This window comes from Thamnophis elegans, chromosome 17, assembly GCF_009769535.1.
Source record: "Thamnophis elegans isolate rThaEle1 chromosome 17, rThaEle1.pri, whole genome shotgun sequence".
Taxonomy (NCBI): domain Eukaryota; kingdom Metazoa; phylum Chordata; class Lepidosauria; order Squamata; family Colubridae; genus Thamnophis; species Thamnophis elegans.
Genome location: NC_045557.1, coordinates 9,772,778 through 9,916,956, shown reverse-complemented (window position 1 = coordinate 9,916,956; position 144,179 = coordinate 9,772,778). Strand labels below are relative to the sequence as shown.

Genomic DNA, 144,179 nt, shown 5'->3' with positions numbered 1-144,179 from the left:
CAGCCTTCCAAGGTGGGTAAAATGAGGACCCATATTGTGGGGGCAATATGCCGACTCTGTAAACTGCTTAGAGAGGGCTGAAAGCCCTATGAAGCGGTATATAAGTCTAACTGCTATTGCCATTGCTAGTACGCAAAATACCTGCTCCATTTTAGTCTTGTGCGGCAAATTGTGTGAACCCAGGCAAGTAAAGCTCATGGTTGAGCAAGGATTCAAACTTGGGTCATTGCAATCCTACAGCCCAACTGCTTCCCTGCATAGATAGGCAAGCATTTAAGAGTCCCTGCCATCTCATTTCGCACCTCTTTCTTATTCTCTGGCTGGGCTCACCCAACATACTTAACTTGGTTAGTGAATTAACCCAATTTTCTGGATTTGCACACAATGCAGAATAATTAAATTGCCCAAAAGCTGCTGCCTTTGCACAATATACTAAACCACGTAAAACCATACACGATTAAGACTAAAAAAAGCTTTAATGTATATTGTATTGTTAATACAGCTAACTAAGACTTCGGTTGACCTGGCTAAGAATGTTGTGGGAATAATGCAGCCACCGAATCGTAAGCCAGCCACCACGTTAAGCAAACAAGCAAGAAAGTCCGAGATTAAAACTAATTAAGCTTAACATACATGAATGCAGCTGCCAAGGCTCTCACTGACCTAATTAAGTGTGCATGCTGTGTGGACACAACCCCGAAGGATTTATGTGCACCAAGGGCAATGTGTCTGGGGAGGCAGCAGAATATTTCAAAATGTAAGAATATACAGAATAAGAGAGTTGGAAGGGACCTTGTAGGTCATCTACTCCAACCCTCTGCTCAAGCAGAAGACCTTATACCATTTCCGACAGATGGCAGTCCATTCTCTTCTTGAAAGCTCCAGTGATGGATCACCCAGAACTTCTGAAGGCAACTCCATGTTCCATGGGTTGATTGTTCTCACTGTCAGGAAATTCCTCCTTATTTCCAGGTTGAATCTCTCCTTGATTAGTTTCCATCCATTATTCCTTATGGTCTTCAAAGGTTCTTTGGAGAATAGCTTGACCCCTTCCTCCTCTCTGGGGCAGCCCCTCAAATATTGGAAGATGCTCTCCTGTCTCCCCTGGTCCTTCTCTTCCTTAGACTATAGCAATAGCAATAGCAGTTAGACTTATATACCGCTTCATAGGGCTTCCAGCCCTCTCTAAGGGGTTTACAGAGTCAGCATATTGCCCCCACAGTCTGGGTCCTCATTTCACCCACCTCGGAAGGATGGAAGGCTGAGTCAACCTTGAGCCGGTGAGGTTAGAACCGCTGAACTGCAGATAACAGTCAGCTGAAGTGGCCTGCAGTACTGCACCCTAACCACTGCGCCACCTCGGCTCTCTACTAGTCATGCCCAGTTCCTGCAACCATTCTTCCTATGTTTTAGCCTCCAGACCCCTCATCATCCTGGTTGCTCTTCTCCACACTCTTTCTAGAATCTCAACATCTCTTTTTTATAATGTGGTGACCAAAACTGGATGCAGCACACTATAAAAAACAGGTTTAACACTCATGAAAAATGCTTATCCCTTACAACAGCAAAAGTAATTACAATTTCACCATGAGTGATTGTGAAACAGATTCTTGGGACATTTGAAGTTAAACTTGCAGGTAGATTTGACATATGTCAGGGTGCTCCATTATTCAAAAAATGAACCATTGATGCAGACAGCGCCAGCAATGTTTTGTCCACCGCCATCCCAAAAAAACAAAAACAAAAAAACCCTGGACATCCTTCTCCTCCATAAATAAGGTTGACTCAGCCTTCTGTCCTTCCGAGGTGGGTAAAATGAGGACCCGGGTGGTTGGGGGCAAGAGGCTGACTCTGTAAACCGCTTAGAGAGGGCTGGAAAGCACTGTGAAGTGGTATATAAGTCCAAGGGCTATTGCTATTTTTCTTCCTTCTTTCCTTCCTTCCTTCCTTCCTTCCTTCCTTCCTTCCTCCCTATCTCTTCTCCCTCCCTCCCAGTGGTTAGTATATTGTACTGCAGGATGACTCTGCCCACTGCCAGCAGTTCAATCCTGACCGGCTCAAGATTGACTCAGCCTTCCACACTTATGAGGTCAGTAAAATGAGGACCCAGATTGTGACTCTGTAAACCTCTTAGAGAGGGCTGTAAAGCAATGCAAAGCGGTATATAAATCTAAGTGCTGTTGCATTTGCTATAAATCCTTCTGCCTGTTGCCCAAAATGCCCCCTACCTCCTATGCCGTCATGCATCCTATTCTAAATCCATCAGCCAGCCAGACTGGCGTTTCCACAGCAACAAGCCCAGGCAACAGCCACCCAGCTGTCAATCATCCCAGCCGCCAAGAAGTCAGCCAGCCAAAGTTCCAGAGATGCCACAAGAGCAGCAGCGTCGCCAATGGCCCCCTCTCTCCGGCCACCAGCTCGGCCAGTTGGTCCAGCCTTCTGTAGGTCAGCCTCTCTCTCCCTCCCTCCCTCCCTCCCCACACAATAGGTAGCATGCAAGTGGGGGCCCTAGCCAAAGGGGCCTTCCTGTGGGCGTTGTGTTATGTCTCGGTGTGTGAATGAGAAAGCCAAGAGGATGCTCTTGACGTCAACGGGCACAATTCGGCGTCTGGTGCGAGACGAGGGGAAGGCTGGCGGAGGAGTTATGTAAACCGAGAGTGTCTCATTGCTGTGGAGTTTCTAACATTGCTGCCAGCAGTTGAAGAAAAAGAGGAGATAGAAGACAAGTTGGGTCAGAAGGGCTCAAGGCAAGTGTGTTACACCGATAGATTGATGGGAGAAGAGCCAGCAGGAATCATGAAGTCTAAGCCTCACGTCTACAGAAGGAGCTTCTGAGTTACAGATTAACAGAGTTGGAAGGGACCTTGTAGATCATCTAGTCCAACCCCCCTGCCCAAGCAGGAGACCCTATACCATTTCTGACAGGTGGCAGTCCAGTCTCTTCTTGAAAGCTTCCACAATTTCCGAAGGAAACTTCTGTTCCATGGGTTGATATTCCTCACTGTCAGGAAATTCCTCCTTATTTCCAGGTTGAAGCTCTCCTTGGTTGGTTCCCATCCATTCCTCCTTGTCCGGTCTTCAGGGGCTTTGAAAAACAGTTTGATCCCCCTCCTCTCTGGGGCAGCCCCTCAAATATTGGAAGATGGCTATAGTCTCTCCCCTGATTCTTCTCTTTCCTAGACTGGCCATGCCCAGTTCCTGCAACTGTTCTTCGTATGTTTTAGCCTTGAAGCCTTTGATCATCTTAGATAGATTCAGATTAACAGAGTTGGAAGGGATCTTGTAGGACGTCTAGTCCAACCCCCAACCCCCGCCTAAGCAGAAGACCCTACACCATTTTTAACAGAGGGCAATCCAGCCTCTTCTTGAAAGCCTCCAGGGATGAAGCTCCCAAAACCTCCGAAGGCAACTTCTGTCCCATGGGTTGATGGTTCTCCCTATCAGGAAATTCCTCCTTATTTCCAGGTTGAATCTCTCCTTGCTCAGTTTCCATCCATTGTTCCTTGTCTGGCCTTCGGGGCCTTTGGAAAACAGCTTGACCCCCCCTCCTCCTCTCTGCGGCAGCCCCTCAAAGACCAGGGCAACCTACTCTTCTCATTGCTGGTCCTTCTCGAATTACAACCATTGGTTTAGCAATCAGAAGTTGCAATGGCCCTGAAAAACTGACTGTAGCTTGGTCCCCGAATTAACTCCTCTCCTGGGGTTGCGCAGCCCAGTAAATCATCATCTAACCAAATGAGCTGGGCTGTCACACGATGGCGGTGCTATAAGGCTTAACCAAGGTTAGCGCTCTCCGAGCAGAGCACGTGGGGGAGAAAGGCAGCCGCTTACTTCATCTTAACTGTATTTAATTAACACCGTTTTCATTTAAGCTGGAATTTAAAATCCAATCGAGTTACGTTTTAATTTAAAGAGGCCAATCCCCCTGCTCACCGTTGGAAAAAAAAACCTCTATTCTTCAAATGGAATAAAAGGGTAAGTCCAGGATTAGAACACAATAGCGGTTCTGGGGCTGCAATTTCAAACCCTTCAGAACGAAACAAGGTGTGATAGACTTTTGTTGTTGTTGTTAGTTGTTAGTGGTGTCCGACCCATCACAACCCCATGGACCACGTTCCTCCAGGCCTTCCTGTCCTATACCATCCTCTGGATTCCACTGAAGCTCACACCAACTGCTTCGGTGACTCCATCCAGCCACCTCCTTCTCTGCCGTCCCCTTCTTTTTCTTCTGCCCTCCATCGTTCCCAGCATGAGGCTCTTCTCCAGTGAGTCCTTCTTCCTTCTCATTGGGTGGCCAAAGCCTTTGAGTTTCCTCTCCAGGATCTGGTGTTCTAAAGAGCAGCCAGGGTTGATCTCCTGTAAGACCGACTGGTTGGATGTCCTTGCAGTCCAAGGGACTCAATGCAGGAGTCTTCTCCAGCACCAGAGTTCAAAGGCCTCCATTCTGCAGCCTTCCTTGTGGTCCAACCTTCACAGCCATCCATTGCAACTGGGAAAACCACAGCCTTGACCAGAGGCACTTTTGATTGGCAGTGTGATGTCTCTGCTTTTTAGTAGGCTGTCTAGGTTTGCCATGGCCTTCCTCCCCAGGAGCAAGCCTCTCTTAATTTCTTAAAAGTCCCCATCTTGGAGCCCAGGAAAGATCTTAGCAGGGTTTATTCAACACATTAAAATAAGCCAAGACATTTGGGTAGGTTGTTGGTTTAGCATGTTGTCTTGCTGTCACATTAAGCTAAAATACTGTGGGGGCTGGGTTTTTTTTTTTTTTTTTTGGTTTTTTTTTTTTGATTGGGGTCCTGCATTTTATTTATTTTTATTTATTCGATTTGCAGACCACCCAATTCCCAAAAGACTTTGAGTAGCGGGAGGGAAAATGAAAATGAAACAATTATAAAATTGAATGGACTTCAAACTGGCAAAAATAAGCCAAGGGCCAACATCCAGTCTTAACCCCCCCCCCCCCCCCAGTCCTAAGAGCAGAGTCAAGAATAGGAGCTACACCAATGCATATTAAAAAAAAATACAAAGTATTTGGGACACCCCAAATACTTAATAATTTGGGGTCCAAATTTAGAATGCAATATGAACCAAACCGTGATTTACATATTGTTGCTAAGTCATCATGAGTTATTTAATTTACTACCATGCCCGTCATTCCTTGTTTATTTAACAAATTTATACGGCTGGCCTTTTCACTCAATTTGATTCTGGGAGGTTTACAGCCAACCATTAAAAAACAATGACCCAACTGTTAAAAGAAACTTTAAAAAATAAAGTGAAAGAAAGGTGGTGGGAGAAGAACGTATATCTAATCTTAGATCCCCCGAAGGAGGTTTGTAAACTATGGTTTCTAAACTGTGGTTTCTGCCCATAACTCTGATCAACTTTTCCTACCAACAAAACCAGAGCAATCTGTGAACCAGTGGTGGGTTTCAAAAATTGTTCGAACCTACTCTGTGGGTGTGGCCTCCTTTGTGGGAGTGGCTTGCCGCCCATGTGACCGGATGGGGGTGGCTTGCCGCTCCTGTGACCGGATATGAAGATGCCGACGACACTTGTCAGAACCACCTTAAATGACCTCCCACACAGCACTGGCATGCATAAGAATATGATGTCAACTTGTTTTTTAAAAGGCATCTTTGGTTTGCGTTAAAACAACTTCAACACACGCAATGTTCTGATTGCACCACAAAGGCAGTAGTCATCCTTACCTTTCACAGAGGCACTGAGTTTTATAAATATGGGCATGATAGTGTAGAATAATCATATCCAAGGACCAGTGGTGGGTTTCAAAAAATGTTTGCAACCTCTTCTGTAGGTGTGGCCTGCTTTCCGGGTCCACTGGTGGAACCTCTTCTAACCGGTTCGGTAGATTTGACGAACCGGTTCTACCGAATAGGTGCAAACTGGTAGGAACCCACCTCTGCTGTGAACCTTATCAATCCACTGCAACTTTCCCCCCCCCCCCCGCTGATTTAAACCCTTTTGAGCATGCGCTCAAAAGCCCGATTGGGTTTATTATACGGGGAGGGCTTATTTTCAGGGAAACAGGGTACTGTGACTCAGGGAGCATGAGAGAAAAGGACTCGGCAGGTTGGAAGCGAGCAAGCAACAGTTTTGTTTTTTTCCTGCAACACATTTTTCAGACGATTAAACCCAATTCGAAAGACGTCGAGAGCTGCAGTTGGACTGGCATATGCCGTTCCGTCCAAGGGATGAAAAACTGAAGCGGAGCTCTTCGCTGCCGCCACTCGAAGCAAAGCAATGACATCACCACTCCGCTGCAACATCAGGAGCATACCTCTACTCCGCGGGAACCATTCCCAGCATGGAGAAATTGGGCCTTTTTTTTTTCACCCAGTTACAGAACGTGGACGGGTGAGAAGCTGAGGAAGATAAGGAAACGGGGGCTAAGCTTCTTCCAACCCCAAGCCAGGATTACGATGATTAAAAACCTCTTTCTGTTCAGCAGCATCTTTTACAATGTGCCAGGTGTTTTACGGAAAAAGGGAGGCTGTGAGTCTTTGCACCCAAAGGTGCTTTTTTCAAGAGGCTTTCTGTTTTTTTCTTCAGCTCTGACTGGACGGAGGGGAGTGGAATGATTTATTCCCCTTGCAGACAGCTGGCCATTTGTATTCTTAAATTTAGGGCATCATTGGGGCCACTTGGAGGTTTAGCTGTGTCCTCAGATAAGTGGGTCCTTCCACACCCATTTGCACCACTCAGGGGACTCTGAGGACACTGATAAACCTCCAAGTGGCCTCAATGACCCTCTAAAAGGATGCAAATGACCAGCTGTCTACAAGGAGGATCAATCCTTCCCTTCACCACCATCCAGCCAGAGCTGAAGAAGCTTCTTGGAGGAGAAGCAAAACATCTTTAAAGAAGTCACAAATAAATCTCCAAGTGGCCTCAATGACCCTCTAAAAGGATGCAAATGACCAGCTGTCTGCAAGGAGGATCAATCCTTCCCTTCACCACCATCCAGCCAGAGCTGAAGAAGCTTCTTGGATGAGAAGTGAAAAGTCTTTAAAGAAGACAAAAATAAACCTCCAAGTGGCCTCAACGACCCTCTAAAAGGATGCAAATGACCAGCTGTCTGCAAGGAGTATAAATCTTTCCATTCTCCACCATCCAGTCAGAACTGAAGAAGCTTCTTGGATGGGAAGCAAAACATCTTCAGAGAAAAAAAAGCAGAAAGTCCAGTTCCCCCTTGAAAAAGCCCCTTTGGGACAAGCATGACCTGGAGGACGGAGAATCTCCATAGACCAGGGGTTCCCAATCTTTTCTATATCCTGCACCTCCACAGCGCTTCTGATATATTCTCCCACCCCTTACAAAAGTAAATAATTATATGCATATAATTATGCATGTACACTATAATTTTGAAACATCTGAACCCAGGTTTCCACACCCCCTGGAATATCATCTCTCACCCTCGGTGGGGAACTCCTGCCATAGACATTTAAACAGGGCAATCTTTCAGTGGTTGGGTTCATACAACATGGGGATTCCTCATGAATTAAACCCCACATCTAGCTCTGATCAAACCACATCATCTGTTACCCCAACGGGGAACAATAGATTGTGACGACTGCTCGGCCCAGCATGACAGGAGGAGGCTGGGTCTCATGACACAGGTAAAGGTTCACCTGGCGCATCTGTGCTAGTCGTTCCCGACTCTAGGGGGCACTGCTCATCTCTGTTTCAAAGCCGAAGAGCCAGCGCTGTCCGAAGACGTCTCCGTGGTCATGTGGCCGGCATGACTAAATGCCGAAGGCGCACGGTGTTCCCTTCCCACCAAAGGTGGTCCCTATTTTTCTACTCGCATTTTTTCATGTTTTTGAACTGCTAGGTTGGCAGAAGCTGGGACAAGGAACGGGAGCTCACTCCTTTACATGGCGCTAGGGATTCGAACCGCTGATCTGCCGACCTTTTCTCAGTGTTTTAGCCACTGAGCCACTGCGTCCCATAACATGCCAACCCATAAACCCATCTATTCCTTTTGAGCAGCTCCTGCCATTGGGGGGGGGGGGGCGATTTTCAATCTTGGAGCATCAAAAGATGGGAAATCCCCACTTGGCCCTCTTACCTTCGCTGCAAAACTTGCCCTGGAAGCCGGTGAGGCGGCAATCACACTGCACTTCGCCGTTGACCACAGTACAAATCCCACCATTGATGCAGGGATTCTGCTTGGCACACAGGTATTCCATGTCGCTGCGGATGCCCTGGCTACCCAAGAGGGCGGGGGGCATGTCTCCCACTTTGAGATTGGCCACCATCCCGCGGAAGGGCATCTCGTACTTGACCGTGCTGAGCGTCAGGGCCGACAAGCGGACGTCCGGCGGGATGCCGCCCACAAAGAGATCGCTATCCACCGCCATGTCGCGCCGCTTCGATTTGACTTCGGCTACCCGGGCTTCGCCGTCCACCACCAGCATGGTCTCCCGGTAGTTGCGGGTCAAGAGCACCATGTGCCAGCGGTCGTCGTTGATGGGGGTCTCCAGGTGCAGGCTGGCCGGCTCCGCGCAGGAGATGGTGAAGCGCAAGCGGAAACGGCCCTCCAAGATCAAGAGTTCCAGGAAGTCACAGTTGCCCCCGTCATCCAGGTACAAGACCAGCGCGCGAGACACGTTGGTCTTGATGCTGAAGCTCAGCTCCCCAGAGGAACTGGCATCCCACCGGGCATAGCGAGCCCACTGCCCCGGCATGCCCCCAAACTCCAAAGCTGCTCCCCCGGCTCCGGGGCCCAGGACCAAGCCCACCAGCAACGCCAGAGGCACCAGCAAACAAACCGACTTCGCCATGGCAGGCCCACTGTCAAGCGGGGGCCCCCTCGGGGACGCCCTCAAATCCTCATGAGACAGGAGGAGAGCAAAATCCCATGGGGGGAAGGCCGGTCCAAGGGTTGCTCCTTAGACAAAAGAGCCGGTGAGGCCGGCAGGAGGAAGGGGGGAGGTTCTGCTTGCGTAGGGGAGGGCCACGGAAGTCCTTCGGACGGTCCCCTTCCCACAAGGGAAGGAGCCTCTCACAGGCTGGCATACAGCATCTTCCTCCGGAGCCGTCTGGGGCAAGCCGAGCTGAGTTTCCACCCTCCCCAATAGAGAAGGCTGCTCCCTGCCGCCAGTAACTCCTCAAGACCCACTGGAGGGAAAGCCCTCCAGGTGCGCTCGGGGCTCAGCCTGGAATGCGCATCGTCAGACGCTCAGATCTGGAAAGAGAATGAAAAAAAAGAGACAATTTGTGAAAGGGAGGGAGAGAGAAAAGGATGGACGTCTTGCGCTGATATTTCAATCCGTTTGTTTACGACCGCCAGCCTTGTCTTTGGGTGGGGACACAGAAAGGAGTGTCCTTCAGCCTCAATTGGGGATCTTCCATTGTTTGCAGCCCCCACCCCAAAAAATTGAACCTAGGCTCATGGTCCACCCAGGTCCCCCGTCGCTAGAAAAAGATTTCCAGAAGCTACTCAACTACATCTCCCATCCCGCCGTTGCCCAATGCAAGTGGATGAGGCCAGAGAAAAGAAGGGCAAAATTTTAGGAATTTGTGTCATCTTCCCTCGGTTTTGTACCAGTGGCGGGTTTCCATTGTTTTTTTTTATTACTGGTTTGCCTGTGCGCGCATGCGACACTTCTGCGCATGCACAGAAGAGTCCAGGCAAGTGGGCGGAGCCTCCCACTGTCGCTACTGCCGTCTGATCTGGACCAAACCAGGAGCAACCCATCTCTGTTTTGTACAAATATTTATTTTATAGATTAAAAGTGAAAAGTGAGTGAAAGTGAAAGAGTCTCTTGAGATTCACACTCCTGAAACGACCGAACGAAGGAATTGTTCCCTGCAAACTCCCCTCCCCTTTTGCTCCTCTTTTATTCCCTATGGGAGGGGCCAATCACTGTCCACCTCCGACTTTACTCCCAAGTCGACCCCTGTTCTTTAGCTGTTCTCTTCGTCTGGCAGCACTGCGCAGGCGCACACTGGGAACAGGCTCCAGCTGTTCCTCTGCCTCACTGATGTCTGACTCCGAAGACAGCTGATAACTGTCGGACGGCCCTGGCCCCCTCTCTGCCTCTAACACAGAGCCCTCCTCAGAGACTTCCCCAGACTCCAGGACTCGCCCAGGTTCCCCAGAAAAGTGTTCGGAGACTACAATTAGTCCAGAATGCAGCCGCGTGAGCGATACTGGGTGTACCAAGGTACACCAACATTACACCTATCCTCCGCGAGCTGCACTGGCTCCCTATCGGTCTCCAAGCGCGATTCAAGGTGCTGGTTATTACCTCTAAAGCCCTACATGGCCTAGGACCCGGATATCTGCGAGACCATCTTCTGCCACATACCTCCCAATGACTGATAAGATCGCACAGGGTGGGCCTTCTCCAGGTGCCGTCAGCCAGACAATGTCGGCTGGCGGCTCCCCGGGGGAGGGCCTTCTCTGTAGCCGCTCCGACCCTATGGAATGAACTACCCCCAGAGATCCGGACCCTACCTACTCTCATGGCCTTCCGGCAGGCTATCAAAACCTGGCTATTCCGGCAGGCCTGGGGCTGTTGACCTCATGACCGAGGTCCAGCCCCGATTAGACTGGGTGTATGATGTGGGTTTTTTTTAATCTGTTCTTCCTCCGTTTTTAACTCTTTACTTTTTAAAATTTATCTTCTGTAAGCCGCCTGGAGTCCTTCGGGATTGGGCGGCCTATAAATTCATTAAATCAAATCAAATCAAATCAATCCCCAACCTCCTCACTGTCCGACTCTGGTGGCGGGCCACAACAGTATGACCGTACTGAAAAAAGTGAGTTGTGATCAATCCTCACACCTATGCCCGTCGCAGCAACTCCACCGTTAACATGTTTATGATTCAGGCACTTGGTAATCGACTTGCCTTTACCAACGGTTGCGATGTTCTGGGGTCAAAGATGATTGCCACTTGCGACCATCCCAACCCAACAGATCAATAGGGAAAGCCAGATTCGTTTAACAGCGCTGGTGATTCGCTTAATGACTCAGCAAAAAAAAAAACAGTTGCAAAATTCCCCGTGACTCGCTTGACTGCATTGCTTAGCGAACAAAGTTCCACTCATGATTGTGGTCGTAAGTCAAGGACTTTCTATAGTTGCACTGATACAACGTACTGTGCAGGTGGTCTTCGACGTATCACAGTCCTTTTAGTGACCGTTTAAAGTTACAACGGCACTAAAAAAGTAACTTAGGATTTTTTCACACTTACGACCATTTCTGCATCCCTATGGTCAACTGACTCATATTTATGATGGTTCTCGGGTTCTGGGGTCATGTGATCCCCTTTTGTGAAATTCTGGCAAAGCCAAGTCAATGGGGGAGCCAGATTCACAACTGTTAACAATTGGAAGTGCAACAACTGTGGCAAGAAGGGTTGTAAAATGGGGGAAGAAATTCACTTAACAACTGTCTTGCTTAGCGACAGAAATTTTGGGGACGTAAATTGTGGACATAAGTCGAGGATTATCTGCAGTAGGTGGCTCAGTGGCTCAGAAAGATTGGCAGTTCAAATCCCTAGTACAGGTCTCCTGAATGAGACGGGGTTGGACTAGATGACCTCCAAGGTCCCTTCCAACTCTGTTATGTTTACTGTTCAGGTTAATTCCTGTTATCTTTTTTTCCCTCTAGTTTCCCTTCCTATACCAGCCCAGCCCATTTGGCGAATGTCTGACTCACTGTATTGTGTAAATACAGAAAATGGAATTACTCTGTACCCAAGCGAGGATCTGTTGTTCGAAAGTAGTTATTCAATCGTATTTTTTTTTTTAAAAAAGAGAAAGCGCGTATATTTTGTGTTTTGCTCACGGGGACACATAGAACGTATCGTCTCTTCTGGGTTTTGCCGATCGTAACGAGCACAGCCCACAGAGTGAAAAGAGTATCCCTTCAGCCATGAGGACTAGAAACATATCGATTCCCAAATTAAAATGTGATTCTCCCCCCCCCCCCTCCGCCACCCTCCACCACCCCACCTCCCAGGAACCTGCTCCTCTGAGTGTGGGAGAAGGAACTGTCCACATTCTCCAGCTTTCCATCCTCCTGCCCCAGCCACCGGAGCAGGATCTGGGCCTGTTCCGATGCCATGCCATTCCGTGTGCTAATGGGATGCAAATTTCCTCCCCATCAAATTGCTTTTTTGGAATGATTACCCTTGTAACTGACTGTCAAAGATGCAATTTATTTCCCAGCCCTCCCCGCAACGCCTGCTGCTCGGGAAGGGAGCGGGCCTCTGCATCTTGTTACTTTCGAAGAGCCTGATTATTTATAGCGAGGGAGTGGGACGAGAGAGAGAGAGAGAGAGAGGGAGAGAGAGAGAAGGTGCAAGAGCAAAGCCACCATGGAGCGAAAGGTGGGGGGACGGGGTAGAGAAGGCACCCCCAGTTTATCCCCCTGCAAAAAAGCATTCCCTTTTCCTTTTGTGCCCCCCCCTCTCACTGACGGAAGAGGTGAGGATTCCCCTCCTGCTCCCCAATACCATTTCCTGATTTGAGTTTTTCCCCTTTTTTGGAAAGCTTTCAGCCACCCTGTCAGCACCTGCTGTATTTAACCTGGAGCCGGCTGGTATTTTGAAGTCCCATCATCCACAGCAGAGGTGGGTTCCTGCCAGTTCTAGCCTCTTCTATAGAAGAGGTTCCACAAATCTACAGTGCCGTTTAGAACCAGTTCCAGCTCCCTCCCCGCCCCCCGTCCACACATCATCAAGATGAAGAGCGAGAGGAGGAATTCTGGGAGTTGAAGTCCACAAGTCTTAAAGTTATCAAGTTTGAACACCCCTAGGGGGTTTTTTTCTGAAGGGTTAGGAGTGCAAGGGTCTTGTAACTTGACAGCATTAAGACTTGCACACTTCAATGCCAGAGTTCATGAGCCAACATGACTGGGGGAGGAATTCTGGGAGTTGAAGTCCACAAGTCTTAAAGCTGTCAAGTTTGAACACCCCAGGGGGGGGGTTTCTAAAGGGTTAGGGGTGTGAGGGTCTTGTAACTTGACAGCTTTAAGACTTGCGTGCTTCAAATGCCAGAGTTTCTGAGCCAACATTTTGGTTGCTAAGCAAGAGCGTTGTTAAGTAAGTTTCACCACATTTTACAATTTGGCCACGCCCACCCAGTCAAATGGCTGGCAAGCCACTCCCACCCAGTCACATGGCCAGTAAGCCACTCCTGCCCAGTCACATGGCCAACAAGCCACTCCCACAAAGCAGGCCACGCCTACAGAAGAGGTTCTAAAAAAATTTGAAACCCACCACTGATCCACAACCGCAACAATAGGACTAGATAGAGGTGTCAAACTCAAGGCCCAGGGAGGCTGGATCCAGCCCAGGGAGGGGGGATGATTAGATCTGGCCCACAGGGCCGCCCTGGAAATAGCAAGGGACTGACCCACAGTGCCTCTGCCAACGAAAACGGTGCTTGGGGGGACGAGCTCCGTTTTCGCTGGCAGAGGGTTGCAGGAAACCATCGCAGCCGAAATCGAAGCTCTGGATCCTGTCTTCGCTGGCAAAGTGCTCAGACCACCACAGGGACCCCCCAACACAAGTGATGGCAAGCTGGCCATATGCTCCCCCCACCGGCAACGTCACGCCCCGGCCCCCGAGGTCAAACACAACCCCGATGCGGCCCTCAATGGAATCATGTTTGACACCCTTGGACTAGAATGCCATCACTCTGCTAAACGACTAATCCCCACAACACTGTCAAATTATCTACTAAGACTGTATTCCTATTATTCTTCTCTTCCTTCCTACAGTGTTTCCCCGAAATTTTCTTTTGACCCCCGAAATAAGCGCTTAGCCTTATTTTCGTGGAGGTCTTATTATTTTTGAGGTGCAGGGGGCGGCGAGTGTGGTCACCTCATGGCTGCTGCTGTGTTGCAATATTTTTGGGAGGGCTTATTTTTTGGGGAGGGCTTAATTTAGTGCATGTTCTCAAAAGCCCAATTGGGCGTATTATTTGGGGAGGTCTTATTTTCTGGAAAACAAGATAGTACCTATCTCTCTTCTAGTACCTATCTCTTTCCCCTTAAGGCTATAACCATGTTGCTTGTGTCTGTACAATTTATATTGTTTTATTTGTTTCCTAGTATGATTTGATTGCTTATTAGTAACCTATGACTCTCACTAAGTGTTGCATCTTATGATTCTTGATGAATGTATTTTATTCTCCTTATGTCCACTGAGAGCATCTGCACCAAAGACAAATGCCTTGTGGGTCCAATCACACTTGACCAGTAAAGAATAGATCACATGTTTCTTTCTAGAAGTTAACTGGGCTCTTCAGTTGCTTAGAACCAATTATTTACTGGTTTTCTGCTCCCAGGGGCTAAAAGCATAGCATAGCTGATTGCAAAAGAAAAGGAAGGCCAAAAAGCAGAACCTCATCTACAAAAACCCTCCAAAAGCAGTTTGTCCCATTTTAGCAACCTTGAGTTGCATTGGGAGTACAGTTCCACTCATCCAGAGCTATGATGGATAGATGTTATGGGGTTTGTAGTTGCTGCTCTAAGCACCCTCACCCACCCAGGCTCCCCTTTGAATACTGGGAGGAGGGGGGGTCAGTTTCCATGGCAATGGTGAGCCCTACGGCATCATGCAAATGATCTGCACCGCGGGGTTATTTATAAACCCTTGTCTACTGCAGCTCATTGGTTAATGAGGCTAATTAACATTCGGCTTCTAATTAGCCAATCAAATTAAAACCCGCACCTGCAAAGTCTGAATTGAAGTCTCAGTTCTCTGCAACCCAATTCCCCCCCCACCTCGCCAGCCACATATATACAAATATTTTTGAAAGGCTGCAGAGGTGAAGATTGCCCCCCCCCCCTATTTAAATATAAATATATACATACATTTTCCCCCTCTTCTCTTATCCCAGTCAAGTATTGCAAAGTTTTAAACTCTCTGGTTTTAAGCTTGCTGGCTCCTGGGGAGGAAAGCGATGGTGAATCTAGACAGCATGCTAAAAAGCAGAGATATCACCCTGCCAATCAAAGTGCGTTTAGTCAAGGCGATGGTTTTCCCAGTTGCAATGGATGGCTGTGAAGGTTGGACCATAAGGAAGGCTGAGCACCGAAGAATGGAGGCTTTTGAACTCTGGTGCTGGAGAAGATTCCTGCATTGAGTCCCTTGGACTGCAAGGCCATCCAACCGGTCAGTCCTAGAGGAGATCCAACCTGGCTGCTCTTTAGAAGGCCAGATCCTGAAGAGGAAACTCAAATACTTTGGCCACCTGATGAGAAGGAAGAAGGACTCCCTGGAGAAGAGCCTCATGCTGGGAACGATGGAGGGCAAAAGAAGAAGAAGGGGACGGCAGAGAAGGAGGAGGCTGGATGGAGTCACCGAAGCAGTGTGGATGGGAGAGGACAGGAAGGCCTGGAGGAACGCGGTCCATGGGGTCGAGATAGACACGACTTCACAACTAACAACAACAACTCTCTGGCTGAGGGCACACAACACACATTGTCAAACCAGGTTAAGCGTGTTTTCCAAACTCAGGCCCTTGGTTAAGTTTACAATTCCAAACTCTTTGGCAAAGCCCAGATTGGTCCATTCGTCACGGGTTGTTAATTTGGGAGCCAGCTTCTGCTTAATGCTCCAAACCTCCCTCCCTCCTCCCCTTGCAGGAGAAGAATCTCCTGCAGCTCGCCATGCGCCTTCCTCAAAAGCAAACTGCATTCACCTCATGATCATCGTTATTATTATGATTATTACCATCACCGGAGCCTTATCATTGTGTTATTATCATCGGTTTTCACGCCGCAGGGATGGGGCATCCTATACAAATGCATTCCTCCAAAAAGTCCTTCAAATCATGCAACGGCAAAGCCTGCCCTTGCCAAAATACTGTAAATGACCAATTACAGCAATATTGAACCAAAAATAGAAAAGTGATTCCTAGAGGCAAAAGAACACAGACTCTACATGGGCTGCCCCATTCTGGCTGGGGGAAAAAAACTATTTGCCTGAAGTTCACTAAAGAGCAAAAGGGACATTTTATTTAGTTGATCCACTGATAAAGGGTACACTGAGAGCATCTGAACCAAAGAAAAATTCCTTGTGTGCAATCACACTTGGCCAATAAAGAATTCAATTCAATTCTATTCTATTCAGAATTCTATTCTATTCCTATTTCTACTCTATTCAGAATTCAATTCAATTCAATTCTATCCTTATCCCTATTCCTATCCCTATTTCTATTCTATTCAGAATTCTATTCTATTCAGAATTCTATTCTATTCAGAATTCTATTCTATTCCTATTTCTATTCTATTCAAAATTCTATTCTATTCTATTCAGAATTCTATTCAATTCTATCTTTATCCATATTCCTATCCCTATTTCTATTCTATTCAGAATTCAATTCAATTCTATTCTATCCTTATCCCTATTCCTATTCCTATCCCTATTTCTATTCTATTCAGAATTCTATTCTATTCAGAATTATATTCTATTCAGAATTCTATTCTATTCAGAATTCTATTCTATTCCTATTTCTATTCTATTCAGAATTCTATTCTATTCTATTCAGAATTCTATTCAATTCTATCTTTATCCATATTCCTATCCCTATTTCTATTCTATTCAGAATTCAATTCAATTCAATTCTATCCTTATCCCTATTGCTATCCCTATTTCTATCCAATTCAGAATTCTATTCTATTCAGAATTCTATTCTCTTCAGAATTCTATTCTATTCCTATTTCTATTCTATTCAGAATTCTATTCTATTCTATTCAGAATTCTATTCAATTCTATCTTTATCCATATTCCTATCCCTATTTCTATTCTATTCAGAATTCTATTCTATTCTATTCAGAATTCTATTCAATTCTATCCTTATCCCTATTCCTATCCCTATTTCTATTCTATTCAGAATTCTATTCTATTCTATTCTATTCTATTCAGAATTCTATTCAATTCTATCCTTATCCCTATTCCTATCCCTATTTCTATTCTATTCAAAATTCTATTCTATTCAGAATTCTATTCTATTCTATTTAAACAGCTTTTGTTGGCCACAGACCCCTCCTCCAAAAAAACTTTACTCAAAGTTTCAATCATAACATTTCTTCAAGCCTTCCCAGACCCCCTGTGATGATATTACAGCTCCCCCCCCCCCGAATCTACAGACCACGGATTGAGAACCCCTGGCTCAGGGCACCGAAATCCCATTGACCAGGGATGAGCCTTGCCAAATCCGTGGAAAAGTTTTTCTCTGGAAGCCCTGCAACGTTCGATCGCCTTCATGGCTATCACATCCTGGGCGGCTGTTGCTTCTGTCACGGATCCCCCCTCCGTCTCCCACTCCTCTGACTCCGATAGACTATCTCAGCATACGAGGTGCTGGATTGTCACCTTAGGAGTCTCACCTCTGCCTGCGAAGAGAAGTGTGAACAGCCTCCTTACCTCACAGCTCCTCTCTCTCCCTAGGGGCCCACCCGCCATCTCTCCACTGCAGTGCTTTATTAGAACAGTGGTCACCAATGGGTGGTCCGTGGACCACTGGCGGGCCGTGGAAAAATGATGATGGTCCGCAGAAAAATTATTTGCCTTTTTTTATACTGCACTAAATCAGGGGTCCTCAAACTATGGATACGTGCACTGAACGCTTGCATTGCTGCAAAGTATGTGTGCATATCTCTGTGTGTCTGTCTGTCTGTCTCTAGCAGAATACCCCCACTGAAGCAGAAATTCTCCACTGAAAAACCTGAATAAACTGAATAAAGAGCCAAGGTGGCGCAGTGGTTAAAGTGCAGTACTGCAGGCTACATCTGCTGACTGCCGACTGATTGCCATTTGACAGTTCAAATCTCACCAGACTCAAGATTGACTCACTGACCTTCTGTGCTTCCATGGTCAGTAAAATGAGGAGCCAGGTTGTTGGGGGGCAAGAGGCTGACTCTGCAAACTGCTTAGAGACACTGGGAAGCGGGATATAATTCTAAGCATCCGTCCTTCCTTCCTTCCTTCCTTCCTTCCTTCCTTCCTTCCTTCCTTCCTTCCTTCCCAGTGTTTAGAATGCAGTATTGCAGGCTAACTCTGCCCACAGCCAGCAGTTCGATCTTGACCAGCTCAAGGTTGATTCAGCCTTCTGTCCTTCCAAGGTGGGTAAAATGAGGACGCAGATTGCTGGCGGCAAGAGGCTGACTCCGTAAACCGCTTAGAGAGGGCTCTTAAAGCACTGTGAAGCGGTATATAAGTCTAAGGGCTATTGCTATTGCTATAAAACAAAACTATTGATTAAACCACGGAAAAACCCTGACTAAAATAATTGGTTTTTCAATGCAACTGCGGTCAACCTGCTGAGGTAAAAACTGCATATTCTTATGGCTGGTCCCACAGGCCATAATATGCTTAGCAAGGTCCACCATTAACTCCCCTCAAATCTCGTCCCACAAACAAGCGCCATTTTGAAACAGAGGCCCCGCCTTCAGCCACAAGCCTCCACATCCAATCAGCCTTTGCACCAGCGAGGTACTGGCAAGGCTTCGTGACATCACTAAACCTTCCCTATTGGCCAAGAAGCCAAGCAGTAGGGGGTGGTGGCTCGGCCATTGTAGCCAATCGGTATTAGAGAGAGGCACTCTTGTAGCCAATCAACATTAAAGAGGTGCATCCTCTTTCTCTTTTGCTCATTTTTCTGCCGGTCTAAGTAAGGGCGGGGAACTATGGCCCTTTGACGACTTGTGGACTTCAACTCCCAGAATTCCTGAGCCAGCCATGCTGGCTCAGGAATTCTGGGAGTTGTAGTCCACAAGTCCACAAAGGGCTATGGTTCCCACTCTGAATTATGGCAAACTGATTTTTTGGTGCTTCCATGAATGACCAACAAGACACAGTTTCATATAATGAAATCTGGGCCTGTTTTGAATTAAATTGAATCCCTGGGGGGAGCGGGGGCTGACTGACTTTTTGCTAGTCCCACAATGCAGGGACTCCCCTGCTGACCCATATTGAACAAACTGAAGTTTTTAATGGATTTAGAAGCCACCTCATCTTAATGACTGATGGGAACACGGCCCCTACATTCATCTAATATGCTAAACCGGGTCAAGCCGGGTTAACCCTGGCCTTGATGGCTTCAACAGATGACACACAACTCTGAGAGACACACAACCCAGCCTGTTTGGTGACTTACAGCCTTAGTGTATTACAGGAAGTCGCAGAATCAGTTAACTTGGTAACCAGGTTAATCAGTCAAGCATTGAGAACAAATATAGGTGGTCCTCATTTAATATCTGCCTCCATTTAGCCACCATTTGACGAAAAGGGTACTATGCAACAAATCCTCGCACAGACCATCATTGTGGGTCAGGAAAGCAAAGGAAAGCTGAAATCACATAGTTGCAGTTTTACTTAAAGGTAAAGGTAAAGGTTTCCCTCGCATATATGTGCTAGTTGTTATAGGTTATATGTTATAGGTTTTTTGGATTTATATGCCGCCCTTCTCCCAAGGACTCAGGGCGGCGTACAACATAAAAGAAAACACATATTACAAAAATTAAAAGGGACATTAAATAAAATATCCAAAAAAACCCAATTGATATTTACAATAAAAAATTAAAAATTAAATTAAAATTAACAACCAAATTAATCCTATATATTATTCTATTCAGGCCAGGCTGGCTTGCTGGAAAAGCCAACTTTTAGGGCATGTCGGAAAGACCAGAGGTCAGGAATTATGAGAAGCTCCGGGAGCAGCTTGTCCCTGACTCTAGGGGGTGGTGCTCATCTCCGTTTCAAAGCCGAAGAGCCAGCGCTGTCTGAGGACGTCTCCGTGGTCATGTGGCCGGCATGACTCAATGCCGAGGGCAGATGGAACGCTTCTACCTTCCCACCAAAGGTGGTCCCTATTTTTCTACTTGCATTTTTACATGCTTTCGAACTGCTAGGTTAGCAGAAGCTGGGACAAGTCAGGGGAGCTTACTCCGCTACACAGCGCCAGAGATTCGAACCGCCAAACTGCTGCCCTTCTGGTCGACAAGCTGAGCATTAGCAATAGACTTAGACTTATATACCGCTTCATAGTGCTTTTACAGCCCTCTCTAAGCAGTTTACAGGGTCAGCCTCTTGCCCCCCAACTATCCTCATTTTACCTATCTCAGAAGGACGGGAAGCTGAGTCATCCTTGAGTCTGGTGAGATTTGAACTGTTAAATTGCAGGCAGCCGGCAGGCAGCAGAAGTAGTGGCTACCTAATGACTGAGTTGTGAGTCTCAACTGTGGTCACTAAACAAAAAAACACCTTGCAGGGTGTTGTTTGTTCGGTTTACGGAGTATTTCCTCATTGCTATTCCACAATCCCTAATTTAGATCTTGGAGCAAAATAATTATGTTTAGCCACTTAGATTCCCCACTCTGATAACCTCCCAATGGGACAAAATTACTATTCCCACCATTCTCCCCAAATGCTGCAAATGATAATCAAACAAACCAAGTGCAGGAAATCAATGAGCTTCTAGGTATTCAATTGTTCTTGTTGGTTTTTTTCCCCTTCAAATCAGCAGCAGAGCCCAGGACTGCAGAGCGCCTACCTACCCCTCAGCCCACCCACACTGGCAACCTCTTTGCCCACTAAACTCACCCACTGAGTAGACTAGATCAACACAACAGGAAATCAACACAACAGGAAATCAACACAACAGGAAGGCTAAAACTGCTTTTGTACATAAAAATAAGTCTCACTGTGGACATTGAGATGAGTGGCTGATGATAGATAGATAGATAGATAGATGGATGGATGGATGGATGGATGGATGGATGGATGGATGGATGGATGGACGGATGGACGGATGGACGGACATATGGAGAGAGAGATGATGGATGGATAAATTAGATAGACGATGGATAGATGGATGGATGGATGGATGAATAATGGCTGGATGGATAATAGAGATGGAAGTGATAGAGAAATGAGAGAGACAGACAAACAAACAGATGATAGACAGTAGATAGATAGATGGATGGATGGATGGATGGATGGATAACAGAGATAGAGGTGATAGAGAAACGAGAAAGAGAGAGAAAGAGAGAGAAAGAGAGAGAGAGAAACAAACAGATGATAGACATATAGATGATAGTAGATGATTAACAATGACTGGATGGACAGATAATAGAGGTAGAAGTGATAGAGAAATGAGAGAGATAGACAAACAAACAGATGATAGACAGACAGACAGATGATAGATAGATGATAGACAATGGATGGATGGGTAATAGAGATAGAGGTGTGTGTGTGTGTGTGTGAGAGAGAGAGAGAGAGAGAGAGAGGGAGGGAGGGAAGGAGGGAGAGAGAGAGAGAGAGAGAGAGAGAGAGAGAGAGAAACGAACAAACAGATGATAGCCAGATAGGTGATATATGATAGACAATGGATGGATGGATGGATGGATGGATGAAGAATGCTGGCATTTGAAGTCCACAAGTCCTAGTGGCCAAATTTGGAGATCCCTGGTCTATTCTAGCTTCATCTTTAGCTTTAGAACATGGATGGGAGACCATGCTCTTGACAAGCAAAGCCCCCCACTCACAAACCTCCCACCCACCCCCCACAGTCTCCAGGAGCTGCACTGGACTCCACGTTTTACTAACAATTTGATCTAACCAACAGTTTGATCCTAATCATAGCAGCAGTGGTAATCATTAAGCACAGCCCCAGGAGCAGGTGAGCTCTGGTGCCAAGGGGCTGATTGGGCCTTCACCCTGGGCAGGTAGAGAGCGGTGGCGAACTTGCCAGCAGCTGGCCTGCAACTATTAATAACATCTGCCGTCACCTCCCAGCAAGGCTGCAACTGCCGTGGTGCCAGGGACGGTGGCACAAACATGGCAACAGCAGCTCTGCCCAACAGAGCGAGCGGGGAAGAGAGGGAGATGCAAGGAAGGGAGGCGGACAGTCAACCTCTGATCATACTCAGGAGGTGATCCTAGGAAATAAACCCAGCCTCTTTAGTGGTTGCACAGGAAGCCACTATGTTGTGGGCGAGACTGGACAGTAGGGAGACGTCCCCCCGAAAGAAGCGAAGGGGACACACACTTCACTTCTGCTTTGTGCCAAGGAGACGGCTCAGATGCCCGTGTGAGGTCTCCAGAGTCAAATCAGGCTTGAAAGAGATTTTACATTTTATAGCCCCAGGCAGGTATTTCTGCAAGGTGTGCTCAAAAGAATCGGGATGTAAAATAGCGGGTGGGGATGAGCTTGGGAAAGGAAGGGAAAGGAAGAAACAACCAGATAACAAGGGGAGGAGCCCACAGTTCAATAACAGGCGGAGAAAGAAATTTGGAAAGCACCCGCCTGAAAATGAGATTGACAGAGAAGTGCAGAGAAGCGGGGACTAAAAGATACGATGAACAGTTGCAGGAACTGGGCATGTCTAATCTAGTGAAGAGAAGGATTAGGGGGAGACATGATAGCAGTCTTCCAATATCTCAGGAGTTGCCACAAAGAAGAGGGAGTCAAGCTATTCCCCAAGGAACCTGAAGGCAGGACAAGAAGCAACGGGTGGAAACTAATCAAGGAGAGAAGCAACTTAGAACCGAGGAGGAATTTCCTGACAGTTAGAACAATGAATCAGTGGAACAGAAGTTGCCTCCAGAAGTTGTGAATGCCCCAACACTGGAAGTTTTTAAGAAGAGGTTGGATAGCCATTTGACTGAAGTGGTGTAGGGTTTCCTGCCTGAGCAGGGGGTTGGACTAGAACAGTGTTTTTCAACCACTGTGCCGTGGCACACTAGTGTGCCGTGACATAGTGTAAGGTGTGCCGTGGGAGAATTACTTTATATATAGTCAATATAGGCACAGAGTTAAAAAAATTTAACATTTTCTAATGGTGGTGTGCCTCGTGATTTTTTTCATGAAAAAAGTGTGCCTTTGCACAAAAAAGGTTGAAAAACACTGGACTAGAAGACCTTCAAGGTCCCTTCCAACTCTGCTATTCTATTCTAAACACATCCAGCCGTAAAAAGAGACAGCGAAAGATTTGCATTTTCAGACTTTAAAGATTCTGTCAACATTGCCGAGTGACGTCAGCCTTCGAAATGGACCAGGTGGGATATGCAACAAGGTGAGCCGCAGCAGTATTTTGGCCCTCGTTGGTAATTAGTTCCGAAAGAGGCGCAGAATGCTAAAATCCGACAGATAACGAAGGAAAAAAAAACCACGTGATTTTTGTAATCACTCGTGATTACCACGTGTGACCCGCTATTTCGGATGGAAGAAATGCGGATTTCACGAGGCAGCCGACATCAGCGAGTCGACATCAGCGAGCAGAGAAAAAGACAGCTTTCTGCTTCGAAACGCATCGGATACCGAATTCGAGGAGTTTGGAAGCAGACAAGTGCTGAGGGATGTCTGTAATTCTGCTTTATTGGAGGGCTACGTTAACACAATCTCGCAAGTCTGGAAGAACAAATCTACCACCGTCAATTTATCAGCCTGTTATGCCGCTGAGGGTCTCCCCCCTCACCATTTATCTAGGCCAGTGTTTCTCAACCTTGGCAACTTGAAGATGTCCGGACTTCAACTCCCAGAATTCCCCAGCCAGCATTCTGGGAGTTGAAGTCCGGACATCTTCAAGTTGCCAAGGTTGAGAAACAATGATCGAGGCACTGCTTCCCTCATTTCTCAAGGTCATTCAAACATACCGTTACAAGATGGCAGCCTTGACGGACATAACGAGAGACGTTTGATCACACCATCGCAACTGCCATCTTGATTTTTTTTTCCTAACATATATGGGGATACCCTTGGCCCTAAACCTTAAAATCTCTACATCAGCGGTTACCAGCTGGTGGTCCGTGGACTAATGGTGGTACGCGAGAAAATTTTGCTGGTCTGCAGAAAAATTATTTGCATTTTTTTATATTGCATTCAATCAGGGGTCCTCAAATTACGGCCCCTGGGACGGATACGTGCAATGAACGCTTGTGTTGCTGCAGAGAGTCTCCTCCTTCGGGGTCTTTTTGTGCGGGTCGGAGAGGGGAAGAAATTCCGACTTGGGGTCTGCTTCAGCCTCCTGGTGGGGGGCTTTGGGCGAAGGCTGGAGGGGCGAGTAGAGGCTGGTGAGGCACCCCTCATTGTGAGTGACGTTGAGTTGGCCACGCCCACCCAGTCACATGACCATCTAGCCACACCCAGCCAGCCAGTCATATTAATGGTCCGCGGGATTTAAAATTATGAATTTAGTTGTCCCTGAGGTTGGAAAGGTTGGGGGGAGGGGGGCTGCTCTACATAATGCCCAAATTTTGCCTTTCCCTGTTTGTAGATCCCAAGGGTTAGGGAGCCACTAGGAGGTCCTTCCCTACCCAAAGGCAAGGAGGGAAATCCACCTATTCCCATCCTTCCCAAGACAGGTAGATGTGTAGGCCAGGTTCACACAGCCTTTCACCCAGGTTAACAATCTTCTACCCCAAATGGCACAAAGGATGCGATGCCCAAACAATAAACCCTATTTGGGCTTAAATGATTGGCTACTTCACACAGTGTGCTGGCTGGATGCCCCCCACCGACTGAACGACGAACTCAAATTAAGCCCCAAGCAGGAATTTTTTTTTAAAAAACCACACATTTAATTGTGTAGGAAGTTTTCTCCTAGGAAAATGAGATATTTTAGGAAATATTAAAAGGGCAGATTATTTCACCTAAAGGGAGGCAGAAACTCAGCCTCCCCCCCCACACCTTTGTCAATGGTCCATTAAGGCATAAACCAGTCTATTGTACATAACAAAGATCTATCTCCTTCAAGCAGAGCTATGATAGGAATCCCAAAAAGCCCTTTCATCACATCATCACCCAGCAAGAGTCAACTAAGCCTGGGACTCAGGACAGCCTACAGAGTTGCCCCTGCAATGACCCCATGGGAGTCTGACAACCAATCAGAATGCAAGCTCAAATTCAAAGCCCAACAGAAGGTATAAATCTATCTCCATCTCTCATCCATGTGCCCTTTTTTTTTGCCCAGGACCTCAAAACCATGGGGACCTGTCCACCATTAAACCATCTTTCCAAGCAGTCTCCATGACTCCATAAAAGAGCCGAAGTGGCGCAGTGGTTAGAGTGCAGTACTGCAGGCCACTTCAGCTGACTGCTAGTTCAGCAGTTCAGCGGTTCAAATCTCACCGGCTCAAGGTTGACTCAGCCTTCCATCCTTCCGAGGTGGGTAAAATGAGGACCCGGACTGTGGGGGCGATATGCTGACTTTGTAAACCACTTAGAGAGGGCTGAAAGCCCTATGAAGCGGTATATAAGTCTAACTGCTATTGCTATGTTTCCAGGGTCTTTTGCCCTACACTTGGAACTGAACCCAGATAGACATTTCTTCCAACAATTGTGGAAAGGCTGAATGGAGTAGAACAGGGGTCCCCAACCTTTCGGACCTCAGGGACCACTAAATTCATAATTTTAAATCCTGCGGACCACTAATATGATCTGCCTAATGTCCGCCTGGGTGGGCGTGGCTGGGTGGTCATGTGACTGGGTGGGCATGTCCAACTTGATGTCACTCACGTTGAGGGGCGCCTTCCCAGCCTCTACTCGCCCCTCCCCTCCCAGCCATCCTCGCCTGCCCACCGGGGCTCCTTAGGGCCCCAACAGGAAGCAGTTGCTGGAGCTAAGCATCCACCAGGAGAAAGAGTTGGGAAAACATCCCAGTTCAAATTGGATCTGACCAAGAAGGAGGCTCAGCAGAAGCACCTCACTGAGGACTAGGAGCATAGGCTTTCCAAGACCTGCAGAAGTGCAAGGCCAGGTGCCGGCGCCTGGAGGTTCAGAGGGCTGAGATGGTCAGCCAGTTCCAGGCCGTGATGCAGTCCCACTGGAACGAGACCCTCCGGCTCTTTGCCACCAGCGGCGTTTCCCTCCAGCCTTCGCCCAAAGCCCCCCACCAGGAGGCTGAAGCAGACCCCAAGTCGGAATTTCTGCCCCCCTCCGACCTGCACAAAAAGACCCCGAAGGGGGAGACTCTCTGCAGCAACACAAGTGTCCATTACACGTATCCATCCCAGGGGCCGTAGTTTGAGGACCCCTGATTGAGTGCAATATAAAAAATGCAAATAATTTTTTTGCGGAGCACCAAAATTTTCTTGCAGGCCACCAGTGGTCCACGGACCACCAGTTGGTAACTGTTGGGACTAGAGGGCTGAGCATGATTTCCCATGGTTTAAGCCCAATCTGAGGCTCCTCATTAATCAGCCCTCACTGCAAAGAGACCTGGATCATATCTAACAACTGCTTAGCTAATGGCCACTATCAATAAAGTAATTATCACTGCCTTCACCTCCTGCATTGCAGCTTCCTTTGTCTTCTCCTTTAACTACAGCTTATCCTCGACTTACGTCCTACCCATTCAAGATTGCCCAAAGTTATGACGGCACTGGAAATAAGCGGCTGACAACTGCTCCTCGCACCTACGACCGTCGTAGCATCTCCACGGTCCCCTGATCAAAATGCAGGTGCTTGGCAATTGGCATGTATTTCCAACAATGGGAGGGTCATCCCAGCATCACATGATCGCCACTTACGCCCTCCCCAGACCGTTTCCGATAAGCAAAGTAGAATACGGGAAGCCAGGCTCGCTTAACGACCATGTGATTCACTTAACAACTGCGGCGATTTGCTTAGCTTAGATTTGTGGCAGAAAAAGGCTGCAAAATCAGGCGTGACTCATTGAACCTTCGTCCTGTTTAGCAACGGAATTTCTGACCCCATTTCTGGTTGTAAGTCCAGGAGTACCGCTGCAGTGATTCGCTTAACAACTGAGGCAAGAAAGGTCATAAAATGGGGTAAAACTCACTGAATCTCAGTTAACAGAAATTTGGGGTCAATTATGGTCATACGTTGAGGACTACCTAAAACATATCCCACCCCCCAAAAAATCAGGGCCATATTTTACAATACCATTGATCTACAGACATAGTTAATAGCACAGTAAATGTAGTAATAGCAATAATAATAGCACTTAACCCTATCTACCTCTTCATAGTGTTTTATAGCCCTAAGTGGTTCACAGTCACCATATAGGTTGTCCTCAGCTTGTGACCACAATGGATGGAGCGAAAGTGAAAAAAATTTTCTCCATACTTGTTAAGTGAATCATTACAGCTGTTAAGTGAGTAACATGGTTGTTTAAGTGAATCTGGCTTCCCCATTGACTTTGCTTGTCAGAAGGTCACAAAATCTGATCATGCGATCCTGGGACATTGTGACCGTCATAAATATGAGCCAGTTGCCAAGCATCTTATGATCAAAATCAGAAGGATCTTGACAGACTTGAACATTGGGCACTATCTATTAAAATGAAATTCAATGGTGAAAAGAGTAAGGTTCTACATTTAGGCAAGAAAATCGAAGTGCACAGGTACAGTATAGGTGGTACCTGGCTCAATAGTAGTAACTGTGAGAGGGATCTTGGAGTCCTAGTGGACAACCATTTAAAGAGGAGCCAGCCGTGTGCAGCAGCTGCCAAAAAAGTCAACACAGTTCTAGGCTGCATAAACAGAGGGATAGAATCAAGATCACGTGAAGGGTTAATACCACTTTATAAGGCCTTTATAAGGCCACACTTGGAATACTGCATTCAGTTTTGGTCGCCACGATGTAGAAAAGATGTGGAGACTCTGGAAAGAGCTCAGAGAAGAGCAACAAAGAGGATTAGGGGACTGGAGACTAACACATATGAAGAACGGTTGCAGGAACTGGGGATGTCTAGTTTAATGAAAAGAAGGACCAGGGGAGACATGATAGCAGTCTTCCAATATCTCAGGGGTTGCACAAAGAAGAGGGAGTCAAACTATTCTCCAAGGCACCTGAGGGTAGAACAAGAAGCAATGGGTGGAAACTAATCAAGGAGAGAACCAACTTAGGAGAAATTTCCTGACAGTGAGAACAATTAATCAGTGGAACAGAAGTTGCCTCCAGAAGTTGTGAATGCCCCAACACTGGAAGTCTTTCAGAAGATGTTGGATATCCATTTGTCTGAAACGGTATAGGGTTTCCTGCCCAGGCAGGGGGTTGGACTAGAAAACCTCCAAGGTCCCTTCCAACTCTGCTATTGTATTGTATTGATCATGGCGATGCTGCAACGGTCGTGTGAAAACTGGTTGTAAGTCCCTTTTTTCAGTAACTTTGAGCGGTCACTAAATAAATTGTTTGTAAGTTGAGGACTTCCTATAATCCTTGATTTACAACCGCAAATGGGATTGTTCGTGGATTGTGGATCACAATCCGGATCCTCATTTTACAGACCTCGGAAGGATGGAAGGTTTGAGCCGGTCAGGAAATCTGCTAAATCTTTGAAGATGCCACAAGATTCTGCTTTTGAAGAGGCCAATTCTTCCAATAATCTTGTTCTATTTGCTCTCATCATGATTTATGAATCAGATTCCTCTTTCTTTAAAGAAAAAAAGAGATTGCCTTATTTTTTTTTACTTTTTCATCCCTGCCTCAAAAGCACTCAGTAAGTCTGACAGCAAATTTATTTTTACTTTTTAATCTCTGTGCAGCACTTATCAAATAGTTGGCTTTTTATATGTAGGTCATAATATTACACAGGGAATAGTCCGTCTTCCTCTTACCATGACGCCGCAATTAGATCATCGTTCCCTGGCCAGGTTTACACAACACACACTTAACTCACAAATTCCAAAGATTGCAGTCACAGAATCTGCTGAACAGGACGCACACATGTTCCTGGAACAGGAACGTATTCACACAAACGTTCACACATTAAAAACGACATCCTCCCCAGCCCAATGATTTTACGTCCTCAATATCAAGTCTACGAGACACTACAGGTATAGTCCTCAAGTGATGACCATAATCGAGCCCCAAATTGCTGTTAAGTGAGACGTTCGTTAAATGAGTTTTGCCCCATTTTACGATCTTTATTGCATAGAATAGAAACCAGAAGAGCAGTTGGCTGATGGCACACATGCCCACAGAGAGGGCTCTGCGTGTCATCTTTTCCTTTTTGGACTTTAGGCCTGCCACACTTTCTATTATTCTATTATGCATTTTCTATGGTGGGAAAATGGGGGGGTGGGATTACATGGAGTTGGGTAATATGTAGCCATAACAACATTCCTTTCTAGAAAGCAAGGTCATCTTTTGTCTCTACACCTTGCCAGAACTGGAAGGGTGGAAGCTGCCAGCGTGGCAGTGGGAGATTGGACCATATGATGGACTTGTGGGTGTTGGGGGCAAGATCTTGAACTTTCAACTGGGTGGGGAAAACCAGGAAGTTTTCAGATTCAAGGTTTCCCAGATGTGCCAACAATGGCTCTCTTCATAAATTGGCGCTTTGAGGAATCCTTTGCCTTGGACTCTGATTTACTTTTGGGTGCTATTTGGAACCCTGACATGGCGTACCACCTCTGGCAATAAGGTTCGCCATCATGGGTATAGGCAGTCCTCGACTTACGACCACGCTGAGCCCAAAATTTCTATTAGTAAACAAGGTAGTTGTCTTGTCTCATTTTACGATCTGCTTTGCCATCGGAGTTAAGTGAAATCACTGCAGTTGTTGAGCTTGGTAACCTGACTGTTAAAGCAAGAAGACTTGAAAAAAGATAATTCTCCTGCATGCCTCTTGAACCTGCCAGCTATAAATAACAGGAAATATCGGCCCTTAATAAAATAATGGCAATCAAATGGGAGGCTCCCATTTGGGCGACTGCTTTGCAAGCTAGACAATCATCGGAGTAGGCAGAACTGGAGGATGATTTACCCTGAATTTGATTGATTAATTGACTGGCCAACTGATTTACAGGGCTTGCGCACGGGGGCAATCGATGCCAGCTCTGAGTGGTTCCAGGACTCTATTTTCGTAAGTCAGTTTAAAAATATACAATCCCTTCGAAACGCACCATAAAAAAAAAAAACCGAAAACCACCATAACAGCATCTATTATCCTAACTTTCAACTTCCAGAGAAGACAAACGCGTTGGTAAGCTTTTGCACCAATATTGCTGTTAAGTGAAAGGAAGGTTTTGAAAAGGCCGGGCTTGCAAATCAAAGGGCATTGATGAATCCTTCAGAATTGCTCAAAATGCAATATATTTTCGTTCCTACAAAAAACAAAAAAGCACATGCATACCTTTCAGTAGGATGACCGGCATTCTTGTTTTCATTTTTTCTGACCTGGGGTCTTGAACTCCCTTGGACATGCCAACCCTACGTCTCTATGGAGACGTGACCACAATAGAAAATGCAGATCCGGTAGCCAAAAAAATAACTCATTAATGCGATAAGCAGAGTGATTAGCGCAGCCACATAATCGATCAGCATACTCATTACGGCCACTCATTACAGTACGGAGCTGAAGGTTAAGAGAAGGGAGGGGAGAGAAGGAAGGGGAAGGGGCTTTGAGGGTGAGAAAATGAGGGGGTCTGCCCTCCCATTAGGGGTGCAGTGGGGAATGTTGGAACAGTGCTTATCAACCTGAAAAAATGGATCAAGGGAGACAGGAGAGCATCTTCCAATATTTGAGGGGTTGCCCAGAGAGGAGGAAGGGGGTCAAGCTATTCTCCAAAGCACCTTTGAAGGCCAGAGAAGGAAGAATGGATGGAAACTGACCAAGGAGAGATTCAACCTGGAAATAAGGAGGAATTTTCTATACTATCAAGGGATTATAAAGTTCACTTTAACAGTTTAACAGAGTTAAAAGGGACCTTGTAGGTCATCTACTCCAACCCCCAGCCACCCAAGCAGGAGACCCTACACCATTTCTGACAGAGGGCAGCTCACTCTCTTCTTGAAAGCCTCCAAGGATGAAGCTCCCACAACAATCAACCCAGTTGATACAACTAAATTGATAAGATCCCAGTTGGAATCCTGCATCCAGTTTTGGTCACCGCACTATAAAAAATATATGTTGAGACTCTAGAAAGAGTGTAGTTTAGGGCCTCCTGCTTGGATGGGAAGTTGAACTAGATGACCTACAAGGTCCCTTCCAACTGTAACCTGTGAAAGCCTTGGCACCTGGAAGACGTGTGGACTTCAACTCCCAGAATTCAACGCTGGTTGAGGAACTCTGGGAATTGAAGGCCACGCGTCTTCCAGCTGCCAAGGTTGGGAAACACTGCGCTAGAATGCAGCTAGGCCTCGACTTACAACAGAGATTTCCCTAACAACTGTGGCAAGAACGGTCATAAAATGGAGCAAAACTCACCTAACAAATGTCTCGCTTAGCAACATCAATTTTGAGCTCAGCTGTGGTTGTAAGTGAGGACTAACTGTAATCCTAAGCTTTATTACGTACCAATTACTCTGCCACCTACTCCCCAGCACTCAGTGAAGACTGAGGGCGGGGAGGGTGCTGTCACTCCATCATTAATCATCATTTCCCACTGGTGTCACACTGCAGTACAAATCAGTGGAGCTGGAACGTGGGAAGGAGGGGGAGAGGTGGGGAAGATGCTGATCTGAGCCTCCCCAGGGGTTGAAGGCGAGGGGCGGCAGTGGCGGGGGCTGGATTTTATGTCATGGAACCTGCAATGGGTTCAGGCTGGCTGATTGAGAAGGCGATGCCAGATAAAAAATACTCTTTGATGTGTAAGCATATTTACCGGAGTAGCATGGCTGTATTACTTTTATCCTTCCCATCTGTACCACTACCTTTTCTTGTTTTTTGTATCATTATTATGATTATTATTACTTTGCTGTTTTGAATGCACACTGAGAGTTTCTGCACCAGAGACAAATTCCTTAGGTTTCTAATTACATTTAGCCAATAAAGTATTCTGTTCTGTTCTGTTGCATCCCATCCCATCCTCTTTCCCTTTTCCCTTTTCCTCTATCCTCTATCCTCTCCTTATTTCTGTTCTGTTCTATTCTATTCTATGTTCTATTTTACATTCTATTCTATTCTATTCTATTACTATTTCTATTCTATTCTATGTTATATTTTACATTCTACTCTATTCCTATTTCTATTCTATTCTAGGTTCTATTTTACATTCTATTCTATTCCTATTCCTTATTCTATTCTGTTACATTTTACATTCTATTCTATTCTATTCCTTATTCTATTCTATTCGATGTTATATTTTACATTCTATTCTATTCCTATTTCTATTCTATTCTATGTTATATTTTACATTCTATTCTATTCCTATTCCTATTTCTATTCTATGTTACATTTTACATTCTATTCTATTCCTATTTCTATTCTATTCTATGTTCCATTTTACCTTCTATTCTATTCCTATTTCTATTCTATGTTATATTTTACATTCCATTCTATTCTATTCCCTATTCCATTCCATTCCATTCCTATTCTATTCTATTCTATTCCTATTCCATTCTCTATATTTTTCTATTCTATTTTCTATTCCATTTTCTAATCCATTTTCTAATCCATTCCATTCTTTTGTATTCTGGAATAGGAGGAGAAGGACAGTGGTGTCCTTGATGCTCTCTGTGATGAGTTGTTTCCTTGCAGACCTTCCGTAACCCAACTAGGTGATATCATCAGTGTTAAAAGGGGAATAGAGTCGAGAGGAGGAGGAGGAGGATGGAGAGTGGGCAGGGAGAAAGGGTGGGGGGAGGAGGAGGGCTGTGGTGTCCATCATGCTCTCTAAGCCGGGTTGTTCCCCTTGCAGAACCTTCCATGACCCAGCTAGATAACATCATCAGTGCTACCGATTACCTAGTTTGGGGCCACGAAACATCTGCAAGAAAACAAGAGAGCTCGGAGGGCCTTCCTTTGCTCGTACATCTTCCCTGCTTAGGAGAAACGTCCCCCGTTTCTTAGCCAAAGCTCCGGTCCCCCTCCTCTGCATCGATTGTGCGCGAGGCAGAGAGGCAGGTTGCCAGTGGAGTGGTCCAGCCGCCTCTTGATTGGTGGGTGCTATGATACCCGAGGGATCATGAGCCTTCTTCAAATAAACCGTGCATTAGCTCCGTGGATAAAACCGCCGAGCTCAGCAAAATTCACACAAAAGCAGATCATCCCGTTGCAAGAACAACAGAGGCCCCCCCTCCTCCTCCCCCCCCCCACCCTCCACTCCGGCGGTTATTACAAGCTCCGCTTAGTTGCTGCGCAATGCTAACTCACACACCAAAGTCAGCTCGCCAAGGACCAGCAAAGCTTTGCAAAGAATACAAGCTTCCGTGTCTTTCGGGGGAAACCGCGCTGGGCATACCCTGCCCACGGCGACTGGGGCGAACACCCATGTATGCCCCCCCCCTCACCCAGCTCTCTCTTCCCCCAGTGTGGGGGTGGTTGTTAGGATTGCATAAAATAGAAAGAGGGTGGAGAAACGGGTTGGAGACTGGAAAAGCAGAGAGCACCAGTTAGGTCCCTTCGGGGCGTTCTAGAGAAATGGAAACGTACGGGATTGGCCATTTTAGGGTAAGTCAGTGCCATTGAAAGCAGCTTGCCAGGAAGAAGATAGAGGAAAGAGGCAGTCAAGCACATTTCTTCCCCTTCACAGGTCATCCTGGGAGTTCAAGGCGGGAAATGTACTCAGAGGTCATCTAGTCCAACCCACTGCTCAAGGCAGGAATCCGAGTTAAATAAATTCAGGGAAGGAGACTCCTCCCCCTTACACACACACACACACACACACACACACAGAGAGAGAGAGAGAGAGTCACGAGTTACACTGTTAAACTGCTGTACATTCCTCCGAAGGTCTTTTAGGTGAAGGTAAAAGTTCCTCCCTCGCCTATATGTACTAGTCGTTCCTGACTCTAGGGGGCGGTGCTCATCTCCGTTTCAATGCCCAAGAGCCAGCATTGTCCGAAGACGTCTCCGTGGTCATGTGGCTGGCGTGACTCAACACCGAAGGCGCACGGAAGGCTGTTCCCTTCCCACCAAAGGTGGTTCCTTATTTTCCTACTTGCATTTTTTACCTGCTTTCGAACTGCTAGGTTGGCAGAAGCTGGGACAAGTCACGGGAGCTCACTCCGTTACGCGGCGCTGGGGATTCGAACCGCCCAACTGCCAACCTTTCAATGTTCACTTAGCGACATAAACCTTGGGCTCCATCGTGATCATAAGCCTGCATTGTGTTGGCAATCATCTCTCTCTCTGTAACACAATAAAGCTGGGACTTTGGAGGTCCTCTAGTCCAGCCCCCTGCTAAAGCAAGAGAAGGTATAACCGTGATGATGAACCTCGGAGCCCTCTCTGCTGACATGCGATCCATCGCCCCCAGCCTCCCGCCAGCCAGCTGATTTTTGGGACTCTGCCGAGCATGCGCGGGGGGGCGGGGCACATGTGGGGGACACGCACGCATGTGTGAGGGGCGGGGGGTACAGCGTGCACCCCCCTACGGCCCCATTTTTGGTCTCAGGAGGCTGCAGGGAGGCCTGCTAAGTCCAAAACAGGGTGCGGGTTGTGTCGTGCATGCACATGTGGGGAGGGTGTAGGGGGCACGGGGCGTGCAGAGGGGGTTGTTGCATTATGCTATAGCAATAGCAATAGCAGTTAGACTTATATACCGCTTCATAGGGCTTTCAGCCCTCTCTAAGCAGTTTACAGAGTTCAGCATATCGCCCCCGCAGTCTGGGTCCTCATTTCACCCACCTCGGAAGGATGGAAGGCTGAGTCAACCCTGAGCCGGTGAGATTTGAACAGCCGAACTGCAGATAGCAGTCAGCTGAAGTGGCCTGCAGTGCTGCACTCTAACCACTGCGCCATCTCGGCTACATATAGCTATCACTGAGCTATAACATTTCAGACAAGTGGCTGTTCAATCTCTTCTTTAAAAACTCCAGTGATGAAGCACCCACCACTTCTGGTGGCAAGCTGTTCCACTGATTAATTGTCCTCCCTGCTAGAACCATATGGGCAAGGCCACACCCCTCTGGACCCATATTTTGATTTATTTATATTGACTAATTGGATTGCCATGATGCTCATCTCAGCTGTGGCCGCGGTTACAACAGGGTGGGCTTTGCAGGCAAAGGTCACCTAGACGTCAATCACAGAGCCACGGAGGGATCTATTTTTCAAACTGTTCTCCGTCGAGACCCTCAAATTACAGCCAGCCACGTCCTTTGGCACCACAGCAAGGAGACGGTGCACTGCAGGCTACTTCGGCCGACTGCTGATCGCCAGCAGTTTGGCAGTTCAAATCTCAACAGGCTCAAGGTTGACTCAGCCTTCCGTCCTTCCAAGGTCGATAAAATGAGGACCCAGATTGGGGGGGGGGGCAAGCGGATGACTCTGTAAACTGCTTAGAGAGGGCTGAAAAGCACCGTGGAGCGGTATATAAGTCTATTGCTATTTTCCTTCCTTCCTTCCTTCTTCCCTCTCTCCCTTCCTTCCAACCTATCTCTCCTTCCTTCCTTCCCTTCCTTCCAACCAACCTATCTCTCCTTCCTTTCTTCTTTCCCTCCCTTTCCTTCCTACCAACCTATCTCTCCTCCCTTCTTCCCTCCCTCCCCCTCCCTCCCCCTTCCACCCCTCCTTCCTTCCTTCCTTCCCTTCCAACCAACCTATCTCTCCTCCCTTCTTTCCTCCCTCCTACTCTCTCCCTCCCTCTCCCCTCCTTCCTTCCTTCCCCTCCTTCTAACCTATCTCTCCTTCCTTCCTTCCTTCCTTCCACCCTCCCTCCCTCCCAGTGGTTAGTATGCTGTATTAATGAATGACTCTGCCCACTGCCAGCAGTTCAATCCTGACCAGCTCAAGGTTAACTCAGCCTTCCATCCTTCCGAGGTCGGTAAAATGACAACCCAGCGTGTTGGAGGCAAGATGCCAACTCTGTAAACTGCGTAGAGAGGGCTGTGAAACACTGTGAAGCGGTATCTGTCCTATTGCTATTGCCCTTCCTTCCTTCCTTCCCTCCCTCCCTCCCTCCCAGTGGTTAGAATGCTGTACTGCAGGCTAACTCTGCACACTGCCAACAGTTCGAACCTGACCGGCTCAAGATTGACTCAACATTCCGTCCTTCCGAGTTTGCTTAAATGAGGATCCAGATGGTTGGCTGACTATGTAAATCACTCAGAGAGGGCTGGAAAGCACCGTAAAGCGGTATATAAATCTAAGGGCTATGGCTATTGCTACTACTCCCTGCTCCAAACTCTTAAAGAAACAGCGGCCCCTGCCAGATGTTCACAGCCTCTTTCCTGCTTCGCAACCACAAAGCTGATTTTGGTCTTTTTCACACCAACCGAGGCAGCTGTGCCAGTGATAATCTCTCCTCCACTCCACCCCTCCACACACACACACACACACACACCTCCTCACACCTTGCACAGTCTCTTAATAATTCAAGCCAGCGTCTGTTCCGATTACATCGGAGCCTGTCCTGATGGAATCAGGGATAAATAAAATATTGCTAGTTATTACCCGCCAACAGAAGCACAAAGGGGAGAGATAATAAGGAGGGGAGGGGAAGGCAGTTTTAATAAAATGCTTCAGAGCTTTCGGCTTTTGCTGACGGCCAACAGCGGAAGGCGCCTCACACTTTTAGCTAGATCACCGTTTTCGGGGTGGGGAGGGGGAGGGAGGACCCCTCCCTTCACGCTGCAAAAACCTGGCAGGGATGCTGGATTTCTGGATGAGAGGCTGATGCACATTGCAAAGGGAGGAAACGACAAAGGAGAAACCTATGGCTGTAACAAACTGAATTGAACTGAATCAACGACGAACAGGTATAAGTATAATCTCTATTGTCATTGTACAAAATAAATACAACGAAATCGGTTGTACAACAGAGGTAGTCCTCAACTTGCAACAGTTAGCAATAGCAATAGCAGTTAGACTTATATACCGCTTCATAGGGCTTTCAGCCCTCTCTAAGCTGTTTACAGAGTCAGCATATCGCCCCCACAGTCTGGGTCCTCATTTCACCCACCTCGGAAGGATGGAAGGCTGAGTCAACCTTGAGCCGGTGAGATTTGAACCGCCGAACTGCAGATAACAGTCAGCTGAAGTGGCTTGCAGTACTGCACCCTAACCACTGTGCCCTCTCGGCTCCTGGAAGTTCTCTTAGTGTCCATTCTAGGTTACAAGGGTACTGAAAAAAATGGGACTTAGGGGGGCGTTTTTCACACTTTCAACATCAGCCCACGTGATTTATATTTGGGTGCTTGACAGCTGACTCATAGTTACAATGGGTTGCCGCGTCCTGGGGGTGGGGGAGGTGTTGCGCGATCCCCTTTTGCGACCTCCTGACAAACAAAATCCAATGGGGAGGCCAGGTTCACTTAGAGCCGAGGTGGCGCAGTGGTTAGGGTGCAGTACTGCAGGCCACTTCAGCTGACTGTTATCTGCAGTTCGGAGGTTCAAATCTCACCGGCTAAAGGTTGACTCAGCCGTCCATCCTTCCAAGGTGGGTGAAATGAGGACCCAGACTGGGGGCGATATGCTGACTCTGTAAACCGCTTAGAGAGGGCTGAAAGCCCTATGAAGCGGTATATAAGTCTAACTGCTATTAATAACCATGCGACTTAACAACCGCAATGATTCACTTAACGGCTCTGGCAAGCAAAGTCATAAAATGGGGCCAAAGCTCACTTAGCAAACGTCTCGCTGAGCAACGTAAATTTTGGGTTCAATGGTGGCCGTAGCTTGAGGGCGACCTGTATTCTACCCAAACCCACCGGGAGTTTCCCTTTTGCTGCCAAAGCGGCTTCTGTTTTTCTATCTCATTTTCAGAGTGCTGGAGAGCTCTTTTCAGATCTTCTAAAGCAAGGATAGAGAACGTTTTCAGCACCGAGTGGCCCAACCCGTTTTTCGGGCTGTTTTCAATTTTTGGGGGCTGTTTCTGGTCTGAAAAATGGCCTGGAAACGGCCTGGAAAACAGCCTGAAAAATGGGCTTTTTCGGGCTGTTTTCTGGCGCAGTGGAAACCAGAAGAGCAGCTAGCAGCTACCCACAGAGAGGGCTCTGAATGCACGCCAGAGGTTCCCCATCACAGTTCTAAAGGATGTGTAGTATATATGTCTCTCTCTCTGTGTGTATAAATGTATATAAATATATCAATATAAATGTATGTATGTATGTATGTATGTATGTATGTATGTATGTATGTATGTATGTATGTATATAATAAGGGATGCAGTGGCTCAGTGGCTAAAATGCTGAGCTTGTTGATTGGAAAGCTCAGCAGTTCGAATCCCTAGCGCCGTGTAACGGAGTGAGCTCCCGTTCCTTATCCCAGCTTCTGTCAACCTAACAGTTCAAAAGCATGTAAAATGTGAGTACAAAAATAGGAACCATCTTTGGTGGGAAGGGAACAGCCTTCCGTGTGCCTTTGGCATTGAATCATGCCAGCCACATGACCACGGAGACGTCTTTGGACAACGCTGGCTCTTCAGCTTTGAAATGGAGATGAGCACCGCCCCCTAGAATCAGGAACGAGTAGCACATATCTGCGTGGGGAACCTTTACCGTTACCTATGAAGCACACACACATGCACCCCTCACTGCCAAGCAGGAGAGTCAAATGCCGCAACTCTGGTGCCACTCAGGCTCAACATGTGCACAAAATCATGCTGAATAATTGCACAAAATTGTCACCACTCTCCAGGCTTTCCCCAAATGCCTTCCGCCCACTAGGTGGCCTTTCCACAGGTTTATATCCAGCTGTGGCCCAGCTGGGTATCCCAGTGCAGTTCTACTCCAATTCATCCCTAAGGGACACCTGCTGTAAAAGTTAAAAATAAAAATAAAAATAATAATAAAATAATAAAATAAAATAAAAATAATAAAATAATAAAATAAAATATAATATAATAAAATAATAAAATAAATAAAATAAATAATATAAATAAAATAAATAAATAATAAATAAAATAAATAAATAAATAAAATAAATAAATAAATAAAATAAATAAAAAAATAAAAAAATAAATAAAATAAATAAAATAAAAAATAAATAAAATAAAAAATAAATAAAATAAATAAAATAAAAAATAAATAAAATAAATAAAATAAATAATATAATATAATATAATAAAATAAATAAAATAAATAAAATAAAAAATAAATAAAATAAATAATAGAATATAATAAAATAAAATAAAATAAATAAATAAAATAAAATAAATAATAAAATAAATAAAATAAATAAAATAATAAAATAAATAAAATAAATAAAATAAATAATAATAAAAATAAATAAAATAATAAAATAAATAATAAAATAAATAAATAAATAATAAAAAATAATAAATAAAATAAATAAAATAAATAAATAAAAAATAAATAAAATAAATAAAATAATAATATAATAAATATAATAAATAAATAAAATAATAAATAAAAATAATAAAAAATAGAAATATAATAATAAAATAAAATAAATAAATAAATAAAATAAATAAATAAATAAAATAATAAAATAAATAAATAAATAAATAATAAAATAAAAAATAAATAAATAAATAAATAAATATAAATAATAAAATAATAAATAATAAATAAATAAAAAAATAAAAAAATAAATAAATAAATAAAATAAAAAATAATAAAATAAATAAATAAATAAATAAATAAAAAATAAATAAAATAATAAATAAATAATAAATATAATATAAATAAAAAATAAATAATAAATAAATAATAAATAAATAATAAATATAATAAAATAAAATAAAATAAATAAATAAAATAAATAAAATAAATAAATAAATAAAATAAATAAATAAATAAAATAAATAAAATAAATAAAATAAATAAAATAAATAAATAAAATAAATAAATAAATAAAATAAATAAAATAAATAAAATAAATAAAATAAATAAAATAATAAATAAAATAAAATAAAATAAAATAAAATACAATACAATAAAATAAAATGAAACCTCTCTTGTTTGTCTCTACCGTGTTTTCCCCAAAATAAAACTGGGTCTTATTTTCTTTTGACCCCTGAAATAAGCGCTTGGCCTTATTTTCGGGGAAGTCTTATTATTTTTGAGGTGCAGGAGGTGGTGGGCATGGTCATCTCATGGCTGCTGCTGTGTTTTTGCAATATTTTTTGGGGAGGGCTTATTTTTGGGGCAACGGGGTCCGTCGAGATAATTGGGTGGAGTTTTTTTGGCAACGGCATGCACAATTTTTTTAAAAAAATGGGTGAGGTTTTTTAAAATTAAAAATATTAAATCATTTGATTAAACAATTAATCAATGGAACAATTTGCCTCCCAGAGTTCAGGGTATTTCATCATTGAAAGTTTTCAAAAATAAACAAGAGAACCATTCTGATTGGGGTGATGTTATGTTTCCTGCCTTGAGCAGGGGTTGGTCTAGAAGACCTCCGAGGTCCCTTCCAGCCCCATAATTCTATGTTTTATGCCTGTCCATTTTCTTCCGGGTTGACAAAGCATCTGTGGTTATGAGAAAGAGGCTGGGTTTACATAGCGTGCTGTTTTAAATTTAAATCTTAACTGAATTTAAATCTAAATAAATAAAATGTTCCAAACTCCCAGTTCTTAGTTGCAATCTTAGATTTCCAAGTGGTCTCCCATCCAAGGACTAACCAGAACTTGGCTTTGAAAGGTCAGCCACAGTTGGCTGGATCCCTTTTATAAGTGGCTCAAGAATAATAATCGTTTAGAAAGGAAAATGTTTAAAATTAGGCACTGCCAGAACAGGTTCATGAGGACAAGAGGGAGTCCAGGCCATTTTTCATATCGGTAGCTGTGAGGGGCCATCTTGTTCCATACCACAAGGTTGCATCATAAGAGATGCTCTACCTGTGGAATTTCAGCCGCTAAGGAGCCTGGCTAGGGTTTTTGTTATGGCTCACCAGCCGCCAGCAGAGCTGGTGGCAGACTCAGACAATGAGGAGGTTGGGGAGGAACCTGGGCCAGTTCTGGAGTCTGGGGAAGGCTCTGAGGAGGGCTCTGCGTCGGACGCAGAGATAGAGCCAGGGCCGTCCGGCATTTCCCAGCCACCGGAGAAGCGGCTGCCTATGGAGGTTGCTATGAATGAGGAGGAAGAACAACTGGGGCCTGTTCCAGATACACGTATGTGCAGATCTGTTAGGACAGGAGGACAACGAGTCGACTCAGGAAGCAAGGTACACGTGGACACTGAATGGCCCCTCCACAGGTGGGGAATAAATAGAAGGAAAGGGGAGTGGTTGGTCGTAGGAGACAACAGTTCGTATTTCTGAAGTTTTTGCTCATCGTGTTTTGTGCCACAGAGACTACTTGCCAGAACTTAATTTACACCCAGCCTTGCAATTACCACAAAAGAACTGATCAGGTCTGTTACTACAGTTAACTCTTTGAAGGACTATTGCCTGGACTTTAATTCACAGGAGATAAATAAAGAGGGGGTTTTCGGGACAAGGAGTCTTGTTTCTTGCTTCTGCTAAGGCTGGGTCAAAAATGAACTGGAGTTGAACTCGTGAGAGTTTAAAAATAAAAATCCATAATCCTATCCTACCACACGCACTGTGTGAATATCTTCCTTCACGGTGGCATACTGCCCGTCACTCCCCCAAAACCTTGGTGGGCCCTGATGCAGCCTTAAAAGCCAAGAAAGAATTTTAAAAAACGGAAATAGAGAACTATCTCAGGAGCCTGAAGACAAACGGAGGGAAAGAAAGGAGGAGAAGAAAAAAGAAAAAAAGGCCATTCACGCTTTCAAGGGCTTAGGGAGCCCCTGAGAACCGAAGCACAAAGCCAGACTTCTGGCTCCCATCCAGCTTTTCTCAACCTTGGCAGCTTGGAGAGGTGTGGACTTCAACTCCCAGAATTCCCTAGCCAGCACGCCTGGCACTTTCTGGGTCTGTGTTGGCTGGGGAATTCTGGGAGTTGAAGTCTACACATCTTTCAAGGTTGAAAAACACCCTTAAGCCATAAAGCTGAAACGAAACTCGATGTCCTTTCTGTGGGGCAGGCATGACCCCTGACCCTCTCCCCCTTTCTCCTGCCACATTTGCAGACTTCCCAGCGGCCCCCGGCTTGACTGTTCTCCAAGGCGGTCAATATCTCAGATATTGGCTTGGATGACAGCAACGCTCTGAATTTCTTAGCTTCCATTTCCTGACGCAGCAAAGCATCTCATCCCAACAGGCAGAAACACTCACAGAGCTGGAAGCGCTCCAGGGATCGGTAACGCTGGATATAAATCCAGCCCGTTTCCCCTGGGAGGGAAGCTTATATTCTGATCCTTTTGCTTGCTCCACGGGGGCTCGGTTCACACAACATCCTCAACCCGGATGTTGCAAAAGGAACCCATGGGTTAATATATGGCTTGCAGATAGCAGGTTATGCTGGGGGTGGGGGTGGTTCCCCTTCAGAAAAATGCACCTTCTCCCAGGTTTTGCATAAGACGCACAACCTGCATAAGATGTGGGCTGTGCACTGTGACCCCACTTGCCACCAAAATATTAGTGCAATATTAATGCAGTATCAGGGGGTCTTCAATTCAACCCTATAGAAAGTGAAGGATGCGTGTTTGTGTTTTATTTTTATAATTATAATGTGCACTGAAGAGGGCATTTTATTTTGTTGTACAAGGTGCAGTGACAATAAAGTCAACTAAAACTGAGCCCAAAAAGAGGAAGGTTGTCCCATTTTATAGCAATAGCAATAGCAGTTGGACTTATATACCGCTTCATAGGGCTTTCAGCCCTCTCTAAGCGGTTTACAGAGTCAGCATATCGCCCCCAACAACAATCCAGGTCCTCATTTTACCCACCTCGGAAGGATGGAAGGCTGAGTCAACCCTGAGCCGGTGAGATTTGAACAGCCGAACTGCAGAACTGCAGTCAGCTGAAGTAGCCTGCAGTGCTGCATTTAACCACTGCGCCACCTCGGCTCTTTATGATCCTTCTCATCACAATTTTTAAGTTAGACACAACAATTGTTCGGCGAATCAGCCCCAAATTCTTGCTGCTAAGCGGGACAGTTGTTGTTTGCCTCATTTTATGACCTTTCTCGCCATGGTTGCTAAGTGAATCACTTCATAGTAACACGGTGGTTGAGTGAATCTGGCTTCCCCATTGGCTTTGCCTGTTAGAAGGTCGCAAAAGGGGATCACGACTGTCATAAACATGAATCAGCTGCCAAGCACCCAAATTTTGATGGCGCCACCACTGGGATGGCTGCAATGGTCGTAAGTGTGAAAAACGTTCTAAGTCCCTTTTTTCCAGTGCCATTGTAACTTTGAACGGTCGCTAAACAAATGGCCGCAGGTTGAGGACTACTTTAATGTATTGGGATCACACAACCGGCCACACCCAATTCCAGAATTAAACTTTTGTATGGAGGTTTGTAGCATTTCTGAGCTGAACAAGCTATGTTGGCATAACGTAACAGCTGCCTAACATTTCTAACTTGTATCCGGCCTACCATTAGTCCTCAAGTTACAAGCATTTGTTTAGCGACCGTTCAAAATTATAGCAGCCTTGAAAAAGGTAACTGGTGGCCAGTCCTCAGGCTTATGACCATTGCTGCATCCCCTCTACTGCACAAGCAAAATACAGGCACTTGACCACTGGCATATATTTACAAGAGTGTCCAGAGGTCATGTGATCCCTACCTGCAACTTTCCCAGCTAGCTTCCAACAAGCAAAGTCAATGGGAAAAGCCAGATTCACTTAACGACTGCAATGTTACACTTAACAACCGTAACAAAAAAAAAGGCAGTAAAATCAGGCATGGCTCACTTAAAAAGTACCTTGCTTAGTAACAGAAATTCTGGTCTAATTGTAAGTCAAGGACTATCTGTATATACAGAAAGAGCCGAGGTGGCGCAGTGGTTAGGGTGCAATACTGCAGGCCACTTCAGCTGACTGTTATCTGCAGTTCAGCGGTTCTAATCTCACCGGCTCAAGGTTGACTCAGCCTTCCATCCTTCCGAGGTGGGTGAAATGAGGATCCAGACTGTGGGGGCGATATGCTGACTCTGTAAACCGCTTAGAGAGGGCTGAAAGCCCTATGAAGCGGTATATAAGTCTAACTGCTATTGCTATACAGGTTTAGGCTAGTGTCTATCCAAGGCTCTGGTTTTCCCAGTTGCAACGGATGGCTGTGAAGGTTGGACCATAAGGAAGGCTGTAGGCCAAAGAATGGAGGCCTTTGAACTCGGGTGCCGGAGAAGACTCCTGCATTGAGTCCCTTGGACTGCAAGGCCATCCAACCGGTCAGTCCTAGAGGAGATCCACCCTGGCTGCTCTTTAGAAGGCCGGATCCTGAAGAGGAAACTCAAAGGCTTTGGCCACCTGATGAGAAGGAAGAAGGACTCCCTGGAGAAGAGCCTCATGCTGGGAACGATGGAGGGCAAAAGAAGAAGAAGAAAGGGACTTCTACCTACCTACCTATCTATCTATCTGTTTATCTGCCTGCCTGCCTATCTATCACCTGAGTCCCTTGGACTGCAAGGCCATCCAACCGGTCAGTCCTAGAGGAGATCAACCCTGACTGCTCTTTAGAAGGCCAGATCCTGAAGAGGAATCTCAAAAGACTTTGGCCACCTCATGAGAAGGAAGAAGGACTCCCTGGAGAAGAGCCTCATGCTGGGAACGACGGAGGGCAAAAGAAGAAGAAGGGGATGGCAGAGAAGGAGGTGGCTGGATGGAGTCACTGAAGCAGTCGGCCTGAGCTTGAATGGACTCCAGAGGACGGTAGAGGATAGGAAGGCCTGGAGGAACGTTGTCCATGGGGTCGCGATGGGCCAGACACGACTTTGCAACTAACAACAACAAAGCTAGCAAAGGTGTAATCTGTCAGGTGCCTCTGTCAGGTGAAAAATGGGAATCATTTTAATGACCAAGAGGAAAATAAAGGTTGGATTTTAGGATCAAACTTTCCCACCAGTGCCTTTCGCATTAAAATTCCTAGATAAACTGCTATATTCTTAGAGCTGGGAGGCCTTTTTCCACCTGATAGAGCCAGAAATATTCATTTTAATCTTGGTGGGAAGCAACAGAATTGGCAGCTCGGCACCCTACTAGCATAGCTCCTTCCTGATAAGATTGTTTTTGTTTTTTTTTGGAAAAAACCAGTTTGCAAGATTGCAATCAGATCCATGTAAAAAAAAATAAAAAAAAGACACACCCACCCCACCACTACATCAAGTAACAACAGCAACGAAAATACTATTGCAAATCACATTATCGCATTTCAAAAAGCCAGAGGGGGGGGGGGGGAATGAAATCAATCACATTCAACCCAGGTTTTATCCTTGGGTATTTTCCTGCTTGCAAGGACAGAAATTATTCATGTAAAATTTAATTTGGGCCAGTACTTACTGTCAGACCGAAGAGTTGTGAACCCAGCAAGTCATGTTTCTAGAAGATTTTTTTTTCCTTTGCCCTTTTTAGCATTGTTTACATGTTCTAATGAGGTACAAGGGGCAGCCGGTCTTGTAAAAAAATATTTTAAATTACAGAGTGGGCGAGGGGGAAAAAAGGAATAAAGAGAGGGTGGGAAGAGTTTGGGGGGAGGAAAAGGAACATCCAGATAGAAACAGATAAATAAATAAACACATCGACTAGGCAAGCCTGTACAGGGTGTCTTTTGTCTTGCCTCGGTTAGGATTTCTTAAGCAAATCCACTGGGCTTTCAACATGAAGCCAGAAAATCGGGACTTTTTTAAAACGGCCTGGGACACGAGACAAATTGTTATAAAGTGTTACCGTCCTGCTGATATCGGGACGTCTAGTCACCTTACTGTAGACCCACAAACACACCATCTGGAGTGAATTAGCACCAAATTGGAGTGTGTGTATGTGCACGTTTAAAGGGGAAAAGATTAAAAAAAAACACAATGGGATCCCTAAGAGGCTTTGGGACTTTTTATAAAACTTAAGATGATAACACATCCTCCAGCAAAACTGGTTCAGATGAAATGCTTTGTAAATTATACAGTAGCAAATACAAGACTGTGCGCGCTATTATCCACACATCAAAAAAAGGGAGGGGAAAGGAAGAAAAAGGATCCTTTTCCCTCCCGGGTTATTAGCCTATCTGCAAGTGGAATGAGGGCTCATTCTGGAACTGTGCCAAGCAGGGGCTGGGCTAGATGACCTTGGAGCCACGATAACCCAATCCCATGGTCCCACAGAGGTAGTCCTTAGACCAGTGTTTCTCAACCTTGGCAACTTGAAGATGTCCGGACTTCAACTCCCAGAATTCCCCAGGCAACTTGAAGATGTCCGGACTTCAACTCCCAGAATTCCCCAGACAGCAAAGCTGTCTGGGGAATTCTGGGAGTTGAAGTCCGGACATCTTCAAGTTGCCGAGGTTGAGAAACACTGCCGTAGACTTACGACCACAGTGGAGCCCGTAATTCCCTGCTGCTAAGCAAGGCTGAGTTTTGCCCTATTTTACCACCTTTTTGGGACACCGCGGTTGTTAAGTGAATCACACGGCCGTTAACTGAACCTGGCTTCCTTCATTGGCTTGGCTCGTTGGAAGCCAGCTGGGGAAAGTCACAAATGGCGATCACGTGACTCTTCGTCACATGACCCCGGCGCAGTACAACCGTTGTAAGTATGAGTCAGTTTGCCAAGCACCTGGATTTTGATCATGGGACCACGGGGGATGCTGCAACAGTCGTAAGTGTGAAAAATGGTCATAAGTCACTTTTTTCAGTGCCATTGTAACTCCGAGCCATCACTAAACAAATGGTCGTAAGTTGAAGGCTACCTGTACAAGGTCCTAAAGGTGTTTCTTTCTTGCTTCCTTCCCTGTACAGAAAATCCTCGACTTACGACCACAATTGGAACCAGAATTTCCATTGCTAGGCAAAGCAATCGTTAAGTGAATCACTGCAGTTGTTAAGTGAATCAGACGATCATTAACAGAATCCAGCTTCTCCATTGACTTCGTTTGATGGGAGCCAGCTGGGAAAAAACACAGGTCATACGACTTCTGGTGATTGCAACCTTCCTAAATACAGGTAGTCCTTGACTTACGGTGACAATTGAGCCCCAAATTTCTGTTGTTAAGTGAGACAGTTGTTGCGCGGGTTTTGCCCCCTTTTTACGACTCTTCTTGCCACAGGGAATCGCTCTAGTGCAGTGTTTCTCAACCTTGGCAACTTGAAGATGTCTGGACTTCAACTCCCAGAATTCCCCAGCCAGCATTCGCTGGCTGGGGAATTCTGGGAGTTGAAGTCCAGACATCTTCAAGTAGCCAAGGTTGAGAAACACTGCTCTAGTGATTGAGTCAGTAACACGGTTGTTAAGTGAACCAGGCTTCCCCATGGACTTGGCTTGCGAGAAGATCGCAAAAGGGGATCACGTGACCCCCAGGGCACTGCGACCGTCATAAATACGAGTCAGTTGCCAAGCGTCTGAATTTTGATCAAGGGACCATGGAGTTGCTGCAACAGTCGTAAGTGTGTGAAAAATGGTCGTGAGTCCCTTTTTTCTCTGCGCCACTCTAACTTCAAATAGTTATCAAATGAATGTTGTAAGGACCACCTGCGCCCAAGTTGCTCCTATCAATTTTAAAGGACCCCCAATCCAAATAAAACTCATCCCTAAATTACAAGGTGCAGGAGCCGAAAACTTAGGTTAGTCAATAACCACATCCAGGATTACGGTCTGAGAAATGATATCCTTGTTCACCCATGGCTTGGTTCGCACAACCCATGCGGAGAGGGCCGCAGCCTCATGCTGAACCACAAACTTCACCACCTCATTGTGCATTTCATGAGAATCCACTCACAATTTTGCCTCTGATGTTCTCCCCCTTCTGCATAGCAAGTTCCTTGATGTTAATTATCATTAATTAATTAATCTCCCCTTTTAAAGTATGCTAATTACCTTCCTTTTCTCTTAGCGCCATTTTTCAGTGGCCTGCTAGTCAAACGCACAAGAGAGTGCTTAGTCTCTACTACGGTGTTTCTCAACCTTCATGACTTCATGATTCTGGGAGTTGACCTTCATGATGTCAACTCCCAGAATCCCCCAGCCAGCTTGCTTTAAGATGGGTAGACTTCAACTCCCAGACTCCCCCAGCCAGCATGCTTTAAGATAGGTGTACTTCAACTCCCAGAATCCCCCAGCCAGCGTGCTTTAAGATGGGTGGACTTCAACTCCTAGAATCCCCCAGCCAGCTTGCTTTAAGATGGGTGGCCTTCAACTCCCAGAATCCCTCAGCCAGCATGCTTTAAGATGGGTGGATTTCAATTCCCAGAATCCCCCAGCCAGCTTGCTTTAAGATGGGTGGACTTCAACTCCCAGAATCCCCCAGCCAGCTTTCTTTAAGATGGGTGGACTTCAACTCCCAGAATCCCTCAGCCAGCATGCTTTAAGATGGGTGGATTTCAATTCCCAGAATCCCCCAGCCAGCGTGCTTTAAGATGGATGGACTTCAACTCCCAGAATCCCCCAGCCAGCTTACTTTAAGATGGGTGGACTTCAACTCCCAGAATCCCCCAGCCAGCTTGCTTTAAGATGGGTGGCCTTCAACTCCCAGAATCCCTCAGCCAGCATGCTTTAAGATGGGTGGATTTCAATTCCCAGAATCCCCCAGCCAGCGTGCTTTAAGATGGATGGACTTCAACTCCCAGAATCCCCCAGCCAGCTTGCTTTAAGATGGGTGGACATCAACTCCCAGAATCCCCCAGCCAGCTTGCTTTAAGATGGTTGGACTTCAACTCCCAGACTCCCCCAGCCGGCATTCTTTAAGATGGGTGGACTTCAACTCCCAGAATCCCTCAGCCAGCATGCTTTAAGATGGGTGGACTTCAACTCCCAGAATTCCCCAGCCAGCATGCTTTAAGATGGGTTGCTGGCTGGGGAATTCTGGGAGTTGAAGTCCACCCATCTTCAACGTTGCAAAGGCTGAGAAATGTTACCCTTCTGCCTTTCTGGCTCAAACCTGGACCCGCCTGGAAAACTTTTAACTCCAAGTTCCAACATTGTCAGCAATCCTTGCTGGGGAACATAGGGCCTGTAATGCGAGCAACCCTCTGGGAAGATCCAAGTTGGCAAGGCCAGGCGAGCTGCGGCTTCATTTTCTCCTTTTATAGGACTACTGAGGCTGTCGGTTATTTTGTTCTGAACAAAATTGTTCTCCAATTAAAGGTCATAATGAGAAGGGCTGCTTGTTTGGGTCTGGCGAAATTAAAATCTGTAGTAACTGACTAAGTGTGAAAGAATAATTTTGGACATTTGTCACTTTTAACTAGGCTTCGCAGCCTTCCAAGGAGATTTTTCCTGCTCCCGATCTCACCCCAAAGGACAATCAGGCAAGAGGAGCAAGCATCTTGTGAGAATCCCACCCCAAAGATCGGAGCCGATCCTTTTACAGCAGGGTCGCCAAACTTGACACATTTAAGACTTATGGACTTCAACTCCCAGAATTCCCCAGCCAGCTGGGGGGGAGGAGGGAATTCTGGGAGTTGAAGTCCACAAGTGTTAAAATAGCCAAGTTTGGATTCCCTGCTGTAGAGGCTGGCTGGGAAATTCTGGGCGTTGAAGTCCCAAAAAATCTTTAAAGTTTCTCGTGGGACTCCAAACTTATGGTGTGTTTGACACAGGGACGTGCAGTCAGGGGAGGCAGAGCCTCACCACTGTCATCGTGAAAAGAAAAAAAAAACGTAAAAGGAAAAAGGCTGAGCTAGTTGCTGCCAGAGTCACGGTGGATGACTCTGCTTAGTGCTTAACTGTGTAAAAAAGCCTCTTAAAAAGTGCCCTCCACAGGGGGCGGCAGGAGAACGAGGTGCCTCATTTAGTCTGACTTTATGATCACTCGAGCAGAGTTAAGCAAGGGTTAAAAGCCGAAAAATTCCTTATGTAGATGAGGCACATGGTCCTCCTGCCTCCTGTAGAGGGCGCTTTTTAGAAGCTTTTTGGAGGCTCTGGGATCAACTAGCTCAGTCTGACCTCAGAGCTCATGCCTTTTTCCTTTTACATTTTTTTTTTCTTTTCATGATGGCAGGCAAGAGCAGAGTTGAAATCCTCTCTGAAACAGCTGGAAAAGGTCCGTGTGTGGGGAGGGGGGAGGAATTCAAAAAGTTTGATTGCATGCAGAGCCACGTTGCCTTTTCAAACACACACACACACACACATACACACACACAGCTGGATAAAAGTATACAAGCCCAGCTTCACTGATTACAAGTTTGAAAAGGCAACGTGGCTCCACCTGCAATCAAAGGCTCGGATCAGAAGGCAGCAGGGGAATGGGGGGGGTATGGCAGAGGAGCTGCTTTCAAGCCATTGGAAAATATATCCAATCCAACTTCTGTGTTTGTATTTGAGAATGAGTGAGTGAGAGAGGGATCCAACTTCTCTCTCTGTGTGTGTGTCTGTTTGAGAGAGGGGGGAGGGAGGGAGAGAGGGAGGAAGGAGGGGGAGGGAGAAGAAAAAGAATGAAGGAAAACTTATTTCGCAAAGGAGAAAATAATGCTGTCGGTTTAAATCGGAACTGAGCATGCCTGGCTGTGGAATTCTGGGAGTTGAAGTCCATAAATCTAAAAAAAAATTGAAACCCCTGTGTCAGTGCCTCAGCAGCCATAAACCTCACCGCACGTCACTGGTTTGACACCACCAGCAGCCCTCGGGCTCAGTCGGCTCATCTCCTACATCAGGCTAGAAATGGGAGATTGGGAGTTCTAGTCCCATCTTCGGTACAAAGCCAGCTGGATGACCTTGAGCCAGTCAACCTCTCTCAGCCCTAGGAAGGAGGCAATGGCAAACCACTTTTGAAGCCTTGCCAAGAAAACTCCAACATCTACCAGGAGTCGACACTTACACAAAGGCGCAAACAACATTATTATGGTCCAAGTTGTAGATAATAGTTAAAGAGAAGATGAATTAATTCTTCTCTGTATTTGCATGATTGCCACAAGTTGGGAGAGCCGCCCCACTACAGAATCTGCAATTCTGATTTTGGGAATGCTGCTGAGCCCCCAAGAATGGCACCGCTGGTGAATACAGATAGTCCTCAACTTACAAAACCACAACTGCGATCAGAATTTCCATGGCCGAGCAAAGCGGTTTTCAGCGGGCTCCATTTTTTTTTTACAAATTTTAACGCCACGGTTTAAAACAGATTGCGGCAGTTGTTAAGTGAATCAGAGGTCGTTTCACCACTACCAAAATTGACTTTGCTTGCCAGAAGCCATCTGGGAAGGTTGCAAAGGCGATCACGCATGATGCTGCAACTGTCATAAATACCCGCCAATCATCTGAATTTTGATCACGCGACTGTGAGGATGCTACGTCAGCCGGTCTTTTTTTTTTCCAGTTTGTGACTTCAAACGGTCGCTAAACAAACATCTGTAATTCGAAGACTACCTGTTGTAGAGTAACAAATCGGCTGGGACGCTGGCTTTCTTGAAGATAAACGTGGAAAAAAATTTCAAAAAAAAAAAAAAGGCCTTACACACTTAATAACTTATAGAGCCGAGGTGGCGCAGTGGTTAGGGTGCAGCACTGCAGGCCACTTCAGCTGACTGTTATCTGCAGTTCAGCGGTTCTAACCTCACCAGCTCAAGGTTGACTCAGCCTTCCATCCTTCCGAGGTGGGTGAAATGAGGACCCAGACTGTGGGGGCGATATGCTGACTCTGTAAACCGCTTAGAGAGGGCTGAAAGCCCTATGAAGCAGTATATAAGTCTAACTGCTATTGCTATTGCTATAACTTAATCCTCTGCTCTTTTTGTGGGAAAGTTGGAGGGAGGGAGGGAGGGAGGGAGGGAGGAGGTTTTGCATCATCCAACTGACCAGTTCTGCATCTGCTGCCTTTTCCTATAATATTATTTATCTTGCAATATTCGCAGGCTGCCTGGGGAATTCTGGGAGTTGAAGTCCACTTATCCTAAAATTGCTGAGGCTGGAAACGCTGCGTTAAAGATTCAGCAGTTTCTTTGGTCCAACCTGTTAAGATTATCTAAAGCAGAGATTCCCGACCTTGACAATTTTTTAAGACTTGTGGACTTCCAACTCCCAGAATTCCCCAGCCAGCCATGTTGGCTGGCTGGGGAATTCTGGGAGTTGAAGTCCACACAACTTGAAGTGGTTGAGATGGACTATAATGATGGATTCCTTTACTGAGAACAGGGTTGGACTAGATAGATGACCTCTCAAATTTTTCTAACCCTGCTGATTTCATTTTCTTTAAGCATTATCAAAAACCCCAATTTATACAATGCTTCCCCGAAAATAAGGCTGGGTCTTATATTAATTTTTGCTCCAAAAGATGCATTGGGGCTTACTTTCTTATTTTTGGGGAAATACAGTACTAAATGCATCCATCTTGCTGACAATCTTAACTGGGTCTTATTTGGGGGTTAGGGCTTATATTACAAGCATCCTGAAAAATCATACCACGGCTTATTTTCCAGTTGGGCCTTATTTTCAGGAAAACACGGTAGGAATTTTTGGAAAATTTAGTTTTTCTGAGACAAATCCTAAAATATATTGCTTACCAAGCACAAAGAAACAGCTTTCTTCTTTTAGACATCGTATTAAACTCCTGTGGAAATCCAGCCCTTACAATGTAGAATCACAGAGGGTAAAGCTCTGAAGGGGGGGCCAGGAGATCATCTAGTCCAAGTGCATTGACTCCAACACCCAGATTTCTCAACAATGGTCATGCAGGCTGGGGGATTCTGGGAATGGACGCCCACAGATCTTAAATCTGCCAAGGTTGAGAAGAGCACATTCACCCAACCAGTTGTTAAACCTGGTTGCATCCCACCACTGGCATATATCTTACAACAGTTGCTATTTTCTATCAATAAACTATTAATTTTTAACAGGACATTTGATGGCCTACCAGCTGCTGGTGTCCTGCTATTGTAAGTTTTGCAACTGCTAGCAAACTTTGAGTACTGAACTGATTATATGATACTGGACTATGTTATTTGGATTATCCCTTAACTGAAAGACGTTGATGACTGACTGTCTTATCCGTGTATGACTTGGACTGTTTAATGGACTCTGATACCTCTATTTCCACAAAAGTAAAAGCCTATTTAAACTGCAGTGTCTCTGCATGCTGGTTTGTGTGTTATCCAACACAACTCTCACAACGCTTCTCTGAACACACTCGCTCTCCCAACAGGGAGCATACCTAACACTCACCTACCCCTAAGCCATCCCCACAGATCAGCTGTGTTCTCACAACCTGTTTACCTTGAATCCTGAATTAAGACATTTTCTGGGTTTCTACAATACCGGGGGCTGCGGTCACACAACTTGTTACACAAAGTGGGGGGGGGGAGAGAATCCAGGTTTAAACACAACCCAACTCAAGCGGTTGTGTGAATGCAGCCATTCGATTCTCCCTTGAGCCTGGGGCCTGGAAGGGCTGAGAATAGCTTGAAGCAGAGCCCTGGGTGAGATGACTCTGGGCCAATCCCTCTGGCCGCGACCAAACTATCTGGCAGGGTTGATGTCTGCAAGATCAGATGGGAGGCAACCGACACCTTGCCCTCCTGGGAGAGAGGTGAGATATAACTCTCTAACGCATAAACAATGTTTAAAAGCATGACTTGAGCATGGAGAAGGCTTCTCCTCTGGCTTCACCCCCACACGTCTCGCCACAATCAGAGGCAGGAGCCCCTGTGGCGGAGCAAAGCAAGGCCCCGGGAGGCGGGGGGGGGGGGAGAGGGCACCAAATCCATCCCTGGAAATAGGAACACCGAGATGCTTAATCCAGGAGCCAAAATCTGGTCTGGAAACCAGTTTCCCTGGAACCAAAACTCCACAGCTGCAGCAGTTGTGCTGAAAGGAAAGCTTTCCTTTCCCTCCCTTCTTCCTTTCCTTTCCTTTCTTCCTTTCCCTCCCTTCTTCCTTTCCTTTCCTTTCCTTCCTTCACTCCCTCCCTCCCTCCTTTCCCTCCCTTCTTCCTTTCCTTTCCTTCCTTCACTCCCTCCCTCCCTTCCTCCTTTCCTTTCCCTTCCCTTCCCTTCCTTTCCTTCCCTTCCCTTCCTTTCCCTTCCCTTCCTTTCATTCTCCTTCCCTTCCTTCCCTCCCTTTCCCTTCCCTTCCTTTCATTCTCCTTCCCTTCCTTTCCCTTCCCTTCCTTTCATTCTCCTTTCCTTCCTTGTCTTTCCTTCTCTTTCCTTCTCTTTCCTTTTCCTTCCCTTCCCTCCAAGGCATTATTTGTCACACTCCCTTCTTTTCCCTTCCCCGCCTGTTTCCTAGGGTCATTGCAACCCTGAATTCTTTCTCTAGGCCAACCGAGATCCCTTCGGCTTGCTAAAATTAATTAGCGCAAATGAATCGGACGGCTTTCCCTTCGGAGAGGCAGCGGTTTGTTGTCATGTTTTTGTGTTGTTGTTGGGGTTTTTTTTCGCAGAGAGAAAGAGAGAGTCACCCAGAGGTTTTATTTGCAAGCAGGGAGAGCAACAAATGAGGATTTTTGTAATTTCCTGTTTATATTTTTGGGCTGCTTCCCTCTCCCTCTCTCTCTCTCTCTCTCCTTGCAGGAAAAGGCCCTTGTTTTTATTTTACATATTTTGTTCAAGACAAGGTTAAAGTAGCAAATCCAAAAGAAGGCAGAAAAGAAAAAGAAAAAATGGGGGGACAAAAGATACGAAACGAAACATGAAAAAGGTGCATCAAAACCCCTTACCACATATACACATATTATTATCCCCTCTAGTTGAATACTGATTCATACATTACTACAACATTAGTTCTCCCCCCCTTGCAAAACAGGCCTTCTTTTAACTACCTAATCCATCTGCGAAATTATTGACCTGTCTCTTATATGTTATATTAGTAACCAAATAGTTAACAGGAATAATAATAATAATAATAATAATAATAATAATAATAATAATAATAATAATGAGGAAAGGGCCCTTGTGATCCACACTGGTAAAACAATGCTGGCTGATTTTTATTTACAAATATTATACATGAGTAGAAAACAGCCATCCCTTAGAGGGGGGGGGGCTTTTGTTTAAGGGGGGGAAAAAATTAAATATGGATATTATACCGGCATCAGTGCAATGGGGAAAAGCGTGTGACAGCAAGGGGAGACTAAAATGTCAGGCTGGAGTAACCCACCCACCCACCCCAAATGCTTGCAAACACGCCAGGCAGGAGAACTATAATACTACCCGACCGTATTTTCTTACTGGGACTCAGAACAAGGCTGGATCGCAACCCTGGTTCCCCACCGCCTACCCAATTCTTGCCATTTTTATTTTTTTTGCAAACGACCCCCTCCTCCCTCTCCAAACCCCTCTTTTTAAAGACGGACTATGACTTCACGCCGCATGATACGATACGGAAGACCCTCAGCCCTGGCTCTTTGCAGAGATCTGCTGTTAGGTTGAGGATCCAGAGGGGGGAGGCAGCTTTTCCTTGGAAATACACCAGCAACCCCTTCCCAAATTAAACCCCACACCCGTTCGCCTCCTCCCATTTCCCCAAAACCACATAGGTTGCCAAGCCAAAAAAAAAGAGGGAGGGGGAGGAGGGAAGGGGGCGGAAAAAAAGGCAAAATGAAGGGGGAAAAAAACCCCAATTCCAGACAGCAGAGACCTTAAACTCTCCTTATTAAGGCAAATAGGGGAGGGGGCGCGGAGACCCTTCCGAGCACACACGTCGGAGTATCTGGTTTTAAATTTTTTTTAAAATCCCAGCCTCAAGGCTTGCTCTCCTGTAAGCACGGACATCCTAAGGGGGAAAATCCCTGCTTTTTTTCCCCTCTACAACAATTTGCTATTTAAAAAAAAAAGGGGGGGGGGACGCACGCAGGGATCGCATCCTTCTGGCTTCAAAAGGGGCAGGGAGGGGAGGTTTCAAAATCCCCCCCACCCATATTCACCCACCGATCTTCGTACTTCCTAACAAACCCCCGATCTGTCAAGGCTGGGGAATCGATCTGGGCAGGAGTAAATAAGGGGAAACTGGTTTGTGGTGCTGCCCTCCCAAGAACAGGCTGGATCCCCCCCCCTTCCCCATCTTTGGATGTGGAGTTTGGGAGGCGGAGGAGGAAGAGGAGGAGGAGGGGGCGGCTGCAGAAAATGGGGAATTCTTCTGGCATTTTATTATTTCTCTGTTATTTTCGAAAAATCGGGCGATGAAGGCGGCGGGGAGAAACCAGCCTGTTCTTGGGGAAAAGAGAGGGGGGGGGCGGTCGCCGAGAAAAACACGACCGCTGAGGATGCTGAGATCGAAACGTGCGGGAGGAGAGCCGCCCGCGCCCGCTCACACACCTTCCCTGCCAAGGTGAGGTTATCTCTCGCGCGTGGAAATGGCGCGGAGGGGGTGACGGGGATGGGGAGGAAGGATGGAGAAGGAAAGGCTCCTCCGCCTCCCGCCCCCCTCCCCAAATTACCCTCCGCCTAGGACCCTCCAACGCCCCCCACCCTTTCCTTAGCGCACCCCCCCATCCGCCTTGCCAAAAAAGGAGGCGCGCAAGTCGAGACCCCCCTCCACACCCTCCTCTCCTTCCCCAGAGGGGACCGCAGCGCCCCCTCCCCAAGCTTGGCCCTGCCGGCCTCCCGAAGAGAGGGGGCTCTGCTCAAGCCCCCCACCCACCCAAGTCCTCCCCGAGATGCCCGGGGACGCAGCGGAACCCCACCCACCCGCCCGCCCGCCACCGCTCGGCGCGCAAGGGCGCAGCAGCCGCCGCTGGGTACCTGCGCGGAGCCAGACGGGCGGCGGGTGAGAGCTGCGCTGGGCGAGGATGCTCCGGCGCGGGGATTTGGGGAGGGGGGGAGCGGCCGTCGTCTCCCCTTTCGGTGGTCGCCCTCCTCCTCCTCCTGCTGGTGGTCGCGGTCGCCCGGGATGCTTGGGAAGCGAGGAGGAGGAGGCGATCGCGGCTCCCGCTGCAAACCGGGGCGTCCAGCGGACTCCTCCTCCGCCTGTGCCGCCGCCGCCGCCGATGCCAAAGCGTCGCCCCGCCCCGGCTCGCCCCTCCTCTCGCTTCCTCGCCCCGGCTGTCCTCCAGCGGGCGCAGGAGACTTCGGCCGGGCGGCGGGCGGGCGGGATTCCCTCCCCCCCTCTTCTCCCCAATCCGCCGCTTGCAAAGAGCCCCCGGGCGCGCGCCGGGATGCGCGCGCCCCCTGCCGTCTCCCCTACCTGCTGCCCCCGCCCCTCCGGGCTCCGCCTATCCTCCCCCCACTCCGGAGAAGCAGCAGTTGGGAAAGGGGGGGGAGCCGCCCAGCCCGGGGCCCTCCGGCCAGGGCACAACTTTTCACCTTCCAGATGTGCTTTCCTTGCCCCCCCCCCCAAACGACGGCTGGTCCTCGACTTCTGGCCGCAATGGAGCCCAACATTTCTGGAAGCGAAACATGAACAGAGTAACAGAGTTGGAAGGGACCTTGGAGGTCCTCTTCCAACTCCCCCACTCCAAGCAGGAAACCCCCTATACCATTTCTGACAAATGGCCAGTCTCTTCTTGAAAGCCTCCAGGGATGAAGCTCCCACAACGTCTGTTTCAATGAATATAGATGAACAGACTTGGAATGGACCTTGGAGGCCATCTAGTCCAACCCCAGCCAAGGGAGGAGACCCTACACCATTTCTGACAGAGGGCAGTCCAGTCTCTTCTTGAAAGCCTCCAGAGATGAAGCTCCCACAACTTCCAAAGGCAACATCTGTTCCATGGGTGGATTGTTCTCCCTGTCAGGAAATTCCTCCTTATTTCTCCAGGTTGAATCTCTCCTTGGTCAGTTTCCATCCATTCTTCCTTCTCTGGTCTTTCGGGGCTTTGGAGAATAGCTTGACCCCCTTCCTCCTCTCTGTGGCAGCCCCTCAAATATTGGAAGATGCTCTCCTGTCTCCCCTGGTCCTTCTCTTCCCTAGACCAATTCCAATTGCCTTAAGGGAGTTTTGTTTTGCGACCTTCCTTGCTAAGGTTGTTAAGTGAATCGGGGCAGTTGTTCAGTTAGTAACACAGTTGTTAAATTAACTTGATTTTCCCATTCACTTTGCTTGCCAGAAGGTCCTTGGATCACATGACCTCAGGACACGGCCACCGTCGTAAGTACAGGACAGTTGCCATGCATCTGAATTTTGATCGTGGGACCATGGATATACTCTGCAAATGGTCGTAAGTGTGGGGAAAGCGGTCCTAAGTCACTTTTTTCAGTGGCATTTTAATTTTATAATGGTCACTAAATGAACTTTTGTAAGTCAAGGACTACCTGTAGGCTTCACCTGGGGACCAAATGGCCTCCATCATGTCCGAATTCTTGCAGGGCCTGCGTCCAAGGCGTTCTTGAGGGGCGATGGGAATGCCAAGCCCCCCCCCCCCCAAAAAAAAAAAAAACCTCCCAGGTTAACCGTAGCTCTTTCCATTACGTGAGGCCGGAGCCGGGGAGAGTCACTTGAAAGTTGAACTGTGCAGCTCTGAGCAGGATGAAAAAAATCTCCTGGTGGTAGACTTTCCCTCAGGGCCATAGACCCAACACACTCTGCACTCACCCCACATCAGACCCAAGTGGTAGTCCAGGCCGAGAAAGTCAAGAAGTCAAGTTCATTTGTCTGTTGGCTCTTTTCTTTTTGTTCTAACCATGGTTTATAAGCTAACTAGCTGGATACCCATGCTGTGATTGGGTTTGATCAATCAACACTTACAGTTTCAAGTACACAAATTAATGAGTAGTTACAACCGGCCTCTCCTCTCCCCTTGTCTCCCTCAGGCTTGCCCCACAGAAGCCTCTCCTCTCCTATCACCTTTCTCTTCCTCAGGCTGGCCCCATTGATCCCCTCCTATCCCCTTCTCCCCCTCAGGCTTACCCCACAGAGACCTCTCCCATCTTATCCCCTTCTCTCCCTCAGTCTAACTCCTTAGCATCAAGAGCATTTTTCAGGTGGAGAGAGAGGGAGTATAATGTCTAAACTCCCAGCCCGCAGGCCGGATGAGTCATGTGCTGGTCACGTGCCCAAGTGGCAGTTGGAACAGAGTTCTTTTCAGGTGGGGAGGGGGAGTAGAACGTCTAACGCCTTAGCATCAGAGCATGTTAATAATAATATAAAAAATACTAATGATCCAATGATCATTTCGGAAAATCCTTTCTTAGCAAGCACCTAGAAGCCAAGAGGAACAAATGTGCCAAATATCAAGTTCGCAGGCTTTACAGTTCTGGAGATTTTGTGATGATGTGTGAGTATTATTTCACATAGATAGATAGATAGATAGATAGATAGATAGATAGATAGATAGATAGATAGATAGATAGATAGATAGATAGATAGATAGATAGATAGAGATAGATAGATAGATAGATAGATGTAGGTAGGTAGGTAGGTAGGTAGGTAGGTAGGTAGGTAGGTAGATAGATAGATAGATAGATAGATAGATAGATAGATAGATAGATAGATAGATAGATAGATAGATAGATGATAGATAGATAGATAGATAGATGTAGGTAGGTAGGTAGGTAGGTAGGTAGGTAGGTAGGTAGGTAGGTAGGTAGATAGATAGATAGATAGATAGATAGATAGATAGATAGATAGATAGATAGATAGATAGATAGATAGATAGATAGATGATAGATGTAGGTAGGTAGGTAGGTAGGTAGGTAGGTAGATAGATAGATAGATAGATAGATATAGCGATATAGATAGAGCGATAGAGAGATAGAGATATAGCGATATAGATAGCTAGATATAGATATAGATATAGATATAGATATAGATATAGATATAGATATAGATAGATATAGATATAGATATAGATATAGATATAGATATAGATATAGATATAGATATAGATATAGATATAGATATAGATATAGATATAGATATAGATAGATAGAGATAGAGATAGAGATAGAGATAGAGATAGAGATAGAGATAGAGATAGAGATAGAGATAGAGATAGATAGATTTATGGTTTACAAACCGCGGATTGGCGTCATCTTATGGAACCCACCTCAACGGCACTTCCAATTCCTTAGCTTAGTTTGCCAAGATTGGGTAAAGGGACTGCATGCATCCATTTTCTAGCTCTGCAGAAGAGGGAGAAGCCTAAAATAATCAAACATGCTGGGTGCCTGCAAGATGCAGCTTGTTTTTTAAGACTCGAGATCCATCTCCTACAGCCTGAGACGAGGGGGTCCTTCCTCACCTTCTCTAAAAACCAACTTGGGATTTTTCAGGCACTTGATTTTTTTTCTTCTTTTTGAAATTGCTTTGCTAGTAGAGGGTACCTCTGAGAACGTGCAGACTGCATTATTGCAGTAATGTCTGGGGGGGGGAGGGAAAGATCTCACTGGAGGGATGGACTGCTCTCAGTTGTAAAGACTTCACTGAGGGCTGGTGAGGCCCCATTAGATTGGAAGAGAGCACATTTATTTCATTGATGTTCAGGATATCTCAGCATTATGTATTCAGTATCATGTATTCAGTATCATGTGTGGCACACATAATCCTTTTGTTTTCTCCACAACAACCCTGTGAGGTACATTGGGCCGAGAGAGAGAGGTGGGGGGACTGGCTCAAAGTCATCCAGTTAGCTTGATTGCTTAAGGGAGAACTGGAACTCGGTTTTCTAGCCCAACACCTTCCCCATTGCATCAAATATTGGTGCAAATCCAGATTTGGTCAGCACACTATTTAAAAAAAATATGTTGAGACTCTGGAAAGAGGGCAGAGAAGAGCAACAAAGCCGATTAGGGGACTGGGGGCTGAAACATAGGAAGAACGGTTGCAGGAACAGGGCATGTCTAGTTTAATGAAAAGAAGGACCAGGGGAGAGATGATAGCAGTCTTCCAATATCTCAGGGGCTGCCCCAAAGAAGAGGGAGTCAAGCTATTCTCCAAATCAGCCGAAGTCAGGACAAGAAGCAATGGATGGAAACTAATCAAAGAGAGAAGCCACCTAGATCGAAGGAATTTCCCAACAGCGAGAACAACTCAGCGGAACAACTTGCCTCCAGAAGTTGTTCATGCTCCATCACTGGAGGCTTTTAAAAAGAGACTGGGCAGCTATTTGTCTGGAATGGTAGAGGGTCTCCTGCTTGAGCACGGGGTGGACTATAAGGCCTCTGGGGCCCTTTCCAACTCTGTAATTTTGTTATCCCCGGCTGAACACCAGGATAGACTACAAATTATCAGCCTGTGGGAGAGAATGCCACTTGAACTAATAAGCTCTTGGTTTTAGAGGTCTTGGGTTTGAGGGAGGCTCTTCAGGATCCTTCCCGGAGCAAGCAATTGGACTAGATGATCTTTAAGTCCCCCTCCACCCTCGTTTTGTATGATTATCTCAGGCCTGAAGGAGAGGAGACCCATAAACTTCAGGTGCTTGAACTACAACTCCCAGCAACCTTGCCCTGTTGAGAAAAGGAGGAGGATGCTGGGTACTGTAGTACTATCTGGACTACAGTTAATGGGCTATTATTGGGGTGAGTTTGGCTTTCACTCAAAATGTTAGACTGGGCCAGGTGGGAGATGAACCAAAGAAACCATCATGGTGCATGGGAATTTGGCGCATGGGATGTGAGCACAACCATAGAATCAGATACAGGTAGTCCTCGGCGTACGACAGTTCACTCAGCGACCGTTCAAAGTTACAGCGGCACTGAGAAAAGTGGCTCAGGGCCCACTTTTTCACACTTACAACCTTTACAGCATCCCCGTGGTCACGTGGTCAAAATTCAGATCCTTGGCTACGGGCTCGTATTTATGACGGTTGCCATGTTCTGGGGACAGGCGTTCCCCTTTGGCGACCTCCCAACGAGCAAAATCAAATGGGAAAGCCGGATTCGCTTAACAACCATTGTTACTAACTTAACTGCAGTGATTCACTTAACGCCTGTGGCAAGAAAGGTCGCAAAATGGGGCAAAACTCACTTATCCAATGTCTCGCTTGGTAATACAAAATTTGGGGCCACCGTTGTGGTCCTAAATGGAGGACTACTGGTATAAACCCAGTCTGACCTGGTTTGTGAAGCTGGGCTAATGGAGTTGCTACTTCTTCCTCAGCTCCTGAGTGGGGTTGCAAAGCTTTTTGTTCAATCTAGAAAACGGGGCACTCTGGGAGTCCCCCAAATAAACATCACAATAACTTGTCCTAATCTTGCTCTCTTCCACCATTTCCGATCTCACATATTTCTCACTTAGATACAGATTACAGATTAACAGAGTCAGAAGGGACCTTGTAGGTCATCTAGTCCAACCCCCCCCCCCCCAAGCAGGAGACCGTCCATCATTTCGGACAGATGGGCAGTCCAGTCTCTTCTTGAAAGCCTTCAGGGATGAAGCTCCCACAACCTCCGAAGGCAACTTCTGTTCCATGGGTTGATGGTTCTCACCGTTAGAAAATTCCTCCTTATTTCCAGGTTGAATCTCTCCTTGGTCAGCTTCCATCCATTCTTCCTTCTCTGGCCTTTAGAAAATAGCTTGACCCTGTAGGAAGTTAGCACCCACTCCTCTTCCTAGGAAAATGAGATATTTTAGGAAATATTAAAAGAGCAGAATATTTCACCTAAAAGGGAAGCAGAAACTGAGCCTCCCCACCACCACACACACCTTTGTCAATGGCCATTAAGGCATAAGCCAATCTATTCTACATTACAAAGTTCTACCTCCTTCAGGCAGAGCCCTAATAGGAATCCCAAAGCTCTTTCATTACATCATCACCCAGCAAGAGTCAATCTAGTTTGGGTCTCAGGACAGCCTACAGAGTTGGTATTGCATGGGAGTCTGACAACCAATCAGAATACAAGCTCAAATTCCAAAGCCCAGAGAGGGCATAAAAGCAGGGACTTTCAGCATCTCTGCCCCCTTTCCCCCCACCCCAAGACCTCAAACCATGGGATCCTGTCCACCATTAAAACCATCTTTCCGAGCAGCCCCCATGTTTCCAGTGTCTTTCTCCCCACTTGGAACTGAACCCAACAATTCTTCCAACAGTCCTTTCCTCTCCTTGGCAGCCCCTCAAATATTGGGAGATGCTATCATGTCTCCTATCTGACTGCTTTAAGAGGGAGTCGGAACTGGATGGGCAAGAGAGAGGGTGTCTAACTTGCCCCCTCCTTCCAGCTCCTGAAGCCCATCCAATTTTCCTCCAAGGACACCTCCGTTACCCCACAGGCCAAGCCTCCCCATTGTCAGCTGCCTGCCTGGACAAACCAGCCCAGCTCCATTGTTCCCACCAACTGGAGCGCTAATGCAGTATTGATCCTTGGTGGCTCAGCCGAAGGCTGACAGTTGCACAAGATGAAATGAGAGGGAGAAACCAGCAAGGGGAGGGGGCTGGGGGAAAGGGGAAGGGCAATGGGGACTAGCAACTTGGCCGGAAAGATAAAGTTTTGTTTTCAGTTCATGTTCATGTCAGAACAGTTGCAACCTTTCATTTTAGTGGCTGTTTTGAAGTTACGATGTCACTGGAAAAAATGTGATTTACGACCGTTTTTCACACACACTATTGCTGTGATCAAAATTTGGACTGCTTGGCAACTGGCTCATATTTATGACGGTTGCAGTGTCTCCCAGGGTCACATGGTATCCTTTTGCAGCCTTCTGATGGGCAAAGTCAATGGGAAGCCCGATTCACTTAACAACCTTGTTACTAGCTTAACAACTGCAGTGATTCACTTAACAGCGGTGGCAAAAAAAGGTAATAAAATGGGGCAAAACTCGTAACAACTGTCTCACTTAGCAACAAAACCTTTGGGCTGAATTGTGGTCTCTTAAGTCAAGGACTACCTGCACTGACTTAACAGCTGCAGCGATTCACTTAACAACGGTGGCAAGAAAGGTCGCAAACTGGGGCAAAACTCAACTGTCTCGTGGTAGCGAGGAGAAAATTTGGTTCTGAACTGGGTGTCGTAACTCGAGGACAGCCTGTGCTGAAATTCTGATCCTCAGCTTTGTTATGATGGTAAGGAAACTTGAGATGATTCAAGCTCATTGCGAATCTGTTATGTTTGCCAAGGATGTTCTGATCCGTGGCCAAATTGCTCAGTTGGCCTGGGCTAAGAAAGAAAGCGAAATACCAAAGGGGGGGGGGACCTGTGATTGGGTCGGCTACCCTGGGAAAGATGCAAACGGCTTGAAATGTCAACCTGGGCATTCACACGACATGCTTAACCAAGTAAGACTATTCTGGATCTTATTGGAGACAATATCTTAGGTGGCAATGACAGCGTGGCATTTAACCTCGGCGAGCTTTTTACGCAGGTGCTTAATGGGATCCGCGAACTGAGCTACTGGCTTAGTTTAGTTTAGCCTCTTCTGCCAATCCAGAAAATTACAGATCTATAACCGTTCGTTTAGTGACCAAAGTTACAACGGAGAAAAGTGACTGCAGCAACTGTGGCAAACAAGGACTTAATTAATTAACAGAGTCTGAAGGCAACGTCTGTTCCATGGGTTGATTGTTCTCACTGTCAGGAAATTCCTCCTTATTTCCAGGTTGAATCTCTCCTTAGAATAGAATAAGAGTTGGGTGGGACCTTGTAGGTCATCTAGTCCAACCCCCCTGCCCAAGCAGGAAACCTTACATCATTTCTGACAGAGGGCAGTCCAGTCTCTTCTTGAAAGCCTCCAGGGATGAAGCTCCCACAACTTCCAAAGGCAACTTCTGTTCCATCGGTTGATTCTTCTCCCTGTCAGGAAATTCCTCCTTATTTCCAGGTTGAATCTCTCCTTGGTCAGTTTCCATCCATTATTCCTTCTCTGGCCTTCAAGGGTGTTTTAGAAAATAGGTTGTCCCCCCTCCTCTCTGTGGCAGCCCCTCAAATATTGGAAGACTACTATCATACCTCTCTTGGTCCTTCACTGGACTAGCCATGCCCAGTTCAGATTAACAGATTAACAGAGTTGGAAGGGACCTTGTAGTCCAGTCTCATTCAGGAATGAAGCTCCTACAACTTCTGAAGGCAACTTCGGTTCCACTGGTTGATTTTTCTCACTATCAGAAAATTTCTCCTTATTTCCAGGTTGAATCTCTATTTAAAATTGGACAGAACTTGCCTAAGATCTGCCTTGCTTAGCAACAGAAACTCTGGTCCCAAATTTGATTGTTAAATCGAGGTCCTGCAGGTACTAACTAGGTTTGGAGAAATTCTTCCCTTATTTCTTGGGAACAATTGGGTTAACCCATCTGCAATAAAAGCAGCATTTCATGGCTACCTAAAGATCTAGTGTGCAATGCCTGTTTGGGGTTCAGCGCGATGCACTAACCCATCCAGTTGTGATTGATTCGTGGATATTTTGTCAGTTACATATCTCTGCTTCCATTGTTTGCAAGCTGCATATTTCTATTGCTGCTTTGTTTGAAATTATGAGGGGAAATTTACAGTCGCCAAGCAATGTGGGGAAAAATTCTCATGAGAACAATAAACATGTTTTAAAAAGAGAAGGCGCAAAATAAGCTTCCCTCCCTCTCCTCTCCTCTCTGTAGCTAAGCTTCCGAACTTTGCAGGTTCTCCCCCATCTTGGCAACTTCAAGTTCTGCTCCACGTTGCCTCTTCATCTTGTCCCTCTGTCTTCTGCAGCGAGTGGCTTGGCTCACTTCTTTAAGTGACCTGTTCTGACCGAAACATGAGAGCAAGAAGCAAACTTCTTGTCCCGACAAAAAAAACCTTTTATTAATTTGCTGTGAATTCTACTTATTCACATTCAGCAAAGTCTTTCAAGGGAGGATTTACACAGATCTTCTCTGGCTTGGAGAGCTGCCAGGTCGACATCTGCAAAACACTCTGAGAGTCACGAACCAATTAAGCAAACTAATTGTCTCCTGCAAACTCCACTCCCCTTTCGCTCCTCTTTTATTTCTTCCGGAGGAGGGACCATTCATCATCCACCTGTGGCCTTACTCCCAAGTCGACCCCTGTTCTTTAGTTCTTCCCTTCGTCTGGCCGCTCTGCGCATGCAAACACAGGGAACTGGCTCCAGCTGTTTGTCTGCCTCACTGATCTCCGACTCCGAAGGCAGCTGATAGCTGTCAGACGGCCCTGGACCCCTCTCTGCCTCCAACACAGAGCCCTCCTCAGAGCCTTTCCCAGACTCCAGGACTGGCCCAGGTTCCTCCCCAACCCTCCTCACTGTCCGAATCTGCTGAGGACCACAATAGTAACTCAAGGACTACCTGTATTTAAATATTACTCGGCAAAGCGGGAAACCAAAGATTTTTCCATACCTTTGTTCCCAGTGGGGAACGAAGTATTAAAACGTTGTCTCTTTTTACCCTCAAATCCCGCAATTTATTAGAAACAGAGATTGCCTTTTCTTCATTTTTTCCCCCCTGCACGGATGAGAAGAATTTAAACACAATTCTGCACTGAGCAGTGTTTTTTTTTTTTTTTTTTGCAGTTCCTGGCTTACCTTCACGCATGGTGCTTAACTCAGATCGAGAAATATTACTTTCCAAAGTCCCCATAATATACATGACACCGTTCCTTCAACGTAGCCCTTATTAAAAAGGAGCCAGCTTATGAAAAGGCAGTAGGTTAGGCGGGTTGTGGGAATGCATCTTCAAGGGCAAAACCAGATTGGGATAGGGAATGGAGAAGGTGATGGACCAGGTGTGGAGGGGACCCAGGTTCTAGTCCCCCCTTTAGTCACAACCGATTGGCTAAATTTGGGGCAGTCCCTCCCTCTAGCCCAAGAGCCAATCAGGTGCAGAGTGAAAGACATGGGGGAAGGAGAGACCCAGGATCTAATCCCACCTCATCTATATAAACTGCTAAGGACTTTGGACCAGCCCAAGCTACCTTACAGGACTGTTGTCAGCCAAAAATATGCGTGCTGCCTTGCTCTCCTGAATGAGCAGCGGGATATACATCTAATAGAGGGATCTCCAAACTTAGCCACTTTTAAGATTTGTGGACTTCAACTCCCAGAATTCACATGCCTTAAAGGATGCTGGCTGGGGAATTCTGGGAGTTGAATCCACCTACTGTATCTTAAAGCATGCTGGCTGGGGAATTCTGGGAGTTCAAGCCCACCTATCTTAAAAGAAGCTGGCTCAGGTTGAAAATTGCAAACAGTGATCTGGAAAGGAGGATTAGAAAAGTTTGTTATTAAATATTATGGATGTTTAGCTAGAACAGGACATAAGGATTCAGTGTTATTGGAGGATTTTAGAAATATTAAATGAAATGCCAGTATGTGGTTATGTATTAAATCTTGGTATATTTTATGATGAAGGACGTTCAAACAATTATAGTCAAATAAAAATGGAGGTATAAAGGTAACATGTATAAATATCTGAGTTAAAATACTATGGCAGAAGATATAAGATTGCTTTGTTATTGGAAAGATACAGGTTGATAAATGGAAGAATCTAAGTTAAAATTAGTTAAACTTAGTGAAATTTAGTGATAATAGATATAATTAAATAAATAATTATAATGATAATAATGTATACAATGTGTAGTATTATGATAAGTAATAATTGGATATGAATATTGAATGGTACCCATGAAAGGAAGATTTGAAATCCTTTTGGATTATATACAAAGGTTAATAAAAAAAGAATGAAGTTAGATACAGTTAAGTTTTGATTATTAGGGGGAAAATGTTATGATACAGGATATAGTCAAATAAAGGAGGGATAATGATGACAACCTATATATATGCATGAGTATAATATAAGGAAACTAGATGAAAATTGCCAACAGTGATTTGGAAAGGAGGATTAGAAAAGTTTGTTATTAAATATTATGGATGTTTAGCTAGAATAGGACATAAGGATTCAATGTTATTGGAGGATTTTAGAAATATTAAATGAAATGCCAGTATGTGGTTATGTATTAAATTTCGGTATATTTTATGATGAAGGACGCTTAAATAGTTATAGTCAAATAAAAATGGAGGTACAAGGGTAACATGTATAAACATTTGAGTAAAAATACTTGAATTAATATGAATTATGCTTGATGGCTGTGGAAGAGATGCACGAAAACCTTTTGTAACCAACTGATACACTTTCCACAGTATGTAAAGAAGGAAGATTTTACGTGTTGTGTTTGTTTTGAAAATAAAAATAAATTCTATTTAAAGAAAAGATGCTGGCTCAGGGTTTCTGGGAGTTGAAGTCCACCCATCTTAAAGAATGCTGGCTGGGGGATTCTGGGAGTTGAAGCCCACACATTTTAAAGTAACCATGTCTGGAGACTCTGGATTTAATAAATCAAGAGGGAAATCCTGCACAATTTTCTCTCCTGCCCTTGGCACGCTTCCCACCTCTTCAAAGCTGTCTTTCTATCCAGAAACTCCTTCTCAGCAGCTGTTTCCGAAAAGGAGATCCTGGCAGCCTCTCTGAGGCTAGAGAGAAAAGTGGGGGGCGGGAGACGGAAAAAGAACTCTCCAGCCCACTGCATGAAAAATAGAAAACCTGAAGTCCTTTTACCATGAAATGAAATTCAGCAAAGGGACGTCAACGCTCATTTTAGCCCCGCAGATCCGTCTCACTGAAGTGAAGCCAGTTTCGAGGTTTGCCAATGCAGGTAGTCCTCAACTTATGACCACAATTGGGACCAGGACTTCCAGCACTAAGTGAGACACACCTGATTTCACGACCTCTTTTCCTGTGGTCCTTAAGTGAATTACCACCGGTGTATGACAAATTGCATGGGGTGGGGGTGGGGGTGGGGGGGGTAAAGCTGATCCAGCTTCTTCCATTTGACTTGTCAAAAGCCAGCTGGGAAAGTCGAATGTAGCAATCACGAGACCCCAGGACTCTGCAACTGTCATAAATATATGCCGATTGCCAAGCTTCTGAATTTTGATCCCATGATTGCAGGGATGTTGTGACAGTGAGGACTAACTGCAAGTCGCTTTTTTTCAGTATCGTCGTAACTTTGAATGGTTGCTAAAACTCCTCCTCCTCGAGGAGCCGAGGTGGCGCAGTGGTTAGGGTGCAGTACTGCAGGCCACTTCAGCTGACTGTTATCTGCAGTTCAGCGGTTCAAATCTCACTGGCTCAAGGTTGACTCAGCCTTCCATCCTTCCGAGGTGGGTGAAATGAGGACCCAGACTGTGGGGGCAAGTTGCTGACTCTGTAAACCGCTTAGAGAGGGCTGAAAGCCCTATGAAGCGGTATATAAGTCTAACTGCTATTGCTATTGCTAAATGGCCGTAAGTCAAGGACTATCTGTACCCCAGTGGTTTCTATGGCTGAAGTGCCTGTTTTAAGATGTTCAGACTTCAACTCCCAGAATTCCCCAGCTAGCATGCTTGAAGATGAGTGGACTTCAACTCTTCCATTCACGGGTGTTTGATTCTTGAGACTCACAAGATATGCCTCTAAAGGTTTTTTTTTCTGGCATTGTTTTCAGAAGTGGTGTTGCCATTGCTTCCTTCCTAGGGCTGAGAGATACTGACCGGCCCAAGGTCACCCAACTGGTTTTGGTCCCCAGGTGGGAACGACAACTCGCCATTTCCCAATTTCTAGCCTGATGCCTTAACTCCCTGTTTCTCAATCTTGGCCCCTTGAAGACATGTGTGCACTTCAGAGGTGGGTTCCTACCAGTTCGCACCTGTTCGGTAGAACCGGTTCGTCAAATCTACCCAACCGGTTAGAAGAGGTTCCACCAGTGGACCTGGAAAGCAGGCCACCCCTACAGAAGAGGTTCCAAAAATTTTTGAAACCCACCACTCACTCACACACACACACACACACACACAGACTCACACAGAGAGAGAAAGAGAAAGAGAAAGGAAGGAAGGAAGAAAGAAAGAAAAAAGAAAAAAGAAAGAAAAAGTGAGAGAGAGATGAAAGAAAAAAAGGAAAAAGGGACAGAGAGACAAAAGGAAGGAGGGAGAGAGAGAGAGAGAGAGTGAGAGGGAAAGAAAGAAAACACATGGCTGGCAAGCCACTCCCACCAGGTCACATGGCCGGCAAGCCACTCCCACAAAGGAGGCCACACCCACAGAGTAGGTTCGAAAATTTTTTGAAACCCACCACTGGTGCACTTCAACTCCCAGAATTCCCTAGGGGTGACATGATAGCAGTGTTCCAATATCTCAGGGGCTGCTGCAACAGAAGAGGGAGTCGAGCAAAGCACCTGGGGGCAGGACAAGAAGCAATGGATGGAAACTAATCAGGGAGAGAAGCAACTTAGAACCAAGGAGAAACTTCCTGACCGTTTGAACACTTGATCAATGGAACAACTTCCCTCCGGAAGTTGTGAATGCTCCAACACTGGACGTCTTTAAGAAGATGTTGGATATCCATTTGTCTGAAACGGTATAGGGTTTCCTGCCTAGGCAGGGGGTTGGACTAGAAGACCTCCAAGGTCCCTTCCAACTCTGCTATTCCACATTTTAAATATGGCTAGGCTTGGCAAGTCCTCACCACCTCCATTCCACCAGCACTGGGTGGTGGTGGTGAGGGGAGAGAGAACTGGTCTATCTTCCTTGATCACCAACTATAAAACCCATTCTTCCCACTTCCCCGAGGCTATCTTTAACACTTAAAATGAAAAGCAATTGCAGCTCTGAATGGTCGTCCCCCCCCCCCCATTTTTCCGGTCCCTGTCAGCCGCCTTCCCTGCCTAAGATAACCCAGCTCAATAAAAAGAGAAGCGGCACATGTGATTTATCCCGTAATCCAATCTTAGCCATTTGCAGAAATGAGATTTGTAATCTAGCCTCTGCTAAAATGATTAAAGATCAAACGCTTGTCAACAGGAAAAAAAAAATGCAAAATGGGCTGGAACAGGGCTCCTTGTGAAGGGCTTCAGACAGCTTTTCTTGATGCCAGCCCCTTTCAGACAGGATTCGGTGTCGGCAGTGGATTCTGGGTGTTGTGGTCCCAACAATAGGAGCATCGCATTGGGAAGAAATTCATGATGGACCATCTACATCAGCGGTGGGGGACTGTGGTCTCTTTACAACTTGTGGACTTCAACTCGTCCACGGGTCGTAAAGGGGCCAGAGTTTAGATTCTAACTCTAGATTAACAGATTTGGAAAGTACCTTGTAAGTCATTTAATCCAACCCCCCAAGTTACAGCAGGACAAATTTCTGACAGATGGGCAGTCCAGTCTCTTCTTGAAAGCTTCCAGGGATGAAGCTCCCACAACTTCCGAAGGCAACTTCTGTTCCATCGGTTGATGGTTCTCCCTGTCAAAAAATTCCTCCTTATTTCCATGTTGAATCTCTCCTTGGTCAGTTTCCATCCATTATTCCTTGTCTGGTCTTCGGGTGCCTTGGAAAATGGCTTGAACCCACTTCCTCCTCTCTGTGGCAGCCCCTCAAATATTGGAAGATGCTCTCCTGTCCACCCTGGTCCTTCTCTTCACTGGAATAGCCATGCCCAGTTCCTGCAACCGTTCTTCATATGTTTTAGGCTCCAGTCCCCTCATCATCCTGGTTGCTCTTGTCTGCACTCTTTCTAGAGTCTCAACATATTTTTTTTATAGTGTGGTAACCAAAACTGGATGTAGCTGGGGTCTTATCAAGGCATTATAAAGTTCGCTTTAACAGATTAACAGAGTTGGAAGGGGTCTTGTAGGTCATCTAGTCCAACCCCCCCTGCCCAAGCAGGAGACCCAACACCGTTTCTGACAGATGGTCAGTCCAGTCTCTTCTTGAAAGCCTCCAGGGATGAAGCTCCCACAACTTCCGAAGGAAATTTCTGTTCCATGGGTTGATTGTTCTCCCTGTCAGAAAATTCCTCCTTATTTCCAGGTTGAATCTCTCCTTGGTCAGTTTCCATCCATTCTTCCTTCTCTGGCCTTAAAAGGTGCTTTGGAAAACAGTTTGACCCCCCTCCTCTCTGTGGCAGCCCCTCAAATATGGAAGACTACTATCGTGTCTCCCCTGGCAGTTGACTTCCCCACCCCTGAGCTACATGATCATATAAGGGGGTCTTAGATTAAAAAACCCCAACTAAGAGTCTTCATTATATACAGCAGTCCTCGATTTACAACCACAACTAAGTCCAAAATTTATATTGCTAACTGAGATATTTGTTAAGTGAGTTGCAGTGTCTACCTCTGGAACGAGGTGTGTCCTCTCCCCTCTGCCTGAGGTCCCCTCTGCTGAGACGTGAGAACTTCATGCCAGATTTTGGGAAAGAGTTTGAATTCGTGCAACCGTTCTTCATATGTTTCGGCCTCCAGTCCCCTAATCATCCTCGTTGCTCTTCTCTGCACACTTTCCAGAGTCTCAACAGAGGAAAATGTTTAATCCAGTAGCCATCTTAATTAAATGTGTTGTGTGAAGCTGTCGTAATTTAGGGTTAGGATTCATTTTAATCCAGATTTGAAGCCAGTCTTAAACATTTTTAAAAGCAGCCCCAGTTTAATCCTTCTCCTCATTCATTTAAAAAAAAAAGCCCTTTTTAAAAGCTGCTCCAGATTTTTTAATGTACTGTTTTTATTCTTTTATTTTGAGGGCTTTTCCCCCCCCTATTCTTTGTTCTGTTTAGGGCTTGTTGTTTTGGTGGTTCATTAACTGTTTTCAATATTTCATTCCTGGCTTCACTGTTTACCTTTTTGTATTTCTGTAATCTGCTTATATTATTTTGTCACATTTGTAAAATGTGATAAAATGGATTTTTTTGGGGGAAAAAAAGAAAACAATTTTAGCATACTGGTAAACACAATCAAACCCTTTATTTCTTTGTCTCAGTGAAATAGATTTTCCGACTCTTCCGTACACTTGCGTGGGTAGGGGAGGATGGTAATTGTAGTCTAACCAACTGGAAAAAGTATCAGTTGGGTGGAAGCTGGAGAGTTGCGTTTCTCACTCGGATTTAAATTAACGGATACAATTACACCAAAATTGGGACAAGAATTTGTGTTGCTAAGTAAGGCAGTTGTTAAATGAGATGCAGCTAATTTTGCGACCCCTTTTTTTTGCCACTGTTAAGCGAATAAGTACAGTTGTTAAGAGAACCATGTGGTTGTTAAGGGAATCCAGATGGGAGGTTGAACAACTGGCTTCGTGGTGCGACCGGAACAATTTGGAACTGAACACACTCAAAACCGGAGAAATGTGGTAGACTTTAGGAGGAAACCCCCCTCCCCCATACTACCACCTCTTACAATACTAGACAAAACAGGATCAACCGTAGAGAGCTTCAAGTTTCTAGGTTCTATCATAACTCAAGACCTAAAATGGACACTTAACATCAAAAACGTCATCAAAAAAGGACAACAAAAAATGTTCTTTCTACACCAACTCAGGAAGCTCAAATTGCCCAAGGAGCTGCTGATTCTGTTCTACAGAGGAATGACTGAGTCTGTCCTCTGCACCTCCATCACTGTCTGGTTTGGCTCTGCAACCCAACAAGACAGACGGAGACTTCAGAGGAGAATCAGGACTGCAGACAAAACAATGGCTACCAACCTGTCTTCCATTGAGGACCTGCACACTGCAGGAGTCAAAAAGAGGGCTGGGGAAATATCTACAGACCCCCTCGCATCCTGGACATCAATTGTTTCAACTCCTACCCTCAAAAACGACTCTATAGGGCACTGCACACCAGAACAACTAGACACAAGGACAGTTTTCCCCCCCGAATGTCATCCCTCTGCTAAACAACTAATTCCCACAACACTGTCAAACTATTTACTAAGTCTGCATTACTTTTTTCAGTGCTGTTGTAACTCTGAATGCTCATTAATTGAATGGCTGCAAGTTGAGGACTAGTTGCATCCATCCTCCACACAGTGGCTAAATGAATGTTTTTGTAAGTTGAGGACTATCTCTGCTGTGTGGATAGCACCTGTTTTTTGAAGAAATAGCCTAGCACTGAAAAAGAAACCAAGTTTATTCTCCAAAGCACCAGAGGGCAGGAGAAGGAGCAACGGATGGAAACTGATCAAGGAGAGAAGCAACTTGGAATTGAGGAGAAACTTCCTGACTGGGAGGGCAATTAACCAGTGGAACAGCTGGCCACCGGAAGTTGTGGGGGTTCCAACGCTGGAAGCTTTGAAGAAGAGACTGGATAGCTACTTGTCAGGAATGGTACCGTAAAGGGTTTCCTTTACTAGAAGACCTCCAAGGTCCCTTCCAGCTCTATTCTCTATTCTATTCTATTCTATTCTATTCTGAATTCTATTCTATACTGAATTCTATTCTATTCTATACTGAATTCTATTCTATCCTATATTTTCTATTCTATTCTATTCTATTTCATTCCATTCCTTTCCTTTCCATTCCTTTCTATTCCCTATTCCCTATTCCCTATTCTCTATTCTATTCTATTCTATTCCATTCCATTCCATTCCTTTCCATTCTATTCTATTCTATTCTATTCTATTCCATTCTATTCCATTCCTTTCCATTCCTTTCCATTCCTTTCTATTCCCTATTCTCTATTCTATTCCATTCCATTCCATTCCATTCCATTCCTTTCTATTTCCTATTCTATTCCATTCCATTCCTTTCTATTCTATTCTATTCTATTCCATTCTATTCCATTCCTTTCTATTCCCTATTCTATTCTATTACATTACATTCCGTTCTTTTCTATTCTATTACATTCTATTCTATTCCATTCAATTCCTTTCTATTCTATTCCATTCCATTCCTTTCTAGTCCCTATTCTCTATTCTATTCTATTCCACTCCACTCCACTCCACTCCACTCCACTCTACTCTATTCTACTCCATTCCATTCCATTCCATTCTTTCTATTAAGCTAAAGTCTGATCTTTCAATCCAAATAGCTCTGAATTTTTAAGGGGGGAAATTGCTTCTGTCTCCCTCTCTTCTACCCTACAAAATGCCATGTCGTTTTCCCACATATATTTGCATGCAGCAAATGGCTTCTGGTTTTTGCTTTTCATTCTTTGGAGAGTTGAGAACAAGCGTCTTCGAATTTTCTACCCAAGTACTCCTCGACTACTTGACTACCACAACTGAGCCCAAAATTCCCATTGCTAACCAAGGTGGCTGTTAAGTGAGCTTAGTCCCATTTTACAACCTTTCTTGCCCCAGTTGCTAAGTGAATCAACTGCCGTTGTTAAGTTAGTCACGCGTTTGGTTAAAGAACCTGGCTCCCCCAGATTGACTTTGTTCATCAGAAGGTCGCAAAAGGGGGATCACGTGACCCCAGGACAATGCAACCGTCATAAATATGAGTCAGCGGCCAAGCGCCAAAATTTTGACCACATGACCACAGGGAAGCTGCAGTGGTTTATGTGCATGAAAAACAGCCACAGATCACTTTTTTCAGTGCCGTTGTAACTTTAAAACGGCCACTAAATGAATGGTTGTAAGTTGAGGACTAGCTGTACTTCTGCACCAACTGACCTGTTGGAGGGAAAGCAGGATCTGGGCCTCGGATCTGGTTTTCTGCACCACTGTTGTGTCCTGCCAGCAGTCAGCAGGGCTGGCCATAGGGAGGAGGTTGGGGAGGAAGATAGGCCAGTCCTGGAGTCTGGGGAAGGCTCAGATGAGGGCTCTGCATCGGAGGCAGAGAGGGGGCCGAGGCCGTCTGGCAGTGATCAGGTGCCTACGGAGCTAGACATCAGTGAGGCAGAGGAACAGCTGGCGCCTGTTCCCAGTGTGCACATGCGCAGAGCTGCCAGAAGAAAAGAACAGCTCAGAAATCAGGGTCAACTTGGGAGTAAAGCCACAGGTAGACGGCGAATGGCCCCTCCCATAGGAAATAAAAGAGGAACAAAAGGGGAGTGGGCTTTTGCAGGAAATAATTCGTTCGTTTATTTGTTAGATTCGTTTCAGGAGTGTGAAGATCTGTCCGTGAATCTCAGAGACTCTGTGCCCAGAGTCTTTCCTTGCACAGCCCCTCATTTAGAAAATATTGACATGGCAGCTTTCCAAGCTAGATAAGGTCTGTGGTCATAAATACTCCTTTGAAAGGCTGTTTGCCAGGCCTTGGCTGAATGGGAATGAGAGGAATTCACATTCATTTAATAAAAGGAGTTTTGTTGGGACCAGGACTCTGCTTTGGGCTTTTGGGGGAAGTCTGGGTCAGAACAAGCACATCTTCCAGTTCGCTTCCCAATTTCAAATTTTCTGCCTGCAACTTACATGCAGGAGACAAATTGTTTCCCTTGAAAAAGATTGCTGGTGTATGTGTGCCTGTGTGTCCGAGCCAGAGGGCTACAGAGTACAGACCCTCCAAGAGATGAGAGTGTGCAAGGAAACCAACATCCTACATCAGTTGAGCAGTCCATGCATCGGATAGATGTCTTTTAATAAAGCACATTAGAAAAAATTGACTCCTGATTTCTCCTAATTGAGGAGAGAAGCACCCTTGAACTAAGGACAATGAGAACAATTAACCAGCGGAACAGCTTGCCACCAGAAATTGTGGGTGTTCCATCAGTGGAGGTGGCACACGGAGCCATATTTGCTGGCATGGCAGCCCTCAGCTCAGGCGCGCATGAGTGCATCAGCCAGCTGATTTTCAGTCTTCCAGAGGGCCGGGGGAAGGCGTTTTCACCAGGCTCCATGTGTGTGTGTGTTGCATGTTGCTGGTTTTGCACACGTATGTGCAGGTGGGAAGGTCGTGTGCACTCGCAAGCACAATTTTGGCACGCCTTTAGAAAAAGGTTAGCCATCAGTAGTATATAGGGTCTCTTGCAGTGGTGGGTTTCAAAATGTTTTAGAACCTCTTCTGTAGGTGTGGCCTACTTTGTGGGAGTGGCTTGCCGGCCATGTGTCCAGGTGGGAGTGGCTTGGCAGCCATGTGACTGGATGGGCGTGCCCAACTTGTAAAATTTGGTGAAACTCACTTAACAACGCTCTTGCTTAGCAACCAAAATGTTGGCTCAGGAACTCTGGCATTGAAGCGTGCAAGTCTTAAAGCTGTCAAGTTACAAGGCCCTTGCACCCCTAACCCTTTAGAAAAAAACCCCCAGGGGCAGTGGTGCGTTTCAAAAAATTTTGGAACCTCTTCTGTAGGTGTGGCCTGCTTTCCGGGTCCACTGGTAGAACCTTTTCTAACCGGTTCGGTAGATTTAACGAACTGGTTCTACTGAATAGGTGCGAACTGGTAGGAACCCACCTCTGGCCAGGGGTGTTCAAACTTGAAAGCTTTAAGACTTGTGGACTTCAACTCCCAGAATTCCTCCTCCAGTCATGTTGGCTCAGGAACTCTGGCATTGAAGCACACAAGTCTTAAAGCTGTCAAGTTACAAGACCCTCGCACCCCTAACCCTTTAGAAAAAAAAACCCCAAGGGTGTTCAAACTTGAAAGCTTTAAGACTTGTGGACTTCAACTCCCAGAATTCCTCCTCCAGTCATGTTGGATCAGGAACTCTGACATTGAAGCAGGCAAGTCTTAAAGCTGTCAAGTTACAAGATCCTTGCACCCCTAACCCTTTAGGAAAAAATAACCCAGGGGTGTTCAAACTTGACAGCTTTAAGACTTGTGGACTTCAACTCCCAGAATTCCTCCTCTCGCTCTTCATCTTGATGATGTGTGGACGGACGGAGGGAGGGACCTGGAACCGGTTCTAAACAGCACTGTAGATTTGTGGAAGCTCTTCTATAGAAGAGATTAGAACTGGCAGGAACCCACCCCTGGTCTCTTGCTCGAGTAGGAGGTTGGACTAGAAGACCTCCAAGGTCCCTTCCAACTCTGTTATTCTGTATTCTACCTCCTCTGACCCACAATGCCAACCCCTGGCTGGTCACTGCTAACCTCATTCCTGTCAAACACACCAGATCTCTCCAACATTCTTCTTCTCTGGAAAAAAAAACCCTGCAAATTGGCTGACTGAAAGGGGGGAGTGTAAGTGTGGAAATGAAGATTAAACAACAAAAAAAACCCTCTTCCTGCTGACGCCTTCTTGAAGGAAAAAGAGCAACCAAGGAAACACCAGCTTGGTTTCTATCGGAGCCTCTCCTCCTGCGAGCAAATCCCTCCCCCACCGCCTCAGCCCGCGTGTCCCCTTGCTTGAAATTGAGATGGGGGTTCAAGTCCCATCTCTCTACCCCACCCCACTCCTCCGGCAGGAAAGCAGCGCATGAATCGGCAGTCACAAATGCCAAGACATAAACAACCAGTGAGAAAAAAAATAAAATAAGCAGCAGATTCCTATTGCCCAATTATCCGAGTGCATTTGCTCATCAAAATTCAGAATATTCCTCGCACAGGCTCTGCCCCTGGCTTCTGGAGACTGCCTGATGGCAGAAGGCTGCCTTCCCCCACATTCCTGTCTCAGCTCCCCCAAAGGCCACGTGTAAATATAGCCGCTCCAGAAAAGAAGGCGCTCCCATTCACAAGATCGTCTTTTGTCGGGCAGATGGCGGGGAACAGATGGGGAGGGCGTCACGGGTTGGGAAATGCCTGCCTCCCCCACTTCTGCTGCTAGAGCTGGTGCTTCCCACATTGATAAACATTTCTGGGCACCGTCTCGCATCGGTGAGTCAGAAGAGGGCCCTGGAGGTCATCTAGCCCCACCCGGCGCTCTGGGCAGGACGCGATTGGCCAGAAGCAGATCTTGCTTCCTGCGTCAACCCTGCCAAAAAAAGAGCTCGCCTTTCCCTCCACCAGGTCACTTTTTCTAGTGCCACTGTAATTTTGAACGGTGGCCGAACGAATAAATATAAGTCAAGGACTACTTGGCTTATTTTCGCTAAAGAATGGGATTCTACCTGATCTCCAACATCTTGGTTAGCCATCATGTTGCAGAAAAATGACAGGCTTTAGACTTCTCAGGATACAGGGAAAGTTTATTTGGCATCCAGGTTCAGAAAGCGAGCCCATGGCTTAGCATTGCAAGTTCTGAACAACCTTCATTATCGAAGCACGCATTCTTATACATTCTCAAAAGCATTGCAACACGGAAATACTTAACTCATTTCTTAGTGGTTGCCTTGAGGAGAGAAAGCCTTATAAGGAGATGGGGGTCTTACTTCTCCTTTTGTTTATGGAGTACGTGTCATTAACGAACTTTAATTGAACCTTGGACTTTTGTCATAGACTTTTGACATAAAGGCATCTTGTGGTTAGGCACTGGCTTCCTGTTTCTATTGCAAGTTCCAACTCTGTCGATGTGGCTTTTAATATAGAAGTAAAGGGGCTCTAAGAGGCTGTCCAGCCTGACCCAGTAGGTTTCACACTTAATGTCCAAATCTCAATTGACGTCTGCTTTATCATCATCAAATTGGAAGGGATCTCTAGTTCAGCCCCCTGCTTAAGCAGGAGACCCGACATCATTTCAGACAAATGTTGTCCGATCTCTTCTTAGAAACCTCCAGGGATGGAGTAGTCACAACTTCTGGAGGCAACTTCTGTTCCACTGGTTAGTTGCCCTCACTGTTAGGAAGTTTCTCTTCAATTTCAGGTTGCTACTCTCCTTGATTAGTTTCCATCTGTTGTTTCTTGTCCTGCCTTTAGGAGAATAATTCGACCCCCTCTTCTTTGTGGCAGCCCCTCAAATTAATGAAAAGAAGGACTAGGGGAGACATGATAGCAGCGTTTCAATATCTCAGGGGTTGCCACAAAGAAGAGGGAGTCAAACTATTCTCCAAGGCACCTGAGGGCAGAACAAGAAGCAATGGGTGGAAACTAATCAAGGAAAGAACCAACTTAGGAGAAATTTCCTGACAGTGAGAACAATTAATAAGTGGAACAGAAGTTGCCTCCAGAAGTTGTGAATGCCTCAACACTTGAAGTCTTTAAGAAGATGTTGGATAGCCATTTGTCTAAAGTGGTATAGGGTTTCCTGTCTAGGCAGGGGGTTGGACTAGAAGACCTCCAAGGTCCCTTCCAACTCTGCTATTGTATTGCATTGTAAATATTGGAAGACTGCTATCATGTCACCCCTAATTCTTCTTTTCAGTAGACTTGTTGTTAGTTGCGTCCAACCCATCGTGACCCCATGGACCACGTTCCTCCAGGCCTTCCTGTCCTCTCCCATCCTCTGGAGTCCATTGAAGCTCAGGCCGACTGCTTCGGTGACTCCATCCAGCCACCTCCTTCTCTGCCGTCCCCTTCTTCTTCTTTTGCCCTCCATCGTTCCCAGCATGAGGCTCTTCTCCAGGGAGTCCTTCTTCCTTCTCATCAGGTGGCCAAAGTCTTTGAGTTTCCTCTTCAGGATCTGGCCTTCTGAAGAGCATCCAGGGTGGATCTCCTCTAGGACTGACCGGTTGGATGGCCTTGCAGTCCAAGGGACTCAATGCAGGAGTCTTCTCCAGCACCAGAGTTCAAATGACTAGACTAGAAATTTCCCAATTCCTGCAACTGTTCATATATTTTACCCTCCAACCCCTTCATCATCTTTGCTCTTCCCTGCACCCTTTCCAAAGTCTCACTATCTTTTTCGTAGTTCAGTGACCAAAACTGGATGCAGGATTCCAAGTGTTTTAAGGCCCCATTTAAGCCGACAACAAGTTTTATGTTTAGCATAGGACCAGATCCGCAGCCTAAAAGCAGAGAGGGCATTTTCCCACCTCATCTGAGCCTCGCTTTGATTGGTGATCTCAAGCACCGGTTGCCTCCCTTTACTTCTGTGGGAAGTTATCACCCAGCCTTCTCCCAGAAAAATGAAATATCCTAGGAAATATTGAAAAGGCAGAATATTTCTCTGGCTGTGAAAAGAAAGAAACATGTTTTAAAAGACAGAATAGTTGCCTGTAGCTTCCTGCCCATCCCCACTGTTAATGGGCCATTAAGAAGGCCAAGCTAGTCCACTTTTACATAATAAAGACTTCTCCACTGCAGCTCCAGGGAGAAGGGATTAAGGAACTTTACCCAACTGACCACATGGCATCTGAGAACTCAACCAAACCTGGATTCAAAACGCAGCCTAGAGAGTTGCCCCTGCATGGCCCCATGGGAGTCTGACAACCAATCAGAATACATTTCTTACACAGGAACAGGAAACAGAGAGGTGGGACTGAACAGGTTATAAAAAGCCTAGCAAGCCCCTCCCTCAGCCCTTCTCTTCTTCTCCACCAACATTGAATCACCTTTTCTGTTCAGGGCTCAAGCCATGTGGCCCTGTCCAACAATAAACCATCTTTCCAAGCAGCCTCCATGTCTCCAGTGTCTTTTTCCCCACTTGGAGCCGAACCCAGAAGGACATTTCTTTCATCACTTCCACCAGAAAATTTGCCTCCGCTCTTAAGGACTGTGACTTTTTTATCTCCTTCTCCCTGAAATCTGCTCTTTTCTAAGCCAACATGTTAAACTTTGCTTCTCTGCAAGGGGGCAGAAGCTCCTGGGTACAATTAGGAGTGGACGATAGAGCTGGGATAACAAGGCTGTCAAGTATTTTTCACCCTCTAACACCATGTTCCCCAATTTGATTGTACTTCAAACCCTATTATTATAATAATATTATTATTGGGGTTTTTTTTTACAAGCCACTCAGAGTCTTTTTGGAGTCAGGCATCCTCAAAATGGAATAAATAAGCAAAATATTGTTGCCAAGGGAAAGTCTTTTATTGTAAGCTGCCTAGAGTTACAAAGGGCGAGACAGGCAGCTAAGTAAATTGGATAAATAAATAAAACCACACAGTCACATCCACCAAGTCACCAGGAGCAGATTTTGATGCAAGGATGGCTTTCAAAAAATGACAGAAGTATCTGACAATCCTTGGAAAAGGGCCCATGTTAACATATGCCGTGATTGTGTAAAAAGCAACTCAAAAGCACTGGAAAGAAATGGTACCTCAAAATAATTCAGAAAATCCTAAAAATAAAATCAGAACGGAAAAAACCACAAATGTTTTTGTTAAGTTTATCCCAGAAAACATACACAAAAATATCACAATTTCCTAGGAGAGGTGCCGATAGTAGCAAAACAAAAATTGTGGCGTGACGTTGGAGAAATGAACCAGTCGATGAAATCACATTGCAAGGCCAATATTAGCGAATGTTCAGCCGTGGCAAAATGTATAATAAATATCCAAAAGGGAAATCTAACCCAATTGAAGCAAAAAATGGATCCTTTCTAAGACAGCAAGTCCTCGACCCACAACCACAATTGACCCCCCCCCAAAAAATTTGATTGCTAACCAAGAAAATTGGTTGTAAATCGAAAATTACCTGTGAGTTTTTTTCCCCATTTTATGACCTTTCTCGCCACACTTGTTAAGTGAATCACAGCCGTTGTTAAGCTACTAATAAGTTGTTAAGCAAATCTGGCTTCCCCGTTGACTTTGTTTGTCAGAAGCTTACAAAACGGGAGCACATGACCCCAGGACACTGCAACCGTCATAAGTATGAATTTTGACCACGTGACCATGGGGATGCTGCAATGGTCATAGGAGTTGAAAAATGGTGGAAAAACAGTTTGCTTAAGTGACCATTTGAAATTGCAAAGGCACTGAAAAAAATGATTGTTTTTCACACAACCGTTACACCATGGTCATGTGTTGTGGCCCAGCAGGAGCCGTTGGAGCTGCCACCAGACACCGACAGCGAGGGGCCCTATGAGTCGGCTTTGGAGGATGTGGAGGACCCTGGACAGGGTTCCAACTCCGAGCAGGGCGCAGAGAGGCTGGTTGGCCACCAGGAGGCCCCTGAGCCTTGGACCAGTGGGGAGGAGACAAGGGAGTGTGAGCCTGAGGTCAGCAGTGAGTTGTTCCTGGATGCCTGGCACCGAAGAGCTAATAGGCGTCAGGAACAGTTGCGCAAGTACAGGAGGTAATTGCACTCAGCTGGTGGTCATTAGGCTCCTCTCCAGACTATAAAAGGACTGCTTGTGCACACGTCCCTCTTGCAGAAGTCAACGCAGGAACTAACGTCAGAGAACATTATTGTGAGCTTGGCAGGCTGGATTGCTGCCAAGCCTTATCTGTGCTGGATTGCTGCCCAAGCTTGTCTGTGCCGGTTTGCTGCCAAGGACCTGTCTGTCTGTTAATTAAATGCCGTAACTTATCTTTGGCTCGGAGTGTGTGTTGGTGTGGGACAAGGGCGGGGTCAGAACAGTCATGTGACTTTCACTTGGATGCTTGGCATCTGATTCATCTTTATGACAGTCGCAATGTACCCCAGAGGTCACACGAGAAGTTCCCCTTTGCGCAAACTTCTCTCAAGCCAAGTCAACGGAGAAGCCAGATTTCCTTAACAACCGTGTGACTAACTTAAGAACTGCATTAATTCGCTTAATAAATATGGCAAGAAAAGTCATAAAATGGGGGCGGGGACTCACTTAAGAAATTTCTCGCTTAACAACATAAACTTTGGGCTCAATTGCAGTCGTAAGTTGAGGACTACTTGTATTGGTGGTTCCCAATGCATGAAATGGTTCCCAACGGATGGAAACTAATCAAGGAGAGAACCAATCTAGAATTAAGAAATTCCTTGACAGTGAAGAACAATCAACCAGTGCCTCCAGAAGTTGTGAATGCTCCATCAGGGGAAGATTTTAAGAACAGATTAGACAAACACGTCTGAAATAATATAGGGTTTTCTGCCCGAGCAAGGGGGTTAGACTAGAGGACCTCCAAGGTACCCTTCCAACTCAGATTAACAGAGTTGGAAGGGAACTTGCAGGTCATCTAGTCCAACCCCCTGCCCAAGCAGGAAACCCTACATTTGCCTCTACCTAGAAACTCTGTTGTTCTGAGTTTCCCCCCACTCCTGACTGATTAGAATAACCATGGGGCACAGCTATGCCTGGACTTCTAGTCTGAGTGGGTTGAAGCTCAGTCAGTGCTGCTTATCAGCCCCCAGGATCCTGAGCTGGGGGGTCGCCAGGAAAGATTCACTGGAATCGCAAATGACATTTTGTGCCCTTGACTGGCAAAAACAATTAGGATCAAGCACAATTTTGGAGGGTCAAAAGGAGGAGCCTCAGTGCCTGTAAGTCAGTGATGCACAGCAGAAGTACACTGAAGGGGGGAGGAGGAGGGAGGAACTGAATATCAGGGGGGAGGGTGTTTCTGACTCAGGCCAGCCACGAAAGGGATGGTTGGGTGAGTGGGCAGATTCTACCCTGCAAAGGCATTACCAGTATCTAGTTAACTATGGTTTTTCTGAACAAGCTAGTATCATGCCAAAGATTGGCTTTTAAAACATCTTGCAAGATGATGAAACTATTGGGGAGGGGGATTCCCAGGGCAAAAAATACGGGGGTCTTGCATTTATTCAGCGGCACAGAGTGAGTGTGCAAGTAAGAATCTCTTCTCCAATATTCTGTACCGTTCCTGGCTTCCCACACTTCCAATTAATGAGGAGGAAATATTTCCCAAAGGACTTTGCTCCAGCATGGAAAGCGTTTGCAGTTTGATAGACAGATGTGACATTAAAAAAAAAACCAATCCTGGGTTCTTAATCATCTCAGGTTAAAAACACCAAAGCGAGAAATTCAAGAGAAAATTTCAAGCATCCTCAGAATATGGTAGAAAAACAGATGCCACTTTTCTGGTTGAACGCACCTTTTGGGGATAGGTCCACAGCCATACAGGTGAGGGGGACTGTTCCACTGATTAATTGTCCTCACTGTCAGGAAGTTTCTCCTTAATTTCAGGTTTCTTCTCTCCTTGATTATGTTCTGACCTAGGTTTCCCCAAATAGCAGGAGGCAGAGTCCCAACAAAACCCCTTTTATTAAACGAATGTCAATTCCTCTCATTCCCATTCAGCCAAGCCCTGGCAAACAGTCTTTCAAAGGAATATTTATGACCACAGACCTTATCTAGCTTGGAAAGCGGCCATGTAAATATTTCCCAAATGAGGTGCAGGGAAAGACTCTGGGCACAGAGTCTCTGAGATTCACGGACAGATCTTCACACTCCTGAAACGAATCTAACCACCAAATGAATGAATTGTTTCCTGCAAAAGCCCACTCCCCTTTCACTCCTCTTTTATTTCCTCTGGGAGGGGCCAATCATCTTCCACCTGTGGCTTTACTTCCAAGTCGACCCTGATTTCTGAGCTGTTCTTTTCTTCTGGCAGCTCTGCGCATGCGCACACTGGGAACAGGCTCCAGCTGTTCCTCTGCCTCACTACTGTCCAGCTCCGTAGCAGTGGTGGGTTCTGGATCCCATCACAACTGATATGCTGCGATGGAGCCGGGCATTTACCACGTGCGCTGTGCGTGCATGTGCGCCCACTGCCTGCGATGATCCAGCTGCTTGGTGGAGCATCATGCAGGCGCCGTACACTCCGTGAGAGTGCGCAAATGGCCCGGTTGGGTCAAATACAGGTAAGGACGGCGGGTATCAGGGTGTACCGGCCGTAACCCACCACTGCTCCGTAGGCATCTGATCACTGCCAGACGGCTCAGCCCTGCCTGTGCCTCCAACCGAAAGCCCTTCTCTGAGCCTTTCCCAGCCTCCAGGACTGGCCCATGCTCCTCCCCAACCTCCTCACTGTCCGACTCTGCTGCCAGCTCCACTGGTGAGCCACAACATCTTAGTTCCCATCTTTTGTTCCTTATCCTGCCTTCTGGTGCTTTGGAGAATTATTTGATCCCCCTCTTCTTTGTGGTAGCTCCTCAAATATTGGAATACTGCTATCATGTCACCCCCGGTCCTCCTTTTCTTATTTCTTTCCCACAGTTTTTTTCTAAATCACGCCAGGCTGAAGAGGCACAGTCTGCTCTACTTCCAGGGAGCAAAAATCAAATTTTTGAGCGATGCCAATTCTTGCCCACAAATGACTCTCGGATGGTTTGAAATCCAGGGAGAGAATTTCTGTTTTGGGCAAGAGACAACGCTTGTCTTTCATGCCAGATGCAAGTTAAACAGCGCCCCCACATTAAAATGGCAAGTTGGGGAATAGCAACAAGCAGATAATTTAGTGAACGGTGAAACAACTACAGGTAGTTCTCGACTTACTGGGATCAGATTTTCTGTTGCTAAGCAAGGCGGTTATTAAGTGAGCTGTGCCCAATTTTATGCCATTTTTTTTGCCACGATTAAGCGACTCTCTGCAGCTCTTAAGTGAATCACATAGCCGCTAAGCGAATCCAGCTTCACGCATTGACTTTGCTGGTCAGAAGCTGGCGGGGAAGATCGCAAATGGTGATCACATGACCCCGGGCTGCTGCAATGGTCATAAATTCATGCTGGTTGCCAAGCAACCACATTATGATCATGTGACCATGGGGATGCGGAAATGGTTGCGTGAGAACTGGTTGTAAATCACCTTCTTTCAGTGCCATTGTAACTTCGAATGGCCACTAAATGGTTGTAAGTTGAGGATTGCTTTTAAAGGCAGTGTAAAGAGTTGGAAGGGAACTTGGAGGTCTTCTAGTCCAACCCCTGCTCAAGCAGGAGATCCCGTACCATTCTGAACAAACGGTTGTCCAGTCGCTTCTTAAAAGCCTCGTTATTTATTTATTTATTTATTTATTTATTTATTAGACTTATATACTGCTTCATAGGGCTTTCAGATTTTTACAGATTTTTAGCAAATTGAGTCAGCAAATTGCCCCCACAGTCTGGGTCCTCATTTCACCCACCTCGGAAGGATGGAAGGCTGAGTCAACCTTGAGCCGGTTGAGATTTGAACCGCTGAACTGCAGATAACAGTCAGCTGAAGTGGCCTGCAGTACTGCACCCTAACCACTGCACCACCTCGGCTCTTCTCAACCTCCTCCTATAACCTCTGGTGGCAAGCAGTTCCATTGATTAATTGTCCTCACTGTCGGGAAATGTCTCCTTATATCTAGGTTGACTCTCTCCTTGATTAGTTTCCACCCATTGCTTGCAAAGCACCTGCCCTGAGGTGCTTTGGAAAATAAGTTGACCTTCCCCTCTTCTTTGTGGCAGCCCCTCAAATATTGGAAGACTGTTATCATATCACCCCTAGTCCTTCCCTTCCATAGACTAGACATACCCAATTCTTGCAACCGTTTTTCATACATTTTAGCCTCCAGCCCCCTAATCCTCTTTGTTTCTCTTCTCTGTACTCTGCAGAGATGAGGAGGCCAATTAGCAAGGACAGAAATCACTGAACATCATAAACATGAAACAGCTTAAACATCTTTCCTTCTTCTTACCGCAGACAATGAATGTTCTAGTTTCTCTTCTTTCTCCTTTCTTACCTGCCAGAGAATGCGGCAGAACAACAACCCCAGAGGGAATGGTGCAATAGCTATGGATGGCTTGGAGAGGCCCTGCAACTTTCATAAGCCAACTTCCTGGACTTGCAACGAAGGAACGAGGAGACCGAAGCAGGCAAGGGTCAAGTGACGGATCGGCTCCCAACCACCTGGAGCCTTGAGCCAGCCGGAATCATTTATCATTTTGAAAGTCAATGAATTGCTTTGCCCGGAAGCTCAGAAAAGGCCCTGCAAGGAGATAAGAAGGAAGGACAGAAAGAAAGCACTTTTTTTTTTGCTAGTTTAAAAATTAGAAAATTGTATACATCACCCAGGACCCCAATTCAGACCCCCTACATACAACACTGGGAACTCCAGTAGTGAATCTAGGTCTGTTTCCTGACCTGGCCTACCTTGAAGGGCTGGCATCCCTTCATTGCATCACCTTCTCTCCGGTGTTTTTAAGAAGATGTTGGATAACCATTTGTCTGAAACGGTATAGGGTTTCCTGCCTAAGCAGGGGGTTGGACTAGAAGACCTCCAAGGCCCTTTCCAACTCTGTTGTTCTATTCTATTCTGTTTTCCAGCCTCCTTGGCTTCCTATCGTGAAATTCCAGGAGAGAAATAAGGAGGTAGTCCTTATTAAGGTACAAATGGACCTCAACAACCGTGCATTTAGTGACCATTTAAAGTTACAACGGCACTGGAAAAAGTAACTTAGGACCATTTTTCACACTTATGACCAAAAAGTACAGCTTTGGAATAGAGTTGGAAGGGACCTTGGAGGTCTTCTAGTCCAACCCGCTACGGCTAGTCCACAACTTACAACCATTTAGGGTCCATTTAAAGTTACAATGGCACTGAAAAAAAATGAATTGTGGCTGATTTTCATGCACATAACCCCATTGCAGCATTTTCCCACGATCACATGATCAAAATTCAGACGCTTGGCAACCGACTCACATTCATGACGGTCGCAGTCCTGAAGGATGACCTCCTGACAAGCAACGTCAATGGGGAAGCCCGATTCACTTAACCACCGTTGTGACTAACTTAACAATTGCAGCGATTCACTTAACAACGGTGGCAGGAAAGGTCATAAAATGGAGCAAGACTCACAACAACGCTTAGCAACAGAAATTTTGGATTCCATTGAGGAGTACCTGCTTTTCTATGGCTTTATCCTTTTTAACATTGTAATTATAACATTACAGTGTAATTTTACATTTTAAAATTACAAATGTAACCTTGCAAGCTGCCTAGAGTCACCTCGTGTTGAAATGGGGGTGAGGGGCCCTAAAAAAAAATCCTAAATAAATAAGTAAAAATAGCTCCTATAAAGGCAGTCCTTGACATACAGCCATTCTGAATTGTGGCCGTAAGTCGAAGACTAGCTGCACTAACTCCCTTAGCCAATGTCTCGCTTAGTAACAGAAACGCTGGGCTCCATTGTGGCTGTAAGTCAAGGCCCACCTGTGTTTAACTGAACACCTGGAGCAGTGAAGGGTTGGGCAATGAGTAAGAGCCCACCGTTGTAGCTAATTGGTGGAGGAGAGCTGTCCATCAGACAGTATGAACTGTGATTGGTTGCTGTGAGTGCAAAGGGGGCGGTTCCTTTGTTCCCGCCTTTTTCCCCCTGTTTGCACCATTTGTGCTCTGTAATTTACCTCAGGGAATTCCCGCTGGGTGGATTTACCTCACGATTCTCCTGTTGGGCCTGAACTCTCTAGTTTTGCTCTAAAATATATTGATTTATATAAAACTACAAGTTCGTTTCAGCGTTTCTGACTCCATTTGGACTACCGGCTGTTCAATTCCCTGACAGTCCTCGACTTACAAGCCATCATTGAGCCACAGTTTCCTTGGCTAAGTGAGACAATGGTTAGGTGAGTTTTGCCTCATTTTAGGACCTTTATTAACATGGTTATTAATTATGTCACTGCAGTTCTTACGCTGATGATACAGTTGTTAAGTGAATCTGGCAATCACACACACACACAAACACGGACAATGCAACCGTCATAAGTACACGCCAGTTGCCAAGCATTCTGAATTTTGATCATGTGACCGCTGGGATGCTGCCACGGTTGTAAGTGTGAAATACGGTCATAAATCACTTTATTTCGGGCCATTGTACCTGCAAATGGTCACTAAATAAATGGCTGTAAATAAATAGAATACCGTATTTTTCGGAGTATAAGACGCACCTTTTTTCCTCAAAAAAAAAGAATAAATAAATAAATACAAAATTATGCATCATCATCTTTTAACAACCCCATAATCCCTTGTGGGGTGGAGTCTGGGCAACTGAATGGTGCTTAATGTGTGTTTAATGGCCGGATGCCCTTCCTGTTGCCAATGTGGAGTTTTGCTCAGCAGATATATTCACATTGTGTGCACTCAGAGAGAGAAATATCTGCCTCTACCTAGGATTGAACTCATAGCATCTTGATTGTGAGGCAAGAGCTCCACCTCTATGCCACCACACTATTCCAGGCAAAAGGCACCCCCCATCATCATCATCATCATCATCATAATCATAATCATCATCATCATCATCATCATTTAACAACCCCATAATCCCTTGCAGGGTGGAGTCTGGGAAACTAAATGGAGCTGAGTGTTTACTGGCCAGATGCCTTTCCTGTCACCAGTATGGAATTTTGTTCAGCAGATATATTCTCATTGTGCCCTGAGAGAGAAATATCTGCCTCTACCTAGGATCGAACTCACAAGCCTCCTGATTGTGAGGTGAGAGCTCCCCCTCTAGGCCACCGCACCACTCCTATAAACCCACATATATTATATGACATGGAGGAACAACAATCTAGTTCAGATGTATACATGTACATGGTGAGAGAAACAAATCTTGTGGGTTTATCAGACAGAAAAATATTTGCACAACTCTTTGTGTGTGTGAGAGAGAGAGAGAATGAGAGACAGAAAGAAAGAGCAAGAGAAAGAATGAGAGAGAGGGAGACAGAGAGAAAGAGAGAGAGAGAGAATGAAAGAGAGAATGAGAGATAGAAAGAGAAAGAAAGAATGAGAGAGGGAGAGAAAGAGAGATAAAGAGAATGAGAGACAGAAAGAGAGCGAGAGAAAGAATGAGAGAGAGGGAGAGAGAGAGACAGAGAGAAAGAGAGACAAGAGAAAGAGAGAGAGAATGAAAGAGAGAAAGAGAGAAAGAGAGCGAGAGAAAAAATGAGAGGGAGAGAGAGAGACAGAGAGAGAGAGTGTGAGAAAGCGAGAGGAAGAGAGACACAGAGAGAGAGAGAGTGAGAGAAAGAATGAGAGGGAGAGAGAGAGAGAGACAGAGAGAAAGAGAGAGAGAGAGTGGGAAAGAGAGAGGAAGAGACACAGAGAGAGAGAGAGAAAGAGAGCGAGAGAAAGAATGAGAGGGAGAGAGAAAGAGACAGAGAGAAAGAGAGAGAGAGAGTGGGAAAGAGAGAGGAAGAGACACAGAGAGAGAGAGAGAGAGAAAGAAAGAAAGCGAGAGAAAGAATGAGAGGGAGAGAGAGAGACAGAGAGAAAAAATGAGAGGGAGAGGGAGAGAGAGAAAGCGAGAGGAAGAGAGACACACAGAGAGAGAGAGAGTGAGAGAAAGAATGAGAGAGAGAGAGACAGAGAGAAAGAGAGAGAGAGTGAGAAAGAGAGAGGAAGAGAGACACATACAGAGAGAGAGAGAGAGAGAGAGAGAGTGAGAAAGAGAGAGGAAGAGAGACACATACAGAGAGAGAGAGAGAGAGAGAGAGAGTGAGAAAGAGAGAGGAAGAGAGACACATACAGAGAGAGAGAGAGAGAGAGAGTGAGAAAGAGAGAGGAAGAGAGACACATACAGAGAGAGAGAGAGAGAGAGAGAGAGTGAGAAAGAGAGAGGAAGAGAGACACATACAGAGAGAGAGAGAGAGAGAGAGAGAGAGAGAGTGAGAAAGAGAGAGGAAGAGAGACACATACAGAGAGAGAGAGAGAGAGAGAGAGTGAGAAAGAGAGAGGAAGAGAGACACATACAGAGAGAGAGAGAGAGAGAGAGAGAGTGAGAAAGAGAGAAGAAGAGAGACACATACAGAGAGAGAATGAGAGACATACAGAGAGAGAGAATGAGAGAGAAAAAAAGAGAGAGAGAGGGAGAGAGAGAGAGACAGAGAGAGGGAGAGGGAGAGATGTAGATGCTTTCTTTCTTCTACCTACCTCTATTTCCATTCAATCCCAAAGGGAGACGATGCTGGAGAGAAAATCCTCCCAGGAATAATATTCTGGGAAACCTGGCCAGCCAGGAAAACTTCAGTGTTATAAAAAAAGAAAAAGAAATCAATGTTTCTCTGTGTTTATTGACGTGTGTGTTTTTTGATCAAACCAAACACAACCCGTAAGATCTTTCTTGTGGACTGTTCTGATTTTCTCCCCTCTTTCTTCTTAACCTAACAAGGATAGTGACTAAGCAAACATTATGCAGCTCCTGGTTGCGAACAGACCTCTGGTTCCCTCTTCCTTCAAGAGTTGTTTGCATAAAGCTGGTTTGATCCCTTGACTCTAACAAATAAAAAAAAAAGCTTATTTGAGGTGGGGAATGAGGCACGGCGATAAGCAAGCCATCAATATTCATTGGACCAAAAAGTTATGGGAGGAAAATACGGGAAATTGGGCCTCTGCTTTGATGTTCCAGGTGAACGGCTGAGAGTGTGCCCCCTTCCGAACTGGAGACCCCCAAACAAACAAACAAACACACACACACACACACAAACACACTGTGTTGCTAAATGAGCAATCCTGGCAGGGCAATATATCATATCCATTATGACAATGTTTCTTAACATTGACAGCTTTAAAATAGGTGGATTCAACTCCCAGAATTCCCCAGCCAGCATGCTTTAAGAAGGGTGGACTTCAACTCCCAGAATTCCCCAGCCAGCATGCTTTAAGAGGGATGGACTTCAACTCCCAGAATTCCCCAGCCATCTACATCCTTTGCACAGTTCTGTTCTTTATAGAAACATCTAGCATGTTACAATGACAATTGGGATGAGAATTTCCATTGCCAAACAAGACAGTTGTTAAATGAGTTCCCACTTGAATTGCTGACCTTTTTTGTTGCAGTGGTGGTTGTTAAGTGAGTCACTGCAGTTGTTAAGTGAATCATGCATTCCTTATTTACTTTGCTTGTCAGAACACGTCAGGGAAGGTCACAAATGGTTATCAAATGACCCCAGGGACAATGCAGCTGAGCTTAATTACATGCTGGTTGCCAAGCGCCTGGATTTTGATCGCATGAATGTGGGGGGGGGGAGTGCTCTGATGGTCGTAAGTGCGAGGACCAATGGCACGTCACTTTTTTAGCGCTGTTGTAAATCAAACTCCCATTAAAATGAATAGTTTTAAGTCAAGAACTAGCTATTGTTGGAAGAAATGTCCATCTGGGTTCAGTTCTAAGTGGGGGGAAAAGACACTGGAAACGTGGAGGCTGTTTAGAAAGATGGTTTTAATGGTGGACAGGATCACATGCCTTGGAGCTGCTCCTGGGTGAAAAAGGGAAGAGATGCTGAGAGTCTCTGGGTTTTATGCCCTCTGTGTGCTTTGAACTTCCTGGGGCACAGGAAGAGCATCCTGATTGGTTGCTGTCATAGCTAGCTTTGTGTCTGTATGCTAAGTTTGGATTAAACTTGGTGGGTGGTGCAATGAAGGGCAATGAAATGTCTCTACCTGAAGGGGGTAGATCTTTGTTAGGTAGGTAGAATAGACTAGCTCAATGGCCCATTGATAAAGGTGGGGGGGGGGGCTATTAAAAGTGAGTCTCTTTCCTGCCTAAAACATGTTTCTCCATTTATAGCAATAGCAATAGCAGTCTGCACCCTAACCACTGCGCCACTTCGGCTCTTTTTTCTCATCCAGGGAAGTATAATATTCTTCCTTTTTAATATTTCCTATGATACAGTATTTCATTTTTCTGTTAGAGGGTTGGGTGCTAACTTCCTTCACTACAGAGATACATTTGGCCATAGAATTATCTTTTCCACTGCTAAATTCTACTCTGGGGTGTATCCTTTGAGTTGACTCCTTGTTCCTTCACTGCTGAGGATTGATCCTGAAAGACAAAGCTAACTCACCACTTTGAGATCTTCTCTGCCAATTCTGGCATTTCGGTCTTTTGCCCTTAGTTTGCTCTTCTTTAAATTTAATATTAGTCCTATTTTTCCCCCCACTGGGCTCCTTTTATTACTATGGCTTGGAGGTCCTTTGCATTTTTGGCTATCAGGGTAATGTTATCAGCATCTTGCAGGTTATTGATGTCTCTTCCTCCAGTCCTAAAACCCTGCTTATCTCCTTCCCATCCTGCTTCTTTTAATATCTATTCAGCATAAAGGTTGAATAAATAAGGGGAGGAAATACATCCCTGTCACACTCCTTTGCCAACTTTGGAGCCTCTGTGTTTCACCACCAGTTCGTTCCTGCCTATTTATAAGTTTCTCATGAAGACAATAAGACTTCATTCATTTAATCATTTGTTGTTTATATTTGTTCATTCATCCCTTCAAATTCTATAGCTATGTTCAGAGAGTCTCATTTTTTCTGAGCACACTCCAGAGTTGGATGTGATCGACCCAATCAAAGGCCTTTCTATAAAGTAGTCCTCTAGTTATATAACCTTTTGTTTTGTGGCAGTCCAAAGTTACAACAGCACAGAAAAAAATAGCAATAGCAGTTAGACTTATATACCCTTTCAGCCCTCTCTAAGCGGTTTTACAGAGTCAGCATATCACCCCCAACAATCCGGGTCCTCGTTTTACCCACCTCGGAAGGATGGAAGGCTGAGTCAACCCTGAGCCGGTGAGATTTGAACCGCCGAACTGCAGAACTGCAGTCAGCTGAAGTAGCCTGCAGTGCTGCATTTAACCACTGCACCACCTCAGCTCTCTTCAAAAAGGGGGACATGATCATTTTTTCACACTTCATGGCCATTGCAGCATCCCCTTGGTCAGGTGATCAGTTCAGGAACTTGGCAATCTCTGAGTTCAGAGGTCTTTTGAAGGATTTTTCTTGTTTTCCCATGTCTGTTTCCGTCCTCCGTGCCTTTACAGATGTTGGTGTACTACTGCTTCTTGGCTCTTCTAGCATTTCTCTGAAACTGTTCCTTCCTGAGATGGCCGTCTTTCTTGAGTTTGACTTCTCTTCTTCACAATTTCTATAGTTTCTCTGGACATCCACTTTGCTTCGTTCCATTTGCCTCCAGAACGTGAATGCGCCAACACTGTAAGTTTTAAAGAAGAGATTGGACAACCATTTGTCTGAAATATCAAATTCAATTTCATTGAGGGCTGCATCAGGGCTGTGGTTGACCTCGGGGGCAGGGGGGGGGCTGGCCGGCCGTGGGCAGCTGGGTGGGCGTGGCCAGTCGGGTGGCCGTGGGCAGCTTGACGTTACTCCCCAAACTGCTGGCATCTTTCCTCTTTGCATTGGGTAGACTGGGCTAAAGCTACGCTGGCCAGCCCCTTATATTTTCCAGGGTGACCCTGTGGACCGGATCCGGCCATATCATGGGGCCACATCCAGCTTGTAGGCCTTAAGTTTGACACCCCTGGTATAGGGTTTCCTGCCTGAGCAGGGGGTTGGACTAGGAAACCTCCAAAGTCCCTTCCAACTCTGTTATTTGGTTATTCTCTGATCCAGATTCCATACCTGACCAGCTCTTTTAATCCTATAATTGAACTTCCCCACCTCCTCTGAACAATAATAGTCACAATTTAATTTCTAGGTACTCCATCGGGCGACGTCTATGTATACTACCTTTTAGTTGTTTGAAGACAGTGTCCGCTATGAATAAATCATTGGGGCGGCAGAAAGAAGTCACCCTCCTGCTTCATTTCGGTTTCTTAATCCATACGATCCAATTACACTTCCCTTCTTCGTATTTTCAACGTTGGCATTTCGGCTTCAAATCACAAGCGCTTGCAGGTCTTGCTTGCACGTTCTGTCAATTTTAAGATTTAAGTTCATCGTAAAACTCATTGACTGCCTCTTCCTTTGCTTCAGTGGTTGAAGCGTAAATTTGGACAGTTGCCATATTAAAGAGGGGTCCATGAAGTTTAATTGATATTATTTGGTCATTGATTGCACTGTAGCCAAGTGCTGTTCTTGCTGTATCCTTTGTAATGTCGGTGTTGTGAGCCTGTGGAGCTGGCAGCATAGTCAGACAGCGAGGAAGTTGGGGAATAACATGGGCCAGTCCTGGAGTCGGGGAAAGGCTCGGACGAGGGCTCTGCGTTGGAGGCAGAGAGCAATAGCAATTAGACTTATAAACGACTAGCACATATGTGCATGGGGGAACCTTTACCTTTACCTTAGGCATAACTAGGCTCCCAAGCTGCAAATGAGCACCTAAAGGATATGAAATTGCAGGACAAGAAAAGTGCCTTTTTTAAAAAAAAGAGGGGAAAAAACCACATAGCCCTTTTTAAAAAAAGGCATTCAAAGTGCATTTAAATATTTAGCCTTTAATGGTTGCAATTATTGTTCTCAAAATAATAAAAGGCTGTTGAGAGAAAGCAAAGCGGGGGGTGGCGGATAGTTTAATGTGTGTTTTATGCCCTTTTATTAAAAATGCAACCAAGCTGAAATTACACTGAGATTATTCAAACTTATAAAATGCACGAGTGGAGTTTCATGCATTAGTTATCAATGAGTAATTATTTGCCCACAAATAAATTACTCTATATAACTGTGGCCTTTTTCTCTCCGATTCCTGGCGGTGGTTTTTTTTTCTTCCCCCTTCTGCATTTGTGCCGTAAAATTTGAAGCTGCAAGGGAGTGAAAAAAAAGGACCGGAAGCCTCCCTTAGGCTGAAATATTCATGCAAGATACAGAAAATGGAACTAGCAAATTTCTCGTTTATCATGTGATGGAAACCAAGTTTATGTCTCAGTGGCTCAGTTCACGTGACCTGTTAAGCTAGGCCTAAACCTGATCCCTGCATGATCCCTGAAAGAAATGTCCTTCTGGGTTCGGCTCCAAGTGGGGAAAAAGACACTGGAGACATGGAGGCTGCTAGGAAAGATGGTTTATTGTTGGACAGGGCCACATGGCTTGAGCCCTGAACAGAAAAGGTGATCACATGCTTCAATGTTGGTTATACCCTGTTTAGTCCCACCTCTCTGTTTCCTGTTCCTGTGTAAGAAATGTATTTTGATTGGTTGTCAGACTCCCATGGTGCCATGCAGGGGGCTACTCTCTAGGCTGTGATGAGTTCTCAGATGCCTTGTGGTCAGTTGAGTATATTATCATGCCTTTCTGTAGCTGCTGGTGAAGTCTTTATTATGTAAAGTGGGCTAGCCTGGCCATCTCAATGGTTCATTAACTGGGGATGGGCAGGAAGCTACAGGCAATTATTCTGTCTTTTAAAACATGTTTCTTTCTTTTCACATCCAGAGAAATCTTCTGCCTTTTCAATATTTCCTAGGATATTTCATTTTTCTGGGAGAGGGCTGGATGATAACTTCCCACAAGCGAGACTCACACATTAAACCAGAAGTTGACTAATTTGTGATCTGTTTGTTTTCTGAGCACAGCCACATTTAATTAGATTTTGGGTTTAGTCAACCGTGCAATCCAGGCAATTAAAATAACCTAATAAACCACGATTGGTTGAATTATGAATTTCAGGGGGGCTATCAAGATGATTGATGATTGATACTATGATCTTGGATCACCCAGTGAGGGATTTATTGCTTTTTTATTGATTATAGGTAGTCCTCAACTTAGGACCAAAATCTGCGAGCCCAAAATTTCTGTTGCTAAAGTGAGACATTTGTGTGAATTTTGCCCCATTTCTTGTTAAGTGAATCTTTGCAGGTGTCAAGTTATTAACAGGATTGTTCAGTGAATCTGGATTCCTCATTGATTTTGCTCGTCAGAAGGTCGCAAAAAGGGGACACGTCAACCGTCATAAATATGAGTTAGTTGAATTTTGATCACGTGACCTTGAGGTGGCTGCAATGGTCGCAAGTGTGAAAAATGGTCATAACTTGCTTTTTTCAGTGCTGTTGTAACTTCAAACGCTCACTAAATGAATTGTTGCAGGTCGAGGACTAGCTGTGTATTTGTACTATCCTGATTTACGTTTAACTCTTAGTTAAAGAGGGGAGAAACTGGACCTGGCTGGGAGTGCTGGGATTTGTAGTCCGGCAATCCATAGGCGTCATGTTGGAGACAACAACAGGAACCCACCAAACTAAACCAGTTTTTAAAACAGGTAGTCCTTGACTTACATTCGTTCACTTAATGATGGCTCAAATTAACAACGGCCTCTGAAAGAGTCAATTATGACCTGAATTCAAACTTATGGCCGCCATCATCCTATCAAGGTTGACTCAGCCTTCCATCCTTCCGAGGTGGGTGAAATGAGGACCCGGATTGTTGTTGGGGGCGATATGCTGGCTCTGTAAACCACTTAGAGAGGGCTGAAAGCCCTATGAAGCGGTATATAAGTCTAACTGCTATTGCTATTGCTATTCCTGCAGTGGGGTGATCACAATTTGGGCACTTGGCAATTGCAGTTGTTATGTGAATCACAGGGTCATTAAACAAATCCAGCGCCCCTCGTTGACTTTGCTTGTTGGAAGCTGGTGAGTTAAGGTTGCAATCCAGTACGCTGCAACCATTGTAGCTAAACCCTGCTTGCCAAAGCACCTACATTTTGGCCCACTGACTAGTGATGCTACGATAGATCCCTTTTTTCAACGCTGTTGTAATTTTTAACGGCCACTGAACAAATGGTTAGAAAGCTGGTCTCGAGGGAAGGTAGAATAACTAGAGCTGGAAGGGACCTTGGAGGTCTTATGGTCAAACTCCATGCTCGAGTAGGAGACCCTAGACCAGGGATGGCAAACCTTTTCAACACCGAGTGCCCAAACTGGAAAGCACACGGATGTGCGTGTGCCAGAGCGCTGGAAACCCAAAGGCCTGCAGACTGGCGCGCACATTCCTGTTTTGGGGGCATTTCGGGGCTGTTTTCAGGCTGTATTTCGGGCTGTTTCCCGGTATTCCAGCACCTGCAAAGACCAGCTGTACGGCACGCATGCTGGAAACCAGAAGAACAGCTGGCGAAGGTGTGCATGCCCACAGAGAGGGCTCTGTGTGCCACCTCTGGCATGCATTTCATTTATTAAATTTTCATTTCATTTATTAAATTTATAGGCCGCCCAATCCCGGAGGATTCCGGGCGGCTTACAACGAAAGAAGAAAAAAGAAAAGCAAAATAAGTAAAAAAATAGTTTAAAAATTCACAACACACATACGTTCTAATCGGGGCTGGACCTTAACACTAAGGTCAACAGCCCCAGGCCTGCCGGAACAGCCAGGTTTTAACGGCTTTCCTGAAGGCCATGATAGTGGGTGAGGTCCGGACCTCCGGGGGTAGCTGATTCCACAGGGTCAGAGCAGCCACAGAGAAGGCTCTCCTCGGGGGGCCCACCAGCCGACACTGTCCGGCTGACGGTATCCGAAGGAGGCCCACCCTGTGGGATCTTATCGGCCGTTGGGAGGTGTATGGCAGTAGGCGGTCTCGCAGATGGGCTGGTCCTAAGCCATGTAGGGCTTTAAAGGTAATAACCAACACCTTGAATTGCGTCCGGAGACCAATTGGCAGCCAGTGCAGCTCGCGGAGGACAGGTGTAATATGGGTGTATCTCGGTACACCCAATATCGCTCGCGCGGCTGCATTCTGAACTAGCTGTAGTCTCCGAATGCTTTTCAAGGGTAGCCTCATATAGAGCTCACCATCATAGCCCTAGACCATTCCAGGCAAGTTTCTTATCCAGTCTCTTCTTAAAAGCCCCCAGTGATGAAGCACCCACAACTTCTGGAGGCAAGTCGTTCCACTGATTAATTGTTCTCCCTGCCAGGAAATTGCTCCTTAATTCCAGGTTGCTTCTCTCCTTGATTACCTTCCATCCGTTGCCTCTTCTCATGCCTTCTGGTTCTTTGGAGAATAAGTTGACCCTCCCTTCTTCTTTGGGGCAGCCCCTCAAATCCTGGAAGACTGCTGCCATGTGCCCCCCACCCCCGAGTCCTTCTTTTCGTTACACTAGACCAGTGTTTCTCAACCTTGGCAACTTGAAGATGTCTGGACTTCAACTCCCAGAATTCCCCAGCCAGCATTCGCTGGCTGGGGAATTCTGGGAGTTGAAGTCCGGACATCTTCAAGTTGCCAACCTTGAGAAACACTGCTTTAAAGCAAGGGTTCCCAATTAGGCAGCTCTAAGATGTCTGGACTTCAACTCCCAGAATTCACCCAGACAGCTTTTTGGGATCTGTAATCCACACGGGACGTCCCACAAGGGGCTCAGGGGCTAAGACACTTGTTGATCAGAAGGTCGGCAGTTCAAATCCCTAGCGCCGTGTAACGGAGTGAGCTCCCGTTACTTTTCCCAGCTTCTACCTAGCAGTTCGAAAGCAGGTAAAAAAAGCAAGTAGAAAAATAGGAACCACCTTTCGTGGGAAGGGAACAGCGTTCCGTCCGCCTTCTGCATTGAGTCACACCGGCCACATGACCACGGAGACGTCTTCGGACAGCGCTGGCTCTTCGGCTTTAAAACGGAAATGAACACCGCCCCCTAGAGTCGGGAACGACTAGCACATAAGTGCGAGGGGAATCTTTACCTTTAATCCATACATCTTGAAGCATGCTGTCTGGGGAATTCTGGGAGTTAAAGTTCACCCATATTCAAGCATGCTAGTGAAGGAATTCTGGGAGTTGAAGTCTGCCAATCTTAAAGCATGCTAATAAGGGAATTCTGGGAGTTGAAGTCCAGACATCTTCAAGTTGCCAAGGTTGAGAAACACTGCACTAGACATACCCAATTCCAGCAACCGTTCTTGATATGTTTTAGCCTCCAAGCCCCCTTATCCTCTTTTTTGCTCTTCTCCGCACTCTTTCCAAAGTCTCAACATTTTTTGTGTGTGTTGTGGTGACCAAAATTGGATGCGATAATCCAAGTGTGTGGTCTTATGTTAAGGCTTTGCAAAGCAGTAGTAATACTCCACGTGGTTCCACCACAAAACCGCGTTCAACTAAAGGTAGCTGACGTTATCATAGCGCGACAACAGCGTGGAGAAAAAAGCACGCTGTAAACGCTAAACCTAAAATTAACCCCTAAACCTAAACCTAACCCCCCTAAACCTAATCCTAAACCTAATCCTAACCCTAACCCTAACCCTTAACCTAACCCTAAACCTAACCCTAAACCTAACCCTAACCCTAACCCTAACCCTTAACCTAACCCTAAACCTAACCCTTACCTTAAATTGAATCGGCTTGCTTTCAAAGCGCTATTTAAAGCGCCCTTCTTTCTCCGCGGTCGCTGTTGTCGCCCTGTTGATGACGTCAGCGACGCGGTTTAATCGGGCGCGCTTTAGTCGAGCGCGGTTTTGTCGTGCCACGACTCCACGTGACCTTGATTCTCTTTTAATGCAGCCTAGGATTGAGAGTGGATCTCGCTGGATTGCCTCTGGGGCTTTGGGCCAGAAGGTTGGGGCCAGGGATCATCTTGGGGGAGGTGGATTTGCCCAGAGACTTCTGCCTCCCAAGCATCGACGACACCCTTAGAAAAAAACATGTCTTATTTCATCTTTCCTTCATCCACTTAACTTGTAAAGACGGCAACAGCAGAGATGCCACTGCTGACGGCTTCCTTCCTCTTATCACCGGAGCCATCCAGCAGCCCCAATCAATATTTTTCATAATTCTCTTTCCCGAGCTTTTTATTTTTAAATAGAGCTTTGCCTTCTTGCCTTCTTTCATATTTTCATTAAACGTTTTTTAAAGAAGGTAGATAACTTATTAAAGAAGAAACAAAAATAAAAAGACAAGGGGTTTCGAAAGGTCACAGGAATTAGAACTGTCCAGGGTAACCTCAGTTGATTATGATGAACTGAATATATTATCTTAAAAAGGCCCGAAAATTGGTTTTAAGCTCTACAGAGAATATTAATCACAAGACCCAAAGTCAATACAGCCGCAAGTTATTATAAAAGGGAGTAAATTCAGTGCATATTACCAAAAGCCTATTCCGATTGAGATAACTTCTAAAACTGAAATATAGCATCTAAAGGTAAAGGTTCCCCTTGCACATATGTGCTAGTCATTCCCGACTCTAGGGGGCAGTGCTCATCTCCGTTTCGAAATCGAAGAGCCAGCGCTGTCCTAAGATGTCTCGGTGGCCATGTGGCCGGCATGGCTCAATGTCTTTCAAAGGAGGATTTGCAGTCACAGACCTTATCTGGCTTGGAGAGATGCCAGGTGATATCTGCAAAACTTGGCCAGGAGTCACGAACCAATGAAGTGAACTAATTGTCTCCTGCAAACTCCACTCCCCTGTCGCTCCTCTTTTATTTCGGGCCATTCATCATCCTCCTGTGGCCTTTCTCCCAAGTCGACCCCTGTTCTTTAGCTGTTCTTTTCGTCTGGCAACTCTGTGCATGCGCACATTGGGAACAGGCTCCAGCTGTTCATCTGCCTCACTGATCTCTGACTCCTAAGGCAACTGATAACTGTCAGACGGCCCTGGCCCCCTCCGACGGAGAGCCCTCCTCAGAGCCTTCCCCAGGCTCCAGGACTGCCCAGGTTCCTCCCCAACCCTCCTCACTGTCCGAATCTGCTTCCAGCTCCACTGGCTTGCCACAAGCCATCCTTCTCTTTTCAAAGCAACCCAGGTACGCTGAGGGTGCCGGGGTGTGTGTGCGTCTTCTGAGCATAAACAGAGAACTTTCTACTGTCTTAGCTGCGGCAAGATGGAAGAAGGAGCAAAAGGGAGAAATGTGGTCTGAGGAGCGTTGCCAGGAGCAGAGGACGGTGTGACACCAGTGTTGACATGAGGAATAGCGATTAGGGAGCATATCTGTCAACTTGTGGAAGGAAAATCAATGCCAGCTTAATTTTCTATTCCATCCTCCCATTTCGGCCCCCTTGGCTAAACCTGAGCAAAATTACAGGATGAGGGAAGAATCTACAGGAAGTTCTCGACTTACAACCATTCGTTTACTGACCGCTCCAATTTACGACCACACTGAAAAAAAGTAACTCATGACCGTTTTTCACACATGATTGTTGCAACCTCTCCCCGTGGTCACATGATCAAAATTCAGACCCTTGGCAGCTGACTCATATTTATGACGGTTGCCGTATCCCGGGGGTCACATGATACTCAAAAGGGTATCCGGATTCATTTAACAACCATGTCACTAACTTTAACATCTGTGGTGATTCACTTAACAACGGTGGCAAGAAAGGGTATAAAACCAGGCAGTTAAGATTGCCTTGCTTAGCAACAGAAATTTCGGGTTCAATTGTGGTCGTAAGTCGAGAACTACCGTGTTTCCCCGAAAACAAGACAGGGTCTTATTTTCTTTTGACCCCTGAAATAAACACTTGGCCTTATTTTCAGGGAGGTCTTAATTACTTTTGAGCTGCAGGAGGCGGCGAGCGTGGCCACCTCATGGCTGCCGCTGTGTTGCGCGTCACCAGATGCGCTTTTTGCGGCGGCCATTAGCGTGACAGAGGACCATGGCGGCTAGGATTGCAGGAGCAGCTGTTAGGTAAGGGCCTGTGGGGTTCATGGGGCATGTTCCCCCTCCCTTCCACCCCACCCTTCTCCGGCCTCACCTCACCTCGTGCTGTTTGCGCAACAACCATCCAGAGGAAATGGCGGGGCCCAGCTGCACATGTGTTTACACATTTTCGGGGAGGGCCTGTTTTCAGCGCATGATGAGCTCAAAAGCCCGATTGGGCTTATTATCCAGGGAGGTCTTATTTTCGGGAAAACCGGGTACCTGTAACTGCTCTTTTTTGTACATTCTGCAACTTAGCTGAGGCGCTGAGGACTCCATGAATAAATTGGTTCACCACAATCAGGATAAGACCCTTATTAACAAGTTAAGCTTGGTTGGAGTTAACCTGGTTTTTTTTTTTCTTCCGGGCATAGCATGACGTTTAAAAATACAGCTTTTTGACGGCAGTTCAAGAATACACGGATTAGTTCAGGAACTGGGTTGAAAGTCTTGTGTGAAGGTGACTTTCGGATTTGAGGGACATACTAGAGCAGCGTTTCTCAAACCTACCAACTTTAAAAGGGGCGGGCTCAGGGATGGGATTGAAGCCTCCGGGATGGCAAAAGTGGCCTCCCCCGGGCTCTGGAGGCTGGAAATGGGCCAGTTCCTAAACTTCCAGGACTTCCGGAAGGGTCGTTTTTTGCCCTCCCTGAATCTCCGTGCACTTACCTGGCATCCAAAACAGGTCGTGTGGAGACTCCTGGGAAGGAAGGGGCAGGATGGTCGGGGCCAGCCAGTCAGAGATGGGTTCCAGCAGTCGCTACTACCAGTTTGATTGTGGCGCACCCTGCACACTTGATGCGCGCTGCACACACATGGGCAATAGAATAAAATTTGTTCTGCGCATGCGCAGAAGCAAAAAAAACAAGCCTATGGCGCCACCCAGAGGACCAGTTCAGGGGTGTAGCAGGCCTGGGTCGCTGTCGGTTCCAGGGACCCAGGCAGCCAAACCACTACTGGGTTGGCTGAACCAGTCTGAACCAGTAGGAACCCACCACTGCAGCCAGTCCTTGCAACTACCGGTTCGGCAAACCAGAGGTGAAATTAGTATCTGGTTCGCCCAAACCAGTCAAAACCGGATGAATCCCACCCCTTCAACTCCCAGAATTCCCCATCCAGACAGCAATTCTGGGAGATAAAGTTCACCCCTCTTAAAAGTTGCCAAGGTTGAGAAACACTGTTCTAAATAAGGCCATTCCAGGTTTGTTGGCTTCAACTCCCAGAAATCTCCACCCTGGCAATGCTGGCTGGAGAATTCTGGGAGTTGAAGTCCATCCCTCTTAAAAATGGCTAAGGTTGAGAAATGCTAGCGTTAACCCGTGCCATCTTGCTCCAGGAACTAACTAATGTCGGGATCCTGTGATTCCCCAATTCCTTGACACAGTTTCAGGGTTTGTGTGCTCTGGAGACTGAACTCGGCTAGCGACTGGCTGAGTTTATAGTGGGAGTCAAGTAATTCCTAAATTAATTTTCCATATTCATTACAGGATGGGGAATTGGCGGGGGGGGGTGTGTTAAATTGTGACCCTCTGCTGGCAGAATCACTGGTAAAGACTTCTGTAGGTTAGCATAATGCAATTCTCTGACCTCGAGAGCAATGGAGATTTTAAGAACACCATGGAACAAAAATAGAATTTTCTGACTTATTTTTCAGCAATCAAAGGGTCAGAGACCTCCAGCCTCATGACTAGATAGGGGCAATCCCTTCCCCAATTCAACCCTTCTTTTGCAAAATATGTTACATGTACAAAATATGTTATTGGCATATAAATCCAATAAACCTAAAACCTAAACATGTAGTGGTTTCTGCACTGAGAGGGGGTTGGAATAGATGATCTCTGTTGTCCTGTAGGAAGTTACCCCTCTCCTAGGAAAATGAGATATTTTAGGAAATATTAAAAGGGCAGAGAATTTTCCCCTCAAAGGGAAGCAGACACTCAGCCTCCCCCACACACACACCTTTGTCAATGGCCATTAAGGCGTGAGCCAGTCTATTCTACATAACAAAGATCTACCTCCTTCAGGCAGAGCCATAATAGGAATTCCCCAGGGCCCTTTCATTACATCATCCCCCTGCAAGAGTCAACCAAGCTTGGGACTCAAGATAACCAACAGAGTTGCCCTGCATGGCCCCATGGGAGTCTGACAGCCAATCAGAATACAAGCTCAAATTCAAAAGCCCAGAGAGGGCATAAAAGCAGGGACTTTCAGCATCTCTGCCCCTTCCCCCCCCCCCCAAGACCTCAAACCATGGGAACCTGTCCATCATTAAAACCATCTTTCCGAGCAGCCACCATGTTTCCAGTGTCTTTCTCCCCACTTGGAACTGAACCCAGAAGCACATTTCTTCCAACAATCCTTTCCTACTGTATGAAACTATGACGCCTAACGCATTCTTATTTTCTTTTCCAGAGCAAAAACTTCCTTTTGCCAAAAAAAACTACTAAAATGGGGGAAAAACAAAGCAGAAAAAAAACCACCCAAATTTAAGAAGGAACCTGAGGTATGTAGCAGGTGTCAAATTTATTCTAATTATTATTACATCTTGAAATCCAGTTTTTGGTACAAATATACACACGGTTCTAAAAGTCCTTGGGGTAGGGTAGAAACCTCTCCTGATTTCCCTTGCCAAAGTGCTTTCAAAATGGAGAGGCCCCATCCCCGAAGGACATGCCCCACTTAATTTGGGGGGGGGGGACGACGTAGAAGAGCCGAAGATTCGCTGGCAGACCAGCTGTGGTCACTGAGAAGGACGAGGTGTTTCTGTGAAAGACAAACCACAAGAAGTTAAGTTGAAGGTATGAAATTCAGGATCTCCAATTACAGGTGGTCCTTGACTTACGACAACAGTTGGGACCGCAGTGTCGGTTTGTAAGCGGCACAGTCTTTTAAGTCATGCCTAATTTTACAACCTATTTGCCATTATTGTGAAATGAATCCAGCTTCCCGCATTGACTTTCTTGTTGGAACCTGCCTGCTGTTCTGACCGAGGCTTCCCAAGAGCACGAAGACGGCTCCTCGTCCCAATAAAACCCCTTTTATTTAGGTTAAAGGGAATTCCTCTCCAGCAAAGTCCTGTCCAAGAGTCTTTCGAGAGATTTCACTTTATCAGGCTTAGAGAGCTGCCAGGCCGATATCTTCCAAACGCCACGCTGTAGCAGCAATTACTAGGCAAGGAGTCAGGAACAGATCTTCACCCTAATGAGTTGAACTAATGGCCTCCTGCAAACTCCACTCCCCTTTCGCTCCTCTTTTATTCCCTCTGGGAGGGGCCATTCACCGTCCACCTGTGGCCTTACTCCCGAATCGACCCTTGTTCTTTAGCTGTTTCCTTCATCTGGCAGCTGTGCGCATGCATATATAGGCTCCAGCTGTTCGTCCGCCTCACTGATGTCTGACTCTGAAGGCAGCTGATAACTGTCAGATGGCTCTGGCCCTCTCTCTGCCTCCGACACAGAGCCTTCCCCAGACTCCAGGACTGGCCCATCTTCCTCCCGAGCCTCCTCACTGTCTGAGTGTGTTGCCAGATCTGTTGGCCATTGGCGGGCCACAGCACCTGCCTGGGAATTTTGCAAATGGCAATCATGTGAATACATCCCAGTTGCCAAATCACCCAAAATTTGATCCTGTGACCATGAGGAAGCCAGACTTCCTTAAAGACCACATATTTCACTTAACAGTTAGCTAGTTAGCAGTTAGACTTATATACCGCTTCATAGGGCTTTCAGCCCTCTCTAAGCGGTTTACAGAGTCAGCATATCGCCCCCAACAATCCGGGTCCTCATTTTACCCACCTCGGAAGGATGGAAGGCTGAGTCAACCCTGAGCCGGTGAGATTTGAACTGCAGAACTGCAGTCAGCTGAAGTAGCCTGCAGTGCTGCATTTAACCACTGCGCCACCTCGGCTCAACAACCTGGTGATACGCTCGACAATTGCAACAAAAAGGCCGTAAAGTCGCTGAACCACAATTGCTTAGTGACAAACATTGCAGGCTCACTCATGGTCGTAAGTTGAGGATCATCTGCAGTAGCGGTAATAATTATAATAATAATAATAGGATGTAGCGGGTTTGGGAAATAGCCTTGAAGGACAGGAAGAATAGCTGTAATGGTCAGAGAAAGGGCTTGAGCCAGGCCAACAACATACAGATAGTCCTCAATTTATAACCATTCATTTAATGACCATTCAAAGTTACAAGAAAAAAGCAACTTATGTTCATTGTTTTCATTTACAACCAATGCAGCATCTCCATGATCACATGATCAAAACTCAGATGCTTGGCAACTGACTTATATTTACGACGGTCATAGGGTCCGAGGGTCACACGATCCCTGTTTTGCGACCTTCTGAGAAGCCAGATTCACTTAACAACCCGGTCACTAACTTAACAACGGCAGCGATTCCCTTAGGACAGTGGTTCCCAAACTTGGCTACTTTAAGACTTGTGGACTTCAACTCCCAGAATTCTCCAGCCAGCTCTGCTGGCTGGAGAATTCTGGGAGTTGAAGTCCACAAGTCTTAAAGTTGCCAAGTTTGGGAACCAGTCCCTTAGGAACTACAGCAAGGAAGGTGGTGAAATAGGGAAGGGGGGAGGGAACCTCACTTAACTCCTGTCTCGCTTAGCAACGGGGATATTGGGCTCAATTGCGACCTGTGAGTTGAGAAAATATCTCGGGCAGGAGAGGGAAGAAGAACCCAGGAATTTCTTGCAACTCTAACCTCATGCTTGCATTCCAGGCCATCCGCTGAGCCGTCTCATAGCTTCTCATCAAAAACCCCGTCTTCCGCAGCCTGTACGTCTTCCTCCTGGATTTCTGAAATAAAAAAACAGATCTGGGGTAAGTCGAATGCAAACGGAAAGAGATTTTTGTTTCCCTTCCTTCCCCCCCCCCCTTCAAACACGGCATTCACATGGCACATTTAACCTGTTTTTTAGTTATAACTCATTTTCTGGCCTCAAATGAAGCCAGAAACGGCCCATGCTGCAGAACAAAAGAGTCCAGCAGGGATGATACTATCTGAGACTTCTCGGGAAACAACAACTGAATGGAAAACTGCTGGTGACCTTCTACCGCTGCACCATAGAGAGTATTTTAACTAACTGCCCCTGTGTCTGGTTTGCCAATTGCACAGGGGCAGATAGGCCAGCGCTCCAGAGGGTCGAAGTCATGGCTCAGAGGATCATGGGTTGCCCCCTCCCCTCTTTGGAAGAGCTCTATAGCTCCCGCTGCCTTCAGAGAGTTCAAAACATCCTTAAAGATCCATCTCATCCTGGGCACCCGTCTTTTTTTTTCAACTATTACCATCTGGCCCCCGGTACAGGACAATAAAAACAAGGACAAATAGGCCAAAAAAACAGCTTTTATCCCAGGGCAGTAACTATATTGAATTTTATGGTATAAAGGTAAAGGTTCCCCTCGCACATATGTGATAGCCGGTTCCCGACTCTAGGAGGCAGTGCTCATCTCCCATTTCAAAGCTGAAGAGCCAGCGGCTGTCCGAAGACGTCTCCGTGGTCATGTGGCCGGCATGACTCAACGCTGAAGGCGCACGGAAGGCTGTTCCCTTCCCACCAAAGGTGGTTCCTGCTTTTCTACTTGCAGTTTTTACCTGCTTTCGAACTGCTAGGTTGGCAGAAGCTGGGACAAGTCACGGGGGCTCGCTCCGTTATGCGGCGCTAGGGATTCGAACTGCTGAACTGCCGACCTTTTGATCGAAAAGCTCAGTGTCTTAGCCACTGAGCCACTGCGTCCCTTATTAATTAATTAATGCAATATCGGGTTTTCAATTTCAATTATATAGCATGCGAAGGGTGTGTGTTTGTGTTTTTATTTTGATAGTTATAATATATACTGAAGAGGGCCTTTAATTTCATCGTACTATGTGCAATGACAATAAACTAAACTAAAAGAAATGAACCAAGGTTAACTCTAGCCAGGCTGGCCTGCTATGCAAAATAGCAATAGCAATAGCAGTTAGACTTATATACCGCTTCATAGGGCTTTCAGCCCTGTCTAAGCGGGTTACAGAGTCAGCATATCGCCCCCACAGTCTGGGTCCTCATTTCACCCACCTCGGAAGGATGGAAGGCTGAGTCAACCTTGAGCCGGTGAGATTTGAACCGCTGAACTGCAGATAACAGTCGGCTGAAGTGGCCTGCAGTACTGCACCCTAACCACTGCGCCACCTCGGCATGGGAGGTGAAGTCCAGATACCTGGCTGGGGAATTCTGGGAGTCGAAGTCCAGGTAGCCCTCAACCTATGACCACAATTGCACTCCATTGTGTTACTAAGTGAGACAGTTAAGTGAGGCTTGCCCCATTTTCCAACCTCTCTTGCCACAACTGCAGTTGGTAAAATGAGTCACAGGGGTTGTAAAGTGAACCCTGCTTCCCCATTGACTTTGTTCGTCAGAAGGTCGCAAAATGGGATCACGTGACCCTGGGACACTGCAGCCGTCATAAATATGAGTCAGTTGCCAAATGTCCGAATTTTGATCTCGTGGGTCCATGGGGGATGGTGCAAGAGTCGGAAGTGTGAAAAAGGATCATGTCACTTTTTCCAAGCACTGTTGTAAATTTTGAATGGCCACTAAAGAAACCATTGTAAGTTGAGGATTATATGCTGTGGAATTCTGGGAGTTGAAGTCCACACAACTCAAAGTTGCCACGGTTGAGAAACACACTTGTGTAGAGAAATACCGCTGGAGAGTTTCTCTGCCCCACCTTTCTCTGAACAGCAGAGGGCGGTGTTTTACTACAATTCAAGCATCAAACACTATCGCTAGTCACCTGGAAATCCTGCTTCTTGACTACCTGCGCTGGCACAACTAATCATGGTTAGTTTTATCTGGGTTAGTGACACAATGGCTTGGTGCCTTGCAGGGGGCCCTCCCTGTTTTGGCTATGTATCGATTTGATTTTTCTGGCCGCCCATTTGTCAAGCAATAGCAAATCACAATAGACATAATTTATTTATTTCATTTTATTTAGTTTGTACAAAGTAGCAGCTAAAAGTATAAACATGGACATAGTATAAACAAAGGAAATGAGTACAAATAAACGGGGACAGTAGGACAGGGACGGAAGGCACGCTGGTGTGCTTATGCACGCCCCCTTTATGGACCTCTCAGGAATGGGGTGAGGTCCACCGGAGACAGTTTAAGGTTGAAGCTGTGGGGGGGGTTTGAGGCTGTAACAACGGAGTCAGGTAGAGCATTCCAGGCGTTGATCTCTCTGTTGCTGAAGTCGCATTTTCTGCAATCGAGTTTGGAGCAGTTTACCTTGAGTTTGTATCGATTGTTTGACCATGTATTATTGAGGTTGAAGCTAAAGTAGTCATTGAGAGGTAGGACGTTGTAGCAGACAATTGTATGTACTATTCTTAGGTCAGACTGTAGGCGGCGTAGTTCCAGGTTGTCCAAGCCCAAAATTTAGAGCCTGGTGGCATAAGGGATTCTGTTGTGAGCAGAGGAGTGGAGGACTCTTCTCGTCAAATACCTCTGGAGTCACTTGATCGTATTAACGTCCGATATACAGTGTGGATTCCAGGCAGACGAGCTGTATTCGAGGATTGGTCTGGCAAAGGTTTTGTATGCCTTAGTTCTCAGTACAATGTTACTGGAGAAGAAGCTTCGCAATAAGCAACTTCATAAACAACTTCAGCATCAGAGAGACATTTTAGATCAGGGGTGTCAAACCCAAGGCCCGGGGGCCGGATCCAGCCTGCAGGGTGCTTAGACCTGACAGCAAATGACCGATCTGTGGTGCTTATGCCAGCAAAAATGGAGCTTGAAAGGGCCACACACGTTTCCCCGCCAGCTCTGTTTTCACTGGCAGAGGGTTGCAGGAGGCCATCGCAGCCGGAAACGGAACTCGGGAGCCCGTTTTCACTAGCAGAGCGCTTGAGCCTCCACAGATTGGCCATGCCCACCCTGACCCCAGAGGGTAAACCCAGCCCTGATGGGGTCCTCAGTGAAATCAAGTTTGATACCCCTGTTTTAGATTTAAGTCTTCTTTTTTTCTGGGTTTGTGGCTTTTATCCAACCCCCAATTTGCAGCCAGAAAAAGAGATGTAAACGGGAATTAAGGTTGATCGCATCGGTACTAACCAATCTTCTTTTAGTCTTAAAAGAGCTGTATATTAGTGTAAATGAATATGTTCTTTTATTCTGCTCTTTGGCTCTAACCAAATTGTTAAGCCAGTTGTAATGTTGTATTTGCTCAACGGCCGAAATAAACAGTTTGATTTGACTTGATTCAATTATCATTATCTGGATCCCGAACGAATCCATTTTTCTATGTTTGCTCCATAAGCCAAAACACACATTTACCAGATTCACTAGATGAATTTTCACAACTTTCCAAAACAACGAGCGAACGGTTTAACTCACTACCGTGTGTTGTGTGAAACTGCGATACAGGTAGTCCTCGACATATGACCACAACTGAGTCCCAAACTTCCATTGCTAAGCGAGACATTTTTTAAATTGAACTTTATCCCATTTGGCAAACCTGTCTTGCCACCGTTGTTAAATGAATCACTGCAATTGTTAGCTTAGGAACACGGTTGTTAAGTGAATCTGGCTTCCCCATTTACTTTGCATGTCGGAAGGTCACGGAAGGGGATCACGTGACCCCAGGACATAAATGTTGAGCCAGTTGCCAGGTGCCCGAACTTTGATCATGTGACCATGAGGATGCTGCAATATCGTCGTGTGAAAAATGCTCACAAGTCGCTTTTTTTTTTACAGTGCCCTTGTACCTCTGAATGGTCACAAAATTAACTGTTGTAAGTCGAGGACTACCTGTATTTTGTGGCCACATTGAGGAACGCAAGGGCTCTCATTACAAATCGAAGGGTATTTTTTTCCCCACTGACAATTTCTATGCAGTGAACACTTTCACTTTGTCTTGTTGTTGTTGGTTGTGAAGTTGCGTCCGACCCATCGCGACCCCATGGACCACGTTCCTCCAGGCCTTCTTGTCCTCTACCGTCCTCTGGAGTCCATCGAAGCTCAGGCCGACTGCTTCAGTGACTCCATCCAGCCCCCTTCCTTCTCTGCCGTCCCCTTCTTCTTCTTCTGCCCTCCATCGTTCCCAGCTTTAGGCTCTTCTCCAGGGAGTCCTTCTTCCTTCTCATCCAGTGGCCAAAGTCTTTGAGTTTCCTTTTCAGGATCTGGCCTTCTAAAGAGCAGCCAGGGTGGATCTCCTCTAGGACTGACCGGTTGGATGGCCTTGCAGTCCAAGGGACTCAATGCAGGAGTCTTCTCCAGCACCAGAGTTCAAAGGCCTCCATTCTTTGGCGCTCAGCCTTCCTTGTGGTCCAACCTTCACAGCCATCCATTGCAACTGGGAAAACCACAGCCTTGACTAGAGGCACTTTTGATTGGCAGGGTGATGTCTCTGCTTTTTAGGATGCTGTCTAGAGTCACCATCGCTTTCCTCCCCAGGAGCAAACCTCTTTTGATTCCTTGGCTGCATGTCCCCATCTGCTGTGATCTTGGAGCCCAGGAAAATAAAATCTCCCCCTCCCTCCATTTCTTCCACATCTATTTGCCAGGAATTGAGAGGGCCGGATGCCATGAACTTAGTTTCCTTAATGTGGAGTTTCAAGCCATCTTTTGCACTCTCTCTCTCTCTCCACCTGCATCAACTGGCTATTTAGTTCTGTCTATAGCAGTGTTTCTCAACCTCAAGAACTTTTAAAAGATATGGATGTCAACTGCCAGAATTCCCCAGCTGGCTGGGGAATCCTGGGAGTTGACCTCCCTACCTCTTAAACGTTCCTGAGGTTGAGAAACACTGGTCTGAAGGAAGCAGCTGTCAGGAAACCTGCTGGTACGTTATCAAGGAAGGAAGTTAATTTGACTCACAGGGTGAGGCCACGACAATGCAGTGATGCTGAAAACCACTTGCGGTCTCCCTGTGACCAAAGGACAAGTGTTAAATTAAATTAAAAAAAGGTCTGCTTGCAGGATAGAAACCAGAAAAGGCAGACAGACGTTACAAAGAAGGAGACGGCCATCAGTGGCGGAAAGCATAAAATAATTCAAGGAGGGCTATAAATGAGCGGCGGGCAGCCATTTTATTCAGCCCGGGAAGAGAGAGCGATTTTTGCAAAGGGGAAAGAGTGATTTTTCTCTCTGGTGCCCCAATTCAATTTGGTTCGTTCCTTATTAAGGTCACCGGCCTCTTCGCTCCGGGTGGAATTTTATCTGCTCGGCTCTAGTATGACAAACAATAAAATGCCACGCGTGCGAAATTCCCAATTTTTTTTTGCTTCTGATGCCATCTGTCCCTCCTGGCTGCCGGATGATACAACTCTCGGTCTCAGAAAAAGATTGAAAATGCTGCATAAGTTGCAGAAAAGGAAGACGGAGGAGGGGGTGTTAATTTCATTCTGCGCAAAGCTTGGTGTCCTGAAACCCTGACCAATTATTTTGTTGCCCTGATTTGTTTTGTTTTGAGGTTGAATCCAGAACATGGATTTTAAAAAACGGACTAACTCAATGTTCTGACCTAAGCTTCCCAAGATCATGAAGCCGACTCCTCGTCCCGATAAAACCTCTTTTATTTAGGGGGAAAGGGAATTCCTCTCCAGCAAAGTCCCAGCCAAGAGTCTTTCAAGAGATTTCACAACTACAGACCTTTATCAGGCTGGGAGAGCTGCCAAGCCGATATCTTCCAAACACCAGGCTGTATCAGCAATTACTTGGCAAGAAGTCAGGAACAGACCTAATGCATTGAACTAATTGTCTCCTGCAAACTCCACTCCCCTTTCGCTCCTCTTTTATTTCCTCTGGGAGGGGCCATTCATCGTCCACCTTTGGCCTTACTCTCGAGTCGGCCCCTGTTCCTTAGCTGTTCCCTTCGTCTGGCAGCTCTGCGCATGCGCACACTGGGAACAGGCTCCAGCTGTTCTTCTGCCTCACTGATGTCTGACTCTGAAGGCAGCTGATAACTGTTGAACGGCCCTGGCCCCCTCTCTGCCTCCGACACAGAGCCCTCCTCAGAGCCTTCCCCAGACTCCAGGACTGGCCCAGGTTCCTCCCCAACCGCCTCATTGTCTGAGTATGCCACCAGCTCTGCTGGCAGGCCGCAACAGACTAACTCAGGAAGGAAGGATGATTAAGCTTAGGACATTGTGTAAATGTTTGATGGAAACCTATCAAGGAGAGGTCTGGAATTAAGGAGACGTTTTCTGACAGTGAGAACAATTAACCAGTGGAACAGCTTCCCTCCAGAGGTTTTGAGTGTTCCATCACTGGAGGATTTTAAGAGATTGGACAGCCTTGAATTGTAAAGGGTCTCTTGCTTTGGCAGAGGGTTGGACTAGAAGACCTCCAAGGTCCCTTCAAACTGTTATTCCGTTCTGTTCTACTCTTCTTATCACTTACCACTTTGTTTCCTACACATACCGCTGTTGGGCAAAAGATAAAATGAAAGGGGCAGTTGTGAAATGTTGGCTAAAACTGAGATCGCCTCCCCTCCTTGGTTTCCCCAAATCTTGTTCTGACCGAGGCTTCCAAAGAGCCTGAAGCAAACTCCTTGTTGTCCCAACAAAAACCCCTTTTATTAATTGGCTGTGAATTCTGCTCATTCACATCCAGCAAAGTCTTTCAAGGGAGGATTTACGGTCACAGACCTTATGTGGCTTGGAGAGCTGCCAGGCCGATCTCTGCAGAACTTGGCCAGGAGTCTCGAACCAATGAAGGGAACGAATGGTCTCCTGCAAACTCCACTCCCCTGTTGCTCCTCTTTTATTCCCTCTGGGAGGGGCCATTCATCCCCCACCTGTGGCCTTACTCCCAAGTCGACCCCTGTTCTTTCGCTGTTCCCTTCGTCTGGCAACTCTGCGCACACGCACACGCACACTGGGAACGGGCTCCAGCTGTTCGTCTGCCTCACTGCTGTCTGACTCTGAAGGCAGCTGATAAGTGTCAGACGGATCTGGGCCCCTCTCTGACTAAACGTGATCCACTAGGGAAGAAAATGGCAACCACTCCATATCTTTTTCTCCATGAAAACCCCATGGACATTACCTTCTCCTCCTCCTCCTCCTCAAATCCCACTCCCTTGTAGCACTGATGTCGCTACATAGTTGGGTCACGAAACGTCTACAAGAAAACAGCCAAGCTCAGAGAGCAGCGAGGACCCCGCATTTCAACCCTGAGCCATAAACGTTCTCTTCTATCGGCCCAACCATACCTGTGTGTCGCAGGGAAGTCCGGCCAGGACGAGGCAGCGAGAAACTAAAGGACCGGGCTGGTAGGGATACAGATCCATCAAGGCTGACGCTCTTGGTACGTTTACGGCACTCAACCGAAAGCAGGTCCCGGCAATGCTTGTGGCAATTCACCCCGCAAGCTGGGCAGAAGGAGAGAAAAGGAGTTGAACAGAACCATCATCAAACCTACAGCCCAACAGTTTCAACCTCCAGATGGATAGACCTCAACTCCCAGGATTCTTGGCCATGGGCATGGTGCCTGGGGAATTCTGGGAACTGAGGCCCATGCTTGTGTACAAGTCTTCCTCGACTTAATGACCATAGCTGCCCGGAATTTCTGCTGTTAAACGAGACGGTTGCTACTTGTTAACTGTTGACCCCATTTCATGGCCTTCCTCGCCACCCTTGTTAAGTGAATCATTGCAGTTCTTTAAGTTAGCAGCGCGGTTAAATTAAGTCAGTGTTTCTCAACCTTGGCGACTTTAAGTCCTGGGGACTTCAACTCCCAGGCTGGGGGATTCTGGGAGTTGAAGTCCCCAGGACTTAAAGTCACCAAGATTGAGAAACACTGAATTAAGTGAATCTGGCTTCTCCATTGATGGTGCTGATCAGAAGGTGGCAAAAGGAAATCACATGATTCAGGGACGCTGCATTTTTTTGTTTTGATCACACGACCATGGGGATGCTGCAACAGTCATAATTGTGAAAAACAGCAACAGTCACTTTTCTCAGTGCCATTGTATTTTAAAGATCGACAGAGATGGAAGGGACCTTGTAGGACATCTAGTCCGACCCCCACTGCCCAAGCAGGAGACTCTACACCATTTCTGACAGGTGGCAGTCCAGTCTCTTCTTGAAAGCCTCCAGGGATGAAGCTCCCACAACTTCCGAAGGCAACTTCTGTCCCATGGGTTGATTGTCCTCACTTGTCAGGAAACTCCTCCTTGTTTCCAGGTTGAATCTCTCCTTGGTCGGTTTCCATCCATTCTTCCTTCTCTGGCCTTCAGGTGCCTTGGAAAATAGCTTGACCCCCTAACTCCTCTCTGGAGCAGCCCCTCAAATACTGGAAGATGCTATCCTGTCTCCCCTGGTCCTTCTCTTCCCTAGACTAGCCAGGCCCAGTTTCTGCAACCATTCAGTGTATGTTTTTGCCTCCAGGCCTTTGAGCATCTTAAATAGATTCAGATTAACAGAGTTGGAAGGGACCTTATAGGTCATCTAGTCCACCCCATGCCAAGGCAGGAGACCCCACACCGTTTCTGACAGAGGGCAGTCCAGTCTCTTCTTGAAAGCTTCCAGGGATGACACTCCCACAACCTCCGAAGGCAAATTCTATTCCATGGGTTGATGGTTCTCAAGGTCAGGAAATTCCTCCTTATTTCCGGTCTCCGGGTGCGCTTCAAGGTGCTACTTGTCACGCATAAAGCCCTCCATGGTAGTGGGTCTGCGTACTTGAGAGACCGCCTCCTGCCAATTACCTCCCTGCGACCAATTAGATCGCACAGATTAGGCCTCCTCCAAGTACCATCTGCCAGTCAGTGTCGACTGGCAACCACACGGAGGAGAGCCTTTTCAGTAGCAGCTCCGACCCTTTGGAACGACCTCCCCGTGGAGATTCGTACCCTCACCACCGTCCAGACCTTCCGCACAGCCCTCAAGACCTGGCTAGCCCGTCAGGCCTGGGGATAAAGATAATCTGCCCCCACCCGAATGATGAATGAATGTTGTTTACTATTTTTACTTTTATGTACTGTCTTGTGTCTATTGTCTGCACCCTCCTTCCCCATTTTATGTAAGCCGCCCTGAGTCCCCTCAGGGAAAAGGGCGGCCTATAAATACTAATAAATAAAAAATAAATAAATAAATAATAAAATTTCCAGGTTGAATCTCTCCTTGGTCAGTTTCCATCCATTATTCCAGTGGTGGATTCCTACCGGTTCGGACAGTTCATCCAAACCAGTAGTGGTTTGGTGGCCTGGAACCGGCAGCCACCCAGGCGTGCCATGCCCTCGAACTGGTTCTCCTACGGGGCCGCCATCTTGATTTTCGGTTCTGCGCATACACAGAACAATTCTAATTGCACAAATGTATTTGTTTTAAAACCTTTTGTGCATGCGCAGACCCTATTTTTGTGAAAATGCACAACCGGCAGTGATGCCAGGAGCAACCAACCCCTGCATTATTCCTTGTCTAGTCTTCAGGTGCTTTGGAAAATAGTTTGACCCCCTCCTCTCTGTGGCAGTCCCCCGAATATTGACCAGTGCTATCATGTCTCCCCTGGTCCTTCTCTTCACTAGACCAGCCATGCCCAGTTCCTGTAACTGTTGTAATTTTGAACAGTCGCTAACTCTTATAAGTCTAGGACTATAGCATAGAATTGCTTCAACAGCGAGACAGTTGGCTTGTAAATTTAATACATAAAAATGAATATATTTCAAACTCCCAGAATCCTTAGCGAATCGATGTTAACTAGCTAAGAATTTTTGAAATTCGCACATCACCCAGAGCAGGACTTCAACTCCCAGAGTTCCTCAGTCACCAACGCTGGCTGATGAACTTGGAGTTGAAGTCCACATGTCTTAAAGTTGCCAAGGTTGGAGACCCCTGATACCGTGGCACAACAAAACCGCGCTCCACTAAAGCGCGCCCGATTAAACCGTGTCGCTGACGTCATCAGCAGGGCGACAACAGCGACCGTGGAGAAAAAAGGGCGCTTTAAATAGCGCTTTGAAAGCAAGCCGATTCAAGTTAAGGTAAGGGTTAGGTTTAGGGTTAGCTTTAGGGTTAGGTTAAGGGTTAGGGTTAGGTTTAGGGTTAGGTTTAGGGTTAGGTTTAGGGTTAGGTTTAGGGTTAGGTTTAGGGTTAGGTTTAGGGTTAGGTTTAGGGTTAGCTTTAGGGTTAGGTTAAGGGCTAGGATTAGGTTTAGCGTTAGGTTAAGGGTTAGGTTTAGGGTTAGGTTTAGGGTTAGGCTTAGGGGGGTTAGGTTTAGGTTTAGGGGTTAATTTTAGCTTTAGCATTTACAGCGTGCTTTTTTCTCCGCGCTGTTGTCGCGCTGTGATGACGTCAGCTACGCGGTTTCGTTGAGCGCGCTTTAGTCGAACGCGGTTTTGTGGTGGAACCCCCTGATACAGAGAGTTGCTGCTAAAATGATAGGGAGACTACTGAAAATGTCTTCAAATTACCTCGACATTTTAGTCCTTGCTTGTAGAGGCCAATGATCTGGAAAGAGAAAGAGAGAGGTTAATTGTGGATGCAACAAATTGTGGACTTTTATTTTTTTAATGGCGCAAGAGCTTGGCTTCAAATACAGAAAAATCAGTCTTCCTTAATAGTTGCATTTTGAGTCAGTCCCTTATCCATTCCCTTAATGCAGAGTTTCTCAACTGTGGCAACTTTAAGGTGTGTGGACTTCAACTCCCAGAATCCCCCAGAGTTGAAATCCCAACAACTTAAAGTTGCCAAGGTTGAGAAACAGCGCTCTTATCCTTTAATACTACTGAAGTTAAGTTAAATTTCACTTGGTGACTGATTAAAATTCTGCTATCTGTGGTGGTTGAGTGGCTAAGATGCTGAGCTTGTTGACCAGAAAAGCCGGCAGTTCAGCGGTTCGAATCCCTAGCGCTGTGTAACGGAGTGAGCTCCTGTTATTATCCCAGCTTCTGCCACTCTAGCAGTTCAAAAGCACGTAAAAATGCAAGTAGAAAAATAGGAACCACCTTTGGTGGGAAGAGAACAGTGTTCTGTGCTCCTTTGCTGTTTGGTCATGCCAGCCACATGACCACGGAGATGTCTTCGGACAGCACTGGCTCTTTGGCTTTGAAACGGGGATGAGCACCGCCCCCTAGAGTTGGGAACGACTAGCACATATGTGCAAGGAGAACCTTTACTTTTTCTGTGATTTTGGCTGAAGCAAATCTATTGGGGAAGATCTTTGATCCACTTCACTTTGCTAGTGAATTAATGAGGATTTGGTTTTTCTTTGCCAAGTTTCTCTGCGTTGGGCCTTGATACAATTTTGATTTGAATTTAAGCAGAGGATTTGGGATTTAGGAAACTAATAATTGCTTCAGGATTTTCGTGAAATTTTAAAAATTATTTTATTACATTATTGGTCTTTTACTTGTTATTGGTCTTTCAAACCATTAATAAACTTGGATTGTTTAGTTGATTGTAAACAGAGTTAGCTGTCCTGGGTAGAGGCAGCTCACTAGTTATAAACATAGCTGTTAATCTGATATGTTAAAGAATTAAATCAAGGAGTTTAATGCTAAAGGTAAAATCTACCATGAGATGAATTAACTCACAGTAGCTAATGGAAATGTCTGTACAGCATACGTTTCTTGGTGGCCATCACAAAATCATTGAGTTGGAAGAAACCTCAAAGATCTACTAGTCCGGTGTTTTTCAGACTTGACTAATTTAACAAGGATGGACTTCAACTCCCAGAATTCCCTTTTTAGCATGCTTTAAGATTGGCAGACTTCAACTCCCAGAATTCCTTCACTAGCATGCTTGAATATGGGTGAACTTTAACTCCCAGAATTCCCCAGACAGCATGCTTAAAGATGTGTGGATTAAAAGTAAAGATTCCCCTCGCACTTATGTGCTAGTCGTTCCCGTCTCTAGGGGGCGGTGCTCATCTCCGTTTTAAAGCCGAAGAGCCAGCGCTGTCCGAAGACGTCTCCGTGGTCATGTGGCCGGCGTGACTCAATGCGGAAGGTGGACGGAACGCTGTTCCCTTCCCACCAAAGGTGGTTCCTATTTTTCTACTTGCTTTTTTTACCTGCTTTCGAACTGCTAGGTAGAAGCTGGGAAAAGTAATGGGAGCTCACTCCGTTGCGCGGCGCTAGGGATTTGAACTGCCGACCTTCTGATCAACAAGTGTCTTAGCCCCTGAGCCCCTTGTGGGATGTCCCATGTGGATTACAGCTCCCAAAAAGCTGTCTGGGTGAATTCTGGAAGTTGACATCCATCCATCCATCTTAGAGCTGCCTAATTGGGAACCATTGCTTTAAAGCAGTGTTTCTCAACGTTGGCAACTTGAAGATGTCCGGACTTCAATTCCCAGAATTCTCCAGCCAGCATTCGCTGGCTGGGGAATTCTGGGAGTTGAAGTCCAGACATCTTCAAGTTGCCAACCTTGAGAAACACTGCTTTAAAGCAATAAGATGAAATGCTGGCTGGAGCATTCTGGGCGTTGAGGTCTTAACAGCAGCCAAGTTAATAGAAAGCCTGATGGTTCTTCCTTGCTCCAATCTATGCCAGTCCCAGGCACTGTTGCGGTCACAAGGGTAGGAAATCAGCTCACCAGGCCCTTGCAGTGACGGCAAGCAACCGGGCGCAGGAAGGTGGTCTCGTTGAAGTTGTGGACGAAGCCCATCTTCCCGTTCAGCTCCAAGCTGGACTTCATGAAGTAGGACACCATCTCTTCTCGACTGATGCAACCGTCTCTGTTGGTCAGGGAAGGCCATTAACAGACGGGCCGGTTGTTTGGAAAAACCATACCTCCCAAAGGGTCCCAAACAGGAGCCTTAAGCTGTGTTGAACTACAAGTCCCAACGTTGCCAAACATGGGTGCTGTTGTAGGCCAGTGTCTCTGGAGGAAACCCTGTTGTCCCAGGATATGACCACCATTGAGGCACAGCCATTCCAATCCAAGACTTAGAATAGAATAGAATAGAATAGAATAGAATAGAATAGAATAGAATAGAAGGAATGGAGGAGTAGAATAGAATAGAATTAGTAGAATAAAATAAAATAGAATAAAATAGAAGGAATGGAGGAGTAGAATAGAATAGAATAAGGAATAGAATAGAATAGAATAGAATAAAGAATGGAATAGAATAGAATAGATAAGAGAGGGTGAATAGAATAGAATAGAAGTAAAAAGAATGGGAATAGAATAGAATTCAGAAAAGAATAAGGAATGGAATGGAATGGAATGGAATAGAATTAATAGGAAGGGGAATAGAATAGAATAGAATAGAATAGGAGGAATGAAGGAGTAGAATAGAATAGAATTAGTAGAATAAAATAGAATAGAATAGGAGGAATGAAGGAGTAGAATAGAATAGAATTAGTAGAACAAAATAAAATAGAATAAAATAAAATAAGGAATAGAATAGAATAGATAAGAGGGGTGAATAGAATAGAGTAGAATAGAAGTAAAAGGAATAGAATAGAATAGAATTCAGAAAAAAATAAGGAATGGAATGGAATAGAATTAATAGGAAGGGGAATAGAATAGAATAGGAGGAATGAAGGAGTAGAATAGAATAGATTTGAATTGAATTAAATTGAATTGAATTCTTTATTGGCCAAGTGTGATTGGACACACAAGGAATTTCTCTTTGGTGCAGAAGCTCTCAGTGTACATAAGGAGAATAAAAATGCATTCATCAAGAATAAAAAGATACAACACTTAGTGATAGTCATACGTTACTAATAAGCTATCAAATCATATTAGGAAACAATTAAAAACAATATAAATCGAAAGATACAAGCAACATGGTTTCTCGTTTTCAGTGAGAAAATTTTGGTGACCCGCAGAAAAATGATTTGCATTTTTGATATTGCACTCAATCAGGGGTCCTCAAACTATGGGCCATGGGCTGGATACATGCAATGAACGCTTGTGTTGCTGCAGAGAGTCTCGCCCTTTGGGGTCTTTTTGGGAGGGTCGGAGGGGGGCAGAAATCCCAACTCGTCTGAAATGATATAGGGCCGCGTTGGTGAACCTTTTCAGCACCGAATGCCAAAACAAGAGTGCGGGCGCGGGGGAGCACCAGAAACCAAAGAGCAGCTCCCCAGTGTGCACCCTCAGGAGCACCAGAAACCGGAAGAGCAATTCCTTGGTGCACATGCGCACACCAAGACCCGCTGGCCGACGCGCATGTGCACACTGGAATCCAAAAGAGTAACGGGCGATGGGTGGCATGCCCAGATAGATGGCTCTGCGTGCCACTTCTGGCACGCATGTTGTAGGTTCACCATCACGGGTATGGGGGTCTCCTGCTCGAACGGGGGGGAGAGTTGGACTAGATGATCTCCAAGGTTACTCTTAGTCTGTGTGTCCTATGCTAGCTACAATGCAGACATCCAACCTCTGGACCATCATATCTCTGTCCAGCCATGCCTCTTTCCTGCCACCGATCTCTTTATCCTATCACTGCAACATCCTGTCCACCGACAACAGACACGACACACTTCCCCTGCTCCCTTCTCCTGCTATCCTTCCTCAGGATCCTGTGTGAGGTTTTGTTTTCGCTCTTTTCCTGTTTTTTTTAATCTTTTTGGGGAAGCTTTTAGGCAGTCCATTTTTTTTTAAAGCATTTCTTTCTTGCAGAAACCGCAGGGCAAACAAAGGCGTGGCTGCCGACAAATATTTTTAGATGAAAGCAAGGTCAGGCAGAGGAAATTTTAAAAAAACCCCACCCTCGGCACCCTTCACTTTTTGACTGTTGAAGAATCCTGCAGAGCCCTAAAGCCTGCACAACTTTTGGAAAAACCAGTGCACATTTTAAGTCCTGAGATGGAGGATTTTCTAACAGGAGCCTGCAGCCCACTGGATTTTGCATTAAAGGGGGGGGGGGGGGAAAGAACGTTTTTCTCCATGCATTTGCTTTAAGCTAATTTTAAGCTTGGAAGGAATTACGATGGGGTAAGAGTTTAAAGCAAACTTATGGGAAATAAATTTACTTATTTTTTTTACATGCAAAATCCAGCGGGCTGCTGGTCCCTTTTAAAAAACGCCTCTGTTTCAGGACTAAAATGTGCGCTGCAGAACAGAAAAACTGCCATGGCCTTCTTTTGGATAACAGAGCCTCCATGCTCAGCAGCAGTATATCTTATGGAATATCTTACAACAGTGATGGCGAACCTTTTCGACACTGAATTGCATGGAGACATAGAGTGCGCGCACACTCATCTGGAAAAGCCAAAGTTCTGGCACGCATGCACACCCGTCAATCAGCTGGCCAGCACGCATGCGCGCCCTGGTTTTCACCACTGACGCGCGCTCAAAGGACCATTGATCATCGTGCATGCACACATGTGGAAAAGCCCAGAAGACAAACAGGGAAGGCTGCGTGGGCTGGCCGATATGGCTTCGCGTGCTGCTGTCAGCTGCGACTTCATTTAGTAATCAGGAAAGAAACCACTCAACTCCATTTGTTTAAATCAAGTGTACTTTTACTAATTATAAACGAACAGTAGCAAAGCTAAGCTGAATCTGGTTAATTAGGCGCGAAAGCGAATAATATCATGTATAATTCAATCCCCTCCCCTTGGCACCCCAGTCCATAGTCCAATTATAATGCACCCAACTGTCAGGTGGGAGATAACTTCAGAAGTCATCACCAGGATGGAATGCTGGACAGTTAACCTCGGCGGGAAACTCCCTTCCTCCACATGTGCAGTAAGATGGTCAGTTCAGCGTCTAAAATCTTCCTCCAGCACATCATGATTCCCCTCCCAAATACCATGCCCCCCTCCCCGTTTCAATGGCAGCCGAAGCAGCAGCAAAGCAGAGGCTGACAGCTGCTTTGCGCAAGCATCCCGGTCCTTTAATAAATATCAGGGCATAATACTGCATTTCCCCTTTTTTACAAGGTACCATTTGAGAAAACCAGTCCAGTAACCACACAGGTAGCGAACAGATGTTGTCAAAAGCCCCACCTATTCCCCCCCCTTTTTTTTTCTCACACCCTTCTGTGCTGGTGTGGGGAGCGGGTGGAGAGGGAACACTCCTTCCCGGAAACCCACAACCGAGAGAATGACAGGGCGCGGTAGCCCAGCCGGAGCTGAAGAGCACCAAATAAGGAGCGATGCTTCAGTATGAGAAGCAAAACTCGCTTTGCTTCTTCCCGGACTCCCAGTTGAGATGCAAATTCGAAGGCCGAGTGCCTGGGTTCTCTCCCAAGAGATGGAGAGCATTGCCAGAACGCATTTTGGCTCTGGCATCCAAGCCTTTTAAACGGGACGCAACCTTCATCCTTGCCCTTTTCTTCCTCTCCCCCTTCCTTAGACACGCAGCAAATCCCTGGGACCGGCCGTTTGCCCACGCAGAAGGAGAAATAGATGCAGATAAAAAGAACTTCAAAATGCTCCTGAGTTTGATGCCGAAGGCGGTAATGCAATGAACCAAATTAAGGCCCTTTAAAAACACACTCTTAAATTCGCCCTTTTCCAGAATCAAACTAGGAGCATCTTTAAACGTCTTAAATGCAGCCTTTTTTGGAATCAAATTTGAAGCATTTTAAAACCATTAAATTCAAGTTTTTTATTTGAATAAAAAAAACTTGAGGGGAAACTCTCTTCAAAAAATCCACTTTTTTTAAAAAGTCAAACTAGCAGCATTTTAAAATACAGTTACTCCTCGACTTAACAACAGTTCATTCAGTGACCGTTCAAAGTTACAACGGCACTGGAAAAAAAGCGACTTCTGTTTTTCATAGTCACAAACTTTTTCGCAGCATCCCGATGATCCTGTGATCGAAACTCACATGGCTTGGCAAATGGTTCGTATATGTGACGGTTGCAGTGTCCTGGGGGGTCACGTAATCCCCTTTTGCGACCTTCTGACAAGCAAATCTGTGGGGAAGCCAGATTCACTCAACAACCGCGGTTACTGACTAATCAACTGCAGCGATTCACTTAACGACTGTGGCAAAAAAAATGTCATAGTAAGGGGCAAAACGTGACAAATTCTCCTTTAACAACATAAATTTTGGGTTGTAAGTCAAAGATTACCTGTATCCTAAATGCACCTTTCTTCGGGATCAGACTTGGAGCATTTTAAAACCTCTTAAGTTCATCTTTCTTTCGAATAAAACTTGGACTACTTTAACCTCTTAAATTCAAAAATAATGGATGGAAACCGACCAGGGAGAGATTCAACCTGGAAATAAGGAGGAATTTCCTGACAGTGAGAACAATCAACCCATGGAACAGACGTTGCCTTTGGAAGTTGTGGGAGCTTCATCCCTGGAGGCTTTCAAGAAGAGACTGGACTGCCATCGGTCAGAAATGGTGTAGGGTCTCTTGGTTGAGCAGGGGGTTGGACTAGATGACCTATAAAGCCCCTTCCAACTCTGTTAATCTGTCTGTCTACCTTTTTAAAGGTGCCTCCCCACCCCCATCTAATCATCACAACAGCTAATATAATGACAGTGGACCAATGTGTCCTTTATCAATTTCGATCAGTGATAAATCTCAGCTGTCCACTTTGCGTCTGATAAAACAAACATGGGCTGGCAGAGTTAAATATAGGTTAAACGCTATCATGACTATTAAAAATTGTATTTTTATTCAAGCGCGAATGTTTCCCATATCTGTAACACGTTACACAGCATGGCCAAAACAAATGCTTTGAAGGGGGCCTAAATTTTTACACTTATACTTAAATATTGCAAACTGGTTGAGGAACAAAAAAGGAAGAGGTTAGAAGCCAACTTTTAAAAAAAAAAACTTTTCTTTTTGTTGTTGTTTATTCTATTTTTTCTTTAGCATGGACAAACAGTAATTGATAATACAATGGAAATCTTGAAGTTACGTATTAAGCTTAAGACAGAAACCTTTACAGTATTTATAAATAATATAATTGGCAGTTGCTTATTAATACCACCTTTAGCTTTGGATGCAAAATTTAATATAAACATTTAAATAACCCTATTCTTATCAACACTGACACTTCTATTCAGTGAATAGAAGAGAATAGAATAGAATAAAATAGAATAGAATAGGTTTCAGAATAGAGTAGAATAGAATAGAACAGAATAGAATAGGTTTCAGAATAGAATAGAATAGAATTTTTATTATGGCCACAGACCAGAGTTATTAATATTAATATAAATGTTCTTTATCTTTAAAGAAAGATTATGTTATCTAAATAAGTTTGTCCCCGAATGCTGTCACTCTGCTAAACAAATAATTCCTCCAACACTGTCAAACTATTCACTAAGTCTGCATTACTATTATTATTAGTCCTCTCATCGTTCCTATCGCCCATCTCCTCCCACTTATGACTGCAGGACTGTAACTTCGTTGCTTGTATACTTACGATTTATATTGATATTGATTGTTTCCTGATTGCTTATTTGTACCCTATGACTATCATTAAGTGTTGTACCTTAGGATTCTTGTCTTTTTATGTACATTGAAAGCATCTGCACCAAAGACAAATTCCTTGTGTGTCCAATCACACTTGGCCAATAAAGAATTGAATTCTGTTCTATTTCTAATTCTATTCTATTCTATTCTATTCTATTTAAGACTTGTATCTTTAACTCACTAATATCACTAGGAGTTTGCTGAAATTAAATCACACAGAGATAATATAATGTACAAGAGTATGGGATTAAAGGTGGATAGACTGTGGGACTTTTAGCACTTACTGATTTTCATCCAGGTCTCCAAATTTGCAGAGATATGGAAAATTATTCCGGATGATCTGGAATTCTTCTTGGGAAATATTCCCGTCTCCGTCCACATCAAAGTTCCGGAAAACAGACTAAAAGAAAAGAAGGATTTGGGATGAAGCTGGAATTATATAGCTCCAAACTTTTTAAGACTTGTAGACACATGCTGAACAGTTGCAGGAGATGGATATGGCCAATCTAGAGAAGAGAGGAACTAGGGGGGACAGGATAGCAGTCTTCCAATATTTGAGGAGCTACCACAAAGAAGAGGGAGTCAACTTATTTTCACCAGAAGAAGCAATGGATGGAAACTAATCAAGGAGAGGAACAGCTTGCCTCCAGAAGTTGTGGGTACTCCATCACTGGAGGTTTTTAAGAAGAGACTGGACAGCCATTTGTCTGAAAGGATATAGGGGGTTGGACTGGATGGCCTCCAAGCTCCCTTCCCACCCTATTCTGATTGAAACTTATCAAAGAGAGAAGCAACTTAGAACTAAGGAAAAAGTTCCTGACAGTGAGAGCAATTAACTAGTGGAAGTTTGCCTTCAGAAGTTGTAAGCACTCGAACACTGGAAGTTTTTAAGCAGAGACTGGACATCCATTTGTCTGAAAGGGTATATAGGGTCTCCTGCTTGAGCAGGGGATTGGACTAGAAGACCTCCAAGGTCCCTTCCAACTCTGTCATTCTGTTATCTGTTAAGATATGAACTATCATACAACCCACTGTAGTGCTCTTGGACAAAAGTAGTTTCCTTTCCTTCCCTACGGCTACAAACTGGAGTGGTCCTATCTGTGGAATTCTGGAACTCAGCATCTTCATACACGGAAGGTATCCAGCTGAGGAAGGCTGAGCTGTGCAGAACTATTTAAAATAGAATTATCCAGCAGACAATTGTTCTGCAGAACTGACTCATATTTTCCAAGAATCTTACCGACGTGCTAATGGGCCGGGAAGATCTTGAGTGGATAATGCATGAAATACATCTGCAAATAGCACCCCACACAACACACAACTCCCTATTCCAGGTATCCTGGTTTCCTACCTCCACCATCTTCTCGATGTGTTTGCGCACAACTGCTTGGTCTGGCTTCGGTTTGGGCACCGAGGCCCACTCCTCAATCATAACAGGCTGGGGCGGCGGGCTAGAGAATGTGGGGCTGGAAGGCTGGAGCAGAGAAAATAGAAGGAACAAATCAGTTTTGCCAAAATTGACATTGATATTGAGTCTTTATTGATTAGCTCTTGGGCCATATCAAAGTGCAAAATAGGATATAAGGATTTAGTGTCACTGGAGGATTTTAGAAATAGCAAATGAAATGCCAGAATGTGGTTATGTATTAAATCTTGGTATATTTTATGATGAAGGACGTTTAAACAACTATAGTCAAATGAAAATGGAGGTATGATGACGGTAACATGTATAAATATCTGAGTTAAAACACTTGAGTTAATATGAATTATGCTTGATGGACTGTGGAAGAAATGCACAAACATATTTTGTAACCAACTGATACACTTTCTACAGTATGTAAGAAAGGAAGATTTTACGTGTTGTGTTTGTTTTGAAAATAAAAAATAAAAAAAAACTTTTTTAAAAAAGTGCAAAGTTCCAGAAAATAATCATTAAATAAAATTTGATATGTGATTTAAAACGAAATTTGATAAAATACAATTTAAAATGGAATTGAAATAAAGTACAATTTAAAATGGAATTGGAATAAAATACGATTTAAGATGGAATTGGGATAAAATATAGTCCAAAATGAAATTGGAATAGAATACAATAATTTAAGATAAAACATGATAACATTATATTTCAGTGTCACCCCTGCAATTTCATGCAGATCTCCACCGAACTTTTTTGTTTTAAGTACTGTAGTGTGTTAAATGTTATTTTTCCAGTTCTGGCCACACAGAAGGTAAGTTGTTTTGATATGGGGATCCCAATGGGTCCTTTCGTTTGGTATATAGACCAAGGTACTTGTCTCTCACCTCCTTATACAAGGACCAATCAAATAGGATGTGAACCAGGTGTTCTACCTCTGCTGCTCCACAAATGCAGAGACGCTCATTGTAGGGTATAGAATGGAATCTACCATATTTGACCATTGGGTCAAGCGGTTCGAATCTCGTGCGCATAAATCTCTCCCTAATTTGGTATTTTGGTATTTATTAATACTTATAGGCCGCCCTTTTCCCTGAGGGGACTCAGGGCGGCTTACATAAAATGAGGGGAGGGGGTATACAAACAATAAACACACACAATACATAAAAGTAAAATAATAAGCAACATTCATTCATCATTTGGGTGGGGGCAATTATCTTTGTCCCCAGGCCTGACGGGCTAGCCAGGTCTTGAGGGCTGTGCGGATGGCCTGGACGGTGGTGAGGGTACGAATCTCCACGGGGAGATCGTTCCAAAGGGTCGGAGCTACTACTGAGAAGGCTCTCCTCCTTGTAGTTGCCAGTCGGCACTGACTGGCAGATGGAACTCGGAGGAGGCCTAATCTATGTGATCTAATTGGTCGCAGGGAGGTAATTGGCAGGAGGCGGTCTCTCAAGTACGCAGACCCACTACCATGAAGGGCTTTATGAGTGACAAGTAGCACCTTGAAGCGCACCCGGAGATCAACAGGTAGCCAGCGCAGCTCGCGGAGGATAGGTGTTATGTGGGTGAACCGAGGTGCACCCACAATCACTCGCGCGGCTGCGTTCTGGACTAGCTGAAGTCGCCGGATGCTCTTCAAGGGCAGCCCCATGTAGAGCACATTGCAGTATTCCAGCCTAGAGGTCACAAGGGCCCGAGTGACTGTTGTGAGAGCCTCCCGGTTCAGGTAGGGTCGCAACTGGCGCACCAGGCGAACCTGGGCAAACGCCCCCCTGGTCACAGCCGTCAGATGATGGTCGAAAGTCAGCTGTGGGTCCAGGAGGACTCCCAAGTTGCGGACCCTCTCTGAGGGGTATAGAATTTGACCCCCCAGCCTAAGATGTTTTGGCAGTTGTAACTTCAAATAGTTGCCTACTTGAAAAGTACGCTTGCATTCACTCAGCCAGAATTGAAAAGAGGCGCCATGGAGCGACTCAACCATTACTTTAGTGACCATTCGAAATTACAACAAAAAGTGACATATGACAACCGTGTTTCCAATTTATGGCTGTTTATCTCCATGGCCAAGAGATCAAAATTTGGATGCTTGGCAACTCGCTCACATTTGTGATGGTTGCAGTGTTCCAGGATCACACGATCCCCTTTTGTGACTTTCTGATGGGTAAAGGCAAGGGGGAAGCCCCGATTCACTTAATGACTATGTTACTAATTTAATGCAAAGCGGACTGGTACCAACCCACCCCTGATGCACACACCGGGAATAGGCTCCAGAGAACCTGGCAAGGAGTCTCGGAGAGTCACGAACCAATTAAGCGAACTAATTGTCTCCTGCAAACTCCACTCCCCTTCTGCTCCTCTTTTATTTCCTCTGGGAGGGGCCATTCACCATCCATCTGTGGCTTTACTCCCAAGTCGACCCCTGTTCTTTAGCTGTTCTCTTCGTCTGGTAGCTCTGCGCACGCGCACACTGGGAACAGGCTCCAGCTGTTCTTCTGCCTCACTGATATCCGACTCCGAAGGCAGCTGATAACTGTCAGATGGCCCTGGCCCCCTCTCTGCCTCCGACACAGAGCCCGCCACGGAGCCTTCCCCAGACTCTGGGACTGGCCCAGGTTCCTCCCCAACCCGCCTCACTGCCCGAATCTGCTGATGGGCCACAACACATTGATGTGACCCCGCCTCCATCTTGACCTCCATCTATTTCCCCCATCCAGAGATGCTCAGCTTCCATTTTGCATTGGGACTCCTCTGAAATCACACCCCACCTCACAGGGCTGGTGTGTGGCTCAGCACCCACTGATCTGAAGACCCACATCCTAGTTTGCAAGACACCTGCACGTACCGTAGACTTGTTTCGGGGTTCGCGTTGCAAGGAGAGTTGATAAATCTCTTCTTCTGTTTGGTATTGATCCAGGGAGACCTACAGGAAAGATAATCGGTTGATCAATCAAATCTCCAGAAACCAGCAGAGAAACACACCGAAGTCAGAATAAGGAGCTACCAACGGATCCCTTCCTACTCCCTTCTCTCCAAAAGTGAGTATTTTTTGAAATTATATTTAAAAGTAGTTTCTCAACTTAATAACCCCAATTGAGCCCAATAATCTCGGTGGCTGAAACATTTGTTAAGTGAGTTCTGCCCCGTTTTACACCCTTTCTTAACAAGTTGTTAAGTGAATCACTGCAGCTGTTAAATTAATAAAATGCAGCTTTGCCACAAGTGTTAAGTGAATCCTTGCAATAAGTAAGTTAGCGACACGGTTGTTAAGTGATTCTGACTTCCCCATTGAGCTTTGCTTGCCAGAACGTCACAAAAGGGGATCACCTGACCTCTGGGACACTGCGACTGTCATAAATATGAGCCAGTTGCGAAGCAATCGCATTTTGATCAGGTGACTATGGGAATGCTGCAATGGTTTTAAGTGCAAGAAAAGGTCATGTCACTTTTTTCAGCGCCGTTGTAACTTTGAACAGTCACTAAATGAGCTGTTGTAAGTTGAGGACTACCTGTACAAAAAGAATATATGCTGAGGAGCTCCAGGTTCCCCTCGCACATATGTGCTAGCCTTTCCGGACTCTAGGGGGCGATGCTCATCTCTGTTTCAAAGCTGAAGAGCCAGCGCTGTCCGAAGACATCTTCGTGGTCATGTGGCCGGCATGACTCAACGCCGAAGGCGCCCGGAGCGCTATTCCCTTCCCACCAAAGGTGGTTCCTATTTTCCTACTTGCATTTTTACGTGATTTCGAACTGCTAGGTTGGCAGAAGCTGGGACAAGTAACGGGAGCTCACTCCATTACGCGGCACTAGGGATTCAAACTGCCGACCTTTCTGATCGACAAGCTCAGCTTCTTAGCTGCTGAGCCAGTGTGTTCCAAGGAGCTCCCGGAGGGTCTAAGCTGGAGGATCTTACCATGAGCAGGTTGAGGAGGTCGGGGTTCGCTTCAAACGGAGGACGGATGCTTTGTACCATGGCCAGGTCGCTGAGGATGCTAAACAGCTGCTGCATCTTATTGCCATTCAGGCGGGAGTGCGTCCGGTCCAGGCAGTCGGGAAGGGCCACATGGACGGCCACCAGGTCCTTGAGGTGGACTCCTAAGATGGGGAACTTGAACCCCACACACTCCGCAAAACACCTCCGGTAGCGGCTGTAGTTCCCGGCCGAGGAGAGCAACTCCAGCAGCGACTCCCAGACCTGAAATCAAGCAAGGGGGAAGCTGGTCTCTGTGAATGAAGCTTTAAGGAGGGCATTGCCTCTGAGGACTAGTCACTTGGATTGAAAACTGGTGAAGAAACAAGGCAAAAAACACCACAGCAGGTCCTTTTTTTTCCCCCATCCCTCCTTTGTTATATTAATTACTAGCTTTGCTATGAAACAGTGTGATCAGGCAATGCAGGAGAAATCTGGTTCACTCCGGTTCAATCCGTTGGCTCAGTGATGGTCGGTGATTGAAACATATAAGGGAATATCACTCCTGCCACCTTGAATCCGGAAGCAGTTCCATAGGTTGACATTTTGGTGAGGTACTGTAAGGAGCCCCCAGATTGCTCCTGAGTGAAGGAATGGAACGTCTGGTAGTTTGAACTGAAGTAACGGAATGTCAGGCAATTGGCTGTTGGAACAGAGTTCTTTTCAGGTGGGGAGGGGGAGTAGAACTCCTTAGCATCAGAACGTGTTAATTACTGTATAAGAAATATTAATGCTTTGGTGGTCATTTTGAAAAAAAATCCTTCCTTAGCTAGCACCTAGAAGCCAAGAGGAACATACATGTTGAATTTCATGTTTCTAGGCTTTACAGTTCTGGAGATTTCATGATGAGTGAGTGGTATTTGGCTTATATATATATATATATAGATAACAAATAGAAACCCCACAAATAGAATCAAGTTACTAGACCTCCTTAAAGCTCATTAATGAATTATTCTCCTGACAGAAAGGATAAAAGAAGTAACCGCCATCTTTACAAAGAGTTGCTTCTTTTTTTCCTCTGCGATTTCTTTCAAACCAGTGGTGGATAGTACTCTGTCTTTATATATCGGTTTTTAAATTGCTTTTTTAACTGGATTGCTCTTTATTTTAATAGTTGGGAGCTGACATGGTTCTGTAAGGAGCCCACTGCCCAAATGATCCAATTATTCCTCTTGGCCAGCATTCATTGCTGTATCAGAGCTAAGTTGGAAATGACCCTTGAGGTCATCTAGTCCAGCTCTCGCACAGTCTGGCAGGTAGCCCACTGTTGTGGCTTGCTAGCGGCCAGCAGAAGTGGTAGCAGAGTCGGACAGTGAGGAGGTTGGGGAGGACCATGGGTCAGTCCTGGAGTCTGGGGAAGGCTCTGATGAGGGCTCTACATCGGAGGCAGAGAGGGGGCCAGGCCATATCAGCTGCCTTCAGAGTCAGGCATCAGTGAGGCAGAAGAACAGCTGGAGCCTGTTCCTGATGTGCGCATGCACAGAACTCCCAGGAGAAGGGAACAGCTAAAGAACAGGGGTCAACTTGGAGGAAGGCCACAGGTGGATGGTGAATGGCCCCTCCCAGAGGAAACAAAAGAGGAACGAAAGGGGAGTGGATGTTGCAGAAGACAATTAGTTCACTTAATTTGTTTGTGACTCTCTGAAACTCCCGGCCAAGTTCTAAGGAGATCGGCCTGGCAGCTCTCCAAGCCAGATAAGGTCTGTGACTGTAAATCCCCCCTTGAAAGATTTGGCTGGATGTGAATGAGCAGAATTCACAATCAATTAATAAAAGGGTTTTTTGTCGGGATGAGGAGTTTGCTTCAGGCTCTTGGGAAGCCTCGCTCAGAACAGAGCATTTCGGGTGTCGTGAGAACCCACCCCTGGCAAGACGGGTCACCCCTTCTGACACCAGGCCAACATTCAGCCTTCTGGCATAGATCCCCCTTGTTGGGTCTCAGCATCTGGTTCTCCCCCTCTCCCTAGACACACATTTGTTCCTTTACCTTTGTCGTCTCTGGACTCACAAAGCTGTGTGTCTCCTTTAGGCGAGAGATGGAACTGTGGCCCAGCCCGCCGATCACGGCCATCAGGGTGTTGAAATTTTGGAGATGGAGAAGCCTCTGCAGAGGGGGGAAGAAGGGGGCAAGAGATTTTAGGGGGGGGACGACAGGGGAAAGCGATGCAATCGGTGGCAGTCTATCATACCCCACACCTTCCTTCGGCCTTCACTGTGGTCTCCCTTCCACTCGGCTCCTGCTCTGGGTTTAGGAGGTCTGCCGTGATCAGTTAACTGCTACCCTGAGCTGAGCTCTTGGAAAAGTAGAGTAGAGTAGAGTAGAGTAGAATTGGAGTTGGAATTGGAATTGGAATTGAAATTGAAATTGGAATTGAATTGGAACAGAACAGAATAGAATAGAGGAATGAAGGAATAGAATAGAATTAGAATAGAATTAGAATAGAATTAGAATAGAATTAGAATAGAATTAGAATAGAATAGAATAGAATAGAATTCTTTATTGGCCAAGTGTGATTGGACACACAAGGAATTTGTCTTCAGTGCAGAGGCTCTCAGTGTACATAAAGAAAAATAAAATACATTCATCAAGAATCATAAGATACAATACTTAGTGATAGTCATAAGATACTAAAAAAGCAATCAACATGAATCGTACTAGGAAACAAATAAAAACAATATAAATTGAAAGATACAAGCAACATGGTTATAGTCATAAGTGGGGAGAGAGAGGTACTAGGAAGGAAGAGAAGAAGAATAGGAATACAGTCTTAGTAAATAGTTTGACAGTGTTGTGGGGATTAGTTGTTAAGCAGAGTGATGGCATTCGGGGAAAAACTATCCTTGTGCCTAGTTGTTCTGGTGTGCAGTGCCCTATAGCAAAATTCCCTATAGGAAATACAGGTGGTCCTTGACTTACAACCACAATTGAGCCCAACCATTTATGTTGCTGAGTGAGACAGTTCTTAAGTGAGTTTTGCTCCCATTTTACGATCTTTCTTGCCACTGTCGTTAGGTGAATCACTGCAGATGTTAAGTTAACAACACAGTTGTTAAGTGAATCTGGCTTCCCCATTGTCGGAATGTCAGAAGAAGGGATCAAATGACCTCGGGACACCTCAACCGTCTTAAATACTTGCCAGTTTCCATGCGTGTGAATTTTGATTAGGCGACGGAGATGTTTCAACAGCCGTGGGAAAAATTATCCTAAGCCACTTTTTTCAGTGCTGTTGCAACTTTGAACAGTCACAGAAAAAATGGTTGTAAGTAGAGGACTACCTCTACTGTGTTCTCTTTTTTAAAAATCTACAATCATAGAATCGATGTTTATTAGCTTCCCGTCTCTCTTGCTGTTCAAAGAAAATCATTTTGGTAAAAACGGATGTTGCAAACTTTACACCATTCAGCATAAAGACAAACCAAATATTCTGGGGTGTTGTTTTTTTTAATGCACCACTGAATCTTACTGAGGGGCCAAGGAGCTTTTTAGAAAATAATGCAACTTGCAGCACTGTTGAACTAGTTCTGAGTTATTCTGGGCAGTTGAAATAACCCTAAACTAAGGACCAAATCTGCAGTGTTTCTCAACCATGGCTACTTTAAGAGCAGTGGACTTCAACTCCGAGGAGAGTTGATGTCCACAAGTCTTAAAAGTGGTCAAGAACGAGAAACTCTGGGTCAGAAAGAGGTTCAAGGTTCAAGGTTCAAGGTTCAAGGTTTATTACACTTGTATGCCGCCCTATTCCCAGAGGGACTCAGGGCGGCTAACAAACCGAAGGGGAAGGGAATAATACAGACAAAAAAGCAAAAAACCAAACAAAATACGGAAACAATTTAAAAGCAGTCAACAGCCACACAATTCGAGAGGGGGTGGGAACTCATCAGCCCCAGGCCTGTTGGAACAGCCAGGTTTTAACGGCTTTGCGGAAAGCCTGAAGGGTGGTGAGGGTCCGGATCTCCACGGAGAGATCGTTCCAGAGCTATCCATCTCTCCATCCATCCCCCATCCCTCCATTATTTATAGCAATAGCAATAGCAGTTAGACTTATATACCGCTTCATAGGGCTTTCAGCCCTCTCTAAGTGGTTTACAGAGTCAGCATATCGCCCCCACAGTCTGGGTCCTCATTTCACCCACCTCGGAAGGATGGAAGGCTGAGTCAACCTTGAGCCGGTGAGATTAGAACCGCTGAACTGCAGATAACAGTCAGCTGAAGTGGCCTGCAGTACTGCACCCTAACCACTGCGCCACCTTGGCTCTTATCTAGTATTTATGTATGTAGCATCTACCTATCCTATTATATATCTACCATTTATCTATCATCTATGTATCTATCATCTCTCTATCATCTCTCTATCTCTCTATTTGCTGCCTATCTTTCCATCCATCCATCATGTCTGCCTGCCTGCCTGCCTACCTATCATCTATCTATCATGTCTGTCTATCTATCAACCCATCCATTCATCTATTGTGTCTGTCTGTCTATCTATCTATCATTTATCATGTCTGTCTACCCACCAACCCACCCACCCACCCATCCATCCATCTAATCATCCCTCCATATCTATCTATCTATCTATCTATCTATCTATCTATCTATCTATCTATCTATCTATCCATCCATCCATCCATCCATCCATCCATCCATCTATCCATCTATCTATCTATCTACTATGTCTGTCTGTCTATCTATCTGTTTGTCTGTCTATCCACCCACCAACCCATCCATGTATTCATCGATCCATCCATCTAATCATCCATCCATAATCATCCATCATAATCATAAACATCCATCCATATCTGTCTGTCTCTGTCAGTCTGTCTGTCTGTCTGTCTGTCAGTCAGTCAGTCTGTCTGTCTGTCTGTCTGTCTGTCTATCTATCTATCTATCTATCTATCTATCTATCTATCTATCTATCTATCTATCTATCTATCTTTCCATCCTATCTCTCTCTATCATTATTTATCCATCTATTTATCTATCTTTGTCTTTCTGTCTGTCTCTCTATCTATCTATCTATCTATCTATCTATCTATCTATCTATCTATCTATCTATCATGTCTGTATGTCTATCTGTCTGTTTGTCTGTCTACCCATCCATCCATCCATCCATCCACACAAACACACACACACATTCACACAGCCCCTTGTATGCCACCCTTTCTCCTGATCTTACTAGACAACTTAATGCAGTTTTTCTCAAGCTTTTAGCGGTACTAAAATATGTGGTCTTTAATTCTCAGTATTCCCCAGCCAGCATACCGGTCTTAAAGTGGTTAAGGTTGAAAAACACTTGGCCAGAAAGAGTGAGAGCCATTTGGGGATTAGAAAAGAGAGAAGCCGAAGTGGAGACGTCACTGCTAAAATTATAACAAACTTGGAAAGCAAATACTTTAATTTATGTTTGCCAGGAAAAAAAATGAAAGAAGGGCTTGCAAGCTTGCAACAACAGATCCCGCTAGGTTCAGAAGCAGGGTGAGCAACCCATAATCATCAAAACACACACACACAAACACACCACAAACCATTTATGGTCCCCAGCCTATTTTTGCAGCAAACTACTGTGCCAAATGTTGATAGCAAAACATGAAGAGACGGTAGCAGCAGATCTTCTGTCTGTGTGTGTTTGTGTTTGTGCGTGTGTGTGCGTCTGTGTGTGTAGAAGATGATGTGTTTTAAGCTTCGGTCAAGTTAACTAATTATTCCTTTAAAACTAATAATTTCCTTAAAATTATTAATGTTAAAATTATTCCTTTCAGCTGCCTTGAAATTGACTTGGCAACTGGGCTGTCCTCACTGCAGGTCTTGAGAACCTAGTAAAAATAATAATAACGACAACAATAACACAAAGTCCCCAGCTAAAAATAAATGTCCCCCACCCCACCCTTTCTGTTTTAAAAGAGCTAGAGGAGCACAGCCCAAAATATGAAATCTGGGCACTTGTTCCTGGTCACTTAATCTAGTGATTTGGTATTTATTGGTTTCTACTATTTATATTCCAACTGGTGCCATCTCAAATGACAGGAAAATTTCTTTACCCCTGCCAAAAACCTGCTGCTAATCCATTTTTTTTTAATCAAGAACTCAAAGGTTACAGATACAGATTAACAGAGTTGGGAGGGACCTTGTAGGTCATCTAGTCCAAACCCCTGTCCAAGCAGGAGACACTACACCATTTCCGACAGACGGCAGTACAGTCTCTTCTTGAAAGCCTCCTGGGATGAAGCTCCCACAACCTCCGAAGGCAACTTCTGTTCCATGGCTTGATTGTTCTCCCTGTCAGGAAATTCCTCCTCATTTCCAGGTTGAATCTCTCCTTGATTCATTTCCATCCATTGTTCCTTCTCTGGCCTTCAAAGGTGCTTTGGAGAAGAAGCTTGACTGCCTTCCTCCTCTCTGTGGCAGCCCCTCAAATATTGGAAGATGCTCTCCTGTCTCCCTTGGTCCTTCTCTTCCCTAGACTAGCCAGGCCCAGTTCCTGCAACCATTCATTGTATGTTTTAGCCTCCAGTCCCCTCATCATCCTTGTTGCTCTTCTCTGCCCTCTTTCCAGAGTCTCAACCTCTTTTTTATAGTGCGGTGACAAAAACTGAATGCAGTACTCTAGGTATGGTCTTACTAAGAAAGGACCCAGGTTGCAGCTCCGGGAGCCGGCTTCCTACAACATGCTAAGATCATGGAAGGAGGATCATGCTACACACCCAAACTTATTTCAGCCTGATCAAGAGTCTTGTGTGAACCCAACCAGTCTCTGGCTCAAGTCAGGACCTTCTGTTAAAAAGGGCCCACAGATGAGACAGGAAACATTGTTCAAAAAGATGTTGTTTGCTCATTTTTGTATTCACCTTCCAAACAAGCTGGACTACCAGCCCCATCATTCCCAGCCAACCCAGTCCGAGAGAGGAATTCTGGGCTTGCAATCCAAGAGACATCCTGAACCAGTGGAGCAGCTTGCCTTCAGAAGTTGTGGGTGCCTTATCACTGGAGGTTTTTAAGAAGAGCCTGGAAATTCACTTGTCTGAAATGGTAGAGGGTCTCCTGCTTGAGCAGGGGGCTCGCTTTATAAATCCTTAGTAAGGCCACACCTGGGATATTCATCCAGTTTTGGTCACCACATTATTACCAAAAAGATGTTAAGATTTTGGAAAAAGTGCAGAGAAGAGCAACTAAGACGATTAAAGGACTGGAGGCTAAAACATAGGAAGAACAGTTGCAGGAACTGGGGATGTCTAGTTTAATGAAAAGAAGGACTAGGGGAGACATGATAGCAGTCTTCCAATATCTCAGGAGTTGCCACAAAGAAGAGGGAGTCAAGCTATTCTCCAAGGCACCTGAGGGCAGGACAAGAAGCAATGGGTGGAAACTAATCAAGGAGAGAAGCAACTTAGAACTAAGGAGAAATTTCCTGACAGTGAGAACAATTAATCAGTGGAACAGAAGTTGCCTCCAGAAGTTGTAAATGCTCCAACACTGGAAGTCTTTAAGAAGATGCTGGATAGCCATTTGTCTGAAACGGTATAGGGCTTCCTGCCTAGGCAGGGGGTTGGACTAGACCACCTCCAAGGTCCCTTCCAACTCTGCTATTGTATTGTATATATGAAGAACAGTTGCAGGATTTGGATTTTGCTAATCTCGAGAAAATAAGGAGTATGGGTGACATGATAGCAGCATTCCAGTATTTGAGGGGCTGCCCCAAAGAGGAGGGGGGTCAACTTATTTTTCAAAGCACCTGAAGGCAGGACAAGAAACAATGGATGGAAACTCATCCAGGAGAGAAGTAACTTGGGAGTCAAGGGGAAACTTCCTAACAGTGAGAACAATTAGCCGGTGGAACAGCTTGCCTCCAGAAGTTGTGGGTGCTCCATCACTGGAGGTTTTTAAGAAGAGACTGGCCAGTCACTGCCCTGAAATAGTACAGGGTCTCCTGCTTGAGCAGGGGGCTGGGACTAGAAGACCACCACGGTCCCCTCCAACTCTAATCTGATTGATTCAATGAATATAAGTCTGGGGGTGGCTGGAATACAACCTAAGAGCAGAGAATAATGTTTCTCGGCAACTTTCAGATAGATGCATGGACTTCAATTCCCAGAGTTCCTTACTGGAAAAAGTGACTTAGGACCGGTCTTCTCCCTTAGGATAGCAATAGCAATAGCAGTTAGACTTATATACCGCTTCATAGGGCTGTCATCCCTCTCTAAGCGGTTTACAGAGTCAGCATATTGCCCCCAACAACAATCCAGGTCCTCATTTCACCCACCTCGGAAGGATGGAAGGCTGAGTCAACCTTGAGCCGGTGAGATTTGAACAGCCGAACTGCAGATAACAGTCAGCTGAATTGGCTGCAGTACAGCACTCTAACCACTGCGCCACCTCTGCAGCATCCCCACGATCACATGATAAAAATTCAGGTGCTTGGCAACCTGGGATGTGTTTACGTTACAGTGTCCCAGGGTCACGCGATCACCATTTGCAACCTCCCCAAACGGCTTCCAACAAGTAAATTGTCAATGGGGAAAGCGATTCACTTAACTGGCCGTTTCATCTGCTTAATAACTGCAATGATTCGCTTAACCATTGTGACAAGGAAGGTCATCAAAGCGGCTGCGACTCACTTAACGGCCGCCTCCTTAAGCAACAGAAATCTTGGGCTCAACTGACTCCCTGCAGTGCAAAAAAAAAGGGGAAAAGACGGCGGCAGAAATCGCGTTGCAATGGTGTTGGAAATCTCACCTGGGCCACCATGACGAAACGGGTGATGACTTGGGCCCGCTGCTGAGCAGTGGGCTTGCTGAGCACCATCAGCTGAATCCACTGGGAGACGCTGTTGAAGAGAGTGATGAACCTCTCCAGGACCGGGTTGTCCACCGTGCACCCGTGCATCACAAAACTGTGATAATCCTGGAACTGATAATAGCAATAGCAATAGCAATAGTTAGACTTATATACCGCTTCATAGGGCTTTCAGCCCTCTCTAAGCGGTTTACAGAGTCAGCATATCGCCCCCAACAACAATCCAGGTCCTCATTTTATCCACCTCGGAAGGATGGAAGGCTGAGTCAACCCTGAGCCGGTGAGATTTGAACAGCCGAACTGCAGAACTGCAGTCAACTGAAGTAGCCTGCAGTGCTGCATTTAACCACTGCGCCACCTCGGCTCTAAAACGGGGAAGAGGGCTTTCATGGCTCATGAAAAGCAGTGGGAGGGTGGAGGGGGGGTCACAGTTGGAGGAAGGAGAAGTGCTGGAGATGTCTCCAAGGTTTGTGCTGTTCTCAGAGTGGCAAGTAGTTTAGTTTTACTTTATTGCCCGTCGTTACGACGAGATTAAATGTCACCTTCGGTGTACATTTATAATTATAAAAATAAAACACAAACACACATTGTTCAGGTTCTATACGATTGAAATTGAAAACCCCTGATATTGCATTAATATTGCACTATACCATAGAATTCAATATAGTTACTGCCCTGGGATTAAAGCTGTTTTTCAGCCCATTTCTCTTTGTTTTTATTATCCTGTACCGAGGCCCAGATGGTAATAGTTTTTTTAAAAAAAGGTTGCCCAGGATGAGATGGATCTTTAAGGATGTTTTGAACTCTCGGAAGGAAGCGGGAGCTATAGAGCTCTTCCAAAGAGGGGAGGGGGCAACCCATGATCCTCTGGGCCATGACTTCGACCCTCTGGAGCGCTGTCCTATCTGCCCCTGTGCAATTGGCAAACCAAACACAGGGGCAGTTAGTTAAAATACTCTCTATGGTCCAGCGGTAGAAGGTCACCAGCAGTTTTCCATTTAGTTGTTGTTTTCTGAGAAGTCTCAGGTAATATCATCCCTGCTGGGCCCTTTTGACCAGTGCTGCAATGTGAGTGCCCAGGTCAGCTCCCCTTTTATGACGATACCCAGAAACTTAAAACTGGCCACTTGCTCCTCTCGGTCTCCATTGATAAGCAAGGGCTGGATGTCTGATCTATTCCTTCTATAGTCCACTATAATCTCCTTGGTCTTATTGGGGTTAAGGACCAAGTTATGATCTCCACACCATGAAAGCAAACTTTCCATCTCGATAAGCAGACTCATAGCAATAGCAGTTAGACTTATATACCGCTTCATAGGGCTTTCAGCCCTCTCTAAGCGGTTTACAGAGTCAGCATATCGCCCCCACAGTCTGGGCCCTCATTTCACCCACCTCGGAAGGATGGAAGGCTGAGTCAACCCTGAACCGGTGAGATTAGAACCGCTGAACTGCAGATAACAGTCAGCTGAAGTGGCCTGCAGTACTGCACCCTAACCACTGCGCCACTCATCCCCCCCCCTGCCCGAAGAGGAGTCCTACCACTATTGTATCATCTGCAAATTTAGTCATAGTACTACTAGTGGGAACACAGTCATGTGCATAAAGAGTATAGAGTAAGGGACTCAACATGCAACCCTGTGGTGTACGAGTGTTAAGGGTAAGGGCTGAAGAGATAAGATTACCTAATCTGACCCTCTGAGAGCATCCAGACAGGAAATCCAAAGGCAGACTGAGTAAAAGTACATGTAATCCTGGACTTGCAACAGGTCATTTAGTACTCGCTCAAAGTTACAGTGGGACAGAAAAAGTGACTAATGACCGTAAGGTTTTTCACAGTTACAGCTGTTGCAGCATCCCCATGAATCATCAAAATTCGGATGCTTGGTAACCAGTTCATATTTATGATGGTTGCACTGTCCCCGGGGGTGGTGGTGGTCATGTGATCCCCTTTTGCAACCTTCTGACAAGCAAAGCTGCTGGGGAAGCCAGATTCACTTGACAACCATGTGACTGAATCAGGGGTGGGATTCAACCAGTTCGGACTGGTTCGGGGCGAACCGGATGTTAATTTTATATCCGGTTCGCTGAACCGGTACTTGCAAAGGACTGGCTGGCTTCGCCCACCCCTCCCCTCCCAGGAGTCTCCACGCAGCCCGTTTTGGATGCCAGGTAAGTCCAGGGCCCGCACGGAGGCTCTGGGAGGGCAAAAAACAGGCCTCCCGGAAGTCCGGTGGGCCTCTGGAGCCCGGGGGAGGCTGTTTTCCTCCTCCCGGAGCCTGGGGAGGGCAAAAACACACACGCCGTAGTGCAGGAGGCCGAGTAGGCCACGCCCACCATAGCTACGCCCACCCAGCAACTGGGCAGAGAATCTGTTACTGAATTTTTTGAATCCCATCCCTGGACTGAATTAACAACTGCAAAGATTCTCATAACAACTTTGGCAAGAAAGGTAATAAAACGGGGCAAGGCTCACTCAACTGTAGTCATACGTCAAAGGGCTACCTGCATTTTCTAAGGCTACTGCTCTACTGGACCTCTTAAAGTAGGACCGGGAGCCTCAGTCAGAGCCTTCCTGGCTAGGGATGATGGGAGCTGAAGCCCTCCTCTCCCACCCATCCACTCACCAGGATTTTGCTGAAGGAGCGGTATTCAAGGTGGGTGAGATGTTCTGCCAGCTCTCCTGACTCCAGGTGGTCAAACAGCAGTGACATCTTGCGCTTCTTCTGTGCCACAGGGTGACGTTGGGTCACTTGTCTCTTCCACTTGTATGTCGGGCTGGATGGATGGAAGCCCAAAAGACAAAAACACCCTGAATTCAACAACTCAAAAAGGAAACAAAAACCCAGAATAATAACCAAGAATGTCAGCCATATTAGCTTACCTGAAGCATCCCTTACCTTAACATCTGCTAGAGTCCAAGCCAACTGAATAGGTTTTTGCTCAACCTGCTTAAGTTACTTACAGAATTAACCTACTTCCTGAGTTTGTACAATGTCTTAAATCGTCAACTCTCCAACTGGGACGGGGTCCCCCAACATATCCACCTTCCCCTTCTTCTCTGCGCTCTCTCTCTCTCTCTCTCTCTTTCTCTCTCTCTCTCTCCTCTCTCTCTCTCTCTCTCTCTCTCTGGGAGGGACTGTGCAAGGAACAACTCTGGCACAGAGATCTGGATTTATGGACAGATCTTCACACTCCTGAAGTGAATCTAACAACCGAACAAACAAATTGTTTCCTGCAAAAGCCCTTTCGCTCCTCTTTTATTTTCTACGGGAGGGGCCATTCACCGTTCATCTGTGACTTTGTTCCCAAGTCGACCCTGATTTCTGAGCTGTTCTTTTCTTCTGGCAGCTCTGCGCATGCGCACACTGGGAACAGGCTCCAGCTGTTCCTCTGCCTCACTGCTGTCTAGCTCCGTAGGCACCTGATCACTGACAGACGGCCTCGGCCCCATCTCTACCTCTGATGCAGAGCCCTCGTCCGAGCCTTCCCCAACCTCCAGGACTGGCCCATGCTCCTCCCCAACCTCCTCCCTGTCCGACTCTGTTGCCAGCTCTGCTGGCTGCTGGCAGGCCAGAAGTTGTCCTAAACAAACTGGAAGTGTTGCGGGAGGATCAGAAGGAGACGCACAATTCCGGTCCTGCCGTTTACCTACACGCTCTCGATATCGATCAGGTTGCTGTGTCGTCGGCTCCCTTCCCGTCCAAGAAGTTCCTTCAACTCCTTGATCTGCTCGGCCAGTTCTGGGTTGAGGTCAAACTCTGCAGGGAAGGCTGAGACCCAGTACCTGTCAGGACGAATAGGGAAGACTTAATACTCCCCACACACAAAGTGAGGACTTTCTAGGAAAATGATTTTCTCTCCCCACCCAAAAAAAATGCATCCTGGATCTTCAGATGAGTTGGATTGTCTTCTCTCAAACATCTCAAGCGCTGGCCAAATTCTGTCTTGCTGGAGGTTTCCAAACCTACATTCATTGATGTACAAACCCCAATATGGCACCCAGGGCCCTCCAGGATTAGAATAATAGAATTGGAAGGGATCTTGGAAGTCTTCTAGTCCAACCTCCTGCTTGAGCAAGAGACCCTATATACCATTCCAGAGTAATGGCGGTCCAGTATCCACACCTCTAGAAGTTGTGGAGAACCCACAACCTCTGGAGGCAAGTCATTCCTCTGGTTGATTGCTCTCACTGTCAGGAAAGAGCCGAGGTGGCGTAGTGGTTAAATGCAGCACTGCAGGCTACTTCAGCTGACTGCAGTTCAGCAGTTCGGCTGTTCAAATCTCACCGGCTCAGGGTTGACTCAGCCTTCCATCCTTCCGAGGTGGGTAAAATGAGGACCTGGATTGTTGTTGGGGCAAAATGCTGACTCTGTAAACCGCTTAGAGAGGGCTGAAAGCCCTATGAAGCGGTA

The 144,179-nt window shown here is 45.8% G+C and overlaps 2 protein-coding genes across 4 annotated transcripts in view; both read right to left on the bottom strand.

The window, feature by feature from the left end:
• LOC116520165 (neurexin-2-like) overlaps positions 1-56,688 on the bottom strand; it is a 275,896-nt gene extending 219,208 nt beyond the window's left edge. The window contains exons 1-2 of the mRNA XM_032234316.1: positions 56,474-56,688; positions 8,093-9,211 (exon numbers count right to left, since the gene is read on the bottom strand). Coding sequence (XP_032090207.1) covers positions 8,093-8,807 — 715 coding nt within the window. The 5' untranslated portion in view covers positions 8,808-9,211; positions 56,474-56,688. The remainder of the gene's footprint in view (positions 1-8,092; positions 9,212-56,473) is intronic.
• A 48,073-nt stretch (positions 56,689-104,761) lies between these two features.
• On the bottom strand, positions 104,762-143,550 carry RASGRP2 (RAS guanyl releasing protein 2). 3 transcript variants are annotated; one of them, XM_032234460.1, is made up of 13 exons: positions 143,420-143,550; positions 142,392-142,542; positions 139,708-139,881; positions 132,967-133,083; positions 130,923-131,204; positions 129,855-129,932; positions 126,947-127,069; positions 125,880-125,995; positions 119,795-119,936; positions 117,669-117,705; positions 114,468-114,626; positions 106,978-107,072; positions 104,762-105,020 (listed from the first exon to the last, which is right to left on the bottom strand). In XM_032234460.1, the coding sequence occupies exons 2-12, from the start codon at positions 142,476-142,478 to the stop codon at positions 107,014-107,016; spliced, it is 1,374 nt and encodes a 457-aa protein (XP_032090351.1). In that variant the 5' UTR covers positions 142,479-142,542; positions 143,420-143,550; the 3' UTR covers positions 104,762-105,020; positions 106,978-107,013. The 3 variants fall into 3 exon arrangements, with proteins under 3 accessions (XP_032090351.1, XP_032090349.1, XP_032090350.1); XM_032234458.1 differs by having other exon boundaries at positions 143,416-143,502; XM_032234459.1 differs by lacking the exon at positions 104,762-105,020 and adding an exon at positions 105,706-105,817 and having other exon boundaries at positions 143,420-143,501.
• Positions 143,551-144,179: the final 629 nt, after the last annotated feature.

Excerpts from the sequence above, each read along its gene's own strand:
- RASGRP2 (XM_032234460.1), bottom strand. The coding sequence starts at position 142,478 with ATGTCACTGCTGTTTGACCACCTGGAGTCAGGAGAGCTGGCAGAACAT. Across the intron at positions 139,882-142,391 it reads GCTCCTTCAGCAAAATCCTG|TTCCAGGATTATCACAGTTT; the intron begins GTGAGTGGATGG and ends TGCTATTATCAG. Across the intron at positions 127,070-129,854 it reads AACCCCGAAACAAGTCTACG|CCTTCCAGCCCCACATTCTC; the intron begins GTACGTGCAGGT and ends TCTCTGCTCCAG.